This window comes from Archocentrus centrarchus, chromosome 6, assembly GCF_007364275.1.
Source record: "Archocentrus centrarchus isolate MPI-CPG fArcCen1 chromosome 6, fArcCen1, whole genome shotgun sequence".
In the NCBI taxonomy this organism is placed as follows: domain Eukaryota; kingdom Metazoa; phylum Chordata; class Actinopteri; order Cichliformes; family Cichlidae; genus Archocentrus; species Archocentrus centrarchus.
The window spans coordinates 24,280,157-24,402,052 of NC_044351.1; the positions used below are offsets into that span (position 1 = coordinate 24,280,157).

The window sequence follows — 121,896 nt, forward strand, 5'->3', positions numbered from 1 at the left end:
ATGAAAATAAGCGATAGCTGAATTTTATCATCCTAGATTTCACTCAACTCCCAAAAGTGTTTGCATTTGCAAAGCAAACTACACTATCCATTACCTGTTCTAAAACATGCTTTCAATGGCTAAGAATATTTACCATCTTAGGACAAACACCAACAGATTGAACCCTAAAGCCCGTGTATTTGCTAAGTTTGAGTAGTGTGTGTCTAAATGGTAACTTATGAGTGTCTAAAGGAACTTATAAACTATTTGACTACTCTGAATCTGAGCCATTACATTCCCTACAAATGACGAGTTTAACTCTGCAAATTGCACTCTGTACAGTTGTGTTCATAGCTGGTCCTTAATTTGATGATTTTAGTACAAGCTAAAGGGCTGCTGAATATATTTTCGACTATGTAAAAAGACGTGCTGCGGTGCAGTGAACTTACAGTAATGTCTGCTTCATCCAAGCTAATACAAGACAAATGGCTGATCTGATTCAACGGACAGACCGACCATAGTTGGGTGGAAACAGCACCAAGGACGAACGCTAATTAAATACCACTTTCATCTGAAAACAGATAACGAAGCCGTCAGAAATATCCGAAACAACAATATGTCCTTGGCAGTGACAGCACCGCGTAATAGACTCGTCTTAGCCGAGTGTGTTACCCTGGCCTTGCAGCTACTGCTAAGCTAACGCTTACGTGGTTTAATCTTTCGGGTTATAATTAACAGGCATTAAAACACACAGTTTAGATAAAAAGACCATTATCCTTTACTCTTGAACAGCTCAAGGCAGATATTTAGAGCAATTCGGAGGGTGGTATCAGTAAAAGCGTCGTGTTGTGTTACATAAATGGCGTAGCGTTAGAGGGCGAGCTTGGTCTACTGATCTACTGACCTAGTTTTTGGAATAGCGCAAAGTTACAGTCAACGAGCGAAAGAAACCGCCGGAAAAAACACAACACCAAGCACACGCCGAGCAGATTTGATCGATAGGGGTGAAATTCAAACTGATAATAGCTTTAACAGGGTTTAATTACCTGCCGGTTCGCCTAGCGCTCCGTCACCGCCGGTAGCTGCTGCATTGCTGGTCGACATGGCTGGAGCCGGAGCCGGAGCCGGTACGCTGGGGCCCGGGACTCCAATACATGGATGAAGCAGTCGACTCCTACTAGATAGTGTTGTTTTAGTGGGGCAGGCTGCAAGGGGGGCACAAAACGAGAAAAATATTCTACATTCGCCTTATTTATTCCTAATGAAGATTAAAAAAATAAATAAATAAAACAGGCGGAGGGCACAGAAACGTGCACAAAGGTACTAGAGCGAAGTGCAATTAGGGCAAAGTGGAGAAACTGGTAGGGAAAGGCGGAAGACGGAGCAGAGTCTCCTCCTACCGCTTCGAAAAAATATGAAACCAGAATAAAATGAAAACCACCAATAAATTTGTTTAAAGTAGAACAGCTCAAAAAAAATTAACACAATAAAAACAAAAAAGCTAACAAAGTAAATCCTTTGTATTGTGATTCTAATTCAGGGGTGTCAAAGTCAGTCATATGAAAGGCCAAACTTGAAGACACGGTCTGAGTCGCGGGCCGAACAGAATTAAAATCATTTTCATCAGCAATATGATTTGAATGGTCAGAATAAAACAACTTTTTCCTCAACACATTAAATAAAATATAAAATTATATTTTTCCTCAAAAAATGACATCAGGAAAAATGATAATATTTCAAGCTGATTAAAATTTGCTAATTTTTTAGGTAAAAATTGTGATGTGAATTTTTGCGCTTCATATACGGAAAAAAAACGCTGCATAAACTGCGCAGTGTGTCCAGTTTATCAGTAAAAAGTGCAGCTGCAAGCACAGCGGTGGAGACCAGCTCTGATTTCCATCCTTGAAGCTACAGGGACAAAGGTGCCGCCATTTTCTAACTTTTATAAACTCTATATTGGATGTGAAGTGCAATTTCTCAGCTTTCATAAACTGAATTTTTCCGATAGGCCAAACCAGGGGTCCCTAAACTTGCGGCCCGCGGGCCGCATCCGGCCCCGCCCACTTCCGGTCCGCGAATTGATGTCAAAAATAACATACAGTTTGGCCCTTTAAGTTACTTCTTTGACATTTCGCCTAACCCTAGGACAAGGCGTTTGGAGCCCCCTGGAAACGGTCACGGAATTACGGTAATTCAAAATTCCTTTGTGTTATACAGCTGTTCACGCCAGGTAGGGGCACGTCACGGGTGCCTCAACGATGATCACCAGCACTGTCTGTGTTACGGTGCTAATGACGCCTTGTGTCTTCGGGACTTTGCTGCGCAGCGTTTCCTGGTGTGTGAGCAGTGATGCACTGTCAGCTCACCTGTGCAGGTCTCCATCTGTATCTTCTCCCATAACTGTCCCACCAATCCGCTCTTTTCCCCGCACATCGCAGGCGGGGAAAAGAGACACACGGTTTACCTCCGATGTCAGCGATCAGGTCCTCTGCCTCCCACCTGTTTTCCACTTTTCATTTGGCCATTTTTGGGGGTCAGGCTAGCTCAGGGGTGGGCAACTCCAGGCCTCGAGGGCCGGTGTTCTGCAGGTTTTAGATGTGTTCCTGATCCAACACACCTGAATCAAATGGCTGAATTACCTCCTCAGTACGCAGTCAAGTTCTCCAGAGTCCTGCTAATGACTTCTATGTGTGATTCAGCTGTGTTGGATCAGGGACACATCTAAAACCTGCAGAACACCTTCCCTCGAGGCCTGGAGTTGCCCACCCCTGGGCTAGCTTATATGTCACTGTAAAAAGTGCTGTCTACTGGCAACACAAATGGGTTAGCACAGGTCTTGGCCTGCAGCAGCTGTTGCGGTGCACTGTGGGATTTGTAGTGTAAGTGGTGGGAGCGCTGTTTACCGTTGGCCATTAAATTTAATTACTGCACTAACTGCCCCCTCCTCAACCTGTGAACCACCAAATGCCCCCTGTGGCTGCGGGGGAGGTGGTTGAGCTGGAAAAGGTGGCTGAGCTGGGGGAGGTGGTTGAGCTGGAAAAGGTGGTTGAGGTGGGGGTTGCACCCTAAAAGGCCTAACAGTCTCATCACCAGGCCTCAACAAAGCAGCATGCATATTGCATATTTGTTTTCCCTTCTTTTGTTACCACACTTATGTTTAATTTCTCCACCAAATTTTCACATTCTTTTTTTTTTTTTTTTTTTTTTTTTTAAAGCCTGTCATGTCTGGTAGATCTTGCAAGCAGAACTGTGATCTGAATGCGTTGTTGTGCCAAACATATTTGCTATTTCAAGATGAGCTCTATAGGTTCTCAATAGGCTCTTCTTGTTGATGTTTTAACCCTTTATTTTATTTATCTGAGTTATTTTTCCACATACTATGTAACAGCCAGAGCTGACAGGCTGAAGAAGAGGAAAATAAAGAGAAGAAAAAGGGAGAGAGAAAGGGAGCAAAAAAAAAAGGGGAAAGAGCACAAGTCTATTAATCAGATAGTTCATCACTTTAACATATAAAAAAATACTATCAATACTTGCAAAAATAAATTTGTGTGTGAAAAACAAAACTAACAAAGCATGTTACGCACACCAACAATTTTGTTGAAATTTTCACATTCTTTTAACTTCAACTTTCCACTAAAACCATACTTTTAATCCCATTTGTTACAAAATGTTATGCTGCCCGGAAAGTATATCTCCATATATTTTAAATCCCCTTCTAGGGCAGGCTTACTCGGGTTGCTGTCCGTAATCCCATTTTATTCCCCTTGCCTTGTCCTGTACAGACCACGTGTCTTTATTGAGACCTAAACCCAAATCCGCCCTTCACTGTGTCTTCACGTTGGTGGATCGGGTCTCGAGGAAAGTGTTCCCAGCGACCGCGGAGAAACCTATGAAGCCGGGCCTGGCAACGAATTTCACGTCCCAGGTCTTTGTGCAGCGCCTCTATTGCAGCTGGCTGTCCGGACAGGCTTGCCGGTGTCCCTCCGTTGTCGTTGGAAAAACCTCCTCACTGCCCGACCAGCTCTCGAAGGACCACTAAATGTTAGGTTCAGACCACCGTTAAATAAAAGAAGACACAGAAACCCGTAGTTGATCTTTTCACCTGCAGGGAGAGTCTCCGTCAGCCAACACTCGTGTGTGTGTGTCTCAGAGAGAGTCTGACCTCCTTCTTCCTGCCGGCTCTTTTATTTTAGCATCACGTGAGTGTGTGTGGGTGTGTGTATGTTTGTGTGAGTCAGGAAACAGGCGTTACCTGCTTTCCTCACCTGGAGGATTTGGGTATGTATGAGTATGTTTTGTGCTTACAATCCAATTGTCATGTGCATGTTTATGATGAATACTTCCAACACATTGTGATATACAGAAAAACAGTTAAACGTTTATCTATTCTTACAGAGACATTTCACATGTACATCTACAGCTGAATAAAAGTGTCTGTGTGACATTTGGGACATGTAGCTTTGACTCTGAAGTGCCTTTTTGTTTATACTTTTGGGAAGAAAAAATATCAAGATATATTTCGTATATCATCATGCAACTAAAAAATAGTGAAATATTATTGTTGGTCCATATTCCCCAGCCCTAGTAGTTCTAAACATATTTAGGGTGTTTTTTTCTTCACTTGTTGTCTCTCCAAAGATGTTTTTCCTCTCTACTACAGCCTCAATTGCAACTACATGGAAATAGCCAATTATGCAAATTAGGTGAAGACGTCATATAGCGACTTCTAGCGACTTTTAGGACAGCCAATAGCTACTTTCCTTACTGAGAAGTTGGCAACAGTATGCCTGACTCCCTGCACATCCTTTTCAAACCCCCGCTGGCTTTCCCTGCTGAGTGGAAATTAAACACAGATATAACTCACTCAGATGATCTCTAACAGCTGATGTTGGTTTATGTCCGTGTTTCATTTGTTCCTGAGCAAATTGGTTTGGCTGAAATTAAAGTTGATCTTCATAACTTGATAGTTTTATTCAACATTAATGTCTGATTAGAGGAAAGCAGCTATTGGCTGTTACTAGAAGTTGGTATGTGGCATCATCACATGAAGGAGACAGGAGTAACATCTTTGGAGAGAAAAAAGGTCAGAAAAAAACATTACATATTTAAATATGGTCCTGTATTGTTTAGTGGTAGAATATGAAATTTGAAAAGTCACTAAATCTAGCGACAAAGTTGCTAAATTGCCAGCACTCTGTATGTTTCTGTATGTGTGTGTGTGTGTCCCTGCGTGAGGTGCCTGACCTTCATCAACTGAGACCAACAGTCCAGCTTTGAACCACGTGCATGCTTTAGAGAAATCCACCAATCAGTTTAAAGTGTAATCTGCCAATCAGAATGCTCCTCTACATTTAAATCCACCAACTGAAAACAGCCTCCAAAGCTGTCAGCTGGACTGTGTAATGGAAAATTTGTTTTTCAACTCAAATAACCTCTGTGTACTTCTCTGGTATGTAATTTTAATTTTCTAGCACAAAGACCAAGTGTGTGAAGATGAGAAAACAACTTGACTGTAAGCTGTGTCCAAGGCCATGGCGCACTTGTTATCATGCAGGTGCTACATGGTGGTGGGAACCTGAACTCCCCATGGCTAGCGGAACAACATTGTATCAACACAATAGTATAAAGGAATGGGTGTTATTCTGTGCTTTGGTCAATGCTGGTGCGAAGGCTGTTCGTGCTGTATTGATCCCTTTGCAAAGGTTAATTAATACTTTCAATAAATCATCAGAAAATCAGTTTGGTTTCAGAGCTCAACATACAGGCTGACATACAGCCACCACAGGCAAATCCCTGCTGAGTTTACCTCGGCGCACCTGTCGAACAACTGCTTCTGAATCAAAGACCGTAGCTTCTATCAAAATACTTTTTGAACTGTGAGCGTCACAGGGATCTGTTCTACACATCAGTGTGATTTTTATATCCCTGAGGTCAAAAATGTGGCCATGGGAGCAGTTTAAAAAAGGAGTTCTGTCCTGGTGTTGACAAAATCTCCTCCCTAAAATTACAATTGATCTGTATGGAGGAGTGGGAAGGTACTCCCTCTACTTGGACCCACGCAGTTCAAAAGGTTTACATCTGTCAGGGTTGAGACACACATTGTTTGAAAGAAGAGGAGCAGCACTACATTTTGAGGGTAAAATGGAGGCTGTAGAGTTAAAATTGTGGACACTGCAGTGGTTTAAAAAGAAAATTTTCAGATGAATAATTGGAATTCCCCCACTCTGACAGATGGAACTCTCACTCTAACCACCAAGATTCCGTCCAATACACACCCATTCTAAAGTCTGAAAGGGGTGAAAAAAAACATGAAATTTAAACTGGAGCTGAACAAAAACCATAAAAGATATTGAAAACATAAATACAAGCTGAATAGTTCAATGTCTTGTCATTGTTTTAAAGTTTGAATGGTGTTTGTAGCTGAAAGTATGTGGAAGCAGTTAGAGTTGAAAGAGGAGAAGGTTGGATGAGGATTTGAGTGCTATCTGAACCAGCATTCACACAAAAAATACCCCCCCCCTAAAAATGTCATGTGACCACCTCATTTGCATATGGAATGTTGACTTTGCCATGTGACCACCTCATTTGTATATGGAATGTTGACTTTCTTTGAAACTGTTACACCATAATGAGAAATAGCTAAAGTCTTTGATCTGAAGCTTTAAGTAGCAAAGAGAAACTTCAAGTGAACATTTTCAGTCAAGAAGTCGGTTTGTTGGCAGCTTTCATCGTCGCAGCATTCAATCATTCGGCATCGATTGAAAAACATTTAACAAATGTTTGGAAACTTTACTGAGTGAGAGAATCAAGACTGCGACATGTTTCAGCTCCCAAGATCTGTTGACTGGGGAGATCAGCCAATTGAGGCTGAATCCCTCAGTACTGGAGAAATCCGCAGTGGACTTCCTGTTAACACAGAAGACAGAGAAGTTCCCAATATGCAGGACCAGCCCAATTTGCAAATTGCAAGTGATTACTGGGAAATAATGTTTAATCAAGCCCGGGAGCGCATTATGGGCTTGATGAGAGAGAAGCAACAACAAAAAGCTCAATACAGCGATGTGTGCTTCAGGCTCCAGGCATTGGAGAAAAAACATGAAAAGCAGCAGATGATGCTGGATCAAGCCCGGCAAAGACTTGCCGAAGTCCTTGAAGAGAAGGACGAACAGGAGTTGAAGTTCCATGAAATGCAGGTATCATACACAGAAATGCAGAGCAGGCTCCTTGATGATGAAGGAAAGAATGAGGATATGCTTCATGCCCAATTGGAAAAAAACAGTCAGCTATTGGAAGAGAAGAGAGAGGTCCAAAACAAGTTCCAGGACATGGAAGCAATGAATAAGGACATGCAATGCAAGCTTGAAGACGTTCAGGAAAAAAATGAAGTCTTGCAAGCAAAGCTTGACGAAGCTCTGCAAAGAAATGGAGACCTGCTGAAGCAGAAAGAACACCAGGAGGCAATGCAGAGAGAGAGACTGCATATTCTCCAGGACGTTGAGAGGAAAAATACTGACCTGCAAGTATTTTGCAATCAACTCAAGGTCAGAAGTGACAAAGTAGAGAAAGAAAAGGAAGATCTGGAGAAAATCTGTGCAGGGATGCAGAGCACGATCCAAGAAATGCTGACAAAACAAGCAGAACTGGAAAATCTCTGTGACTGTGCACTGCTCAAAAACACTGAAATGCATGAGGAGATGCAACAGCAGTTAAAAGCACATGAAGACCTGCAGTGTACACTAAATGAAGTGCAGAGGAGAAATGAGGAATTTCAAGAGGCAAAGAAAGTGCAGGAGGAGAACTATAAAGAAATGGAAGAAAAGAATGCTGAGAAGCAGGAAAAAACAGAAGATCTTGAGGAAAGGTGCAGAGCACTCAAGGAGCAGAATGCAGAAACTACTGATCAGCTGCACAACATCATATTGCAGCACAAAGATCTGCAGGAACGCTGCCTCAAGAAAAAAAAGCGCTTCAAGTTTTTCTGGAGTATCTAGACTGCTTCTTCAGTCCCACCTGGACAACACTAGCCTCGCCGTCCTCCGCCTTCAATCATCTCCTTCACTTTGACCTCTCCTCTCTGCCTGGAAGCTGATGGAGAGGATGGTTAGAGGAGAGCTCTCCATCCTCTCCATCAGCCCCCCCTGTTCTTTTCCTTTCATCCCCCCAGCCGGTGTCGGCAGATGACTGCCCCTCCCTGAGCCTGGATCTGCTGGAGGTTTCTTCCTGTTAAAAGGGAGTTTTTCCTCCCCACTGTTGCCTAGTGCTTGCTCAGAGGGGATTGTTGGGGGGTTCTCTTCTCTATCCCTTTCTTTTCACTCTTTCTTTAAAGGAAAGGAAAGATAGAAGACTATTTTACCTTTACTACCTTCTTCCTTATCATCCCCAACCTGTTTCTTCATCTCTGAAAACATAGATTAATTGGATTTGGTGTTAATAAAGGCATTTAAATGCCACCTAAAATTAATTCTGTTTGTGGATGTCTACTTTTTTCTCTTTGCTTACAGTCTGTGTGCAAAGCCAGACTAAAGGCTTAGCACTTGATATGAAGGTTGTTAAAAAAAAAAAAAAAAGCATTTTTACAGTATGAAAATGATGATGATTCTAATCCTTATGAAAATGACCAGAATTATGAATTCCATGTAACCGAGCTGAGACTTGCAGCAAACCAGTGAAGGAATGGTCCACAGCAGCACTGGCCTCACATTCACAGCTAAAACTGCACCTCTGCTTTGCCAGCTAGATGTAACAGAACAGTAGAAGATGCCATTCTAGCAGGTTGTTGACCATGTGCACATTTTATCCTCCAGAGGTCAGGGGTCACTGTGACAGGGTGGATTCAGTCACCACTGTAAGATTTACAGTTTGACTGCCTTCTGTAAGGTGATGCTACAGTTGCTGTGTTTCTCTGGAGTGGTGTTCAGAGATGAGCTGCTGTTAGTCCAGGTAAACAGTAATAACAGCAATCAGAAACAGACCTGTTCTTAGAGCAGAGTGAATCCTTTAAAGAATCTGATGGTAATCATCTCCAAATCCAGCAGCAGATTAAAATTAATGAATGGCTTTAAGAATCAGACCTGAAAGAAATGGAAATGGTTTTATGAGCAAAACTGGAAAAAAATAAACATCACAAATCAGCATAAGGGAATTTTTCTGTAGGAAAAGCGATGCAGGGAAATTATTTCTCTAGTTGGCATTTTCTGTATTTAATAATAGCTATATGAAATCATCTCGTGGGCCGGATTTGGCCCGCGGGCCTTGAGTCTGACACATGTTCTAATTTATTCAAATTATCACTGGTGGGATTGTTGCAGAAAAAACAATTGTAGAATGCGCAAAATGGACATTCTAGAATGCTGCCTTTGATTGTAGCAATAACTTCCACTTTCTCCGCAATAAAAAGCGCCGGCCAGAGTTACTTAAGTAGAATGACGTCATCACCCATCAAAGCTCTAGATAGTGAAGCTGGCTCACCAGAGGTCTTAGACCAAATTCAACACATTTAATTTTTGCAAATCAGGAGATTTAAGAAAGCAATATCAGCTTTCATTATTGAAGTCATTCAGCCAAAATTTTTCGATACGATTTTAAAAAACAAACAAAAAAAACATAATGTCACAGGAGAAATTCAGCACAGACATAAAAGAGGAATCACCCAGACTGTATGTGTCAGTGGGGAGAGAAATAACTGAGCCTATGGAACTTAAGGCTGAGGATGAGAAATGTGTGACTGCTGCTGAACCTCGGCATGTCAAGCAAAGAGATAACAGCCAGACTGTGGAGCAGAGCAAGAAACGTTTTGAAATTCCACCTGACATATTTCAGAAACTAATGGAAAGTGAGGAGTCTCTGAAGAAGTGGAATAAGCACATCAGGGATAAGCTGACTCGGCTTTAATCTCAGCTAAGACAAAACGAAGCAGAGAATGAAAAGTTGTTGGCAGAGATTCGCACTCTTGAAGAAAATGAGAAGATCTTAACTCAAAAAAAACAAGAATGTCACTGCTGAATTCACCCATCTCCAAAGCCTTACTGAGAAAAAACATGAGGAGATTAGAAATTTGAAACAAAAAATAAATGAGCTTGAGTGGCAGGTGGATGAGGCTGAATATGACAAAGAGGCCCAAGTGAAACTTTTGAGCACAAAAATATAGGCAGCGATTAATACAGTTCAGATGAAACTGCATAAACTTCAGGAAAAAGATTTTCTCCTTGATTAAAACAGCCGCATTGCTGCTGAGCTGATCCAGGTTGAGAGCCACGGAGACAAACTAAAGAAAGAGACTTTAAAGCTTACAAAAGCTGTAAAAAATCTTGAATACCAAATGGAAGAGGCTGAATATGAAATAACACAGAATGAAGATGAAATAAAAAACCTGAACAGGATAATTGCATATAAGCAGGACCAGATAGATGATCTGAAGAAAGACAGAAATTAGGAGACAGATAACCCAAGATCTTGAGGAACAGCTGAGGTTGCTCCAGGAGGAAAAAATATTGGCTGAAATTGCTAAATCGGAAGAAATGAAGAATCCTGTAGCAGAACCGCCTCATAACAGTAGTTCGTGGTTTCCCGGTGCCAAATGCCTACTTGAAATATGTTTAGTTCTTGCCGTGGGGGGCCTAATAATTTTTTTAGCTTTCTGGGCCACCTCAGCGTTTTACAGCTGCAATGCCCTTCCCATCTGTACTTCATGGGACTGCCCTTACAGTGCCCCCGAGCCCTACTGCAACTTTGAATTTGGACCAGTTGCTCCCTTTTAAATAATGGAATACCGTTTGCCATCTACAGTCCAGAGAGCCTTATGTTGCTTGTATTACCCAAGTCAAAGTACAGGGGTTGGACAATGAAACTGAAACACCTGGTTTTAGACCACAATAATTTATTAGTATGGTGTAGGGCCTCCTTTTGCGGCCAATACAGCGTCAATTCGTCTTGGGAATGACATATACAAGTCCTGCACAGTGGTCAGAGGGATTTTAAGCCATTCTTCTTGCAGGATAGTGGCCAGGTCACGACGTGATGCTGGTGGAGGAAAACGTTTCCTGAATCGCTCCTCCAAAACACCCCAAAGTGGCTCAATAATATTTAGATCTGGTGACTGTGCAGGCCATGGGAGATGTTCAACTTCACTTTCATGTTCATCAAACCAATCTTTCACCAGTCTTGCTGTGTGTATTTGTGCATTGTCATCCTGATACACGGCACCGCCTTCAGGATGCAATGTTTGAACCACTCGGTGCACATGGTCCTCCAGAATGGTGCGGTAGTCCTTGGCAGTGACGCGCCCATCTAGCACAAGTATTGGGCCAAGGGAATGCCATGATATGGCAGCCCAAACCATCACTGATCCACCCCCATGCTTCACTCTGGGCATGCAACAGTCTGGGTGTTATGCTTCTTTGGGGCTTCTCCACACCGTAACTCTCCTGGATGTGGGGAAACATTAAAGGTGGACTCATCAGAGAACAATGCATGTTTCACATTGTCCACAGCCCAAGATTTGCGCTCCTTGCACCATTGAAACCGACATTTGGCATTGGCACGAGTGACCAAAGGTTTGGCTATAGCAGCCCGGCCGTGTATATTGACCCTGTGGAGCTCCCGATGTACAGTTTTGGTGGAAACAGGAGAGTTGAGGTGCACATTTAATTCTGCCGTGATTTGGGCAGCCGTGGTTTTATGGTTTTTGGATACAATCCGGGTTAGCACCCGAATATCCCTTTCAGACAGCTTCCTCTTGCATCCACAGTTAATCCTGTTGGATGTGGTTCGTCCTTCTTGGTGGTATGCTGACATTACCCTGGATACTGTGGCTCATGATACATCACAAAGACTTGCTGTCTTGGTCACAGATGCGCCAGCAAGACATGCACCAACAATTTGTCCTCTTTTGAACTCTGGTATGTCACCCATAATGTTGTGTGCATTGCAATATTTTGAGCAAAACTGTGCTCTTGTAACCGGTGGCTTCTACAGATCTCTGCGTTGTGTGGATCAATGATCAGATCAGGCCACCGGCGTGATTTGGAGGCGATCTCTTTTTATTTCTGACCAAATAGTAAACAAAACATCACAGTCTGGTTGGTGACGATCGCTTTAAGCCCCGCTCCCGCCGAATGCCACAGGAAGAAAGGGGGTACACAGCAACACATTAAACACAACAATTGATCATACAAAACATACCTGACCAAATAGTAAACAAAACATCACAGTCTGGTTGGTGACGATCGCTTTAAGCCCCTACACAAACAAAACACACAAAGACATTGTTGTCTAGTACAGCTGGATTTACGATTACTAAACTTCCTAAACTTTCACTCACCGCTCCCGCCGAATGCCACAGGAAGAAGGGGGAGAGTGAGCGCGAAACTGCTCCTTATAAAGGAGTTGTCCCAGAAAACTAAACATAGGGGTACAGAAAACAATAACAAAAGAAAGGTTCCGCACACCAACCGGAGCTACACAAACATGTCAGGTAAATTAAATAAAATAATCTTTGTGAAATTCTACATAAATAAATATGAACATAACTGGAAGAGACAACTGTAAACTATAAACACTATTAACAAAGGACTGGCATTGTTACATTCACCCCCCCTAGAATTACACAAAATTATGGGTTGTACAACACACTACACCCAGTAATATAAATAAAAACCCAATCTTCAAGCAGAGAAAATTAACATCAAAAGTTTCCTATTAAAAGGATAGGAGAACTAAAGGCTTGCTTGGCGCCCAGCAAAAACCTATAGTACTCCAAAAATAACGTGCGGTGCCTCATACACCGCGCATCCTCGTGCCAGACAAAAGAGGGTAAATGAGATAAGGATGTACAAATTAGGGTTTAATCCCGGGATCCGGGATTCCCGGGAAATGCGATCAGAACCATTTCCCGTTTCCCGGGAAACGTTAGACGGGAAACCGGGAAAAAAGTCGCGCGCGTCGATTTGACTTTCAGAAAGAAAAGAAAGCTTCAGAATGTTAAATTTAAGGAAATATTGAGAGAAGGGTACGTTTAATGCGAAAAGCATTAGTCTTCATTTCAGGCACGTTCAGCCTCCGTTTAAGGCTTCAGCCTTCATCTCAAGCGTTTTAATAGAGGTATTACACAGTTGTACTTTTTTCCTCTTTAATTTGTTGAAATCGTAGGCAATGTGTTTACCCTAAGGTATTTTGTATTATATAATTTTATATTATTATATATTGTTATATTGCATTATATAGCCTATAAAATATGCCTGCCCTGAATAATAAAAAAATATCTGTTTAACTTCGAGTGTTTCTTTTCCTCGTTTGCAGCCGCTTACTAACAATCATGAATTAGGATACGGGCCTAATGTGTGAAGAAATTATCATGAAATAGATTGCTTTAACATATTTCGCTTTTAAAATGGAGTTGAGTAAAATGTATATTTTTTAGGCTATAAGGATTGGCCAGTTTTTCAATAGACGATTCACAGCGAACCTACTTTAACCCTCAGACACGGTGTTATAAATTTGCTGTTGCCAGAATGGCAATGACCAAGTCGTAGTGCATTACTCAAGGCCCTGTGTTATGCCATATTATAGTGAAGTACGGTAGTTAACTTTTCAATGACTATTACAGCGTTCCAGACCCGTCGCTATGGGCGGGCCCTAGGGGGCCGTGCCCGCCCATTGATACGCTTGGGCCCGCCCTGGCCCGCCCACCCAAGCCATATCACTAATCAAGCTAATAATAGTGGTGCCCCCCCGCTGGATTTCATAAGCCCCCCCTTAAGACTGAGATCTGGCGACAGGACTGCAGCGTTCCACTGGTGGAGATATAGCGCAACAGATGTCGCCACGACAGCGTGGCTGATCCTTTATCAATGCTGTGGAGATGAACCGTATTGTTTTGCACCAGCAGTTGTAAAATAGCTTGTTATAATTCCATGTACAATGGAGGAATATTCGAATTATATTTGTTAAGGGAGTGTTGAGGAACGATACAACACCGCATAGCTCGAGCACTCGAATGCAGAGATGTAGGTTTTATTGCGTTAATCAAGCCGACGTTGCCCCCTACTGGGCATAACAGGACATAGCTGGAAAGCTACCTCTACAATATCAGAATAGGTTAAGGCCGACACAGGCTACAGAAGGCCTAATTAAAATAAAAAAATAAATAAACTTTTTCCCGGGATTCCCGGGAAATGGCTCGTCATTTCCCGGGATTTGATTCATGTCATTTTCGGGAAAAATATTAAACCCTAGTACAAATAGCAGTACATCACTAATGCAATACATGAAAAGTTATGTAATATGCCATGAAACAAAACAACAAAACAAAACAAAAAAAAAAACAAAAAAAAAAATTGCTAGACATGCAACTTTAGGCTCTACACATGAAGAACAGTAGGAGAACTCGGCTCCACCCCCAGAACAGACTCAAATTGTGTCATGGACTCGATTAAGCGGCAAAGGGGTCGAATAACCCTGCCAAAACTCGAGGTGAGTCGGTCTACTGCATCAAGTCCCCGAGGAGGACCATGGTAGACATGCAACGGTTGCTGCAGGGGGGCAGGGGCAACAGGTGGCTGATCCACAGTAGCAGCAGGACCAACTGGAGCCGGGGCGACCACAGCGGAAGAAGGAGATGGACTCTTCGAACCAAGTGGTTCATCTAAAGATGACTGTTCGCTGACCCAAGCAGCAGTTCGGCCACCATCCCAGTCGCTAACCCCAGAGAGAGAACCAGCAAAGGAAGGTTCAGCTGTTGCTGCAGCAGTGTTCAATCCAGACATCTCAGTCACATTCCAGTCAGATGGACAGGCATTGCTCACACTACAGGCAGGCGCGGGCACACCTGCTTCATCACCGTCTGGAACTCCACTGAGGGGCAAGAAGTTGACCTGTAGTAGCAGATTGCGGTGGACTACCCGTTCGTGCCCATCCTGATCCCTGACCCGATAGATGTGTAAAGCAGGCTTCGAAGCCACCACAGTGTAGACAACCAGCTCCCACTTGTCAGAAAGCTTCCATTTCCCTCGGGCAGCTTTGTTCGCCAGCAGCACCTTATCACCAAGTGACAGAGGCAGACCTTTGACCCTTTTGTTGTACTGGTCACGTTGATGTTGTTGCTCAGCTGTGCAGTTCTTTTGAGCCAGAGTCCTTGCCCAGTGCAGGTCTCCCAAAAGAGATTTAACATAAGCATTATAGTCACACACAGTCTCATCACGGAGTACATTCTTGAACATTAGGTCAACTGGCAGTCTAGGAACTCTCCCAAACATCAGATAGAAAGGTGCAAATCCAGTGGTCTCGTGAATGGTGCAGTTATAAACAAAAGTCATTGTGTGGATCATCTGTGGCCATTTCTGTTTGGAGCGAGGGGGCAGTGCTCTCAACATGTTGCCCAGGGTTCGGTTAAACCTTTATGTATTGCCGTTCCCCATAGGGTGGTATGGAGAGGTATGCGACTTATCAACCCCTGACAACTTCAAGAGCTCGGCAATAAGCTCGCTTTCAAAGCTCGCTCCCTGGTCAGAGTGCAAGCGCTGGGGAAAGCCATAAACGCAAAAAACATTGTCCCACAGCTTCTTGGCAACCCCTTTTGCGGTCTGGTCTCGACAGGGAAAGGCATGAGCCAACTTGGTAAAATGGTCCGTGACAACCAGAACATCCACCGACCTGTTGTTGCTGTCCTCCGCAGACCAAAAGTCCACACACACAAGTTCCAAAGGAACAGAGGTCTTGATGTTTTCTAGTGGGGCTCTGGCAGAAGGTTCAGGAGTTTTACTGAGAACGCATCTTTGACAGTTCTTCACATGATCTCGCACATCTTTCTCCATACCAGACCAGAAGAAGCGCTGACGAGCCAGAGAGAGTGTGCGGGGCTGACCCTGGTGACCAGCATGATCATGAACGCATCATAACGCATCAGCCTTCAAAGACTCAGGCACAACAAACTGAAACCTCTTGTGTTTGGTTAAAGGGTCCTTTGTGACCCGGTAGAGAATCCCACCCATGAGTGTCAACCTGTCCCACTGCTTCAGGACCTTCAGGGTTGGCTGATTCTCATTACAACATTCCCGTCTGGAGGGTCTGCGCTTTCTCTCAACATAATGAGCAACCCTCGAGATTACTGGATCCTTCTGTTAGTGTGCCTGAAGATCAGTGAGAGGCAAAAAAGGCCACATATCCTGACCAGCAGGTTCCAAGGAGGTGAGGTGGTCAGCAAGGGAGGCTGCTCGTTGTCTCGAAGCTGCGTCCCACTCTTCAAATGAGGAGAGAAGGGAGGAGACATCATCCTCAGACAGTGAGCCATGAATTGCAGCAGAAGTAGAGGGGCCCCCTATTGACTGTGGCTGGCAAGTAAAGCGGAAAGTGTCCTGTACTTGTTCGTCACTGACATCATGAGCCTGTCCCAGCAGCTCAGAGTAAGGGACACACAACAGCTGGTCCCGCAGAGGCTTCACAAAGGGGTCCCTGCTGAGGGCATCTGCCACCACATTCAGACGTCTGGGAATGTGTTTAATCTCAAAGCAGTAAGGGGCCAGTTTGGAGACCCAACGCTGCTCACAAGCATCAAGTTTAGGTTTTGTTAGGATGTATGTCAAAGGGTTATTATCAGACCACACAGTGAACCTGGTCTACTGAATTTGTCACAGACAGCCCACTTAAGGACTAGGAACTCTAGCCTGTGAGCAAGATAATTTGCTTGGCTTCGGGAGAGAGACTTGCTGGCAAAAGCAATTGGCCTTGCTCTCTCCTCGCCAGCAGGCACTAAGGACAGAACAGCACCCAGACCATCCAGGGAAGCATCGGTGGAAAGGATGAAGGGCCTGTCAAAGTCTGGGTGTGCCAGCACCACACTGTTGAGGAGGGCACTTTTGAGACCCTCAAATGCCTCCTCACAGGCAGTTGTCCAGTCCTGAGGAGACAGTTCCCGGAAGGTACCCGCTCTCCGCCGTCCGGGGGAGCCCTTAACCTTCCTCTTCTGCCCAGCAGTCAGAGCATAAAGTGGCCTTGCAATCAAAGAACAGCCAGGAATGAAATGTTGATAATACAGCACCATCCCAAGGAAAGATTTGACCTTCTTCTGAGATGGCGTGAGCCCATCAGAGTCCATGAGGTCCTCCTTCCTGAAAGCTGAGATGACCTTAACTTTCCCCTGGTCGACTGAGACACCACTGCTATCTACTACATGGCCAAGAAATGTCACAGACCTGCGAAGAAAGTGACACTTCTTTTGTGACAGCTTTAGATTGTTTGCTCTGAGTCGTGAAAAGACCATGTCCAGACGTTTCAAAGCCTCCTATTCAGAAGGGGCAAAGACGAGCAGATCATCAAGGTAGCAGAGGAGACTAGAAAAGTTCAAGTCACCAAACACACTGATCATCATCCTCATAAAGGATGCAGGACTGTTGCACAGACCCTGGGGGAGCTTGTTGTATTCGTACAGGCCCAAAGGTGTTGTGAAGGCCGTGTACCGCCTGTCAGACTCATGGAGGGGGATGTTGTAGAACCCCGATGTGAGATCCATAGTGCTGAAGAAGGCGTTCCCACCAAGGGCAGCAAGGCAATCAGCCTGATGGGGCAATGGGTGGGCATCCTTGACAGTTTTGGCATTGAGCCAGCGAAAGTCAGTGCAGATCCTCAAGTCACCTGACTTCTTCCAGACAAGGACCAATGGTGAAGCATATTCACTGATTGACTTACTGATGATGCCTTTCGTTTCCATCTCTGATAAAACCTCTCTCAGTTGTGATAGTGCGCTGGAGGGACCCGACAATAGGGAAGCCAGAAGGGGCGGGCATCGGTGAGGTGAATGCGATGGACAAAACCCTTGGCCTCTCCACAATCCAACTTGTCTTTAGAAAAGACATCCTGGTAGGTAAGTATCAGATCAGCCAGCCGCTGTGTCCACTCCTCTGACACCTCACACACCTCCAGGTCAATATCTGCCAAACCACATTCCTTCAGCCGTTGGGATGGGTTTGACGTCCGATCTGGAACAGATTCAGCAGTCCAATTGGTCTGTGGTCTACTGACACCCTGAGAGATGGGCAAGTCCTCAACAGCAAGACATGGAAAGACATCTGCCACCTTTGCATTGCGACGCAGTGTCACAGGAGTCTTTGTCGGGTTCAAGATTTTCATTGGTACCCAACGATCACCCCACATGGGTGTCACCACCCGTCCAACAATTATGTCTCTAGGGGCTGAACGGGAGGAGGTGGGCTCCACTATGACAGTGCTCCCAAGTGATAGATGGGCATTGTTGGGCAACTTCCCCCACACAAGATATTCCTGTTGAGGTGCAAGAGTGACAGACTGTCTTAGCTTAACTGTCCCAACCTTGTCAGGCATGTCAGACCCAGACCAACGGGTTGTGCAACAGAGCAATTCGAGAAATTGCTCACAGTCAGGATTAGAGGTGTTGGAACCTACAAGCTCCCAGTACTTTACATCAGACCTCATCTTTTGGATCAAGGGTCTGATGACATTACTTCCAATGATCAGCTCATCTCTCTGCCCTGGAACAAGAAACATAGGAACAGTGAACTTGGAGCCATGAATCTCAATGTTGAGATCATAAATACATTTGGGCTTTGTTACAAGGCCACCACAGCCAATAAGGACCACCTTCTCAGGCACAGGTTGAGGAACAGTGAGAACACCTACTGCTCTTAGTTTGGACTCCCCTTCTTCACTAAGCGTGCATGACATGCTTCCTGAATCAAGCATCCCTCTTAGAGTACACTGACCACTGTCACTGAAGCATAAAACAGGTCACTTGCTTCAGTTACTCTGTGTGAGCCCACAACAATCACTTCCGTGTCATCTGGGAGAGAGCTACAACAGTTCACATAGACTGACTGCAAATCATGTTCTTTGTTGAGGGTGTCTCCGGCATCGCCCATGTTACCCCTCTCATCACACAGGCAGGCTAGTTTAAATCAGCACTGGAGGGAGGAAGAGTGGGCGTGACACCATAACGAGTGGAACGTGAACACTGAGCCTTAATATGACCAGGACTGAAGCAGTTATGGCATAACCTATAAAGCCTGCAGTGTGCATGTGTCGAGTGATCCTTCGAACCACAGACTCTGCAAGGCTCAGGGCACCGTTTGTTACCAGAACAGGCAGGCTGACGTCCGATAGGCTGGTGGTTGCATGGTCTTGCACCGGCAGTGAGAGAAGCATTGCACAGAGAAAGAACCCTGTCAAACATAGTTACAACTTGTGTAAGGCCATTGTCAGCAGCAGTTGAAGTTACTGCAACAGGAGGCACATCAAGAACAGCAGGGGGCACAGACAAGCGAGCAGACTGATTTTGGCCCGCCACAACGTCATCAGAGTCAGGCTGACTGCAGACCAGAGTGACTGCAGGTGGAAAGTTACAAGGAGTCCTTGGCTGGCTCGCTACTAGGGCAGCCTGAGAATCGCAAGGGTGAAGAGAATCAGCCATAGTGCTCTGGCTCAAAGCTGACAACCCCACTGAGGTCTGAGGCTGTGAAGCAGTCTTCCTCTTGTTCCTCATGTGATTGTCGAGACGTTCCTGAACCTCAGCTGCGGTCCACTGCTCAGGTGACTTTAGCTGGAAGGTCAAGGCAAGAGTGGGGTCAGGACAGTGATTAATGAACATCATGACCACTTCAGCACTCGGGTCCTCCACAAATTTGCCTCGCCTCCGAAGACACTCATCAGCAGCATCGATGGATTTGTTAAGACGAATCCAGTAATCAAGAGCACTTTCATGTGCCCGGGGAGTGGTTCCATAAAAGTCTTTCATAGGCAGATTAGAGTATGCCAGCTCACTGAAGTTCCTCTTTAATATTTCAAACACAGCTGTGGGTAGATCAGACGTACACAGCTCAGGACGACTGCGGAGAGATACTTTAACCACATCTCTAGCTCTGCCTGTCAGTCTCGACATTATCAAGTCATACATTTCAGCATGACTGTCACACTTAACCCTCTTCAGGTAAGTTTTCATCATGTCTTCCCATTCATGAACAGAAAATGTGTCAGTGTGATCACCCCTGAAATAAGGTGGAGCTCTGGCATCAGACTGTACAACAACCTTCAGCTGTGATGTATCACTGGTAGACTGACACAGAGTAGGCTGAGGCTGGACAGCACTTGGTTGATGTATAGCACTAAGGCTTGCTGATATACTATCCCCTATTTGTTTAGCAAAATCACTAAACAGACTACCGAGGGCCTCAACAGGAACCACCTGTGTGGGCTCACAATTTGGCTGGGCAATGGGTGTGGAGCTAGCAGTGGGGACCAAAGGTGAGTTGACAAAAGATTGATCAGATGCATATTTGGGGACACCAGGGGACACAGACCCACCCCTACCAAAACACTGTGAAGGCATCTGTTTGCCCCTTCCCACCCCTAAGGTGACACCACGCCCACAACCCACCACAGACTGAACCTTAAAGGGGTCTACACCTGACATCATGAATAAAAATTGTCAATGGCAAAGGAGAGAGAAAATAAATAAATAAATAAATTAAAAAATTTTTTTTAAAAAGGATGATCAAAACACACAACAAAATGTGCAGCAGAATGTAAATAAACACACAGAAATCCTCAAAAAAAATTCAAAGCAATAAACAGAAATAAAATTTTTTATACATTTCAACGTAGAGGTCCAATATGTACTCTTCATTCAAAATACACATCCCTTATTCATGTTCATCGCGTTTATTTCAAACAGAAAAAAGAGGGGTGGATTGTCGGGAACGTCCTCTTAACGTGCGGCAGGGCACGAGCAGTTCGATATAACAAACAACACACAAACAAAATGAAGGAGAATGTGTGCGAGTCTCTCTTTATGGTGACGACACACCTTGCGTGCACGGCGACCGGAGGGCGTGCGCGGGCTGCGCCGCCCAGCAGGAGAGGAGACGGGGGTGACTGCAGCTACACCCGGGAGGTCAGACGAGCGCTGACCGGCGATGCAACGGGTCTCACGGCACCAAGTGTAACCGGTGGCTTCTACAGCTCTCTGCGTTGTGTGGATCAATGATCAGATAGGCCACCGGCGTGATTTGGAGGCGATCTCCTTTTATTTCTGACCAAATAGTAAACAAAACATCACAGTCTGGTTGGTGACGATCGCTTTAAGCCCCTACACAAACAAAACACACAAAGACATTGTTGTCTAGTACAGCTGGATTTACGATTACTAAACTTCCTAAACTTTCACTCACCGCTCCCGCCAAATGCCACAGGAAGAAGGGGGAGAGTGAGCGCGAAACTGCTCCTTATAAAGGAGTTGTCCCAGAAAACTAAACATAGGGGTACAGAAAACAATAACAAAAGAAAGGTTCCGCACACCAACCGGAGCTACACAAACATGTCAGGTAAATTAAATAAAATAATCTTTGTGAAATTCTACATAAATAAATATGAACATAACTGGCAGAGACAACTGTAAACTATAAACACTATTAACAAAGGACTGGCATTGTTACACTCTTACCCCGCTAATTGAACCTTCACACTCTGCTCTTACTGGTGCAATGTACAATTAATGAAGATTGGCCGCCAGGCAGGTCCAATTTAGCCATGAAACCTCCCACACTAAAATGACAGGTGTTTCAGTTTCATTGTCCAACCCCTGTAGAGGTGTGTGTTCTTTTTCCCCTCACCCCCCAGTCGGTCGCAGCAGAAGGCTGCCCCTACTTGAGCCTGGTTCTGCTGGATTTTTCTTCCTGTTAAAGGGAGTTTTTCCTTCCCACCGTTGCCTTGTGCTTGCTCATAGGGGCTCATTTAATTGTTGGGTTACAATACCAGTCAAAAGTTTGGAGACACTCATCCATTCATATGAATGGGTAAATGTGCCCAAACGTTTGACTGATACAGTATAGGATTTAATTTAAATTGTGTAAAATAGGTTCTATCTAGGGCTGGTTGGAAGGGCTGGATCACTGTGGTGAGTCCAGTTAGAACTCCAGAAAAGAGTAGAGTCGCACTCCCGTGGGTTCAGTAACATGAATTTACGGCTTATTTTTTTATGGTACAGGAACTGGATGTGTGGTTCTAAAACAGATAACAAATAATGTGACAACAGTGTCTGAATAATGCCAAAATAACTAACTGAAGTACTATCACACAGAAACTAAGTAACTCACGTAGGTAGCACTCATTAAAATGTGCATGTGAACAGAGCATGATATCAATTAAGGGTGAAACAGGTATATTTGCTAAATAAACTATGTCATTTACTTCCAACATCACTTACTTGTAATTCCACGCACACAAATCGCAAATGGGGTGGCTAGCAACTCTAAACAGCAAATAATTACACCAACTTTGGACTGTTAACTCCGGTGCAGCTCCTCTCCACTCTCTGCCACTCCTGGTGCGCATGCTGCACACTGATGGTCTAAGCTCAGCCCCCCTTAAAGGGCCAGCATGACAGTCCCTTTCAGGCAGCCTTTTCCACAAATTGGCTTGAAAAACAGAAGAACTCAGGTTCTCAGAACAGGCAGTTTTTTTCACTTTATGTATGTATGTATGTACTCTCGGGGTCTTGTTCACGAGTGATGGGAGAAGGGAACGGGAGATCGACAGGCGGATCGGGGCTGCTTCTGCAGTGATGCGGACGCTGCACCGGTCCGTCGTGGTGAAGAGGGAGCTTAGCGTAAAAGCGAGGCTCTCGATTTACCGGTCGATCTACGTTCCTACCCTCACCTATGGTCACGAGCTTTGGGTAGTGACCGAAAGAATAAGATCGCGAATACAAGCGGCAGAAATGAGTTTCCTTCGAAGGGTGGCTGGCCTCTCCCTTAGAGATAAGGTGAGGAGTGCGGCCATCCGGGAGGGGCTCGGAGTAGAGCCGCTGCTCCTCCACATCGAAAGGAGCCAGTTGAGGTGGCTCGGGCATCTGATTAGGATGCCTCCTGGCCGCCTCCTGGGTGAGGTGTTCCGGGCATGTCCCACCGGGAGGAGGCCCCGTGGTAGACCCAGGACACGCTGGAGAGATTGTGTATCTCGGCTGGCCTGGGAACGCCTTGGGGTCCCTCCGGATGGGCTGGAGGAGGTGGCTGGGGAGAGGGAAGCTTGGGCTTCTCTGCTTAGGCTTCTGCCCCCGCGACCCGGCCCCGGATAAGCGGAAGAAAATGGATGGATGGATGGATGTATGTACTTCCTTGTTTCAATAAAAATACATTTCTATACAATTACAACCTATCCAGCATTTGTTCAAAAATTCTTTAATTAGGGCACAAGCACAACCTGTGCAAATGCCCTGTTGTAATTGCTTTGGACATTTAGGCAAATGAATTGCATTTGAGTTTACAAAACTAACTAAAACTAACTGAAATGATTGATAAACTGACTTTAATTTACTTTTTTTTTTTTTTTTAAGCCTTGTGGATTGATATGAAATCATTTTTTCCGCTCTCCGAGTTTAAGCTGGGAGCACCACTGGGCAACTGTGTGGGTGCGTGTGCGTGCTCACCGCATCGGTCCGCAAAGTAATGGCAGCGGTCTGGCGAGAAACCGCACTGATCCTTCAAAGTAACCTGACGTGCGCCTCCAGAGAAATCGAACTACATGTCGGGTCCACACAGCCCACAAGGTTGTGATTAACCTGTTCAGTCCTTGTGCATTTCTGGCTACTTTATGCTGCAGTGTTTGAACTTATCAGTGAGAGAATAACAATCAGGAATAATAATCAAAGCATCAATATAAGGACTCACAAATGTCAGCAAATTCCTGGAGGGAGACTGCTGAAACTATTGGAATGGATGTGAAGAAATGATGAAAGTGGAAAAACACAGACAAATATGTTTGCAGCCAAAAAACTGAGCACAAAGAGCGAAGACCAAAAAAGTCCCGCATATAAAACACCAGCACGCGAACGGGTTGAGAACTGAAGAAGCCTTTCGGATGAGAGGTGAAATGTCTTCAAGAAACAAAAAGAAGTCCAGTCGCCTTTTTCAAGCTCCAGAGATTCCTCTACTTCCTTCCATTGACGAGTTGCTGTTGTGTATCACAACAGGGAACAAAAACTGTCAAATACACTCTGAAAAGTTTGTCAGGTCAATGGTACAAAATACTCCAAACTCGATTGTTTCTCTTGCACAAATGAACTGTTTGTGATTTCTGAAGTAGAATTCTAGAACTGTCTGATGAGTTCTCTGTTTATGACACAGCAGGTCACCATGGAAACACTTCATGCAAGTTTCATGTTGTTACATTAAAAAAAATTCCTTTATTTATTTTGCACTATATTAGACTACACTTTATTTATTTCATAAATACATTTATTGTTTAAATAAAGTGTAGGCTATAGGTATACTTTTGTCACTACTGTGAAAAGATGAAAAAAAATGGCAGGCTACCTGGTGCCACATTCATTATGGTAAACACATGTTTATAATGATACCATAATTGTACAGCAGATACTGACTTTAATGGGAAACAGGACAGACAAACCTCACAAGAAATCTATTTTTGGGTTTAGTTTAGGGATCAGTTGCAAGTTTTATGTAATAGAGGAATAGACATGTCCAAAATAGGTGGGTGGTGTACATGAGTTTGATAAATCAATCAGAAACAAACATGAAGAAGTGATGATTTAAAACCATTAAAAAAAAATACATAGATGGTTACAACCAATTTTAAATAGTTGCTACCACAGTACCTGGTGGCAACAAGTTGGAGACCGCAGCAGAAAACTGCATGGCGCATGGCCTAATGCAGCAAACCTTACTTAAAATGATAAATTTGATAAATCAATAAGAAACAAATGAACATCTAGAAGCAATGATTCACAATTAATGTCATGATGTCTCTCAGATAAAATGCTTTTTGCTGAATTAACCAATTTTAATTTATTTCAAAGCATTTTTAGCTACTGACCCAATTTACTTTAATGAGATAACGCGGTCCATTTATTCCAGTTAAATGAGTTGACTTTTAGCAGACACAGATGATTCTTCCTAACAATTAAATAATAATTGATTATATCTTATTATTGCAAGTGTTACATACCTTTTTATATATTTTTCCTTCCATAGCAAGTATGTCATACTGTTATATCAACATGGTGGTTTAAGCTAAGTGTGAAACCTTTGTTGTAACCAGGTTTCAAATTGATAAAAACATGGTTGAGTTAGAAGTTTGCTTTTTATTCTTTGGAACGGTGGTGACGTGACAAAAGATTTCCAAGGAAACTGACAGGTGATCCAGGTGTGAGGCGTCATCAGGGAGTGATACCACGAGCTGTCACTTCTACACTAGGAAGTTTCACTTAACCTTCAAACCAGCATTTGTACTTTCAGTAGTTCATGGCAAAAGCAATTCACAAAATGAGATCAAATATGAGCTGAAAGACATGATCAGAAGTAATAAAATACGAGATTTCATCATCAGATCTCTTGCTACTTATTGGCTGTGGAAACTTAATTTTAATGCTGCTTTTAAACGACTTCTTCCCCACATGGCATCATCAGCTGCTGACTCGTAGTTTTTTTTTTTTCCAACAAGTAGTAGTACAGGCAAATGTGGACTATAAACAGCTTCAAGCTTCCAGGAATCTGTGATGTTTCTAAGTGTTCACAAAATCTGTTCTTTTATATGGACACAAACATATGGAGATGGACACACTGCAAGCCTTGAGGCAGATTATCTTTAACATTGATCTCAAAGCGATTTCATAGTTGTATACATGCATTGTATATATGGTTGTTTTTGTCTTGGCAGAATTTGATGAACACTTCTTCATGTCAAGTCCATATTTTGAACACTAGGTGGCAGTCATGACTTATTTACAAATGGAGCGACTTCCCAGATTAATACAAACAGCACATATATCTGAAAGTGTTAATACTTTTACAGATATTATGTTTGGAATTTGCTGTTGTAGTTGCTGCATCTACAATGCATATCATTTAAGTTCACCAATTAACAACAATGAAAAATTGAATTAAAAAAAAAAAGATGAAAAACAAAAAAAAAAAGATGTGTTTACCACACAAGTATCTGAAACCAGTCTATTTATGTTTCCTGTAAAGGAGTGGTGACATTTCTGGTAAAAGGAATGTTATTTATGGAATGAATTTCCACTGGGCCTGAGGTCTTATTTTATATCTGGAGTACATAAACAGCCAGAGTGCCAGAAGCACCTTGTGTAGTCGTTTTTTGAAAGCTATGACAGACTCTGAGGGTTCAGGCCCACATCAACCAGTCTGCTGTTGAAATTTTAAAATCTCAATTTCTTTGTTTTTAAAATACTGCATATTTAATGATGGGCAAAGAAGGAAATTCACTCCCACACTCACAAAGTATTTCAGGGAAATGCCCATTAGTGTCGAATGCGTTTGCGATATGGTGTTGTTGGCACCAGCTTTATTGCAGCAGTTGTGATTTCAATTGCTCTTTCATAAATGCAGAAAATTTCGACACAAAGCTGGCAGAGAACAGGATGCTAAACCTGATCCTCTATGCCTCTGTGTTAGGTTTCAGCTGCTCCCATTTTACACCACAGCAGTCCAGATACTCCTGTCTCTCCTCCGTGCAACATGTCAAGCTCATTCATATTTAATAGTTTGTCCACTGGCCTACTATCAGATGAACCCAACTAGCTGAAGGGGTGGTGGAGGGGAGATGATGATGAAAATGATGATGTGTAAAAGCGAGGGGCTGGGTTTTGAAAACCAGCTGCACCTGCCCCTCCTCATCAGGAATAGATAGGTTATGAGATGGAGAGGATATCTAAGCAGCTCATTCAGTTCAGCTGCAGACAAAAAGGGGACCACAATGCCTAGAGACTAAAACGTGGATTCTACACTTTCATTTGCTTCCTGCCTCTCTGACCAGTCCTGGATGGATCTCTCAGAGTTGAAGCAAATTCGAGTTGCTTTGGCCAAATGTTACTTTGGAAACTGAGGAATTGTTTAGTATCCCATATCAAAACTCTTTCTTACCTCTGAGGGACCCCTGGTACCACTGAAAGGTGGAGCCAATCCTCAGTGCCACAAACTTAAGGAATGAGGAACAGCTTCTAGTGGATTTTTGTTTCTCTTCTCAGAACCAAGGGCGCTCTTGAGGTATCAAGACTCTGTTTTGGGATAAAGGGTGAGGAGAAAAAGACCCAGAGAAAAACAATGCCTTTTGGTTTAGCAGGTTTGAAAGAGCAGGTGTTTAAACCTGGCAAGGAGGAAGTAAAGAACACAGTGGGGGACTCTCTGGGAAAACTGCAACGGTGAGTGGGTTTGTATGGAGAGTGGTGGGAAGAAGGCACAGAGTGTGTGTCCACAATCTGCACGTTATTGAACTGCATGCATATATACATTGTGGATACTTTGTAAAAATGCTTGAATATGGAGCATCTGAAGTCAAAGGGATGAAACCCTTTGAGAGAGAGCACATTAGCCCGGCATGTTCTCCGAAATCCTGATGATAAGTAAATATTTTATTCTTGTGCTTGCCAAGCAATGTCGGTGATGTAACTGCAGATTTTATTTTAAGATATGAATACATATTTCATATCTAATACATATTTCACAGAGGGGTGTGTGTCTGTGTATGATGGAGGAGTCTTCATGAATAAGGAAGATTAAAAGCATTTTAGGAGATTACAAGAATTTCCTGTAAAATGATTTTTTTTGTGTGTGTGGGTCATGTAAATGTGGCATACATTATGAAGTAGTGGAAAAAGGAAATTCTTCACTTTTTCTTTTTTGAAAAAGATTATACATTAATTAATTTTGATTAATGTGGCTTAATTACAGAAAAACAAACAAAAAACACAAATATATATATGACAGGATGCACAAAATTTTAAAAAGTGGAAGCCCATATATGGCAGTAATGTTAATGATGACATTTAGAGATTAATCCATATTAGAAAACATAATAAAAATTTTCGTATATCTTCATTTGGCAAAACTTAGAACACTTTATTTTACTTTTCCTTGAGATATTCCTCAGTGACTGTGCACACCAGCTGTTACCACTGTGGCGCCTCAGACAGAAGTCTTGCTGGAGGAGAACTGCAGTAAATAATAAATCTTCTGCAGGCAGATGTGAGGAGGAGGCAAAGAAAAGGTGGATTCTGGGTGGTGGGGCAGGTAGAGGGTGATGCACTTGAAAGTAGTTTGCTGATTTTCTTCTCCTTTTTCCCCTGCAGGATGTTGCTTTGCTACTGCAATATTTTTGTCCTCATAGAAGTTACCAAGAAAATCCACACACAAAGCCACATTATATATTATCTTGTATGACCTGCAACCAAATTGAACTTTAAAAAAAACTTCACCTCTAATTGAGACACTAAAATTACGAGAAAAATATAGCTTCAAAGAAACAGTTTTTAAGATGAACCCATAACTCTTGACTGATTTTGACTCTGTAGGAAAATAGATGGCAGTAATGTGGAAGAAGAGGACAACATTGAATTGACAGAGGATGGGCGTCCGGTCACATCAACACCACGCTCCGTGCCGCTGCTAGACTGCAGCTGTGGTGGCCTACCTAAGCGTTACATCATCGCCATCCTCAGTGGCCTGGGCTTCTGCATCTCCTTTGGCATTCGATGCAATCTTGGTGTGGCCATTGTGGAGATGGTGAACAACAACACTGTCTATATAAACGGAACCCCAGTGCTTCAGGTAAACTTTTTGTTTATCTTATTTTTTGACCCTTGACGTCTCTCTCCATGCCATGCCATGTATCTCTTGTTTATGAGTTCAGCACTGTATTTTAAGAAAATGAGAATGCTGTGTGTTTCGTTTCAAAGATTCATTTAAAAAAATCCACTTGCTGCATTCTCTTTCCTCCTTGCAGAAAGCTCAGTTTAACTGGGACCCGGAGACAGTGGGGCTGATCCACGGCTCCTTCTTCTGGGGCTACATCGTCACTCAGATACCTGGTGGTTTCATCGCCAACAAGCTCTCTGCCAACAGGTCACACTTCATGACTATTCCCTAGTTTCACAGTAGCACTGTAGTTTCTACTTCACATCATCAATTGGGTTTTAAACTGGCCACAGAAACATTATGCCGCTTTGGACTACTTGTGAATTAATGACTACTACTGCCCACAGTGCATTATGGAGAAAATGCTGTTTATAATGAGGCTGATGCGTGTGTGGTTTGGATTTCATGGAATTTGCTCCATGAGCTGAGGTTTAACTTACTGCAGCCCTAATTATGTGTGCTGAAGGGATCTATTATACATTTACTGTTGGAGTTTCAAATAATGATGTCAGGATATGGGCAAAATGCAGGCTGAGCATATAGACTGCTCTATACGATGTTAGGTGCACTGCTGTTTATAAGGGGCATCAATCAGAAGACATTTGGTTTAAAGTGAGGGGTAAGTGAGCTAAACCAGCTTGTTTCATAGACTGGATACACTTAGGGGCTGCACCAAGGCCCAGTATAAGTAAAGAGGCATTATTGTGAACTGTGAATCATACAAAGCTACACTAGTAGAGTCCAAGAATAAAAATATAGAGTTGGAAATGAACATAACAGGTCCCCTTTAAGACAAAATCACAAGAAGGATTAAATAGAAAAAAATTAACTACAGTATTTTTATTGGAACGCCTCCTCAGCCCGTGCGGTTAAAGAGTTAAAGCTGTACGGTGTGGTGAGCAGTGTTGATGGAGCAGATAGCAGTCCTGTAATAAAAGCTTCACAGGAAAAGAGGACACGCCACTGACAGAGTTAATAATGAAAGATCCTGCCTCTGATTTCTTTCTGAAACACCAGCCGCTGGAATATTACAAGTGTCACTTACACACTGTTTTGGAAAAAGAGAAAGAAGGGAGGATGAGGCAAAGGAGAAAAGAGAGGGGAGCTATAAACGGCACTGTGGTGATAAAGCAGAAACTTGTGGATTGAAGGGGATGTCTTTATCTCAGCCAGTGAAAGGCAGAGGTGTGAGATATGTCTCATTATAAGGCTGACTGAGATGCTTTGAATGTCAGTTATGTGGAGACATACTGCCTGCCAGTATCAGACATCTACAGTAGCTTTCAAACACTGGGTTGCAAGTCTGTGTTGTGTTTCACTGTTACAGACAGATGTGGACAATTTTACAACAGGCTATATATTGTCACCTTGTGGAGCTTAATGGGTTCATTGGTTTTCTCTGATATATATCAAAATACAAACTCCACAAAAAGACTAGTTTAAAGTTTAGGGAAATTAAGGGAAACAATACCCCCCCCCCCCCCCCAAAAAAAAATGTCATAAACGTTGAATTTATTTTTTGCTATAAATGGATTTTCTCCATTTCTTGGCTTTATGCTAAGCTAATTGAAAGCCTTGCTGGCTGCGTTGAAAAAGTAAATTTCCTGAAAAGTACATTTAATTATTATATAGGCTAAGCAATTCAGACTTATTCCTTTTTGCTTGTGCGCAAAATGATGACATTTCAGTTTTTCTGCAGGGTTTTTGGAGCTGCCATTTTCCTGACATCGTTGCTGAATATGTTCATCCCATCCGCAGCCAGGGTTCACTACGGCTGCGTCATGTTTGTTCGCATCCTTCAAGGCTTAGTGGAGGTAAGGGGGGTGGGGGTGTGTGTGTGTGTGTGTGTGTGTGTGTGTGGGGGGGGGGGGGGGGGGCTGTGTGTGTGTGTCTGGGTGTGTGTGTGTGAGAGAGAGATAGAGAGAGAAAACAATGACTAGTTGCCTGACAGAAATAGTTTGACATTTGTGAAAATATGAATATTTGTTTTTAGTTCGGAGAGATAAAATGAGAGCAATGGTACCAGGGGAAGGCTGCTTGCCTGCTTCTGTCAGGAGAAAACAAAATGTACCAGATGTTTATGTGTGGTACAAAACCTTCTCTAAAAGCATGCCTTTGTGTTTTTACTCTTCAGCCTTGAGGCACTATGCTTATGCCATCTTGCTTTGTTGGCACCAGAAGAGACCCTATTTAGATGAGAGGGTGGAGTGCCAACTTATAAGCGAACAGTAACTATCCACAGATACACAGTACTAAGTAAAATAAGATTACAATACTGTAAATTAACAAGCCAAACCAGTAGCACAGACCTCTTGACTCTGTTAGTAAAACTGACTCCAAATAACTCAATTAAAAGTGCTCCAAGAGGCACCACATAAACACAGTGGAGAGGTCCAATTCAGTGACTAAGGGTGGAGTGAAGTCTGACAGACAGCTAGTCACCTAGTCCACACCCATCTATCGCTCACAGCAGCCATATCTCTTGTAGTGCATACCTGTAAGCTTTATGGTCGTCATTAACTGTGAAATATCTATAGAGACCAAAACTATTTATTTTCTAGTCTAAAGTTGGTAATTGTTATATATGATTAGAGCCAATTCTGAATTCTGAGAAAAACCTCAGAAATCTGACTTTAATATTAGAAATCTGACTTTTATCCCAGTTCTGAGAAAAAAGTCTCAATTCTGAGAAAAACATAATGTGGTTCAGTGGTCCTAATTCTTTTTGTGTAATTTGGTTTTTGCATCAAACCAAATCAATCTGTGGTATTCTGTGATCTTTAGAGGAGCCACACCAGCCATTTAACCAGTTTTTGGCGGTACCTTTATATTTACTGAACAGATATAAGAAAGGTTATCAATTAAATGATCAAACTCTGTGCAAGAAAACAGAGAGTGTTTCCCAAAATGTCAAACTATTGCTGTGAAGCATTTCCACCTTTGTCAGTCTTTGATCTTTCCCAACTTCCACACCATGTCCCTGCTAGGGTGTTACCTACCCAGCATGTCATGGGATGTGGTCCAAATGGGCGCCTCCTCTTGAACGAAGTCGACTGGCAACAACATCATTTTGTGGTGGGTGATGCCTCTGCTTCTTCTTGTGAAACTTCTCTGTGGACTCTATTTATGCTATGTGTGTCACACAACCTTACAAGTCGCAGCGTGGCCAGTCAGGAAATGGACGTGAGAGAGCTCATTTTGTTTCGTTGATCTGGTCCCCCTGTTGTCTGTGTTGAAATTAACTAACCATGTTGCACTTTAAATAGGTACCATGACAACCCATGCATCAAAACACTCTTGACATTGTCTGCAAATGAGCACAGCTCATCTGCGTAAGCTGAAGGAGCTTCTCCCTCTATTCACCTAAATGAAGTGTCACCTTGCTTACTGTCCAAAAGCACTCTCACGCTCCCGGCTCTATTCAAAACAACGGCGTTCATGAATCTGTCAGATAATAGAAAACACACTAAAACATCCTCCCTGTAATGGCAGCGCTAATGACTGATTTTGACAGCATTCATTCAATGAAACTAATGCGTCTCTTTGATGTGTTTGTTGGCGCGTCGTCATCGTACGGGGCAGTTTTGTTGTGTTAGAGTCACTGCAACAACATAAGGATTTAGGCTTAGTCCACGTTTAATGTTGTGCAAAGGAATAATATACAAGAAACAACATGTTATATCATATTTGAATATCACAGAGTTCCAGAATTACAGCTGGAATAATAATACATTGACAATGATATCTGACATCCATTGTTCCCAGGATCCTACGCAGGAGCAGTGATCGCCATGCCTTTAGCCGGAGTGCTTGTTCAGTACATTGGCTGGTCTTCAGTCTTCTATGTTTATGGTAAGGCTGATGTTTGAATGTGAAAAATCCATTCACTTAAAGATTAAAAAGCTAAAAGGCTAATGTCAAAGGCATTATTTTGGCTGCTTAAATAAAAACAGGCATCCTTCTACAGTCGTGTGAAAAAGAAAGTACAGCTTCTTTCAGTCCAAAGGTTTTCATGTATCAGGACATAATAAGAAGCAGAAACAGTGTGTGAAAAACTCAGCGCACCTCTACTGCGTCCATAGGAGGGTAAGTAGCAGCCAGGTTCTGCTGATCAAATCCACATGATTAAACTGATCATCAGCAAAGTGTGACCGCCTCAATAAAAGCAGAAGTTTTGGCAGAGTGCTGGTCTGGAGCATTTCAGTGTGTGTTAACATAACATCAAGGAGGAAAGAGATCAACGATGATTTTAGAGAAGCAACTGTTGCTGCCCATCAGTCTGGGAAGGGCTATAAAACCATTTCAAATTTTATATCCATGATTCTACAGAGAGAAAGAAAACACTGAAAAACATTAAAGTCAGCCATTAACTCCAAATTCTTTGAGAGTCAAATGTGAGAGAGAAAATCATTAGTACTTCAGTTTATTGCCAGTAAAGGTGGTTCTACAAGCTGTTGAATCATGGAGAGCAGTTTTTGTGAAATAATGACACAGTGTATTTTGGCATGTGTTGTTATTCATCTGAGGTTGTATTTAAATAATTTTACAACCTGCTAAGGATCAGATTATATATTTCATTAAGTCCTGATATGTAAAACATTTGAACTAAAAGATAGAGTACTTTATTTTTTTTCCAACTGTATTTGTTTTATATCCACAAAATATTAAAATAATTACAAATGGCTTTATCATAAGAAATAAGGGATTATCTCATGGATTTCTTTGGTACTAATTCACCCTTTCTAGTGCCCAGATTGTCACCTTGTATTCCATAGAATCTAGAATAAAATCTATTAATTAACAATGTATTAATATGATTAACTGCAGACTTGATTATTAGAACACTCCATTATTAAATGGTTACCAGTATTTATAAGTACATTATTATAGCAAATGCCAGGGGTAAAAAAAAAAAAAATGTAATAAGCTCTTAGACATTAATAAGCCTATATGAATTGAATGGATGGATGGACAGTAAAAGACAGTCCGTGACTGTAAATGACTTGTTAAATGCGCAGTTCAGTGTCATGAAAAGTGGCTTTAATCATCCTTGACTGTCACGCTGTTCTTTGGCATTTTTATGCTTGGCACAATAAGCCTTATCTGATCTGCTTTTGAGTTTGATTAGAATGATTAAGACTCACATCAAATTCACACTTTGGCAAACGTGTTTTAATAAAAGAGCTACTCTGGTTCTGATGTGATACAATCTCATGATTTATTGATGTAAATTAACATTTTCCTGTCTGGGCTGTATGACTCACGCCTGCTTCATTTTTAATAATGCGAAATTCTTGTGGTCCAAAGGAGTTCTGGACTTGGAGTAATTAATCTGTGCTGCCCTCAAGCTACTCCTTCATACTTTACAAAGTCTTGACTACCAAGATAAGCGTCTCTAAAGGTATATGTAGAAATGCATGAATTCACCTGTTATTGATACTGTTTTGTGAAAAGGTGTTTTTGGGATCATATGGTACACGCTGTGGCTCCTGCTGGCTTACGGAAGTCCTGCTGAGCATCCCACAATCACAGACGAAGAGAGGATGTACATTGAGACCACCATTGGTGAAACAATCCACAAACTGAGTGCAACTGAGGTGTGTCTACTGTACATGTAATGACACACACACACCAGAATGGCCGATTGATTGTTTGATTTTAAATCCACTGTGGTGTACAGAGGCAAAACTACAAAAACTTTATCTGTCCAACAAATTATGGAGCTAACTGTCCATAAACAGCAACGACTGACTCCTGTTCTCCCATCACAGAAATTCAAAACTCCATGGCGTCGCTTCTTTACCTCCATGCCTGTCTATGCGATCATTGTGGCCAACTTCTGCCGCAGCTGGACCTTCTACCTGCTTCTTATCAGCCAGCCAGCGTATTTTGAGGAAGTATTTGGATTTCCCATCAGCAAGGTTGGCCTCACAATATCACTATACTTACAAAAAATGTCCACAAAGACTTGTTCCATATCTTAGGTCTAAAATATTCCAACAGGTGGGTCTCCTGTCTGCTGTCCCCCACATGGTGATGACAATCATTGTTCCTATTGGAGGACAACTGGCTGACTTCTTACGCAGTAACAAAATAATGTCTACCACTAATGTGAGGAAACTCATGAACTGTGGAGGTCAGTCTAAGCATATCTTGCTTCTCTTAACACTGACTCTCTCTCTAAATTACTATGACTTATTATTTTGTACTAACAGTCCTTTTCGATAATGGTTTAGACTGTTTACATTGTTGCATCTTAGAACAAGTTTAAACTTGCAGTAACATTAAAAGCCCCTGTAACAGTGAATATAGAATAGAATAGAATAGAATAGAATAGAATGCCTTTATTTGTCATTATACAGCATGTACAATAAGATTGGAAGGCCACTCTTGTTTCAGTGCCACACTGTAGAAAGTCCACACATAAATATATAAAATAAAATAGAATGTATAAAAAATGAAATAAATAGATAGATAAATATACACATATAAACATAATGTACAGTGGATAAGTATTGCACTTTGTTGAATGAATACTGCACAGTATAGGAGTGATAGATATTGGACTGTTCATGAGCAGAAAAGATTTAGTATGAATAATTTAAATATTGCAGTTAAACTGGGTGAGTGTGTGAATTCAGAGTAGTTATTGCTTTGCTGCTTGTAACCTAAGTATAATATTGGTCATGGGACTACTATAAATAAATTACTAAAAAATAGAATGATTTAAGATATCAACACTAACATATTCTTTAGACCCACTTCTGCAGAACATGTTTCTATAATTTTAGGGATTCCCCACCTGAGTGACGACACTGCAGTGTACAATAACCCCACGATCCCACTCTGGCAGCATACATTACTTACAAATACTTGGTATAAATGTCAACTGGATTGACTAATAATGGAGTTTATCATGTGAGTAATTAATATATAAATGTTTTGTCACAGGGTTTGGTATGGAGGCTACTCTGCTGTTGGTGGTTGGGTTTTCTCACACGCGAGGGGTCGCCATCTCCTTCCTTGTGTTGGCTGTAGGCTTCAGTGGATTTGCCATCTCAGGTATTTCCACTGACGTTTAGTTTTTTGCTTTTAATTTAACACTTTAAGCTTGACTGCATGGCTGATAAAGGTGTACAAAGGTGTGCAGGATGTTACAGGATGTTGCAGATTTTTTTATTTTTAGTATTTTTATTTATTTTGCATTCTGAAAGACTTTAAAATGTTAATACAGAAGCACGGCTGCTATTGTTTTTAACCACATGATCATATCTGTGAACAGATGTGGTAAATGTAATAGCAGCAAAACAAAACAATACACAGTATGATACAGTTGCAAAACTTTACAGATGTATGGTTGGTATCAAAATAAAGATTTAAAGATTTTTGTTGTCCGACCAATAAGTGCTGACACGAGGGCACCAGAATGTTCACCCCCATCGCTCATTCTTCTATAACTGATGCATGGAAATATAATTGAGGTACAAGATGATGTCTTGTTTCCTTTGGGTGTGATGCAGTATACATGCATTAGCCTCCCAAACCCTCACAGAAGCTCTTCTACTGAATATTTTATTGACTGTTGTTAAGCATCCAAAAAAGATGAAAGCATGCATGCAAGTCTAAAGCAGGTTTAGGCACACAAAGCATTCAAATGCCATAAAAATTAGATTTTTTTTATTATTATTATTGTGTTTACACTCTTTACACTGTTTGCACTGTGTTATCAGGTTTCAATGTCAATCATTTGGATATTGCTCCTCGCTATGCCAGCATCCTGATGGGCATTTCTAATGGGGTGGGAACGCTGTCTGGAATGGTGTGTCCCCTTATTGTTGGAGCTATGACTAAACACAAGGTACAATAGGCTACTTTTCCCTCCTATCAAAATGTGAAGCTTGTTTTTATTTGACATTTTGACTATGTCATTGCTTCAGCCTTTTGTTTGTCTCCTATTCTGAAATATATACACAAAACATTACAGGAAACTCTGACATGTTTTTTCCCATTTCATGTATAAATTATATCAGGAATGACTGTTTTGTGGGTCATTGAATTGCTGTATGTAATTTTGTACCTATCAAAGGATATTGTAAATAATTTATGGAAGTGTAAAATTTATTATACACATTGCAAGTGCAGGATTTTCAGTGCCAGGAGTAAGGCAGCTGATTTACAGCATTACCTCAGTGGTACATCATTGAAATATCAGTAAGTCTGCCTCTGTCAGAAAATTCATTGACTCTATTCATCTCCCTATAGACTCGTCTGGAGTGGCAGAATGTCTTTGTTATTGCGTCCATGGTGCATTACTCAGGGGTCATCTTTTATGCTATCTTCGCTTCGGGAGAGCAGCAGGACTGGGCCAACCCTGAGAGCACGAGCGAGGACAAATGTGGCATTATTGATGAGGACGAGCTGGCTGAGGAGTCAGAGCTCACCGGCGAGAACCCGGTGGCTCCCAAAAAGAGTTACGGAACAGCGGACAATTCATCCGGTCGAAAACAGGGTTGGAAAAAGAAGAGAGGGGTGACCATGCAAGAGGAGGAGCATTATGGGAATGGGGACTACCAGGAACAGTACCAGTGAGACACTACGAGGGACAAAAAACTTAGGAAATTTTACAAAACTGACATGTGTCAGAAGCAGCAGCATCACATGTACCTCAAGACACCACCCCCTTTTGCGATTTTCAGTCAACGCACCCATTTAACTGTGATATATGAAGACACATTTTTAAAAAAAATTAGCAAACTGCTAAACTAAAACATTATTATTTTTTAATTTTTAATGCTGGAGCAAAATGAGAACCATCAATAAATATCATCTGCTGATAAACTGACATGAATTGACATATATTGTAAAGTAGTATGCTTAGTAAAATGGAAACCACAAAATCCATAGACCAACTAGTGCTGTGTTAAATAAACATTAAAATACACATATCAACTTTGACTCCTCCTGCACCCTGCCCTGGTCCTATTCTTCTATCCATCTGTGCTAACACGACTGAGCTTATGTAGCTTACTTTGATATGTGATCAGTTTTTCAAATATCTTGTGTCAGCTATGCAATGTGAAAAGAGGCTTACTGCCAGAATGTATCGATGGGTTTGACGGCAGATCACAGTGTTAATGTACTGAGTCTTACGGTTTTTGTTGCTTGTATGTATTTGCTGTTGCTGAATGACTGCACTATGTCACCACTTCGCCCACTTTCCTTGTCCGAATAAGTCTTAGTTCACCATCTGTTTGTGATACACTTATATATCAGCTTCATTATTTATGGAGCTCTTAGCTCATAATGGAACAAAATGGATGGTGAATTCAGTTTAATGCAACTATTTGTTCTTCTGATTTTTGGCTTTTTGGAGTTTCTCAGTGTTTGATAAATGGAGATGCAAATTTGTTTCTTAAAACAATGTGCAGTAAGGTTTCACTTTAATCCTGAAAATATATGGAAAATTTGCACTTGCTGTTCATCATTATTACTCCTAAAAGAGAGAAATAGACCTGTTTTGTACAGTAAATGATCTTATTGTTTGAGAGATTTCACTTCATTTACACAAAAACTGACTTGACATGCAATAAACTACATTTCTATTTAGTGTTGAGATTGTTTAGAGACTGAAAATGCATAAATAGCTTCAAGGTTTCTCGATTACAGTGTAGTCTCCATGAATTTGTTCAACATTTCATGGTTACTTTATATATTCATACAAATTATAAAAAATAATGTCTAACTTAACCTTTCAGTGTACTGGAAATGTAGGCTAAGACTGATCAGCCAAGCTTGTTAAATGCTCACCATACACTATATATAACAAAAAGGGAATAGCCAATATGGCATCAGCCATTGGCTTGTAGACTCACATTTTCAAACCTTTAGCTTTCTTTTTTTTTTTTCAGAACCAGAAGTCACTCTTTACACAAAATAGTGGAGTGCTAAGTTATCAGCTAATGCTACCTAGCTGTATCCATTGACCGTATGGGTGCAACACACAGACACAGGTACCTGCTAACTAGTGTAAGCTAAAGCTGCCTACACACTGGAAGGTTTGCTTGTCGCACATTATTTTGAAGCTGATGGCTTGTCACTTGCAAACTTTCTAGGCTCTGCTTGTCTAGGTAACCCTCTAAAGTATTTACAACCAGGCCATATGTGAGTCAACCGTATTCTAAAGTCTCATTTGTAGTGGTTTCAATTGCTTGCCTGGAAGTTGAGAAAAGTTGATCTTGGGTCCCACCAGCAGTTATTTCACCCACATTTGCTTGAAGTTGTGGAATGCCATTCACTTTCTGAGGTCTCTAGTAACCACATCACTTCCATATCACAGTGTGCACGTAGCTTAAGCCCTCAGTTACACTGGCCTAGAGGTGTGCAACCCCATGGCAACTTCCAATTCTAGGGAAAGATTTATATTCCCCAACTAGCTGGCAAGTGGTTGCTGGAGGTTGTTGGCTGTCGTTAGGGGAATTAGTCACAAACAAGTATATAGTGCTGCACCAAATACCTGCTTGCAATTGGTTTGGTCAATTTGGTGCTGCACCAAATACCTGCTACTGACCAAACCAATTGCAAGCAGGTATTTGGTGCAGCACCAAATACCTGCTTGCAAGGTATTTGGTGCTGCACCAAATACCTGCCCACTGACCAAACCAATTGCAAGCAGGTATTTGGTGCTGCACCAAATACCTGCTTGCAATTGGTTTGGTCAGTAGCAGATTGTTGAAGTTGGATAAAAGATGCAGACTTGACTGCAAGCAACATTTGTGGTGAAACTATGAAAATGTAAACTGGAAGCAGAGAATGTTTGCCTTCAAAGTAAAAATTGCTTTTGAAATGTGTTTGTTGCACCCAAAGAACCACTGAGGCACAACTTTTACGTGAAGCTGAACATTCTCCATTTGCACTGATCTTTTTCAGGTTTTAGTGCCACTTGGTGAGCAGTTGGTGAGCATTTGTAGTCAAATTGGTGTCTTCCATGCATGCTGTGGGCAACCATGGCAATCTGCCAGAGACCAAAGCAATCATTAGGGGAGGCAGCACCTGCTTTATGACTTATTTCACCTGGCAACAGCCAGCAACCACTCGCCAACTAGTTATGGAATGCATTTTTCCCTAGCACCCAAAAGTTGCCAGAGGGTCACTGACTAGTTTCTAGGCCTTTGTGACTGAGGTTTAACAAACATACATGTAAAATACAAGAAGTTCAGTCACCAAAACCGAAGCACAACTTCTTGGATGGCCTGCACGAAATGGTCAGATAATTCCATTAAAAATGCTACAAAAGACACTAACACTGCAAATCTCACTACTGGAATTAGCTTAAGTGAAGTTTAGCAGTCTTATAATTTTGCATTAAAAACAAAAACAACAAAACAAAAACATTTTCACCCCTCAGCTCAAAAAGGCTGATGGGGTATTGCTGTCACCCCGCTGGGCGGGTGGCAGGTGGCGTGGATATCCAAATCTGTCAACATAACAACTTGAGAAAGAGGTCACCCAGGATTTTCAAATTGATGCACTAAATATATCTACTAAAAGTCTCAGATAAGTTTGAATTTTTGTGACCTTGACCTCAAGTCAAACGTTAAGTTTACTGAAAATTTTGTGAGCACAACAGCTTGGGAAGGAGGTCACATAGGACTTTTTTAAACTACGCCATAGATGTATTTATTCAGGAAGAATATCATAAAGGCTTCTTATACTGATTGCTTAGCATCACTAACAATCTCTGACATAGTGGAATTTGCCAACCTTGATACAATTCATGCATTTTTTATTTTGCAGGTTTCTCAATGGCTCAATATAATATGTAGCTATAGCTATGTAGCTATATATATTCAGTCTTGTGACAAAATGACATTCAAAGCTTTTTCCCAATTTGCATTCAGTGAATTTTCATTATGATAATGACCCTTCTGCAGTCAGATTGCTGTAACTGTATGGATTTTCAGGCTAGGGCACGATTTGATAGCAGAATTGTTAAAAGATGTTCCATGCTTATTGTTTAAATTTTGATTTTTTTTTCCTTTTATGTGAACATGCCTGGAATCTTCAGGAATGTATCAATATTGCTGCAGTTTGTGGTAAAATTGGCAGCGGCACTCGAAGGGAAATGATGTAATTACCAAAGTCAGCAGACTTCATGGAAATGCTAGTATTAAATAATACTTAGACATTTTTTGGATCTTTTAACTCTGTGTATAATATTATTAGGTTTAGTTGAATTTATTTCTACCCAGCTCCTCAGTAAATTATCCTTTAATTATTATCATTAAGCAAAATATGCTGTCTCTATAGAAGTTTGATTATCATAATTTCTCATAATGCCATTCCTTATGTCAGCTTAGCCAAATGAGACATTTTTAAATATTCCTAGGATGGGTCTGTTTTCCATCTCACTGTAAACATCCTTTGTCTTATCTGTCTGCCTGCTTTATTTACACCACCGAAGATAATCACTGAACAGGATGTTCTTCTCCAGCTTAGCATGTTAGCCTCTCTTGTATGAGCTGATCCCCCTTTCATAAAACTTAATTAATGCTATGTGTGATTTGCCTACAAAAAATCCAATGATTATTCCCTTTCACATGATGATAAGACATTTCAAGGACTGTGGACTTTGCTGCTGGTCAGCTGTGCAGGGATCTAATGCTCTGGTGAACATGTAGCCTGTTATATCATTTATGCCACCAAGGTGTGCCTCTGTTACAGTACTGATTGCCACCCCATAATGACATGGTCTTTCTGGACTAACAAACAAATCACCAAGAGGAAAGATAAAGCCCAACATCAGCTGGAGATGGAGTTATTTTATGCTCTAATCATTTTAAAGTAAAATTGTCCATACTTGTAAGAACACTGACTACTACATATACATGTAACTTATGTTTAGTAGAGTTGATTCGAACCATTTACAGCATAGCTGCTGGTTCATTCTTCACATGCTCTCAAACACAGAGCAGATAGTCCACAAACAGACATCAGCCAATGGCAAAGGTTCTGTTTATTTGAAAGAGACTGTCTGTTGACTCAGAAGGGCCTCTTTGAATGGAGCAACAACCCATCAATGATTAAACTTATTTTAGGGAAAATTAAGAATCATAAAGAGAAATTTCCAGTGTGCATGTTCATCTTGGAATCTGCACTGGCACTAGGGCAGGTACCCGGGGTTCTGTGGAATGCCAATACAAATAAATCTGGTGTCGACTGGTATTGCACGCTGTAATGACATGATAAAACAGGTATGATCAGTTCAAGGACAGTTGGGAACTATTGCAACACATTTGCTTTCTGAAGTTTTCCATGATATCTCAATTTGTTTTTGTACCTATAAAAAAAGTTTTAAAGAAAACAAACATTTCTCACAAAATACAAAGCTATTCTCTGTTTTTATTATTATTATAACTAACCTGTTAGATTGATATTAATAGACAGTACTTATAATCAGCTGGCTCTCACTCATACCAGTATTTGTGGCATGCTAATGACTGGATATGGTTCCATGTGTGATGTTTGTGTATGTGGGTGGGAATTCATGCGACAGTCTGTTGTCTTGTTCAGATAAAGACGGATTTTGGCTTGCGGGAAAAGGGGGGGGGGGGGGGTGTACATGAACAGGGCTGAACAGTTTAATTAATAACCACTATTTCTCCTCGACTCCAACTCAGTCACACATGCTCTCACCGATGTCCAGGCACCAGCAGCTTAATGTTCATTAAAAAATATTGATGGAGCTGTAGCGTGGATATCCCCCCTCTCTCCCCACCCTACCCCTAAAAAAGGCAGTGGAAGACAAAAGGCAGCAAGCAGGAATTCAGCCTCAGCTGCCCAGGAGAAGGTAAGAACTCAGAGATTGAGTATGAACATTTCTCATTCACCGGCTATTATGAGGCTCTGGTGTGCCACTGTTTTGAAGGGTAGAAAAGAGTGTTTGGCTGAAGTGTGGGCAGGAGGTTTCTGAATCTTTGTGGGTAGCTTTTTTATCTCAAGGGAAATTACACTGAGTTAATTAAAAATGTGGCTGGTGAGGTCTATAAAAGTAATGTCACACATGGGATAATATTTTGTCCCTAGCAGAAAGGCCTTGGACACATTTGAGAACCTGTCTTGTGATATTGTACAAGATGCTCTCAGTGTCATCAGCTGTTGAGGTTTTAATATAAGATTTAATAAGCAGTATTTTCTGCTCTCTAACAGGGGAGGCCTGCATTTGATATGTTTGTGAAATTGGATTAGCAAAGACAATGATCTTGTCATACTAATGACACAGTCTTACTTGAATTTGTAGCAAGACAGGTGATAAAACAAATAAAGAATGGACCTCTTCCCATGACTTGCTCGTCCCAAGGCAGTGCAGTCACCTGACCTTCAACTCACTGCAGGGAAGTACCAAACATCTCATCCCCATGTGGGAGAGACCTGTCAGGTGCAGTGATGTGGAGACTCCCAGGATAATGTTTAATTCCTATGTGGTGCAAGTGTCATCGGGTCTTGCAGCACACGTGTTCTGCATCTCTTCATCGTGGTTTACAAATCACCTTTTCATGCTTGTTACAGAGATAATCCAAAGTCACAGAGTGACTGTTTTGCAGCCCAGTCCAACCTGTGTTTTCTGAGTTGGTGACAAACAGCGCTCCTGAATGAATGAGTGGGTGTGCCCTGACATCAATGTGGTGGGACCACTGCAACTCCCACCCAGTGATGAATTCTCCCTATCAGAGAGTTCCCACTTTTATGGTAAGTTTTCATGGCTGGAGCCAGTTCACACAAAGACAAAACAGTTCCAGGAGCACACAGCAATATTTGAACAAGTGACAATATTCACATACTGATATTTAGCAATTATAATAGGCATGAGCATGGTAAAATCATCTATAGTCATGTTTAGCGGTCTGCATTTGAAATGTATTAGTGTTGTCCCCTTTAGAGAAGGCAGAACAATAGACTGTATATAAAAGATGGATGTAGCCACCCTAGCATCACCCATTAATAGGTCTGTGAACTATTTTGAAGGTTCAAACTGTTGCAAGCTTGATTTTCAGAACCACAAGTGACCATACTTGGATGAGAGGATGGAGTCCTAATTTTTAGCATTGACATCAGAAAAACTGAGGGAAAAGGGAAATAGTAGAACATTACTAACCAAAACTGGAGTAAAGACCGAATCTTTTTTTTTTTTTTTTTTTTTTTGTTATACGCATGAATAGATGTGAGTCATACATGCACCATAAAAACCCAACCCCAACCCCATCCCTAACCTTTACCCTACTCTTTAGCACATATGTAGAACAAAAGGCTCTATACACCCATTGGCACCACGAATACAAACACAACTGAGAGTTTCAGTAATATGAATTAACTGCAGTTAAGCTTAGCAAACAGCTACTGCTGTGTGGACTCTCAGCTACCAGTCAAGCTACCATTTAACAAAAAAATGAATATTATAACTTAAGGTAGAATTTATCGATCATTTATTACTCATTTTCATCTTTGCATTCCAGAGGTATATAAACAAATAGATTTATTTAATGGTATGAGGCTGTTTTGGGGACATTTTACTATCACAATAGCCAGTTAACTGCCAGTGACTCAGAACACCTCCATCAAATCAGAGTAAGTGGTAGCACAACAGCACCACATGTTGCACTAAAAGGCTGAACAAAATAGTTGGCAATGACTAAACTCTAGAAATACTTTCTCAAAAACACACTGAGCACACCTATTATCACCTACTTTATAAATCGGATGTTAAATTTGAAAGAAAATGTAAACCAACAACAGGTAACTTTGATCCAGCACCTGAAGAGCATTTATGGACACTCATGTTCCTCCTAACAATTGCACGAGCCAGTTCCGACTGTTTCTGGCCACCCACAAATTCAAGCTCGCTGAACAGTAGCAATCAGCTTATACTTGTGTCCACATCTGGAAATGACTTCTGATATCAGCTGGCTACTTGTAGCAGTGCGAAGAAATGTGACTGTATGGTTAATAAGTAGCTGTGGCAACCTTTGCTCCTCCTGGGATTACTCAAGTAAGTGCCAAGTTGCTACAGAAGGTACTGTACTCAAATCATTAGTGGAAAGCGTTCTGATCAAAAGGAAGAAATTGAAGATTATGGTTTTGGTTAAACACAAAGGTAGAACTCAGCACCAGAGCACAGCCGGACATTGGGGATCAGAGAGCAAAGTTTCAAAATAGTCTGTGTGTTTGGTCTCACGGAAATGGCCATGGTCCAGATCAAATCTTCAAGAGGTCAGTGTTACATTATATTATACTGATAATCTGTTAGTATTAGGTGGGTCTGATGGCTTTAAAAACAAATTTGAACACCTGACAGTCACTTCAGTTAAGAGATGATTGTGTTGTCTTTGGAGTAGTCATCCTTCCTCAGTTGTATATGAAAGAAATGAAACTTGTCAATATGCAATATTGAAACAAAAGTATGATCCTGTTAACATCCTTTGACTTAATATCACTTCCAAATGTGGATGTTGTTTGCTGTTACATCTAAAGGACACAGTGTGCTCTGTGCAAGCAAGTAGTTAATCATTTATGGGTTTATAGTATATGCGCGGTATGTTTTGTGGGTTGCTGCCTATGAGAAAGTAGTTAAACCTTCAACTTTGTTTAATTATCATTGTTCTTGGAACAAAGGTTTTGAGTTTCTGGATTTCTAAATTACAGTTTATTTAATATTCCTTGGATTTTAGTTTGCTCATTACTTGCTTTTTGTCAGGGACTAGAAAGAGAGAGCATATTTCTCCCACATTGGTTTCTCTTCACTGGCTCCCTGTTAAATCCATAATTGGATTTAAAGTCTTCTTACATGCAAGACCTTGAATAATCAGGCCCCATCTTATCTTAAAGCCCTCATAGTACCACATCATCCCCACTTCACTCCCAGACTGCTGGCTTACTTGTGGTTTCTATAATACTTTCAGGCCCCTCTTCTGTGGAACCAGCTCCCAGGTTGGACTTGGGAGACAGACACCTTCTCTATTTTTAAGATTAAGCTTAGAACTTACCTTTTTGATCAAGCTTATAGTTGGGGCTGGATCAGGTGACCTTGAACTATTCCTTAGTTATGCTGCAATAGGCCTAGGCTGCTGGGGGGTTCCCATGATACACTGAGTGTTTCTTTTTTATTCACCTCTTTTCATTCTGTTTATACACCACTCTGCATTCATTAGTTATCATTAATCGCTGGCTCTCTTTCTACCCCGGAGTCCTGCATTTGGGTCCTAAATCTGCTTTTTATGAATTAATGGCAGGAGGAGTCATATTTTCCTAATGCTTCCTTTTAGTATTTTGATGGTTTGACACTCTAGCCATAAATATTAATCAAGGAATGAGTAATGAGTCTCACATTACATTTGACTGAGATGAAACCAAATATCAGTGTTTCTTATATAGTCTTTACAGCGTGGGCTAAAAACCTCAGCACTCCTCTTTTATCATCTTATTTCTCTTCTTCTCTTAGATATCCTCGCAGATCAAGGCAGTCCTCTCCTGCAGGATCCAGACATCTTACCTTTTACTGGTTATCCCAGCATGCAGTACCAGTTTATGGAGCCAACAGTGTCAACCACTCCATACTACTCTACTCAGAACTACTACCCACAGTACAATGGAGATGAATGGTACTCTCACACAGGGATATATGAACTGAGAAAAGGACCCCTGGAGGGCAGCTATGAGGCTGAGATGGAGGAGGGCTCCTCTGCTGTGCCAGTTGTGTGCAAGAGGAGCCGGCACATGACACAAGCTGGAAGGGTCAAAGGGGAGGATCTATGTGTTGTATGTGGAGACAAGGCCTCTGGATATCACTATAATGCTCTCACTTGTGAGGGATGTAAAGGTAAGTTGTAACACAGGAAACAGCAATACGATCCTTAACTGTAACTGCAGCATAATAGCTCATGCTCTTTGCACTATAATGGTAAGGGTAGTTGCTGGTACTGAAACACACTGGCAAATTAAGGATTTTCTAAATGCGGTGGCTCAGGGGGAACCAAAGATGAGATGGGTGGGGGCTCGTGGGAAATATAAAACTTCTATCAAATGAAAACAGGGTTGAACACTGATCACAATAACACTGGGCACAATTTTCAGATGCTTCTATAGTGCACACACATCTCAAAGCTGTTTTTGTTTACACATCAGTGGAAGAAGCATTAAGATCCGTTACTTAAGTGAAGGAAAAGACATCCTAAAAAATAGGATGCAGCCACGGTGACGTCACCCAATAGTTAAGGATGTTCCATTGTGAATGCTCGAGTGGAGCTATTTAATAATCGCAGTCTTGGTGCTTTAAACCCGATGTCATGAACAAGGGGTGGAAACTGAGGGACTCGTATGGGAGAATCCTGTTATTTGTTTTCCTGTGTGACTCTAAGTGGACTGTGATTTTCAAAATAAACATAATCTTGTATTTAATGAGACTTGAAACTAGAAATTGAGACCATAAACTCATCACAGATCAAAGGGGGCTGAGGTCCATTTGTCCATAGACTTCTATACAATTAGGCTTCTTTTTGTACCTCGAGGAGTTGTTCCCTGCTGGCCATTAGAAAGAATGCAGGTTTAAAGTACAGTAGAAATCACCTAAGTCAGATTAAAATGGCCATGGAAATTTATCCGACTTGTAAAAAATCTGTCTTATGTGTAAGTCGGATAAAATTTGATTCTTCAAAATATCAGACATTTTGGGGTCTAATGGAATTTCGCGGCAATGGCTTTCTGCTTCATCCCTGGATTTGCTTCCGTAAATTTTATAATCTCATATTTTTGCTCGTAAATGCAAGTTTGTAGCTTACACTTGACTCCTGTGCTTGCCATGATTGTGTCCGGTGAAGTGAATTGATTCGCCCAGTGCAGCCAATCCAGACATCACTGTATAGACACTCGATCTCCATGTGGTGTTAGTGTGTGTAGTTGTGCATGAATGAGCGGATACACGGAGTTTGTAGATATTGGAATTGGGCATGGCAGGAGCTGAAACTCATCCGACTTGTGCGATCACGTTTAATTGGTAATGCATTACAATGGGACCAGATTTTTCATACGAGGTAGACGAAAAACCAACTTGGATGATCTGATTTAGGTGATGATTTTTTTAGGAATTTACAAAATTGGGACCTGCAGAAGCCATCTGACTAGAGCAAAAATCAGATTTGTGCAACTTTGACTTAGGCGATTTCTACTGTACTTCTGCAGTGACTTCAAAATGCTATAGTGAAAAAAAATAAATAAATAATGATAATTAATTCCAAAAACTTCTAAAGTAAAAGTACAAAAGAGTTAGTATCAAAATATTTTATGCAGAATGTCCCATTTCAGAATGGGGGCAATCACATTTCAAGGGGGAGACAGTACCTCTGACACACCTCTGCTGTCACTAAGTTTCATTACTGAGTCATCTGTCACATATTTTTGTGACTGATTTCCCAGAGTTTAATTTGTTATTTTTTAATTTTTTTTAATGCAATCAAAATGGAAAAAAGACAAATACATAATCTATGATGCCTATTTAATTGGAGGGAAAATGCTCTATGTCCTACATGAAACTGCTTATACTGAGTTGTGTATTTCTGATCAGCTCTTAAGACAAATTCAAAGTCTTGAGTTCAGGTTACATTAAGTTCTGCTGAAACTTTTATAATCTGTTCATCTAAGACTGACTGTGTTTGTAGGGTTTGTAGGCTGGTCTAGTGTATAACTGTATGCAAATGAGTTGAATGCCATTTGCTCCACATTCCAATATCATGTTATTGCCTTTAACTGTTGACTTTTAGGGGTCTAGTCATGATGACTAAACTACATGATGCTGTTCAAACAGCTAGAGAAGAGAAAACACGTGCTATTAAAATCTTGTTAGTTGCAGAGCTCTTGAACAGTAGGAAGTCCAATTGTAAGCAGCTCTAATGCCGGACCTGATATCTTACTCGACTCCTGTAAAAAGAGTGTTTGCAATCCTTTACAGCTGCTGTACACTGAGTACAAAATGCCATTGATTCTGTATTTAATTACCTGCCAGGTACTGGAGGTAAACTATGTAATCATGCACTGAAGGGTTTGAAGCCAATTTTAAGGGATCAAAACCAATAAAATGAGGCAATATTACAGTACGAGCAAGGACTTTACAGCCCTTTTTGTCCCTTTTATAAATCATTAACTTGAGAATGAACTGGTGAAGGTCACTGCTTTGCTGTCACCGGGTCTTTATGACACTGTGGATTTGGTGTGGATCTTGCCAAACGACAGGGTGAAATAATATAAGTGTAATTCCACACTGTGAGGTGGGACAATGCCAGGAGTGTGGCTGCTGACCTGTCCTGCCATTTGACTGAGAATAGGCTCGGGTCTACCTGGCACTGCTGCCAGATTAGGTTCCTTCTCAGTTTTCTGCTGTACAATGCACGAGCAACCTGAGCTCAGTTACTGCATGCCATTGTGCTTAATGATGTCAGAATGTCTGCTAACTGTTCCACGGTTATTCTGAGTGTGTGTGTGTGTGTGTGTGTGTGTGTGTGTGTGTGTGTGTGTGTGTGTGTGTGTGTGTGTGTGTGTGTGTGTGTGTGAAAGAGAGAGAGTGCATGTCAGTGGTCCAGCATTAGTTATTTGTGTGGTGTCTGGATAAAAGCCAGCTGGGTTCACTCTGCAACTATATTAGAACAGTTAGTGAAGCAGTAATTTAAGCTCTATCTGATTATAGCAACACTATAATTTACAAAAAGCTGAAATAAGAATGGGACAATATGGGGATGGGAATTATTCTTATCCTTTGTTTATGTTTAAGTATCAATACCACAAAAAACAGGAAATGTATTTGGCATAGTCAAAAGCGATGATATAGACTATAGCACTAATAAATTGATGCCACATATTAACAGAAATGAACTTATTAATGACATAAGAATATGTGTCACCCAAATAATGTGCCATTCATTGTCTTTAATGGCTTCAGAATTTTTTTAATAACCAAATTTAATACACCCTTATTAAAAATGTTTATGCTTGTGTTGTGTCATGACCTGATTCAGAAACCATAACATAACTTGTTTAATTTGTGCAAGTTAAAATAACCAGCACCACACCATTCATCCTCTCACACACCTAACTACTGAGGATTATAGAAGCTTGTTTCTGCCACTGAAAATAATTTTTCAGTGAGGCAAACAAGCTTCCACAGAGGATAGCCTCTCAGTTTTTCTGTTCACAATCTATACAACATTGTACAACTGTAGAGGAATAAAATAACTGCAAATAAATGTTAATAGATTTAATTAGCTCTTATTTGGACTCTTGTACTATAAATGTAGATTATGAACATTCATTTCTTTTGAAATTCATCACAACAGTCACCTCTAGGCACTTTATATTGTAAGGTAAAGTATTAGAAAAATATTAGAAAGAAACCCCAAACAATCAAGCGACTCCCTATGAGCAAGCACTTGGCGACAGTGGGAAGGAAAAACTCCTTTTTAACAGGAAGAAACCTCTGGCAGAACCAGGCTCAGTGAGGGGGAGCCATCTGCCGCGACTGGTTGGAAATCACACAATTAGCTGAGCTATGAGCAATGTGTATATCAAAGTTTAAAATGTCTTGGCATCACTTGTTATTAATAATATGTTTTTACAATGTTCAGGTTTCTTTAGACGGAGCATCACAAAAAATGCTGTGTACAAGTGCAAGAGCGGTGGAAACTGTGAGATGGACATGTACATGCGCAGGAAATGCCAAGAGTGCCGGCTGAGAAAGTGCAAGGAGATGGGCATGCTGGCAGAATGTGAGTACTCGTTGTTTGTGGGTGGGTTTGTTGGTGCTGAAACAGGAAATTCAAAAAAAAATTTGTGTAAATTCATTTTTTAAATTCCACATTTCAAATATATTTGCACCGTCCACATGCAAACGCAGTAGTATCTATATATTAGAATCAAGAAAAAATATGAACATGCCATTAACTTGGATTTGCCTCTTTTTTGCCTCTAAACTTTGATGGCTCTTAAATGGGAGAATCAGTAAATAGGAGAACGTACTTTTCTGAAGCTGGGTATTGCAGGATTATTGGGGTCTATTATAAAGCTGTCATCTGAAAAGAGAAGGATGAGAGACTGGACTCCTGTTGCTCATAAATAGTACAGAGAAGCTGTGATGAATAATGCAAGATGGAAGGCATTCACGACTCTCTCTATCTGCTGCCTCAACAAGAGCCTAGCAAGTCAGGTTTTTGGTCATGATGTGAGAAGACGGATGGTAATGGAGAACCTTTCTCTTCTCAGTGCTAAACTAATTATTCAGTTGAACAAAGTCAATCAGAAATCTAAAGGAATTGCAGTTGCAGAGTTTTTGGGGGGGAATTAAAATATTTATCCTGGTAGAAAAGGAACCACATGTTTGATAGAGTACAACTGAATGTGGATATGATGTTAAAATAGCAAACAAAGACAGTTACAAAAGTAATATGCCTACTTGCTGTACATAGATGATCAAAGGTCTCATACTGTAGATCAAAAATAATCATTCAGCACTGCTGCTGGATTAAAAACCTGTAAGGTATTTAACACACAAAGTGAAGCCTTCGTCACTACTGACAGGCCTGCTGACAGAGATCCAGTGTAAATCTAAAAGGCTGCGGAAGAACACCAAAGCCTCCCCAGGACAGTCGACCGGAGATGAGACAGAGGGGCCAGACAACGCAGACAACAAACAGGTCACCTCTACCACCAGACTGTCAAAGGTAAACACAACATCTGCAGTGCATTCAGACTTCACAGATGCTCTCAAACAGAGACACAAGATGTCACCACTTAACAATGCGCTGTTTTTGATTTCTCTTTAAATCCAGGAAAAAGTTGAAATCACCAAAGAGCAGCAGGCACTCATGAAACTCATCGTAGATGCTTACAACAAACATCAGATTCCTCACGATTTTGCTAAAAAGCTGGTACAGTATCTTAAAATGAATTATTGATATTAAAAAAACCAAGCAGACACTGCTGCTGAAAAGCAGCTGTAGGGAATGCAGCTTAGAAAATAAAACCTGTATACACAGACATCAGGCAGGCAGCACCAGCCTGTTGGGTAAAATAATGTTTCCATAACCACATACTGAGACTGGTTTATTAGTATGCTTTGTGGAGTTTTTTTTTTTTTTTGATGTTTGCTCCCTCTTCCCTCTGACCTGTTTTCCTGCTGTTCTCCTCCAGCTACAAGAACAGTACGGTGCAGAGGAGAACTTTCTCCTATTGACAGAAGTGGCAACAAGTCAGGTTCAAGTTTTGGTGGAGTTTACAAAAAGTATTCCAGGTATTTTTTTTTTTGCTAATCCTTTGGTGTATACAGCAGAGTTTTATCTGAAGATCATGGACAGAAGCACAACGGATGCTGGGAGTGTGAATAAAAAACATTGTTTCTTGCCTGTTGTAATGACTAGTGTTATGCCTGTTGCAGGATTTCTTTCTCTGGATCACGAAGATCAGATCGCTCTGCTGAAAGGTTCAGCGGTGGAAGCCACATATCTGCGCTCAGCTCAGGTTTTAAGCAAAAAGATGCCCACTGGACACGTGCAACTTTTAGAGGAGAGGATACGCAAGAGCGGTGAGCAGCACCTAAATGTGTCAGCACTTAAAATTCAGATGCAACTTTTGATATGTGCAATTACAATATATTAACTCTTACTTCATGACCTTCAGCAGTCTTGGTCTTTTGCAGCCAAGCAGCTATGTCTTTCAGGTCCTTAATTAATATTTGATCTGTGTGAATCTAGCTGGGTTCTGTGTGCTGACCTGTTGATCTCTGGCTGGGTGTGCATTACACATGAACACACACCTTCACTGGCTATTGTTTCACTCTGTTTAGGTGAACATGCACATCCATGTTTGCAGATCAAGGAGTTTCTTCTGCCGTTTTTCCTCAAACGTATAGATTTTTGCTGCTTCTCTATTTACACATACACCCCCTATGTTGTCTGCTGTTTTTTTTTTTTTAAATCATTTATATTAATGTGAGGTGTCATTATGTCAACCAAGTTGGACAGTTAGACGGACAGCAGCGATGATGGCAGGAGTGTGTGTGTGCATCACTGGGCCCTTCAGCTCTGCTCTGGTGTGAATGGTGGCTCTAAGAGATATTCACAGTAAAGGCCAGTCTGGGAGAATAAGTGCGCAAAGCTGTCTGAGGAAGCCATTGTTCCTTATCAAAACATCAAAAGTGCTATTGTCCACTTCTCTCCCTCTGAGCCCCACTGGCATTTCTGAAAGCTCGATGATGTGCCCGAGCAGACAGGCACCCACTGCTAGCCGGAGAGCTTCAAAAGCAGGAACTGCTGCCAACGTGCAAGAGCATACTGAATAAAAACTTTTAAATTATATAGAGAGTAGTTTGAAATGTGTACCCTTATTTATTATTGAATCACCGCCTAGAATCAAAGAAAGGCAGAGAAGGCAGTGTGTTTGGTTTAATTTAGAAATTATGTTTTCTGACTGGTCTGACTGTGTTGTACTATAGTGACAGTATTTAAATTTTTACAAATATTTGATGATAAAATATATGATTAAATGTAAATAATTTTTCAGTAATTGTTTATGCCTTTACATCATAAATACACAGTTCAGTCATAACAGCTCTTTCTGAGCTCTCTCGCCTTGCTTCTCTCATGTCTTCATCCACCTCCTCCCTGCTCTTCTTCCCTTAATACAACAGAGCGCATCCACCTTAGACTCTGTATGTGTTTTTGATTTAACTGTGGGAGCTTTCTGGAAAAAAAATCATGTCTGACCCCAGTCTGATCATATTAGCTTTAAAGGCTTAAAACCGAATATATTTTACATGAAACATAAAGAACTTCACTGTATGTTTCATTTTTAATTTTATAGACAGGGGATAGGACGGTAGATGGCAATATTGTAGATCTAGCAAGGCTGAATGTCCTGGTCAAAGTACAGGCTGTTGCATAAGACAGGCCTTTTCTGTTTGTGCATCTTGAAGCTATAAAAGTACACCAGCGCTCAGCAGCCTTTTCAATGTGCTGACAGATTTTTTTTTTGGAGGTTATAACAATTTATCAACAGTTTAAATGTTAAGTGTACTTTAAGTAATGAAACCAGAGCTTAAGAGATGGCTCCTTACTTTGTTCAGTGTCTTTGCTTGGCCTTGCTTGTTTATTCCAGTTCATTTTTATTTTCTTTTACTGGTAAATAAAAATATGTTGCTTTCTTTTTTGGCAGGTATATCAGAGGAATTTATCACACCCATGTTCAGCTTTTACAAAAGCATCGGCGAACTCCACATGGTGCAGGAGGAACAGGCTCTCCTTACTGCTGTAACTGTCCTGACACCAGGTGAGCTGCCCAAATAGTTTCAATTATACTAATTCTGAGCCATTTTGTTATGTTTCCTAAATTAATATGATTCGGTCTCTGATTTTTAAAGACCATAACCACTATCCACCCCATTCCTCTCCAGATCGGCCCTATGTGAAAGATCAGCAGGCCGTTGAGAGGCTTCAGGAGACCATGCTGGATGTGCTGAGGAAGCTGTGTGCCCTGCAGCATCCGCAGGAGCCGCAGTACTTCGCTCGCCTCCTGGGCCGTCTGACAGAGCTGAGGACGCTCAACCACTATCACGCAGAGATGCTCACGTCTTGGAGAACAAACGACCACAAATTTACCCCACTGCTCTGTGAGATCTGGGATGTGCAGTGACACACCAGCAGAAGAGAAGAAGGTGGTACCACAGGGGTGATAACATTAACTTACAAGACAGCATTATGGCTCAGCTCCAGTACATACTTACAATCCTTTCCCTGTTTGCCTCTGTTGAGCTTGACCTTACACCATGACCTTGGTGTTAGTCATGTAGTGATTGGCTTAGAGAGCTGCTTGTGCTTTTGTCGTCGCTCACACTATTATTTCTAACAATATACAGCACAAAGAGGCTCCTGTTTAGCGTTTGGGAATTGGCAAACTTTTTTTCTTTTTTTTTTAACAGTGTGCATCATGTAAAACATTGATTACTCAAACAAGTACAAACACTGGAAAGCCAAGATGGTGCTCCTAAGAAGTAGAAGGTTTAGATTAAGTTTAATAATGGGTAAATCCTATGATCTGCCTTATTAAATGACTTAGTTCTCAAGAAAAAAGGTTTACTTGGGAATATTTTTTTTAGTCATGACATATGGGATGCATTTATTCAATAAAGAGTAAGCAATACAAAACATTTTCACCTTTTACATTTATCAAATATGTATAATCTTTCATTTTTACATCTTCCAAAAGCATTGACTTTTTATTCCTTATTTATGCTTATAGATAGCCATGTGCTCAAACAAAAGCACCTCAATTATAGGGCTGTGATATTCTAATAGCCAATAAAGATTATTTAAGATGATTTGTCAACTATTATTTATTGGAAACCCTTCTGCTGAATGTTTGGCTCTTTGTTTCTTTCTTTGGTAATGGTGCTATGAATCAGAAGCTTTTAAAGCTGAAGTAGGAATGGTAACATCTGGGGATCTGTATTTTGAAGGAAAGATTTATCAGATGTTGAGTCCTGTGTTATACAGTATGTCATAGCAATCCTCAGTTAGAGTGGCTTCCCATTAAGTTCTCTACTCCTCAAAGCAACATTTGTTTGATTTAGAAGAAAAAAAAACTTTAAAAAAAAAACTCATTTAAGTAAATTTATTGATCCTTTCCCCAAAATACACACAAATCATTTAATCAAATCTATCTTCAATATAAGTTAAATAGCATTAACAAGGTGCAACTCTTAAGTTTAATTTTTGCAGTAAGAAATTTTAATAAACTTTACAGCATTTACAATGGGTTTTTTTTTTGTCATCCAACATTCTTTTTTTTTTTACATTGAAAATTCTCAGATAAATATATCTGTGCATTTAAACCCAAACTATATCAAAGATTTTCTTGCAGCAAATTGCACCTTAAGGAAGGCACCAACTTCACCATCTGGTTAGCAACTATAGTTGTGTCATACCACCATCTTGTGGCAGCAAATGTTACCCTTGGAACAACATTATTTAATAATTAAAAAAACTAACAAAATGTTTGAGAGAGAGAGAGAGAGAAATCGGTTACACTACACTGACCACAGATTAAAAATACTATCTGATCCATCCATGTGGAAATAAGCTGCAGACTTGCAACAAAACCAGCTCTACCCTGAAGACATTTATAGGTGACCTCTGTTCTCCCGGCTGGTGGCAGGTATTTCTGTATCTGGATAAACCAGGAAGCCTGAAAACGTGGTGTACCTGCCCTGGTTGCTGTAAACAGCAAAGCGCTCATCCTGTTGACTGTACAGCCAAACTCTGTCGCCCCTGCTGAGGGACAGCAACAAGCTCTGACTCTGCATTTCACGTCTCTTTGATGTATCATCATCAAACACCATCGCCTGCACCTCGCCCGTCCCGGTCATCAGCTTCACTGACACAGACTTACGAGGGTGTTTCCCCACAGTGAAGGCAAAGAAGTACGCCCCCGGGAAGTGGCAGGTAAATTGGCCGGAGGTTTTGTTGAAATGCCCCCCTATGTTGACGTATTCTACATCAAAGGTGATTGGTGGCTTTTCCTGCAGCCTGCTGCTCTGACCCATGAGGGTGGATGTCCGCGCTACTGAGAAGGCAGACCGTGGCTGTTCTGTCTGATCTTTGACCTGAGGTGGGCAGTTTGGATAGGACACAGAAGGCGTGGACAAGTGGTTGCTGATGTAGCTGGTTGCCATGACATCAGGATAGACGAGGTAACCAGAGAAAGTGATGTAAGGCCCGGCATTACTGTACAAAGCATACTGGGGGCTAGGCTGCAAGCGCAGCCACACTGTGTCCATTTTATTCAAACCGATCATGACACTTTGGCTTTGAACTTTTCTCCCTTTCTTGCGGAAGTCGTCATAAGCTATAGCTTGCACCTCCTCTCTGTTCTTCACCAGGATGACAGAAAGGATTTTTTTGGGAAATTTCCCCACAGAGAAGGAGAAATAGTAAGCCCCTGGGATGCGGCAGCGGAAGTGGCCACTGTCTGGATTGAAATCCCCTCCAATGTTGACCATGAGCCTGTTGAAAGTCACTGCCTTCTGCTTGCCTCCCACTACACTGCTGGTTTGGGTGGCAGAGAAAGCAGAGAAGACACCTGTTGACAATGGAGAGGCATAAATGGGGGAAGCCAGTCCAGAGCAGCTGATCAGGATGAACAAACATACCAGGTAGCAGTGTGCGCTCCAGTGATCTGAAAACAAGAGAGAAATTACATACAGGGATAGCAGACATCAGTCACTGTAAGCACAGTAAAATGAGATAATTGAGTTGTCCAAACATGAGGGCTAGGACTCCCAGAAGAGTGGGAAGGTAAATCTGAGGGACCATGTTTTGGGAATGTGCTTATTCAGTTTTTGGATTGCTTCATCATATCTCTGTTACATCTTGTTTGTTTAATCAAAAGTGCAAAAACAAACTGAATTTAGGTGTGATGGGCCATTTCTGTAAATGTTTGCACAGATATTGTTTCTGTTGGAGAGAACCAGTGATTCCCTCTTTCCAGTAATCATGTTAACCAAGTTTTAGCTTCATATGTAACTCTCCAGTCAAATTTGCATGAAACTCAGTAGAGAGGTGGAACATGGGCAAAGGAAGAAACAACTATCTTTTGGTAATCTATGCAATCCAAATGACTTTCTTTAAAAGTCCCAAGGGCTCTACAAATGCTTCTCTGGTTTGTTTTTCTTGTAAAATACCTAGATTAAAAATCAATATTTAATTGAATTGCTCACAACACATATCCATATCCATATCCATCTGGTATAGCTTGAATGGTCACTTTAAGCCAAAATGGCTGACAGCAAAGTGAAGTTTGCTTCATTTAGCCCTGGAAAATATGGCTGCTCTCTGTTAACATAAATCTCTCTACTCGAATTAAGCCCTCGGTGTGAGCAGCAGCCCCTGTAATATGGCTGATATTGTCTGTTCTCCCTGTGCACTGACAGAAGGGGCTGCATTAGGTGCTGGTTCATCTGTTCCTGTGTGAGTTGAACAATGGAAAATTTCAGAGGGCTGGGGAGGTGGGGCAGAACAAAATGCTAAAAGCTAAGACAGCAAAGAATATAGGAATCATTAGAGCATGCATAGGTTGTCATAAATCAGTTATTATGCTCAATTTATCATGGATAATGTAGCTTTTTGATATTTTACAGGCATGAATTAATTAATTTTACCTTTGTACACATTAGAGGGGATAACACATACTGACAGAAATTCATTATTCTAATCAAAATTACTCAGCCCTCTCAATTTTTTTTAATGTTTGCGTACATATATAAAAGATTTATTTAAAATCCTGCAAGTTCAGATCTGTCAGATGATGATCATTACTAAACTAAATAGATAAAAAGATATGTAACTCTAACTGACCAAGGTTAAGAAATGCACAAGGTGCCTTTATTAGATTAAAATATTCTTGCTATCAGGTTGAAATAAAGTTTTCAAAACCTAATTCTAATATTTTAAAACAATCTGCTGTGCATTTTATTCTTAAAAATAAGTATTTACATCTATGTAACAGTAATGTTAAGTGTAAATATATAACTAAATAACAGAATCACATATTTATGACAAAGTTTAACACAGTAATAAAACTATGCAGTAAAATTTTACTGTGACAAAGCTAAATAGATAAACACACACACACACACACACACACACACACACACACACACACACACACACACACACACACACACACACACACACACACACACAAATAAAAATCAGTAACAAAATGAATAAACTCACCTGTGGAGCTGTGTTGGGGAAGAAACTGCATGGTGAACTTTAAAAAAAAAAAAGTTCCAGTAAGTTTGCCGAGCTGCTAATGTCCACAGTACAGGCCTGACACCAAACGGAGAAAAGCTTTTGTCCATTCAGATATGAGAGGAGGAGGAGGAGGAGCTCCAAATCCCCTCCAATATATACTTCCTATGCAGCATCAGAGGAAAAAAAGTGGAAAAATCCAGCTGTACTGTGCAGTACTATTGGACCTTGGAAATGTTCAGTCTAAGACATGCATTGTTTTGTCTGAAACAGGTAAGGGAGATATCAGATCAGACACTGTCATAACCTCTGAACAACTTCTGCCTCAGAAATCAGCACAGCTGGGAAGTGCATGTGGAAAAGACGGTGCCATGTTGCTAATGGTAGCATGATTCTACTGCACCTGCTGCAATGCAATGCACAAATAAATTTTTAAAAAAATGAATAAATAGGCAGTCTTTAGTTTTTTGTTTGTTTGTTTGTTTTTTTGCCAGCAACATATTTCAAAAAACCTGGAACAGGTCCATATTCCCACTGTGCTGAACTATCTCTTCTTTTAATAGCATGATGTAAGCGTATGGAAACTGTGGCGCTTTGTAGGTACTCATTTGCTCACCAGTTTGGGTTGTGTCTTCAGTTGGCTGACAGGCCTGGACTGCAAGCAGGCCAGACTCTTCTTCTGTAGAGACTGTAATAAGTGCAGATTATTGTCTTGCTGAAATAAGAAAGGTTTTCTCTGAAAAAGACACTGTCTTGATAGCCTTCATGGATGTGAAAACTTCATATGCACTTAAACCTCTGTCTCCTCCCATATGAACATGTATGCTGGCTTTTGAACTGTGTGGCGATAACAAGCCAGTTACCACTCATTTTATGAGTTGATTTTTATTTATCAGTTTGATTAAAAAAAAAAAAAAGTTTTTCATTTTTAATGGGACAGTTTTTTGACCTTTGAGAGAATCATAACTATTTTAGATTTTGCTCACGTGTGTTTGGTTTTTATTTAAGATGTGTCCATTGCCAGTGATTTTTTTGAGTGTTCCTGAGTTCATGCATTGATTTCTTCTATAAAATTTTGTCTGTCTTTAGCTTTAGCATATCTTTGTCTTGTCTTATTTACAGTTGTGTGAACTGATGATCTTGCAATCTGCAGTTGTTTAGAAACGGCTCCAACAGACCTTCCCAGCTTCTGTAAGTCAAGAATTCTGCTTCTTAGATCTTCACTGAGTTCCTTGGACTTCAGTGCTGTAAAACAAATCCTTTTTATGCTGGCAAAGAAATTACCAGTTTTAGTAAATCATGATGACTAACAAGAAGTTAATAGGCCTTGGCAATTGTAGAACCTTCAGCACCACTTAAAATATTTAAGTAAGTCTATGTATATATTTGAGCCTGTGTGGATTAATTAAAATGAAGTCAAACTTGTGCACCAATTCTTGTTTTTTCACTGTTTTGATCAAATCTTTGTTTGTTTTTCTTTTTTTTTAGTTAAAAATAATTGTATGCAGATTGACTGTAACTGTTCCCTGTATTGTCCCCCCCCCCTTTTTTTTTCTTTTCTTTTTTTTTCACATGTTACAGAAATTATTATTTATTTAAACTAGTGTGCTTAGAAAACGTAAATGCCAGTCATTATTACCTGAATTTCTCGTTTTCCATTAGTGCTTACTTTAAGAAGAAATTACCAGTACTCAAACCTTTACAGACACAAGTTGACATCATAGGTGTGTTCAACAAACAGCTGCTCTTTCAGTCACGTTCACGTCCCTCCATCCACTGCCACGGTGACGCAGAGAACCCGGAAGACGTGTGTTTGCTGTCAATGCCATCGACAGAGAGAAAGCACTGAGAGCTAAAAAGCCCGCATTTAAGACAAGATGGCAGGACTGCCCCGCAGGATCATCAAGGTAAAAAAAAATTTCACGCTTAAAACAACAACACGCCTTTTCTAATAACGGCAAAAACTCGGGTACCAAAGCCATAAACCCCACTAAACACTCCATTGCTTCACCCGGCGAGCAGTTTTTTGTGCTAACATTAGCATCTCGCTGGCTAACGTTAGTTTGTTAAAGTAACTTCCGTTTCGTTTCTGCGCCCAGATACGCCGAGATGCGATAGGTTAAAAATACACCACCGCGCTGTAAAGATGGCAGATAAGTGTGCTTATCTTTTCTAAATATACTTATCTAAATATACTTTTCTGTGGTTCTCAAATTGCTTGTAGGACTGACAGTAAGGCTGGCTAGTTAAGCTAAAATGCTAACAACGGCTAGTTGGTTGGTTAGCATTGCTTGTATTTTTGATAAAGCCCGAAACTGCAAGCCTCGTGCTTTTACTGTAAGCGTACAATAATTTAAAATCACACACACCCTCTTATTTTGGTTATTTTTTGGCCACTGTCGGGAGTTAAAGATTAGTAATGTTAACAAAACGTATTTAAAAACTGCACAGAAAGTAGGATGAATGAAATCACTCCCACTGTCGGTTACTTCCACAAGGCCCACGACTCCCTGTTAATAATATGTTAATGTGGGAATTTTACTTAACGAGCTCAATGATTTGCTAAAATTTTGTAATTTTAGCATATTTAAACCCTTTAGAGTACCCTTTCCTGTGCGCCGTCCAAAATCAAAATCCCACACTTGCGTTACTTCCAGTTTGATCTCAGGAGTTACATTTCTCACACTAACATCATTAGTAATCAATTAATTTTATTGCCTATGTTTCGAGAATTACTGCCTATTTGTTGCATTGGTTATATTACGTGTATGGTTTAATCATTGTTCATTAATTCAAATAAATGTTCACTTGTTTGGCTTCTTAAAGGTCTAATGGATTGAGATACCAGGGTAATGTGTTATTGTGCTTCCAGTGGCCACCACCGCTGAGTAATACATTTACAGTGATATAAATATATAAAGACAATTTTCCTGTGTTTCCTTTTTTTTTACCCAACATATCAAAATGTGGTTTATTTCTCATGTTTGTTTCCTGCTAAACCTGTAGTTTCAAGTACAAGCTTTTCCTTAGCACACGCATCAATTTAAAAAAAAAGGTGTGTGTGTGTGCGTGCTTGATTACTCTTCTGCATTAGCTTATTTTACAGCAATATGTACATAAATGTCCATTATCATTGAGTAAATGATATGAAATGATAAATAAATACAGTACAAATATTTGGTGGGTGTCAGCTTTCATCTCTGCAGGAAAAAACAAAAAAGGCACTGCAGGAAGATGAGTAGTGTGCAGCTGACAGTAAAGGTATCACAGGTGTGTGAGGAAGTGGGCCACAGCCCAGACTTTGTGGGAAAAGATGGAAGGGCTGGGAACAGTACTCAGTGGGCCCGAGCCCTTGAGCCCTCAAAGCGTGTGACTGGGACTGGGAGCCCCTCTCCTGTCTGTGTTTACACTGCATGGTTTTGTCTGTGGGTTATCTGAAACATTTCAGGAATCTCACTCCCAGTTGCATGGAGGAAATGGGATTCATAAACAAGTGTGGTGGGTGTTGGCACACTTCATTCAATTATATTTTGAATACAGTTTAAAGTTTATCATTTTGTTGGTGTCAGTTAAGCAGTTTAAACAGCCACAAGATGATGTTGTTTATTTTAAATTCTATTCTATTCTAGAAAATAATGAAATTGTTTTATACAACTGGATCAGTACTACTGATGGGATGGTTAAAAATTCATTATTGCCAATTATACAGTTCTGTGAAGCCGATGGTTTTCACAGGACTCTGCAGTTCTCTGAAAAACTAAGTACACTCTTACCACTTCCAATAGGAATCAAGAAGGAAAGTAGCAGCCAGATGCTGCTAATCAAATGCACTTGATTAATTGATCAGCGAGTGTGACTACTGCTATAAAAAACAGAAGTTTTACCAGTTTGCTGGTCTGGAGCATTCAGGCACCATCATTCCAGGAGTGGACATCCCAGCCAATTCACCCCAAGGTCAAATCAAGCAATATACAGAGCCCCCCCCCCCCCCCCCCCCCCCCCCCCCCCCAATTAGGAAAAGACTGAACATGTATGGCTTGTTTGGAAGTGTTTTCCCAGCAGAAAGTGTCTTCTCACTAAAAAGAACGTGGCAGCAGTGTAGTGTAGTGTTGCAAAGTTGCATCTGAACTAGGGGTGTGTGATATATATCGTCTATGATAATATCGTAATTGCCGTGTTAATGATGTGCGAGCTGACGTAATCGAGTATGCCAATGACTGGGGAAAAAAATGCCTCAACTCCATGTGTTCACTACTTTATGCTTTAGTATAGGCTGCTGCGCGTGTGCATTGAGAGTGCCCATACTGTGTGCTAGCATAGCTGCCTAAACAACACACCTAAAGCTGGAAAAGCTGTTCTGTTAACTAATTTCCCCATTGTGGGATCAATAAAGTCAAAAGAGTGATCACCTCATCACACATCACCAGCTGCTAGTATATCCTCCTTTGTAGCATGGTTGTACTCAATGATGTTTTTTTGTTTGTTTTTTTACATCAAGTGGTGAAACAAGTTTGTTGTTTCTACCTTCAGCAGGAACAATTTTCTTGCATATTGTGCAGCTTTACTATTTGCAAAATAGGTTGTTGAAGTAGCCCCCTTTTACTAAATCATCACCATCACATGGCTCTCACTGGCAGTCTGGGCTTGTCTTGTTGGGCAGTGTAAATGCATGGTGTTGATACATCATTAATATTGTCATATGACACTTTATAATTTAAAATTTATAGTGAGATTGTCATGGACATTATGATATGGCACAGCCCCAATCTAAACAAACCACAAGACTTTAAAAAAAAAAAAAAAAAAGTGCTTTGGAAAGTGGCGATATTTGTCCGTAATGCACAGCACCACTTTTGGTGAAAACCAAACACAGCATATCAGCAGTAACGCCTCATTCCAGCTTTCAGCACGGTGGTGGAGGGGTGATGATTTGAGCTTGTTTTGCAGCCACCAGACCTGGGCACCGTGCAGTCCTTGAGTAGATCATGAACACCTGCATACCCACAGTATTCTAGAGTGAGATGTGAGGCCATCTGTCCAAAAGCTAAAGCTTGGTGCAAACTGGGTCATGCAGCAGGACGATGATCCTAAGCACAGCAGCAAATGTACAAGAGAATGGCTGAAAAAGAAAACAATCAAGGTGTTGCAGTGGTCCAGTCAAAGTCCAGACCTCAACTAAAGTGCTGTGGATGCCTGCAAACCCAAGTGAATTGAGTGGGCCAGAATTCCTCCACAATGATATGAGACACTTGTACAAAAAATAATTACTTTAAATTATTACTAAAGGTGGTTCTACAAACTGTTTAATCATAGGGTGTACTTAGTTTTTCACATTACTGCAGAGTGTTGTGAAAACGTCCTCGTTTCCTTGTCAAAAGTATCTCTAGTGTGTCACTTGTGCCTCCTTATGCATACCACAAAACATAGATACCTGCTCTTCTGTCACTGTAAAGGTATGCGTGTCGGTGGGTCACATGATGGTCACCATGAGGTGGGAGTAGACTTGCTACACTGACTGATGATAATAGAAGTATAGGTCTCCCATGGTGGGATTACTACTAAAAGACACTTGCACATGGAAGAGAGTCTTTAGATTTGCACCACTGATTGTGAAGTCCACCAACAGACTCCTGCCTACCATTATCATTGTTAGAATAATGACTATTATACTAGAATAACTATTTGTAGCCTAATTGGGAGCAGATTATGTTCAGAGGTTTGATTTAAAATCTGTCTTTAAGGAAAACATGCTCACTGATTCTTTTCTTTTCTTGATGTTTATCCAAGTGTGATAAACATTATCTTCTGGAGGAATAAGTTTTATACATGTGCCTTAGGCCTTCTTTCACCACCAAAGGAAGCCCTGTTGTAAACTGCACTGAATTGTCACAAGAATTTGTTTTCACTTGGTGAAGCAGAAAATGCATGAATGTTTTGATACTTGGTCCTAATCTGTGGCCAAGTTTGTTTTACACTGCTGTGAATAGAACACAGATTAGAAATTTGGTCAGTCTATTTGTAGGCAATTTATCATCCAAATGATTCAGTCAGTAAAGTTAATTTCACTTTGATCTGGCCACAAACTAAAGCGGCTTCCATGTCTCCCTCATCAGGGAGGAACAGTCAGTCCTGAATGTACTGAGTATATAATAATGCCTATTTTTAAGTTACATGTTAGAAATAAATGCCATCACTTAAAGCGCACTGTTCCTCTCATAATGTCTCTGTAGTAGGCAGCACTTGATTGGTCAGTTTTATGTTTAAAAAGAGTGAAGCGATGTGTCATGTCAAGTGTATACAACATGCAGTGCTTGCCATTGGACTGTTTGTCACATATCTTTGTGTTTTTTTTGTTTGTTTTTTTTAATAGATCTTTGAAATATTTTGCAAAATGCTTTTGTAAATACCAAAAAAAGATATGTTGCCTTCAATCTTCGCATTTCGTTTTGGATATGCGCCGATTGTTCAGCACTGCATGTGACACAACACCCACAGTAACCGGAGAGACGGGGGGAATTTTTTCGCACTTATGTACTATGCGATACTCTTTCAGTAACAGGAAAAACTGTCACTGTTATTCTTTGGGTTTTTATCTTTTATACATTTAATAGTGTAGGTGTATCAAAGACGTAATCAGAAACCCTGTTAACAATTGAATTCCCTTTAACATAAAGGGAAACAGCCAGTATTGACAGAATTTTTTTCTGCCAAAAATCCAGTATCTGCTAGTTGTTGTTGTTGTTGTTGTTGTTTTGTAAATAGAAAAACGTCATTATGTCAGATGATATGAAAAGATAAACTGATGGTGTCACTGAGTTTTTTTTTTTTTTTTTTAACTTTAGTCATGTATTTCACAAACTAGTTTGCACCTACATATGAAGACTGCACATTGCCTTTATTCAGCTGCATGTGCTGCACAGTGCTGAGAGAAGCATAATAAATGGATCTGCAGTAACTCTGCTGGGCAGACTGTGAGGAGTGTCAAACATCTTATTCTACCTTATATTTAGTTTTTGAAAATGTAGGAAAAAGTAATGTTTTCCTACTGGCACAAACCTGGCACCCTGTTCTCTGAAACAAAAATACACGTGATTGCCCAATAATCTAATTCAACATTCAAAAGCAGTTCCCCATAACTAGGTGATGGTAACAGTGCAATCTATGTCCATGGCATTCTAATTTAAATATTTTTTTCTTTTCTTTTTTATTCATTTTATTTTTCCAGGAAACTCAGCGCTTGCTTGCAGAGCCTGTCCCAGGCATCAAGGCAGAGCCAGATGAAGCCAATGCCCGCTACTTTCACGTGGTCATTGCTGGACCTCAGGACTCACCTTTTGAAGGAGGCATATTTAGACTTGAACTCTTTTTACCAGAGGAATATCCCATGGCAGCTCCTAAAGTACGTTTCATGACCAAAATATATCATCCGAATGTTGACAAGTTGGGAAGAATATGTCTTGACATTTTGAAAGGTAAGTCAGTACTCTTAAAACACTGATCGTGTCTTGACCATTATATATTCTTTGTCTGTTATCTTAAAATAGTGTATGACAGGAAAAAAGTCTCTTCCCAAACAGAATCATTTGTCACTTTGTGCCTGTTTTCCCTGTGTGGCTAGAAAAGAAAAAATTGTTAATTTAATCTTGAGACTTTTAACAGGAGCTTCGTACATCACGAGCGTCTTCTCTGCCTCATCCCTGTGGGAAAGGGGCATTCCCGTACTGCTTCTTTTTTCTTTTCAGATGCTTGTCACTATTGTCATTCTATTTTTCTTTGACTCCACTTGTCTTTGTTATTTATTTATGTTTTATATAGATAAATGGTCACCAGCTCTGCAGATTCGCACAGTGCTGCTATCTATCCAGGCTTTACTAAGTGCACCCAACCCTGACGATCCCCTAGCAAATGATGTTGCAGAGAAGTGGAAGACCAGTGAAGCTGAAGCCATAGAAACAGGTAAGAGCCGTGATCTGCCCTGGTGTAATGAAGAGGTTTATCACATTATTCTTGACATTATTACCCAGTACGATGCTTAATTTCCCCTCTGTTATGTGAATTCAACAAATACCCAGCCTCATACTTAGAAAAAAAAAAACAACTGAGAAGTGTGATGTACTTGGCTTTTTGCATTGTCTCTATTCTTCATTAGAATTATTCATACCATGTCCCTATTATATACTGTATATCGCAGTCCCTGAAATAATTATAATTCATTGTTTAATAAACCATACTAATGCGCCTCAGCATTCGGTGACCCTGCTCTGTAACTTTAGCCATTTCGTGGCTGAGTTGCTGTGGTTCTTAAATGCTTCCACTTTGAATAAACCCACTTACAGCTGACAGTAGTACAGTGTAATAATAAAAATAGGGAAATCTGCACACCCTGAACTCCTCCAGCCACACAAATCTGATCATGTATTCATAGTGTATGCAATCACATGTGTGCACACTTCCCATTTCCCATAGTTATGCCACTTCATCTCTGTATATAAAAAAGATGTTTATATTTCATTTTTATTATGAACTGTATTTTTATGATTCCTGTTTCCTTTAGAATTGATTGTTTTATTTTTTAATTTTACTTTGCAGCCAAGACATGGACCAGGCTTTATGCTGGACATACAAATGACATATAAACCAGCCTTGTGGAGACACAAGTGGAAGCAAATTGTATGAACACAACTCATGTGCTGCCAAGACCTCCTCCTGCTTCATTTGCATTTAAAGGACACAATCTTTCAGTGTATATACATATAGTCTTTTATTATATATGTGTATACACTAAAAGCGTCTATATATATATATATATATATACACACACACACAACTGCTGATATTTGGTGATTTAAATGCACACTAGAAATTAAAAGAGTTGTCTTTGTCCTAACTTGTTACTATTCAAATGCATGGGCAGAGGTTTTAGATCTACTCACCTGGCTTTCTTTGTCCACTGAGGGGAAATGTGTCTTATGTCCCACATTTTTTTGGTGATTATGTTTTGTTTTTGGTTTGTTTGTTTGCTTGGTTGTTTGTTTTTTTGGGGTGGGGTGGGGTGGGGGGCTTCAGAGCAGGGGAATAAGCTGAGTTAGAGACTGGCTTAGATGTGGTTAATATGATATACTTTTTATGTTTCTTTTAACTTTGTGTTCTCGTGTCGCTGTTCATTAAAAGCAGCTAACTGCTATTAGCCCACCATTTTGTAGGGTCTCGCCTGGAGAAGGTTTAGTCCTGTTTAGGTTGCCCAGTAGGTTGCATAAACAATCATTGCTGTGCTGCTTTTTTGAGTCACCTCTGGATTCATTAAATATAAACTGATATGACAGAGAACCAAACTGAGCCTGCCACTGTCACATTAACTTTTCCAACCACTCTCAGTGTAGACTTGGATGTACAGCATGCTTGTGGATGGCACGAGAGTATTTGGTGGGTACAGTGAACATCGTGGACCTTTCTTTAGTTTTAGCACATACAGTATGTGTTGTTACCATATCTAGTCTTTTACATGTGAATTGTTCTTGCTATTGCCATAATAACTACTCTTGCTTTTCGCCCCCTTATGTCATCAGTCTAATTCTGCAAAACTCTGTGGTTTACCTGCTCTCAGTGACATTTATTTCACAAAGCAGTGTGGATACATATGAGCTGTAAGTTGTTAGTGGGACCGGGGTGGGGGGTTCAAAGGATTGGTTCGTGAGAAGAGATGTTGCATTGCAGAGGGGCTCACAATCTAAAAATACATTGAAGGCTTTGATTCTTGACTGTTGTGATTGGGCTTAGGCTGAAAAGTCTGTATTCAGTTCACTTTGTGTAAATTCATTCTTTGTTAATCTGAAGGTGTATTCCTGCTCTCAGAATGCTATGAAACAGTCCAACTGCATACTTTTATGTTCTGTAAATAAATTCTGTTGATTAATAAATAGTTACTTGGGTGTAATTCTTTATTCAGTTTTATGTGTATGATGTCTGGTACAGTTGGCCTGTAATTTTGCATTGTACACAGTTCCCATTCATACAGTTTGCAGGCAGGTTGGAGTCTATACAAGCTGTGATAGGGCGAGAGGTGGTGTACACCCTGAACAGGTCACCAGTCCATCACAAGCTATAACAGAGAGACAAAGTCTTGAGCCAACCTTTATTTCTTTATATTTTGCTAGGAAAATGTGAAATAGATGCAGTGATTTATCGAAATGTGCAAACATAAGTGGAAATACAGTATATAAGGTAAAAACAAAGTACAACTCTAACAAGCTTGAAAGTCAATATTTGGTATGATGACCTCTATTCTTCAACACAGCTTGAACGCTGTTAGTCAAGCTTTCTTGTAATTTCTTTAGTCTTCAGGAATAATTCTCCAGGCTTATTGAAGGAAATTCAAAGCTCTTCTTTGGATGTTGACTGCCTTTTGTATTCTCTCTCAAGATGATCCCACACTGATTTAACCCTTTAACATTCCTGGGGTTCATTTTCACATGTATTTGGGCCCATATAAGGGCCCTAGGATTGTTAAATGCTGAGGTTTGGGCTCTGGGGAGGCCACTGTTTTTTGTTTTTTTGTTTTTTTGTTTTTTAATCCAGGTATACCTTTACTGTATTAGCAGTGTGTTTGGGATCATTGTCAATGCTGAAAAATGAAACTGTTGCCAATCACATGCTTTCCAGATTGTATTGCGTGTTGGATCAAAATTTGATGGTACATTTCTGCATTCATAATTCCATCAGTTTTGACAAGATCACCAACAGTACTGGCTGAAATGCAGCCCCAAACCATGACAGAGCCTCTACCATGTTTTACAGTGATTTACAGTGAGTAGACACTCACTGTTGTACCTCTCTCCTGACCTCTGTACATACCAATGATGATTTAACCAAAAGTTTCACATTTGGATTCATCACTCCATCACACACCCTTACCACTGATTTTCAGTCCAGGTGTGTAGTGTGGCATACCTCAGCCTTTTCTTCCTGTTTTCCTTCCTTAAGAATGGCTTCTTGACAGCCACCCTTCCACTGAGACCATTTCTGATGAGGCTTCACTGAACTTTTTTGTCCTCCACTTATCCAGTTTCCTCAAAAATCTTTAAGGACACATTGCACACCAACAAGTTTTCAGCTAATAGTTAATATTTTTTTGTCTGTTATGTGTAGACAACACTGGTTCATCATAAGTTAGGTGCCTTTATTATGCTTGAATGATTGATAGGACAGTGTTAAGTGGCTTGACAACAACAACAAAAAAATCTAGACTTTTGCACAGTACTATAGCAGCAATGTGACTAATTATTAACAAATAAAAATATTTGACTTTAAATATTTTATTCGGCTCATGTAAAAGCCTAATAAGATACAGCCAAGGTGAAGTTGTATCTGATATCTAAGAAAACCTCAAAATGCCCTGATACTCATTTTAGTTGGTCCACCAGGCTGTCACTTTGATCTGTGGTTCCTGCCATGGATCCAAGTGATGAGTTCATTTTGTTTGACCAGCAGTTCAAAATCAAAAGCAATTCACTTTACTGCCATTTGGGCCAATGTTACAGCCCCCCTGCCGGCAGGGTCTAGGGGTTTGCAGGGAGCGTAACACAGAAATACAGGCAAACCAGAAACAGGATCTTGCACACATTTAAAAGGGGTTTCCAAGGGAGCAGAGCCTCCTCCCCCACCTCATCCAAACACCCCCAACTCCACCAAACCATTTAACACATCCAGCTCCAACTCTCGCTTGACCAAAGACCGAGACACCGGAATTTCATAATGGGCAGCAATAGCACGCAGGTTGTCCTTACAGCATGCATCAAACTGCTCTAAAGTAGGGCTACTTACAAAGCTCTCCAAACTAAACAAAGCCATTGGTCAATATATCCCAGACGAGCCCCCACTTATGTTACAGCCCGCCTGATGTAACATAAGTGTCTAGGGGTTGCAGGGAGCGCAACACAAAAACACAGGCAAACCAGAAATGGGATCTTGAACACACTTAAAAGGTTTATTTACAGTTATTCACAAATAGCTATTTACAAACCAACTGGCATTATCCAAAACAAAGCAAAATAAGAAAAAGAGAACAAACTAAGGAAGCACATCAGACTTCAGGGTCTCCAAGGCCAAAATAGAAACTAGCAAACACCCCACACACACTTTCTAGAAACAAAATAGTGCTAATATTTGGGGTTAAAACAAAAGACAATACTTAAACTCCCTGGCTGGCCACAAAACAGGAGAAAAGAGGTAGCAAACAAAAATGGTAGAGAACCCCTACCAAGCTTTCACAACCGCTGGAACACTAACAAAAAAAGAAACCACGGCAGAGCCAACAACACAAATACCAAGGTTTTTCTACAATCATAAACACTTTCAGTACAAACAGCCTTGGCCAAAGAAAACACACCAAAAACTGTGTTATAGGCATTGTTGAATTACTGAATAGTTGTATACCCAGCTCCTAGTTATGAAATATTTACAAAAGCCACAAAAATAATAACTAATGCTGATATTGTTCAGTTTTAAGTCAAATTTTCAGGGTTTAAAAAGGCTTTGAAATGCATTAATTTTTACTTCAAAAATGGTCTAGGAATCCTTTTATAACTACTTCAGTGCTCTGCAAGATGCTGTTAATATTTGTTTGCTACTTTAGAGCACATAAAATCAGATTCATGGTGTTCTCATAGCTGTAATTGGCATTATTCAGAATTTCATTCAAGGTTAAAGACTACAGAAAATCATGATGTCTAAAATCTTCAGCATGAACTTGCTGCTTGCCTCACGGATCTGCTTCAAAAGAGTCTTCAGAGTCGTGTCCTTTGACCTGAAAAACTGCAGCTGGCACACTCTGCTCCTGACATTTTAATGCCTGTGTTTGCACAACATGGTTCAGCCCTTAACTTTTCACAAACCTTTTTAATCCTTGTGTGAGCCAGTGCTACTATTGGATTCATAATAATCTAGACTATTTATTTAGCTTAAGCCCTCCCTTTTTCAACTGGGGAATCTTTATGTGGCTGCCAGATCTTAGTGATTCTGATTTGGACAGCCAGAAATAAAACAACTAATCAGACACACCTTTTAAAGCAAATTCTAACCCTTTCACAGGTAAATACAGTGAATTGAGGACCGTCTGACGCAACCGGTAGAGGGCGTCCTGAGCTTTGAAACCTTTGCGCACGTCCACATTGTTCAGTTTAGTTTATTTATTTCTGTTACCCCATATGTCTCATTTAAACACTGTGGGAAATTGGACTATCACAGGAATCCAAATGCAACAGGTAAGAACTTTTCTCACATACAAGATATGTGTTCAAGCAATAAATGATGTACAGTAATTTAATTTAAACGCCTGTGTGCCATTTCGCCTTTAAAGAATATATTACCCTTTCTAGGCCCATTTGTAGCAGTAAATAAAAGCAAGCAGAGAATGCGGAAAATGGCAAGAGCTTTCTGTTTTCTGAAATAAAAATGAGCCAAAGCACCAACTATCACGGGTAATTATGCGCTCTGAAATGGTCTTCCAGGTCCATCCCTGGCTTTGGGGGTTGGAAATTTTAACAGCAGCACCATCTCGCAGCTTAATCAACTTTCCAGATCCTCCCGAGAATCGAGAGAAAAGTATCTTTTAGCTTTAACTTTTTTTGTGACCACTACAGAGGACAAAACTTCTCGGGAGGATAAAGGTGGTTAATTCCTGTTTGGCTTGTGTATTAATCGCGGCAGTGATGAACACGGATCACAGTGTGAGGTGGGGACAGACGGGTTTGTTGCTGTGCAGCTCTCAGGTCAGCTGATCGCAGTTCAGCCACCACAGATGTGAGCGAGTGTGTTGAATCGTGCGTGTTGACAGCGGCACTAAAGCTGCAGGGCAGGTACCGTACGCGACCAGATGCAGCCTGACGCGCGCTCCTAGCGCAGGAATGAATGGACCCACTGCGTGGTTTGTTTCTGGAAGTGTCTGAAGACGCCAAGCTGTGAGATTATTGGATATTACTGAAACCACTTTATTCAGTGTCTGGTTGAAACCAGATTACACGTCCCTGCTTCAGAGAAGAAAAAAAAGGCCTATTTATGATGAAGTTTAAGCCCAACCAGACCAGGACGTACGACGTCGAGGGGTTCAAGAGGAGAGCAGCGTGTCTGTGTTTCCGAGACGAAACCGAGGACGAGGTAAGCTGTGAAGTTAAACCATTTGCAGGAGGAAAGGGCTTTTATTAACAAGCTCTATTTGTGACACAGTCCCAAATTAACTGCTCTGCGTGACTGTACGTCAGCCTGCTTTATTGCGCATTTAACTCAGGCTGAGTTTCCGTTTGTGGGAGCTCGTTCACGGAGCTCGTCTTTAATTGAGGTGTTAGGCAGAGGCGAAGGCTGAAGGTGCCAAATAGTTAACCTGTTAAACCGCAGGGTGTGTGGGTGTAGCTGGCACTCATCATTTTTCATTTCCTATCCAAAGAGGAAATCCAGATCATTCATAATTAAAGTTATCCCCATTATCTCCAAAGCAGTGTGTATGCAATTCACAACAATCAGCCTCTAAATACTTTCTTTGATAATATAATACAGCACCTAAATCCACTGAAAGAGGCAGTTTGTTTTCTAACCTGAACAGTCATTGTGGTTCTACGAAATCATGTTATTGTGATCATCTACGTTTGCTGAGATACCTGCTACTCCTGCACCCAGCTGGTTCTTCTTTTGCATTGTTTTTGGTTGTTTGATGAAGACTGAGGGAACCATAAAGCAAATGTACTCTGCCAGTTTACTCACATCACCATAAATAGAGAGTTGAATATAAAGTTGTCACTTCTTATATGTAATCAGTCATCTATCGTGCACACATTTAAAAGAAAACTGATTTAAGTATACGCAGATTGTTATATATCTTGTATGTATGTATCTTATTCAACATATAATAAGAACACCCATTGACTGAAACACAAAATAATATGACATTTCAGTTAAAAGAATGATTAGTTAAGATGTTAATGTTTTAAGTTTGTTAATATTATTGTAGTTTTGCACTGGATCTAAATGTGTCTGCCTAGTGACGCAGACTAGCTCTGGACCACATGTGATAGGATGAGTGGGGGGCTGAGTGGCTGTTACAGTGTGCTAAACTCCAAGTGACCCATCAGCTGCAATTTATAGAAACAAGGTGCAGCCACTTGCTGTCCCCTGACAGATTTGCTTTCCTGCTCCTTGTGCCTGTGGCCCTTCACCCTTTCTCACTGCTGCTTACATCATGGGCTCTCTGCTGGTCATCTGTCACATATATGCTGATATAAGTTAAGTCCCTTTAGTTATTATGTCACTGGAGGATGATGACATGCTTTCACGTTAGATGATCTTGTCCTTTGTTCTTGGTGTCGTTGCTTTTTATTTCACGTGTCACACTTTATGCAAGTGTGGTTTAGAGTCACTGGCTTAAGATGTTGGCAGGACTCCAGTATAACAGAAACAGGTCTTCATAAAGTGCTTTAGAGTAAAAGCCACATTTAACTAATATCTACATTATTTTAAGCAGTCAGTGTACTTTCTACAGCATCTGGGCACTAGACCAAAAATGTGCAGACGAGCTGGACCAGATTATTCAGTGGGCATTCTGGGCACAGGCTCAAGGACCCTGCAAGGTTGAAGGCCCATCCAAGAGGGCAAGAAACAAAATGTATTTAACAATTGTCTTCTTAAAAATTTTTAAACCATATTGTTTATAGTAGACTGGTGTATAAAAGCAAGCAAGTAAGTAACAGCATGTGGCAGCCTTATTTTACTGTACCAGTTTTTGGGGGACAAATAAGAAAGGGACAGAAGGACTCTGATGTATGTTTCACAAGCTATTGATCAAAGTTTGTTTTTTTTCAGGTGACAAGTAAAAGAAAAATCCTGAATATAGGAGATAGTTTGGGGCTGGTTTAGATTCATTTGTCTCCTTAGAGGGAAGACCCCTACAAATCAATCCAAGGTTGTTATGTTCTTCATCAATATCCTGATGGAAGTGGTCTCTTCAAGATCACAATCCATTATGACAATGTTTTAAAGTCTGAAAATTACATGAATCATCTGCTCTGGCCTTCAATCATCAGATCTAAATCTGATTGATAGAATCACCACTTCACCTATAATGCATGTCTTTGGACTTTGGGAGGTAGCTGGAGAGAACCCACACAAGCACAGTACAACATCATACTCCACAGACAAAAAAGCCCAACCTGACCAAGAGGTTCAAATAAAGAACCTACTTGCTGTATGGATACAGTGCTAACCGCTGCACCACCATGCCTCCATCATCAGAAAAGCAGATGAGGAAATGTCTTTTGGAAGAATGAGATTTTAGTGCTCCAGCAAAGCAGAGAAGCTGTTCTAGTAGCACATATTGGCCCAACACCTCACTAAGTCTACAGATGCATGGATATACTAGCCAAACATCAGTATCAATCAAGCATCAAGCAAGATGACATTTGCTGATGTCATACCAATGTCTTGTTTCATAACTAAATTTTCAACTCGGATGTGATGAAGGGCATAAAGTCTTTTCACAGTGAAAAAAGTATTGATATTGACTGTCGATATTATTATTTTAAACAGTGACATCCGAATTTTACAGTCAGTGCACCCCTAATTAAGACACTTTGTTGGTATTTGCTTTAATTTATTAAATTCTTGAGGCACACATGGCTCACATCTATCAGCAGATATAGTTTGGCTGGATTGGGATCAGATTGCAATGCGGTGGTTGATCTGTCCACTCCAAACGCTTCCTCACGTTCCCCGATCTGTTTGGTGCCTGTTGGGGTCATTAACCTCCTCTGCTAAGCTCTTTGTTTTGATACAGAGAGGTAACTGCTGATCCGGTGGTTTTTGACAAGCCTGTTGTCTGTGTGTGAGTAGCTGTGTCCGTACAAGTGCCTACGTGCTTCACACGGCGTTTGTGTGAAATTGCGCATGCATGTGTGTGTTGTGTGGATTTGTGTCAGGGAGACAGCTTGCAGTATTTCTACAGTGCGCTGGGGCCTGCTCGGATTAGTTTAATGGGCATGAGATGCACGACTTGGAATACAGAACCACCTAAAATAATTGCCCCCTCTTTATGGCTTAATGTGAGTAGCCATAAAAATCAGAGGTCCTGTTTTAATGCATTGAGGGTAAAGCTGAGTGGCATACCAGTTGTCTTGTTTTTTGTTTTTGAACAAGATATGAGGAGACAATGCCATGGCTTACTGAATGTGGTCACAGGTTACAGCGAAAGGGTCATACAATGTGAGGTTTCACTCATCACTGCAATTTCTGTGCAACTGAGATCATCTTTGATGGCAGTGAAGGTGTTATCATTAGAGCTCTTCACAAAGTTGCCCTGCTTCCATCATCGAGTGTCAGCAGTGGCATCTTACCAGTGGGACAGCTGTGTTCAATCTGCAAAGAGCTGATTTGGGTGGTGTTTTTAACCCATGTGAGAGTTATCTATTGCTGGAGGATAAGTTGGCTGTCCGTGTAAGGGATTCAGAAAGCAGTCCTACATGAACTCAATGTGGGGTCAGTGATGCCGGATTGGGTTTAAGGTCAAATGACTACATCATCAAAACGCCAACCTGCATTGGCTTGATGGCAGTTAAAAATAGTGTACGACTTTAGGATGATTCTTTGGGTTAGAAAATTGATTTGTCCAACGTTTTGTTCAGTTATAGTTATATTCCCCCAAATACATTGTGATCAAAGATAATGTTGTTTGACAGTGGTAATACTAGAAAATCTAAAGTTGGCTGTACTGTAAATAGACTGTGGATTCAAAATGATCCTTCATTAAAAGCACTGACAACTAAAAACAGGCTGATATGTGAATCATTACATTGGTTATTCTCATTCACCTATTTTAATTATGTGCCAAAGAGTGTGACATGCAGAGCAGCACAATCCGCATGGTGCTCATGTTGCATTAAGTAAATGAAGAGAGCGACCAGAATGATATGTGAGATGTTCGATATGCATCTGCTGAATGACATGCACTTTGCTTGTCCGCCAAGCGTCCATGCTGATGGACTCTGAACTCGGGCGTGTTGTTGCCTTGCTTTCTGCACCCCAAACTCGGTAGCAGAGGCCTGACAGAGGGCTCTCTCTCCTTGGTACTGTAGGTGCTACTGGTGAGCAGCAGTCGGCATCCAGACCAGTGGATCGTGCCAGGAGGAGGAATGGAGCCTGATGAGGAGCCCTGTGGAGCTGCCGTCAGGGAGGTGTATGAAGAGGTGAGTCAATTGTTTTTTTAAAGTTAAAGTCTTTAAAGTCTATAGTTTGGATACATTATTTGGTAATGCCTAGCATTTATGCAGTACTGTGCAAAGTCTTGAGCAACCCCTCATTTCTTTATATTTTGCTAGAAAAATGGAAACAAGGTGCAGTGATTTATTGAAACGTGCAAACATACATGGAAATATGTGTTCTTCTTGAAGGACATTCAAAGCTCTTCTTTGAGTTTTGGCTGCCTTTTGTTCCGTTTTCTGTCAAGATGATCCCCCACAGCTTCATTTTTGTTGAGGTCCGGGCTCTGGGGAGGCCACTCTGTTTTAATATCCAGCTATGCTTTTACTGCATTGGCAGTGTTTGGGATCATTGTCATGCTGAAAAATGAAGCCGTTGCCAACCAGATGCTTTCCAGATGGTACTGCATGGTGGATCAAAATCTGATGGTACTTTTCTGTGTTCAGAATTTCATCAGTTTTGACAAATTCCACAACACCACTGGATGAAATGCAGCCCGAAACTATGACAGAACCTCCACTGTGTTTTACAGATGTCTGTGGACACACACTGTTGTACCTCTCTCCTGATTTCTCCTCCACATATTGATGATGATTTGAACCAAAAATTCCACATTTGGACACTCCATAAGACCTGGTTCCACTGATTTTCAGTCCAGTTGTTGTGTAATTTGACATACCTCAGCCTTGTCCAGGCATTGTACACCATACTAATATGCCAAGTTTAAAAATACCATTTTATGTTGGTCATCTTTCATAGATTCAGCTAAAGAAATAGTTTTTTGTGAAATGCTGGTAGTAACAAAGTACCTAAAGATACAGTTTAAAATAGGTTCTTTGCTAAGCTGTTTGTTATGTGTAGACTCAACACTGGTTCATCCCTTGAGTTAGGTGCCTTCCATCCATCTTATTCTTTTCAGGGTCAAGGGGGGGCTGGAAGCTATCCCAGCTGTCATTCCTCTGAAAATGGTCAGGTACAAAGACTGGACTGAAAACGAGTGAAAAAGCAGACAAATTCCAAATTAAAATTTGAAAGACCTTCAGAAAGCCCAGAGAACTATTACTCAAGACCACTTTAAAAAATCACAAGAAAATCTGGCCCCTTGGAAGCAAACTGTAAAGAAATGAGGGGTGACCTTTGCACTTAACTGTTCTACCTTTATTAATTTTGGAAATGGCTCAAAGTTGTCATAGTGCTTAACAATAATGAGGAACTTTATGAGTTGTGGGAATTTAATATGAAGAATTAAAGTCAACTGATCATCTACATTGTTTTCACCAGAAATGATCTCTTTTGAAAGTGTAAGATAATCAAAAAGTGTGATCTTTCATGTCTTTGAATACACTGCTCTAAATTCCATCTCAGCATCATATATTCTGATAATTTATGCATCCATTTTATGCTTTTTGATAGGTTCAAAGCATAAACATATTAAACTGAAAGTGAATACAACACATCTGTCAGAAGTGTCATCACCGTTCACAGTATAAGGCCCTCCTGCTGTTTTACCAGCCAAAAATCCAGATCAGGGATAGAAAAATGTGGCGCTGATGCATATTGTGCTTATCATGCTGTGGTTTAGGAAAGGAGGTTGCTGGTGGTTGGCCAGAGTGTTTACAGCAAAGTGAGCTGTGAACTTCTGCCATGGATAGTAGCGTGCTGACAGCTTTGAAGTATGGCAGTGACATTTGGGAAGGGGGTCCAGCTGCCCACATCCTGTGCCTCACATATACCAGGACATAGACAAGACATAAATCTAACAATTTAAATTGGATCAAGCCACAATTATGACATTTTTATTTGTGCAAACAATTGTAAAGCTCATTATGCCACTGTGTGTATTTTTGTGTGCATTTCCAAAGAAGTCTGGGAAACATTTACAGTAATGTTAAGCCCCTTATCTCGTCATTCAGACTATGTTTATGTCTTACTTGGAATCATATATGACGCAAGTCCATGTGATCTCATTGCACTGTAGCGCTATGATCACTCAGTGTGGAAAGGGCACTTTCATCAGTCCCTGAATATTAAACCATGGCAGAGATGATGACATGTGGACACAGACCAATAACAGTATTGTATAACTCTGATTTCTTTATGTGTGCAGGCTGGTGTAAAGGGAAAGCTTGGCAGACTACTTGGAATTTTTGAGGTATGCCATGAAAATGTTTTTAATGTATTCTCATGTCACAATTTACAGTGCTGTATAAAAGCATCCCACTGCCATATCTAATGTTTTTGTATGTCTCACTGAACAGAGCATCAGTTTATTTAGTTCATGTAGTGTCTGTGAAAGAAACGGTGCGGCTAATTGCAGGTTTTGACTTTTATTTTTTTAATGAAGGCTTTGCTGGTGTTGTGTTGGTTTATCAGAAACATAAAGTCATTTTCTCTTCACCTAAACCTTTGCAGCACAATCAAGACAGAAAGCACAGGACTTATGTCTACACTCTCATAGTGACGGAGACACTGGAAGACTGGGAGGACTCTGTCAACATTGGTATGCCTCTGTGTCCTTCTTTGTCTTATTATAGTACCTTATTCTAGCATCCAGTGTTCACAAAATGAAATCCTGATGATAAAAAAAGTGAAAAATGTTCCTGTGGTAGCAAGATGTCTGAGAGTTTTCTTGCACGCAGTGCCCAATTTCAAATCCCCTCACTGCATTTCAAATCTGCAAAGTTTTTTTTTTTATGGGCACGCCTCTGATGTGGGTGAAATTTGTGTAAACTCTTTATAGATACATGCTTTTTTTGAGAGCCTGTGAAATGCTTAGGTTCACAAATCTTTAATTTGCATAAATCTAAAAGAGATTAAAAGTCATATATCATTCCACAAATGGCACGCATAAGATGACTCCAAAAGCAGAATGAGGGTGGAGAAAAAAGGCACAAAATACCAAAACAAAAAACAAAAGAAAAACAAAATGAGGGGAAAAAATTCCACCGTAACAGCTTCATTGATTAATTAAAACAAAATCTTTAACAGAATAATTAGAGCTGGTTAACATGTCTGCTCATGTGTCTGTTATACGGAAAACACAACTAACAGACTCATGACTGGAGTAGCAGTTTCTGGCTGACCATCAAACTAAAATGACTGTCTTCATAATTTTTCACAGGGCAGTTCAACATTGCATTTAGTTGTAGAGATTTTTTTATTTATTTAGAAATTTAGTCTCAAATTTAAACAAATTCGCATACATGAATAGATGAATAAACACTCACCGGCCACTATATTAAGTAAATCTGTTCAATTGCTCATTAACACAGATATCTACTCAGCCAATCACATGCATTTAGAGATGTAAACATGGTTAAGACCAGAGACAAGAGATTAATTAATCTCTAGACTCTGGTCAAGACAACCTGCTGAAGTTCAAGCTGAGCATCAGAATAGGGGAAAAAAGGTCATTTAAGTGACTTTGATTATGGCATGATTATTGGTGCTGGATGGGCTTTTCTGAGTATTTCAGAAATCGCTGATCTACTGAGATTTTCACACATAAGCATCTCTAGGGTTTACAGAAAATGGTCTGACAAAGAGAAAATGTTGAGTGAGCAGCAGATCTCTGGATGAAATCCCTTGTTGAAGCCAGAGGTCAGGGAAGAATGGCCAGACTACTTTGAGCTGATAGGAAGGCAACAGCAACAAAATAACCACTTGTTACCAAAGTATATAGAAGAGCATGTCTGAATGCATCTATTGAACTTTAAAGCAGATGGGTGACAGCAGCAGAAGACAGCTAAGAACAGGAACCTGAGGCTACAACCCCTTTAGAACCCCATCTGATGGCTGCTTCCAGCAGGATAATGTGCCATATCAGAAAACTCAGATAATCTCATATTAGTTTCTTGAACATCATTCAAATGACCTCCAGAGACACCAGATCTTAATCCAGTAGAACACCTTTGGGGTGTGGTGGAATGAGAGATTCACATCACAGATGAGCAGCTGACAAATCTGCAGCAACTGTGTGATGCTGTCATGTCAATATAGACCAAAATCTCTGAGGAATGTTTCCAACATCTTGTTGAATCTATGCCACAAAGAATTAGAGCAGATCTGAAGGCAAAAGAGGTCCAACTCAGTACTAGCAAGGTATAACTGATAAAGTAGCTGGTTACTGTATGTTGTTATTAGGTCAGACTAAGTATACTTGAATGGAGATCCCTAATTTGTTCCATGTCACCAAAATCTAACTTAACTTTAAGTTAACATGAACTGTTTTTCTAAGGCACCTCACCCTACACCACTAAAGTAAATTAAAGCATCTCCCTTTAGAGATGTCGAGTAAACCAATAAGTTTTCTGTTTACACTCTAATTGAATATACTTCAAACACACTGGTGAAATTATCCTCAAAGTGAAAAGATGAAACCAGTGACTTCAATCATCACCTTTTAAGCAGAGTAATTGAGACACACACACACACACACACACACACACACACACACACACACACACACACACACACACACACACACACACACACACTCACTCACTAGACAAATACGTAATGGGTAATCAAAATTAGTTGCAGGCCTACAATGCATATTTCTTACCCCCTTTGCCAATAAAATGTCTGAAGCTTCCTGTAATGTGGATATGTTCAGATCTGTTTTCAAGGTTGGTTCAGTGTCTGATCTTTTAAAATCAAATACTTTTCCAGGGATTGAGTAACTCTTAAACTATTTCTAACTGATCTGGAAAATGTGGTTGTGATCGTTTACTCCCTTCACCCACAGAAGTAGAGTTCAGCCTGTTCATAAGGGGGAGGAGTGTTTGCTGTGCCCAGTTGTTTTCCAGTTATCATCACTCACCACTGCCCCCCTCCTTACTTGTTCTCTTTTGCCCTACATGAGAGCTGCAAGTGAACAGAAAAGCTTTGACACTACAGGTCGAATTGACCCCCCCCCCCCCCCCCCCCAAAAAAAAAAAAAAAAGAAAGCTGGTAGTGGTGGTCTACTTCAGGGTGCCAACATGAAGTGAGTGAATCCTCCTCACAACAGGCTCCATTTATCACAGGGCATGTCAAATTCCTTTAGCAAAATGCTGGAATTGAATGGGAGGAGATGAGTTTGAATGAAGTATAAATAACTTCCAGCTGTCGCTTTACCAGACAGATCATTTTTATGGAAGATGCTTTTTTTAGGAAGGGTTTAGGGCTGGGCAGCATGGTGGCACGGCGGTTAGCACTGTTGCCTCACAGCAAGAAGGATTCAAATCCACCACCAGGACCTTTCTGAGAGGAGTTGGCATGTTCTCCCTGTACTCGTTTCCTCCCACAGTCTAAAGACGTGCAGTTAGTGGGGTCAGGTTAATTGGTGATTCTAAATTGGCTGTGAGTGTGAATGGTTGTCTCCCTCTGTGTTAGCCCTGAGACAGGCTGGCAACCTGCCTCTTGTCCTGTGACAGCTGGGATAGGCTCCAGCCATAGCTAGCCTGTGGCTTTGTTGTAAAGTCCTCAAAAAGCAAGTTCTACCACTCAGCAGCATTTCTAAATGCTTCTGGACAGCTGTTTTGAGGCATAATCTAAATTAACTTTAATTTCAACAGTCATCGAGCCAAAAAGCAAAACAGCTTGTATAGAGTCACCAATCAAATCTGAGAAAAACTTTTTAAATCTGAAAGTTATACTTCTGTTGCCATCTTTCCTGTTGTGAAATTGACAACTCTTTCAAATGTCATGTCTTTCTTATAACCTCTCTGTCCACCCTTTTGTCCAAACATGGTCACTTTGGGTGCAGAGTATGTGTCCTCCATTTTTAGTCTTGCTAGTCTTGTGCACCACCTGACACTAATCATCCAAGTTAGGAGGGGGGGTTTTGATTGCTTGTGCATGAACTCTGCCTTTCCTTAATCTTTGCCGCTGTTTGTTCATAATACGTCCCCCTTGTTTGTATTTTGGACACTTTGTCGTTTCCTGTTTTCTTCCTTGTGCCTTTTTTTGGATTTGTTTGTCACGCTGATTTCCTGAGTACGACCCATGGTGCTCAAATTAAGAGCTGCATTATGGGCTCTATCATTTTTCTGATTTGCTCCTCCTCTTCTCTACTGTTCAAATCATTTTCACTACATCATGTTGAAGGATGTCTCGATTCCTAAAATGCATTTGGAAGACAGAGGAACGAGGAGGCGTGCCTGAGGAGCTATAAGTGAGAATTCACAGGTGTATCCTTTGCAGAAGCCCTTTTACCAGTGAAGCCTGAAAAAGCTGCACCGCACCACTACTGATATTTCCAATTAATGTGATCAACTGTGATGAAACTTTCTATCTTTGTGCAACTGTGTGTGGTTTTTAGAAATGTATATAATTAGCCTTTAACATACGGTGTAAAATATGTCATGATCATAAAATACAGCTGTAGGCTGTAACAGAACAACCGCTTTAAAATAACGGTTGTGAAACAAAGATGTCTCATTTTGTTAACAGGCTGTTGCCTCAACTCCTCTCTCCTCGTCTTTCTTCCTCTCCTCCTGCGGTCACAGTTCTGGTGGGTGGGACTAAGATGTGAATAGAGGAGGTGAGGAAAGGAATCAAGGATGTGCCAACTGAGAAATAAGAAGAAGGGATGGACATGCATTTTATTTCCTGTGACCTAATGCCTGAAATGTTGCAATCATATGCTAAGAAATTTTTATTTCTGCTTCCTTGGTTAGGGTACCTTAATCAAGATTTTACACTTATTTTTAAGAATATTTATCAGTATAATATTACTAGTTATGTATCAATGAGTAGGATGGAGAGGTTATGGACTAATTTCCCACACACTGTATTGAAGTATCATTGAGCGCAACACTGAACCTCTACTTGTTGCATAGTGTGAGCCATATGCAAACTTGTCCTTTCATGAATCTTTTCACAGGAAGGAAGAGGAAGTGGTTCAAGGTTGATGAAGCCATCAGGGTGCTGCAGAGCCACAAGCCTGTCCATGCAGAGTACTTACGCAGACTCGAGGGCACCTGTAATCCCACCTGCACTCCTGTATGTGACCCAGCTAATGGCAATGCCCTGAGCTCCCGCATGACGGCTGACGACGCACCTCGCTATGTCGTTTGCTCCACACACTGCTCAGACCTAGTCAGCAGATAGGAATGGTAACAGCAGAGGGCAGGTCTTCTGAGAGCAAGTGTGTATTTGACAAAGATTTCTTAGCATTACCAGCGGAGCCTATTATGTACAGTATGAACTATGAAGTGGCACTGAAAATGTTTTTCAAATGTATTTAAAACTTTTTTTTAAATGTATTTTTTTAAATCCCTGTGAAGCATTTCCTTTTCAACTTTAGGCAGATTGCAGTGCACTGATTATGCAATATAGAGGCCTATTTAGTCTTAGATGTTGTATATTTGACTGGCGGCGCACACAGCGTGCTGTTGATTTCCTGGAGGCGGTATGGGGAAGTGTTTGCTCCTGGAGGAAGCCTTATTCCCACAGTGACTCAGTGCCAAACAATGTGCCTCTGCAAGATTTTTGAAAAGTAGTAGCTACAACTCTGTGGTAGTAATTTACAAACTGTTACTTCGGGAAGTAAAAATCTGTCACAACTTGTGAGGAATTTTGCTGAAAGACACACGGTAAAGTCTACTCGGATGCAACAAGTGTGGACAGCATTGTTATTCCTTCCTTGAAAGCACACACAGTATCATCTCTAAGCACTAATAACACTGAACACTGTAATAAAGATTACAGGGCTATCTGCACACACTGAGATGAAGCCTTAAATTGTGTTTATATATTTGAATGCTGTCAGTGTGACTGAAAGTGAACAACTCAGAAATCAATTTTTATGCATTGAACTCAAACGAGAAATGGCACGCATCCTCAGAAAAACTATAATCTGATGTGTTAAGCATATGTTTTATATACTATATCTGCAGAGATGCCTTAGAAGAGTCTGGCAAATGCTGCAGTCTCCCATTAAACTAAGTGCCTTCACAAACACAAAGTAAATGAACAGAGCAAAGCAAGCCTTTTAGATGCTGTCAAAACATGCCAGCTTTTTGCAAGCTTGGCTCGATACAATAATTAATAAAATGTGGGTTTGTTTTTACGACCGATGGTGCATGTTTTGTTGGGAAATGCACCACATCATCATGGAGCGATAAGTAAGACAGGAATTATGGTCATCTGATTCTACTGCTTTAAATTTTAATCCATTTCATTCAGTTTTTAATTTTTTTTTTAATTTTTAATTGTACACCTTTAGGCTGCTTCTTCAGAACATGATGATAATAAATAGGTAAAACAAATACTTATTTAAATTTTTCCGTTTTCTGTGTGTAAGATTAGTTTGGGGCTTATTGTTTGGACTGTACCATTAGTACCCGTGCTGCAGACTACTCCCCCTGGCGGTAATGGTACTGTCCAACCACAAGCACAAAGCACAGAAATGGAAAATTTAATAAAGTAGATAAAGAAAAAAACAATCTGAAACAAACCCCCAAAGCGCACAGTTAAAAATCAAACTGAGAGACAATTATTTATTCGTGGAGAAGTGAACTGTGGATTAAGGAAATCTGTTTCTTTATGCGATTATTTTGATGGTGCTAACTGAATCACTGCAAAGCGTTGAATTATCTAGGCCAACCCTTTAATACCTCAGAAAAAAAGCAAAGATAAGGTGATAATTTCACTTCCTCTGCGAATACTAGCAGGAAAGCTCACCTAAAATCTTTCCTCTTTGTGCATATGTGGCTGGAATATTCTATTGTGTGAAATATTTAAATAAACAGCGTTTACGGATAATTACTGTTGTTAGTTTTTATTCAGTGCATCAGAGCATGACGGCGCTTGTGTATAATCCTGAATATCACCAGGTTGTGTATTCTCCTGCTGAGCCATCCTCTCCACGACCCGCCCATCCGCCACTGCTGTTCCCTGAGTCCGGTCAGGTGTTCGCTGTTCACAGACGTAAACTTGGCGTTTTGAAAACGGACAGGATTTCTTGACGGGACAAAACACAATCGAGGCCATGCTCAGACGGATACTTCAAATGGTAAGCTAATGGGGCGACAAAGCCAACATCAGGATCGCTTTTTGTTTGGTCAACGGGAGCAGTTTTCCTCAGAAGACACAGGCCTATCCATGTCTGGCTTCGTGGTGGGGGGCGCATGTTTTGAAACAAGATGTAGTGCTGATGGGCGGGGCTTTACTTTTAGCTAATGGGAACTCCTCGGCTGAAAAAGTTCCTGCAGGTCGGAGTGAATATATCGAACGCTCCTTGTGTTGGTTTGACATGGCTAACTATTAAATGCTAACTTGAATAAAATGAGCATGTTACAGTGAACGGGAGTGAAACTAGTCCCTTAGGATTGTAATGTAGTTAAATTTTACACATCTAAAGGGTTCATTAAGGTACAGTTTTATCAGCTAACACGTTTAGTCACTGAAGCAGTTTCTATTCATACTTTCCGTTAGCTAGCTATGTTACAGGAGTAGGTTAATTCATCGTCTGCTCGTCACATGCTAATGCTGACGTTAGCTACCGACTAGTGTAGGGAAGTGTTGTCAGCTGGCTGCCCGCAACGTAGAAACACGTGTTTTAACCAAGTAAACATCCCAGTGTTAATGCTGGCATGGTTAATTAAACTGCCCACTTGTCCTTAAAGTTAATAGTGGCCGTAAATGAGCAGAGGTCAGCTACTTAGCTAGCTTCTTAGAAGACTACATTTACCGCAAGGCAACGCTCCCCGCATTAATTTGTATACATTAAAGGGATCCTGATAAAAAAGGAAAAATATTTTCCCATTCAGTTTTTATTTAGGTCGGGTCTTGTCGGACGATTTTTAAAACAATTATTACTGTGTTGCTCCGTCTGATTTGTAGCTTTGTAATCATTAACAGTGAAGCTGCAAGGAGCAGAGGTAGTGAAGGCAGACGAGTTAAAAACCTGGGGTTAGCCATCCAAAGCAACACAAAGTACACGAGAGGTTAAGAAGAAAGTGCTGGCGGGGTGGGGTGGGTGGAGACATTTGTGACCGAATATTAGCCGCAAGAGTGAAAGGAAAAGTTTACAAGATGGTAGTGAGACCTGCTTTGATGTATAGTTTAGAGACAGTAAGACAGGAGGCAGAGCTGGAGTTAAAGATGTTAGGATTTTTGTTGGGAGTGACCAGAATGGATGACGTTAGAAATTAGTGTATCAGAGGGACACCTCAGGTTGAACAGTTTGGAGACAAAGTTAGAGAGGCAAGGCTGAAATTATTTGGATATGTGCAGATGAGGGATAGTGGATATATTGGACGAAGGCTGTAGAATAGGGAGCTGGCAGGCAGGAATAGAAGACCATGGAAAAGATTCATGGATGTAGTGAACGCGGACATGCAGAAGGTTGGTGTGGCAGAGGAGGATGCTAGGGATAGGGTGAGATGGAGGCTTTAAAGGGAGCAGTTGAAAGAAGTTCAGGAAGCAGCTTTGTAACCATCAAAACCTTGTCGCTGTTAATGTGGCTTAAGGGAGACGTACCCTGTTTAGAGATGGTGCATCCTTTGCATCTCATCCCTCTATATGAAAAAAGTTGTTTTTGAACCACTGATTTATACTGTGATCAGACACTTGCGTCATTTTATGGGTTCAAATGCTTATCAGGGTGTAACTACAAGATACTGATTGTGTTTCATTTTATTACTTTGGCATGTCATGGCTACGATCCCACCTTTGACCATTAGGAGATTTCAACAGGTTTTAAAGTCTGTTTAAAAGTGCAGTAAGAAGACAAATATTAGACCTTCAGTCTGTTTCTAAACGGTATAATAATAATCCTGTGGGCCAGTGGCAAACAACCTATGCATATATGTTGTTTGTTGAACTAGGGTCAAAGGTTGTTCCATGATACAAACCTTCAGGTTTTTTGTTTTTTTGTTTTTTTTGTCAGCCTTCAAACAAGCTCAACAATTTGTCTTTGCTGAATGCACAACTTGCACAAACACAAATTTTGACCTCTTTGATTCATACACCTGCCCAAATAAATCCTATTTGTCAAAGACAACCTGTGGCATACCTACCTAATGTGTTTGTTTTTCAGGCCAATGAGCTAAACCCTTGCACATGTCCACATAATATTTGAAGGGCTACAATAATGCACACTTAAGCTTAAATCCTGTCCAGTTAATTATAGCACGGCATTTTAAAATTACATGTCTAATATTTAACAGGCACATTGACCTAGATTCTTGTGTTCAGATGCAAGGTCTTAACTGCTTGTTAGTCACTATTTTTGACTTTATAAAAAAAAAAATTTCATGAAGTCAAAGAAAATTTGTAAAACATAGACATGGTTGTTGACATGTAAAGTCAGGTCAAGGATGCAAGAAATTTACCTTTGCAGTGAAAATCCCTAAGATATGGGCAGCACGGTGGAGCAGTGGTTAGCACTGCTGCCTCACAGATAGAATAACATCTGAAAGGTCTGGGTTCGATTCCACCTTGGCCCAGGCCTCTCTCTCTCTCTGTGTGGAGTTTGCATGTTCTCCCCGTGCTTGCGTGGGTTTCCTCCGGGTACTCCGGTTTCCTCCCACATTCCAAAGACACGCACTTACTGGGGTTAGGTTAATTGGCTACTCTAAATTGCCCATAGGTGTGAATGAGAGTGTGAAAGTGAGTGTGAAAGGTTGTTCGTCTTTCTGTGTTGGCCCTGTGACAGGCTGACGACCTGTTCAGGGTGTACCCTGCCTCTCGCCCTATGACAGCTGGGATAGGCTCCAGCCCCCCCGCGACCCTGAACAGGATAAGCGGAAGCTTATGGATTGAGGGATTGAGGGCAGCACCCTCAAAACTGAATCTGTGATGGGGGCATAACCACACCAACCTTACTGCTAAGCATGGTGGTGGCAGCATGATGCTGTGCGAAATGCTGCTTCACAGGAAGCATTGACAGGGAAAAATCAATCCTGGAGACATTTTTCCGGTTGCAAGGCAACATTATTTTCTAGCCAGATTGCAAATAAAAGTCACAGTTACTCAGAAACGGTTTAAAAAACAACAATGTTGGATGGAGAATGTTGAACTTGATCTGGCAGAAGTGTCCTTTTGACATGGTGTCTGAGACTTTAGGTCCTCTAATATGAGTTGTGAGCTGAAACACTCTACATAGACAGGTATGTGCCTTTTTCAGATATTATTTACTACAGGTGTGTAAACATTTCAGATGAAGAGAAACAGGAGTCACCTCAGTCATATTTTAAACCTTAAAACAAAGGATGTTAATACTTATAACAACATGATTTGAATACATTTACAAAAATAGACTTTTAACTTTGTTACTTTGAGGTATTGGATGCAGAGCTTCAACATAAAGGTCTTATTTTCTATTCTCCAGACTCCTGGGAAGGGAGGGTCCCAGAATGCAGAGTCAGAGCAGCCCAGCACAGATCTTAACCACGATCAGACATCTGAGGTAACGTGGATGCTTTGCTTTTCTTAGCTAAGAACCTCTAGTTTGTTTTTGTTTTCTTTCCTTTTAACCTGTAGAACTGAAGCTGCTTTCTCTGATGACATGCTTCTGTATGCAGGGCTTCATCTGTCCTCAGTGCATGAAGTCTCACAACTCTGCAGAGGAGCTGTTCAAGCACTATGAGCTGTTCCATGACACCGGAGACCTCCCTGCCCATGTGGCCCCCACTAGGTGAGATTGTTATAAGTGTCTGATTGCAGCAGTGAGGCTGACATCACTGCACATGTGACTGTATTTTATTTAGTGTATTCTTTGTAAACATGGTTTTTCTGTTCTTTAGGGAAGACCTTACAATGCTGCGGCAAGAGGTCCAGGACCTGCACGCTTCTCTTAAGGTATAGAGGCATTTGAACTGTCACTGTTAGCGAGAGTTGTAAATGATTATGCAGAGACTTGATTTGGGGGTCTGTTTTCTTTTGTTTAGGAGGAAAGATGGTTCTCTGGAGAGCTAAAAAAGGAGTTAGACAAAGTCCAAGGACAGCTGAAGCAAGTAAATCCCTCAAGATTTTTTAACGTGTTATAGTGAAGAGGTGACTTTGTGAATATAAAACATGATGCTAATGCAGTGTTTCTCTCCTTTGCTCACAACCACAGAACGATGGGCAGATGAGCACAGAGGATTCAGGTAGGGGACTTTAAAGTGCATGTCTAACTGGATAGCATATCATCAGTCGCTAATATGTCATGCTGTTTTTCAGTCCTTGAAAAGAAGTTGAATGAAGCTGAGACAGAGAAGTTCAACATCAAACAGATGAAAGACTTGTTTGAGCAGAAGGCTGCACAGCTGGCCACAGAGATAGTAGGTTAGTGTTTGGCTGGGAAACTGGGAGGCCTGTGTCTGTGGGTCTGCATTTTACAAACTCAAGTGCTCTTCTACTAAAGCACTGTTGTCCTCAATCCATTGGCTTTGTTCAGAAGTTCATGTTTCTTTTGATCATGATCATTAATGTAGTCGTTTTGATTTGGATGTCATTAAATTGTATGTTGTTTGTTTTTTCATTGTTGAATCTGACAGATTTGAAGTCCCGTTATGATGAAGAGAAAAGTCTCAGGGAGGCTGCTGACCAGAGGCTAGCCAAATTGAATGAACAGCTGCAGGAAGCAAAGCAGGACAACGAGAGACTCCAAACAGAGCTGGTACAACAACGCACACTTGTCATTTAATCTGTTCTCAATAGTAAATGTTTTCTTCAGAGTTTGACCTTAACAGTGAATTCAATAGGACTCTGAGCTATGTGGCTGAAGGATCAGCACAGATTCTATCCACGTTTGTCAAAGAAATGTAAAAACAAATGTAATCTTAAAAAAGTTTCATCAGATTAAGCACACTGTCCTGTGCCATCTGGTCTGTACTAGTCCTAACTGTTCCAAGTGGTTTAAAGAAACTTCATCCAAAAATGCAGTTAGGGCAATAAGTATTCCCAAACTAAAAAAAAAAAATCAAACTAAGCAGGTGAAAGATCTGGAGTTGATTTTAAGCATTGATCTTAGATTTTGTAGCTTTTCACAGGAACTTTCAGTATTTTGGTGCAAGTCTAGGAGGCCATCATTAAGCTGAAAAACAAAAACATTATAATGAAGTGGCCAAATCAACAATCTTGAACATTCTTGAAAGACCACAGAAGACAGCTAAAGTGGATGATTGCAATTTTTTTTTTTTAGTTAAGAAAAACCCTTCACAACATCTAACCAAGTCAAAAACATTCTCGAGGAGGTAGGCGTATCATTGCCAGAGTCTACAATCAAGAGACGCCTTCATGAATGTAAATACAGAGTGTTTACAACAAGGTGCAAATCACTGGTTACACTAAAGAACAGGAATGCTAAATTAGACTGCACCATTCTGAAATAAATCTTTAGACAAATGAAACCAGATGAGAAGAGAAAAGTATGGAGAATGATGAATACATCTCATGATCTGAAGCAAAACACATTGTCTGTCAAACATAGTGGACGCAGTGTTATGGTATGTATGGCTGCCAGTGGAACTGGGTCACTAGTGTTTATTGATGATGTAAGTGCTGATAGACGTAGCAGGATGAATTGTGAAGTGTACAGGGCTAGACTTTTTTCAGCCAAATGCTGCAAAACTGATCAGACACACAGCGTAGATGGATAATGACCCAAAGCATGCTGCCAAAGCAACCCAAGAGTTTCTTAAAGCAAAGAAATGGGCTGTTCTTCAATAGCAAATTCAGTGACCTGGTCTTAGCCCAACAGAGCATGCTTTTCAGTTACTAAATACAAAACTGAAGGCAGAGAGATCCACAAACGAGCATTAACTAAAGGTGAAGGTGTAGTAAAGTCCAGAAGGAGCATCTCAGTGGAAGAAACACAGCATTCGGTGATGTGCGTGGGTTCTAGCCTTCATCCAAGTATTAAAAACAATCCTTAGTGTAATTCCTAAAAAAACAAACATATCTGAAAGTGCAGATATTAAAGCTGAAAGTCTTCACTTCAATCACATCTTGATTGTTTGATTTAAAAACCACTGTGGCGGTATACAGAGGTAAAATTACAAAAATTGGATCACTGTCCAAATACCGTATTTTCCGGACTATAGAGCGCACCATACTATAAGCCGCACCTACAAATTTTTTGGAAAAAACTGGAAACGTACATATATAAGCCGCACCGGGCTATAAGCCGCTGGTATCTCCGCCGCTCTCGGTTTTCCACAATTACTCGGCACTCAGCAGAGGGGGACAGACAACCCCAAATTTGAGTTATAACAAGTCAATTCACCATTGATTCATTCACGCCGAGCTTACGTGCAGCGGCTCTATTTCCCTCCTGTAGTGCCAGGTCGATAGCCCTCAACTTAAAAGCGGCATCATAGGAAGTTCTTTTTGTGGTTTCCATGATGAGGGAGTTTGAAAAAAATCTCTTTTGTGCCTGCTGCTAGCACTTGTTGGCGCTTTCTTCTTTGATTTCCAACTTTGACGTCCCATGATTCATATCCTGCTAAAGAGCCCCCTGGTGGTTAAAGAAAAATCCACAGAAACGCCGCACCGGGCTATAAGCCGCATGGTTCAAAACGTGGGAAAAAAGTAGCGGCTTATAGTCCGAAAAATACGGTACTTAAAAATCCTAAACCTTCTGTGCTGTAGATGAATTACTCTTGGATTTATTAAAGGCAGAACATCATACTGATGCTATTTTGAGGTGTGCACGCTTGGTGACTTTCATATACACCCATTTCTATGGACACAGAGTTTTGATATACCTCAGAACCATAAAGATCTTCTGTTGGACTGGTTGCCACCTAGTCCCTCCTTTTTTAACACACTATTGTTGCTCTGCTCCATAGCTGCAGCGACCAGGCATTGAAGATGTAGAGGTTCTGCAGAAGGAGCTGGTACAGGTGCAGACACTGATGGACCGCATGACCCGTGAGAGAGAGGAAGAGTCAGAGCGCCTCAAAAACCATTACGAGCAACTGCAGGCTAATTACACTACCTCAGAGGTTAGCAGGACAAAATACCTGACATGTTTCATAATAAGCCATCATTCTCTCACCTTGAATTTTGTCCTACCACAAGCACATAAACATGATCATTTTCATGGTCTATGTAAATATTGGAAACAGTTTAATGTGATTCCTATTTTGCTCATCTTTTGCTCCGTTCACAATCTCAACTTTCAGCTAAAGACAAAATAGTTTTGAAATAAGTTATGAAAAAGTTATGATCTTCTGTAGCTGGATCATACCAGATGTCTTTGTACCTAATTCAGCCTTTAATTAATGCATGGTGAATAATTCAGCCTTATTTCCTGCATTCTGATCCCAGAAGGAGAGGAGTATTTTTAGAGGTCTATAAGGCAGCCTCAGGCCCTGAACATCTCCTTCTGCAATTTATCTTAAAGACCTGCTCATATTTTTACACCCTGAAAAAGGACATTCTGGGAATATTTCGAGGTCTGGATTTTGATTATATAATAGCTCTCAGATCTAATTGACGAGCAGTGTTAAGAGTTTGTCAGCTTTCTGAAACTGTCGTCCTAACTGTTTGATTGGGGTTTTGGTTTTTTAGGACGTTTTCAATTTTAATTCAACATATTAAACCTGGTTTTGTGCAAAATATTCTGCTAAATCTTGAAGTGACGGGAATCATGAAGTGGAATAAAAATTGATTTGTTATTCTGTCAGCTTAGCAGCTCTGTGTCGGTGCTTGCTGTTGTTTTGTGACTCACTTTTGTCCCTGTGTCTCCTTTCCCTTTCCTCCTCCTTCTGCTTCTCACACACTGTACCCCTCTGCAACACTCACAATACTCAAGATTCGTAAACTGGAGGTAAACAAGTCGGCCCCAAATTTAGTTAAATTTTTTTGTTTTTCTGAAATTTCTTTATTTTTAACAGTGTGTGACCTTATTTTTAGTCTTTATTGGGTTTTGTGCAAGTGAAGCCTGGTTGTTTCTAGTTTATGTTTTCTTTTATGTCAGTCTTTTCCGTACTGCTTCTGTTTCTTCAATATACATTAAATGCCTTTGAGAAAGCATCTAACGTGTCTTTGTATTGTACTGCAGATGACTATATCCCAACTAAAGGCAGAGCTGGAGAAGGGTCCTCAGGAAGCCGCTGTCTACACGCAGCAAATCCACGAGTTGCAGAGCAATTTGAATAACCTGCAGCAGCAAAGTCAGGTAACACCACTCCAGAACCAAACAACTACAGCTGTTGTAGCCATTCTTGAAGAATTACTACAGATGCAAACATGTCTACCCGGACATCTGTTGCACTGTAAGAATGTGTAGGATTTACTTTTCTCACACTAACATTACTGAGCCTCATCAGCTGCTCCTCGAGTACAAAGCAGGCACCTCAGTTTGTAAACCTTCCTCTGTTGCCCAGCATCAGGTCCCACCACAATGCCCTGCTGTCACCAACTGTCTTTGACAACCCAGACATGTTGACAAAATTTACACGCAGCACTATAATTAAACCAGCAACGCACTGCAGGCTGTATCACTGGGGGTGAAATACAATCACAGGTAATGGCACTGGTGCAACAGGACCTGGGAAATGTAGCGAGAGATTCAATTCTCAACAACAGCCTTCCAGCCCTCTGGTAAGAAGGGGATTAGAGAAGTGGATCTCCAGCACGTTGCCCCTGCCCTGTGCTTCTCCTCACAACAGGACACCTGAGACCTGATACAGATATTTATCTCATGAGAAGGGAAAAAGGGTGAGCAGATGGTGAGAGACAGAGGATCAGGACTAAGGATGGACAGGGAACAGCCAAGGGTTTAACTGGTCTGCAGCTCTGGGATTAGAAAGGAGAGGCACAACCTGCTGAGAGAGGAGAAAAGCAAAAATATATGAGAAGGAAGGGAATAAATAAAAGAAGAGGGAAGGAGCTAAAAGGATTTTGGTGATCTTGTTGTGTTTGCTTGCAGGGGTTTCTTGGATGTCTTTGAAATCCAGGTGTCCTGTCACCGTGCCCTGGTTAACGGCATGCTTCACTATTAACAACATTTTGTTCTTTGTCACCCTCTTGCCAAGTTTACAGCCTGTGCAAGTGCTGTGCAGCTGTGTGTTGTGAACCATCCTCTAGAAATGGCATACCACACTTTATTCTTGACTCTTGACAGGCCACTGTTCTTTTCCATTGCTGGTATCACATGAGGTGGTGGTGCTGGGGGCGTGTTCATAATGTGGTGCAGCTCCTATCATGCTAACAGTTTTTATTTAGAAAGACAAATGGTTCATGTTCCACTGTGACTTAATTAGCGACGCTAACATTATCAGTCTTTTTGATGAGACCCTGCTCCTCCAAGAAATACCACACGACAATAATTTTTACTTGCCATTGTTTTGTCATTCACAAATTTGCTCCTTGGCTAGTAATCTGACTTCACCACCAAACATATTGGTAAACATTGCGTAACTGATTGATGTTATCTTCTGCTGTACTCGCAGAGCCTGTCTGAAAAGCTTGCACGCAAGGAGAAGGAGTATCAAGAACAGGAGGAGCATCTGGGAGCTGAGAAAACTGCCAAGAAGGAAGTCCAAGAAAACCTGAGGGAGAGGGAATTAGAAGTACAAGAGCTGCAGGCTCGGGCCACAGGGGCTGAGGCGTCCCTGCACAAGGCCCAGACGGAGCTTACAGAGAGGGGTGAGGAGGTGGCAAAGTTGAAGAGTGAGATTGCAGAGATGGAGGTGAAGCATGCAGAACTAAAAGTTGAGAGGAAACAGTTGGAACAGCAGAGGGAAGAAAAGGAAAGCCAAGGTGCTCAGCAGCAGACTGAGATCAGTCAGGTGAGTAAGGCAGGCAAAGAACCCACAAGTACCTATGTATGTAAAATAAAAATCAGTTATTAAACACAGTTGAAGAGCAAAACATCAGAGGCTCATGAAAATTTGTTTTTGCATATACCGGTAATGATTTTATGACATTTAAGAGAGGATTATTTCTCAAAGGGAATCATTGGGTTTCTCTCTAAAACATTATCTCAACATGAAGTGCCTTGAGATGACTGTTGTTGGAAGTTGGTATAAAAAAAAAATTACATTGAATATAATTTATTATTGACAACACAGTTACACACAAAGTCATAAAATAGGTGCATTGGGAAGCTGAATAAAATCTAAGTAGCTGTGGTATTTCTTGCCTTTGGACATCCTTTGTTCTCAATTTTACTCTTCACTGTCATCTCTGCGTTTTTCTAGCTGCACAATAAACTGTTGGAGGCAGAGCGGCAGCTGGGTGAGTTGCAAGGTCGACTTAAAGAACAGAGGCAGCTGTCAGGGGAGAAACTCAAGGACCGCGAGCAACAAGCAGCCGACCTGCAGCTCAAACTCTCCCGTGCAGAGGAACAGGTGGGCGTCTGCTGAAGCTTTAACGATTTCTGCAGAGAAAATGAAGTTAATGAGAAAGAGCCAACATTAGAATATCCATGGATAGATTTTTGGGCACTGCAGAAGAGTCAGATATATTTTTGATTTGTTTATTTGACTAAAATTGAGAAACACTCTGGTTAAAGCACAAAGGACTCAATGATGGACAGAACAAAATATCTTAAAAAAAAAAAAAAACACACACACACAATTCCAGGTAAAAGACTTAAAAAGCTGCTTTATAATTTAGAATACTGTGAAAATGGTTATGAAATTTACTTAATATTGGGTGTGTGGGCAAAAAAAAGAGGGGGAAAGGAATCAAATGAGTAATCATAATCCTGTGTTTTGCCTCAGTTGAAAGAGAGTGCCAGTAAGAGCACGGACCTGCAGCACCAGCTGGAGAAAGCCAAGCAACAGCACCAGGAGCTGCAGGCACTGCAGCAAAACACTAACGGCAAACTCCGTGAGGCGCAGGTATTATTCACCTGTAAACTCTCACATCTTAGGCATTTATTATAATATCAGTAAGCATAAAGCATAAAGAGAGAACCGCTTGATTTATTTTGAGTTTTTAACTGAAATGAAATGGAGCATAATTTCATCATGCACCATCATGCATTTACCTCATCACGGTGGCATAAGATTATGTGCAGAAAAATTACACTCATATTGTTGCACACTGTGCTCTGCTTAATCCCATTCACTGTTTCCCCATGTGTATGCACATCATAACCCCAATGTGATCATGCATTTAAATTTTTAAAAATGACCAAAATACTAAATGTAATCTTGTTTGTCATGCTTTAGAATGACCTGGAGCAGGTGTTGCGTCAGATTGGAGATAAAGACCAGAAGATCCAGAACCTGGAAGCTTTGCTTCAAAAGAGTAAAGACACAGTGAGCCAGCTGGAAGCCGAGAGGGAGGACTTGTGTGCCAAGATCCAGGCTGGGGAAGGAGAGACCGCTGTGCTTAACCAGCTTAAAGAGAAAAACCATGCACTACAAGAACAGGTTGATACACATATACACACTTAGAGTTTGTCTCACCTCACTTCTGTAGCTGCTGTGTAGAAGAAAAATTAGCATTAGTTTATAACTTTTTTTTTCATGTGTGGGATTTAAAGGTAACACAGTTGACAGACAAGCTTAAGAACCAATCAGAGAGCAACAAGCAAGCACAGGATAATCTACACAAGCAGGTCCAGGAGCAGAAGACTCTGCTGCGCTCAGCCCAGGACCGAGCTCATACCCTGGAGATTTCAGTTACTGAACTCACCACCCAGCTCACAGAGAGCAAGGAAAAAGTGGCCCAGCTGGATGCCCAGGTAAGCCTCTAATAGCCATGTCTTGCTATAACATGTTGATCATGACATAGATGTGTTGAAGATGTGTAGCTGAAGTGATCCAAACACACTACGTTGCTGTACAGATTTTATTTTTTAATAGTGAGAATAACAGCTTTTCTTGGTCTGTTTTTCTTCAGCTGAAGGCAAAGACAGAGCTGTTGCTCTCTGCAGAGGCAGCTAAGGCTGCACAGAAAGCAAACCTAGAGAACAGCCTGGAGTCTGCCCAACATGCCCTACAGGACAAGCAGCAGGTTAGCTTCCTCTCTGTGCCACTGGCGTTAAAATTTGGCTAAGGCACCCCACTGCTTCCCTTGTAATGCGACGCATTTCTTTCCTTCCACTCTTTGACTTTGTGCTGTTTCCATCTGTTCCACTTCTGCTCACCTTTTTTATTGCTGTTGTCCTTCACCCTGCCTTGCTATGTTGTGTAGGAGCTGAATAAAGTTCAGAAGAACCTGGAGGATCATGCCCAAAGGCTCAAAGAGAGACAAGAGCAGTGCGCACAGCTCGAAAGCAGTCTGAAGGAATGCAAAGACAAGCTACTGGCTTCAGAACAGCGGATAGAGCAGTTGGAGGGGTTCAATAAGGTCTGTGTTAAGTTCTTGATTGACTAGATTGAATATATAGAATCATTTTTGGCCTGAACTGCTTCTAACACCTAGAACATGCATTGGTGTATTTTGATAAGTAAAAACGGTGCTTTATTCTGACAGAAATTGGAGTCGCAGGTAGGGGAGGTGCAGTCTGCACGAGACCAGGGGCAGCAGGAGCTGCAGAAGCTGCAGACGGAAAGTTCAGAAGTTAAAAAGAAAGCCAAAGAGCTACAACGCTCACTCGAAACTGAGAAAGCGGGGTGAGAGAACATACAGTTTGTTTTTTTGTTTGTTTGTTTTGATACATTTTTTTAGGAGATATTTATCAGTAACTGCCTTTTATTGAATTAAAAACCACATGCTGAGATTTAGTTTAGTTTTCTAGCTGTGTGTTTTATTGAATAACCTCCTAACAGAAAATAAATGTCTTTCCTCTGCCAAGGGCTACAACTCTGCAGGAGGAGTTAAAGAAAAAGGCAGGTACATTGAGTGAAGTCCAGCAGAAGCTAGCACAGTCTGAGCAGGAGATTACTACTTTGAAGGCAAACCTGGAAAAGGTGACCCAAGAGGGAAAAGCTCAGCATGCAGAGCTGGATAGAAAAGCTCAGAGTCTGGCAGCAGAGCTACAAAAGGCCCAACAGGAAAAAGAGGCTCAAAGGAAGGAGCTTGCAGCTACTCAGGAGAGTCTCGGAAAGGCTAATAAGGCACTGAAAGAAAGTCAGAGTCAACTGGACACTGAGAGGAAAAACCATAAATCAGCTATAGAGGAGAAGGTAGGTTTGGTTAATGTGCAGCCTGTGATAAATTTTAGGAAACAGCCATTACTCAACATGAACCCATCTTTCCCTAGGAAAAATCAAATGAAAAAGTAAGACAGGAGCTTCTGAAAAATAATGAGTCCACCACTAAGGCAATGAAAGAATCCAAAGAACAGCTGGAGCAGATTAGAGAGGTAAGCCTCTAAAAAAAATGGACCAGATATTGTTGCCTTTAAAATCCAACACCTAAACATCTGTTGTTTCTAAAAATGTCAGGCAGAGAAAAAGTTGAAAGTGCAGCTGACCTCATTAGAACAGCAGCACACAAAGACTCAGGAGACACTGAGGGAAAAGGAGAAAGAGCTGGAGAATCTGCGGACACAACTAAAGACGACCCAGGGATCTTTGGAAGAGGAGATTAAGAAACTGAAGGGCCAAGTGACACAGCTACAGGAAACTGGTGTCAAGAAAGTAAGTAGCATTTTTAAACTAACAAAAGAGACATGCATTGTGTACCTCCTCACCTGCCTTAGCTGTGGTCCGATGCAGTGTGTGTCTGAAACACATCATTCCCAGCAGGTGGCCAATCCATCATTATCTGTGTATGAAGTTGTAACTTTAACTCTTATCTCCAGGCAGAAGAGGAAAGTAAGCTGAGAGCACAGGTGTTGGGACTCAGCCAGGAGCTGACCTCTGAGAAGAGCCGAGCAGCAGAGCTGCAGAAGGCCTTGGAGCAAAGCAAGGAAAACATCACTAAACTTCAGTCTGACTTTTATGGAAAAGAGTCTGAGGTTTCTGCCTTGCGTCAAGACCTCAAGGTACAGTAATGCATGCAAGTTATGTTGACAGTGAAATCACAGGCAGTCACAGAGAGGCTGTGATAGAAGGCAGTTTTACCCCATTTTCAGCCACAGATTAAAAATATTTGACTGTTATTAATGATTTTTGCAGAAATCCAGAGTGATACTAAGTGACTTTCAAACTTCTTCTGAGTGTAGGCATCAGAGGAGAAACTGAGCATGACTCAGGAGGAGCTGGCTGCTAATCGAACCCATCAGACAGGCTTAGAGGCCCAGATCCAGGACTTGAAAACAGGCCGGAGCTCACTGGAGCAGGAGCTCGCCAAACGGGACGAGAAGCTCCAACAGCAGGAGCAAACCCTGAAGGAATTGCAGAAGCAAAAGGTTTAAGAAACTATTAACACATAAATATTCACAGTTATCAATTAATATATTCTAAACCGTGCCAACTGATTCAGGGTCAAGTTAAGGAGGAGCTGCAGAAGGAGAAGAGCGCCATGGAAGAGCTGAACAAAGCAAAGAGCCTCCTGGAGAAGAACAACAGCAGACTGACTTCAGAGTTAAAAGCGCTAACAGAGAAGAGCGAGAAGGTGAGTCATGTTTCCTAACAAGCAACATGCTTCTTACAACAGCAGTGCCTTAAGATTTAAGATAGAAGAGAGAACTATATCTCAGAGAAATTCTTAGTGTTCCAAGTTTCAGACAATCTGCTAATGTAGACACTGACTAACATTTTATGTCCTGTACCGATTCATAACATACTGGTGCTTCTCATGCTTGTGTGTTATGTTATGCAGCAAGGCTGCATTCTTGAAACTGAACTCGTTTGAGTCAGCAGTTTGACATCCGCCTGATTTTTTTTTTTTTTTTGGTTCTTCAAAGCTGTTTGTGTGTCTGAAGTTATCCAAGCCATACCTGCTCAAGCCTTTTATAGTTCAACCCCTTCTGTGATCTTCTTTTCACAAATGAGTTACTGTTTCTTTTGTCGCAGAAACATTAATAACCAAATATTGTGTAACATTTACACATTTATTGCTTCTCAGGAGCTCGGTGAACTCCAGGAAGCCAAACAGCTGTTGATCCAGCAGAAACTTGAGCTGCAGGCTCAGGTGGAGGCAGCTCAGGGTGCTCTGAAGCAGGAGCAGAAAGAGCACCAGGCCACCAAGCACAGCAGGAGTGAGAGAGAGGAGCAGCTTCTCGCTCAAATCAGGGATGTCCAGGATCATCTGGTAGGCTTCTCAAATCCCAAGAAATATTAGAAGCTTTGCTTCTGATTCCTTTTTCTGACATGGCCAATTGTTCCATCAAAAGGCAGCAGAGAAGAAGGCAAGAGAAGAGCAGGTGAAGCGTGGGGAGGAGACAGAAGCTAAGATGGGTTTACAGGTGACAGCTCTGAATGAGAACGTGGCCACGTTGAAGAGGGAATGGCAGGGGAGCCAGCGGAGAGTCGGAGAACTCGAGAAACAGACAGATGAGCTGAGAGGAGAAATCGCTGTGCTGGAGGCCACCGTGCAGAACAACCAGGATGAGCGACGGGCTCTTTTGGAAAGGTAAGTTGATATTACTTCCCTTTGACATTTACACTTTAAGAAACATGCTATAAGCCCTGAAAGGATTATAAAATATGCTTGAATGTCTTGGAAAATTTGCTGCTTTTAAAAAGATAAGGAAGTTAAATTATACATTGCCACATTTTTGACTGCACACACACTTTTCACAGGATTTTATTACTCAGGTATTCAGTTCTTTGTCCACAAGTTTCAATTTAGTAATTTAGACTTAATTTTATATATATATATACACACACACACACACACATATAAATCATTTTATTGTGCATAACAAATCATAATTACATTGGAATTTCTGTAAAGGAAAAAAGAAAATCAGTGTCAAATTAATGCAGCACAACATCCACACAGTTTTAAAAAGCAGAACATGGAGGGCTGAAGCAGATAAATGGACAGAATAAATAGCAGTCAGCAGGTGCAAGTCTAAATATATTCGTTTTCTATAATCTATTACAGACACAGTAAGTTAAGTTACTCATTGTGTCTGTAATACATTCATTTAAAAGTTCAGTAACTGCGCGTATAAGACTTCTGCTTCAACATCATCTCCTCCAGCTGCTGTACATTACTCTCTGTGTTCAGCATCATTTGGATCAGTTCTTTGAAGTCCTTCTTTGAGCACTTGTGTGTTCACATTTGTAATGTTCTGTTATGTCAAAACTCACTTTCAGCTTGGATTTCACTTTGGGGAAGAAGGCAAAGTAGCGATGGAGCCAAATCTGGGGCAGATAATAAGCAGAGATTGTGCTGGTGTGGCCAAAATGGCACAGTTTGAAATCACTGAGTGGCAGCGTGATGGCACGTCCAACATTTCAGTTCATTTCCACCAAGTGTCTTCCCTCAAACACATCAGGAGTTTACCTTTTAAGTCTTGGTTGACAGCCTGCCCCTGGTGGGCATATTCATGATGCACAAGCCTGTGAATGTTGAGGTCAGAGGTTTATTGTGAAAGTGCACTCAGCAGGAGTGTTGGAAGCATTACATGGCTGACAACATTAAAGTGGATATCCACCCAATTTGAATCCCTTTTTTATAGTCAGACAGCTTGTGTTTGTTATATTGCCCACAAATCAATTTCAGGGTGAAAATGTGGTTAGAAAAACTGAAAGATTGTTGAGCTAAACTGAATAAAGCTCCTTGGTTCCACACAATGGAGGGCTGAGATGCCTCAAGTCAAATACTGTAGCTGTCAGAGCGGTGTCAAAGTCATCAGAGTTCTGTTTTGTATTCCTCAGCTTGCAATAGCACCATTGATGATTTAGAAATGAAAACATGTAATGGGCCCATCAGGAGCCAAATGTTAAACTTAGTTTATAATGGAAATGTTTGAATTCCCTCGATGATAACCAGTTGCACACTAAAGTGATGGTAGTAGTGTTAGGAAATTCTCTTGAACCTTTAAATTAGATGACGTCATCGTCGGTGCTCTGTGGTTGTGTTTCAGGTGTGTGAAGGGTGAAGGCGAGATAGAGAAACTGCAGGCCAAAGTGGTGGAGCTCCGGAGGAAACTGGATGACACGACAGCTGCCATGCAGGAGCTCGGCAGAGAGAACCAGTCGCTTCAGGTCAGCCACAAAACTCTGAAGGATAATGGCAGTTGTACAGTAAAGACAAAAAATGAAAAACAAGCATTACCATACAGATAAAGTTAGATGTTCTTCGTTTGTAACCACTGCCATTGATGCCTTTAGATCAAGCAGTCACAGAGTCTGACTAGAAAGTGGGCTGAGGATCACGAAGTGCAGAACTGCATGGCCTGTGGGAAAGGCTTCACTGTCACAGTCAGGAAGGTGGGTATGCCTTTTTGTTTTTATGCATAAGAGAGCACATTGATTGTCTCCTTTGAGTCGTTCCTACCCTGAACCCCCTCTCCTTTTTCTCTGAATATCCAGCACCACTGCAGACATTGTGGAAACATTTTCTGTGCGGAGTGTTCATCAAAGAACGCCCTCACTCCTTCCTCTAAAAAGCCAGTACGGGTGTGTGAGACGTGCTACGAGGAGCTCCAAGGCTGATTTTTTTTTTTTTTTTTTTTCTCTCTCCCATTTCTTTAACCCTGCTTACCCACCCTTTAACACCCCTTTATCCCCTCCCCCATCCTTTCTATTCCAATGGGCAGAAGAAGGCATGTCTTTGTCATTTTTAATGTGCACTATAAAGGACAGACCCAGTGCAAAGACTCTCACCTGCATGTGACCTCTGGCGCTGGTGTTGAGGGAAATGAGGAAAGGGATTTGTGGAGGAGATGCCAGTCGAGTGATAGGTCAGGGTAGGACTTGTTGGGATTGTCTGTATCTGTTTTTGTGCCTTTGCTACTCCTGTGGACTGCCAGAGAGCGGAGACAGTGAAAATCAAAACACCAACCATTTCTTTAAGTTCGCATCCCACTGGTAGTTATAAGGCATACATTGTGAAATGTTTGGCATAAGACACTGCAAAAGTGAGCATTGTAAAAGTGATGTTGAAATCTGCCATACAAAGGTAAATGCAGTTAACTAGTATTTTCTTATGTCAACATAGCCCTGCATCAGTCTCATCACAAAGAAGTGTGGATTCAGATTGTGTAGCAAGAAAGCTATAAAAACCCAAGTAATTAAAGATGTACCGAATTAGTTTTTTAACTGTCAGCAGTTTGTTTGGCCACAAAACAAGGCTTTAAATCCCTGTCGGTTAATCAGTCTTGTACGGGATTTCAGTTATCTTTAAAGAAAAGATTTTACATCGCCATAAACAGCATTAGATTATTGTCCATAACACTGTGCAGTGCATGGAAGTTATCATCTCAAGGTTCAAACGTCCTTCTCGGAATTTTAAATGTTAAAAAGAAAATCTTCCTCGAATGCATCAATCGACTTTTGCACCAGCGCGTTTCTATAAAGCACTTCAGATCAGTTACTGCGCGTTGCCTTTGTGCGGCAGTGTTTGTGATTCTCTTAAAATTAATGTATTCATGACCAAAGAATGTTTGCAGCAGGAATACAGCCGAGGTGAAAGCCCTGACTTTGTTTCATATTTCAGTATTTTTCCGTGTACCACCATTTTCAGGTCGCAGGGTTGCATATTTTTTTATCTTGAAAACAGCATGTGTGGCGATCGAAGAGGCTTTTTATGTACAGTTTTTTTTTTTTTTTCTCCTGTGCCACATTTCTTTTAACATATTATTTTCTTCAAATCGTGGTGCTTTCTGCAGACTTGAAGGTGCCTGCATGTTAATGTTTTTTTTTCCCCTGCTGCTCTACACTCTACTCAGCACCACTGACTGCTGCTGGAGCTGTGTGTTTGTTTGTATGTTTGTCCCTGCTTTCAAGCAATATCTGTGGAGGGGTGTGTGTGTGTGTGTGTGTGTGTGTGTGTGTGTGTGTGAGTGTGTGTGAAGTTGCTGTAACAGAGTGTGTATTTTAGTGTTTAGCCCTGCTGTGTATGCTGAGATGCACTGTATGAATGTCAGCTGCTCAGAATCTCAGCTTCTCTCCGGCATGTTGCTCGGGGACTTCAGTGCTGCTTTCGGGAGCAGCGGTTACTGACGGTTCTCCGTCCGACGTGCCTGCCGCTGAGAACGATGTCAAAGTTAATTCCTGCTTTGTTTAATTTATAATTGTTGATAGATTCTGGTAAGATCTCTTGTGCAGTTGTCAGTAGACTGGAGCAGGTCACGATGTAACAAACAGCTTGCTTCAGGCTCACGACATTCATTTTTCATGTCTGTACGCTCATTACAAAAGAATGTCAGTCTCAATTGCCATCTCTCAAAAACACCCGTCTTTTTGCATCACATCGGTTTTGTTATGTCTACCTCAGATTGGCCCAGGAAAAGCACTATTTCTAAATGATAGACATCACAAATGTTGTATCTCTGCCTGTATTCGATGAAGGATTTGTGACTACTGTAGTGTACAGACCCTAAACTCTACAGAGATGATTTGCACCTTATCGTATTCTGGGCTTGTCCATGAGAGCTCAGCTACAAACATAGGACCACCAACTTTATACAGGCTTCAGCATTTCTAGCACCCTTGTACTCAACTGCTCATTAATACTAAGGCTGTCATCTTTGTAAATGTTTGTAATGAAAGAGAAAAATAAAATCTATATAACACTCGTGGGTGTAGAAACACAATAACAGTGAAACTGTGTGGATTCATCAGTGTCTTACTCATTTTTACAAAATGGCTCCACAGATGTGAAGACACTGAATTGTGGCTTGCTTTGTGTTGCTCCCAGTTATCATGCATGATGACTCTACTGGCCTGTGGCTCACATGTTTCTCCAATGTTTAGTCATCATATTTGGTGGTTGTGAAGGTGTGCCTTCATGCAAACATCCTGCACGTCACTGCTTATTGTTAGCAGCGTCGGCGTGACTTTGGCTCACCTGAGCTGGATGAGAAAGTGATTTATGTTCACATGCACCAGTTGATTTTCTAATTGTCATGGCAAACAAATAAAAACCTGCAGTATGTTTGTATCTTCTTGTGTCGTGTTATTTGTTGCACAGTAGGAATGGCTCTCAAAGCCTGTAAAAGCCGTGATGTTAAAGAAATGCGTGCAGGCACTCGCACTTTGATAGACAGCAAATAACTGAATCAACAAGCCACATCTCATGTAAAAAAACAAACATATTTATGATTTTGTTCAGTAAACGGGACACTGAAACAGGTTCAGATTTCATTCAGGGAACATGTAATAGCCGGTCTACAACTGTCAGTCAAACTAAATAATTTTTATTAAGCAGGTGGAGTTTTTCAAATAAAATCTAGATGTTTACCTTTAATTTCTAAGCAGTTCTCTTCCATCCTGTTGAGACCATGTGGTGATAAAATACAGGACAGAAAAAGTCTGGAGCCACCCCTCTTGTCTTGAGCAATAAACTCTCCAGGCTTTCTGAAAATATTTCAGTTTTTCTTTGGACATTTGCTGTCTTTTCATTCATTCATTCAGTCCAGTGCTTGTACCCGATTATTTTCAGAGAACTGTTTTTTTTTTTTGTTTTTTAAAGCCCTTTAATATTTACCTGTGACTTATTCAAGAACAAAAAAGGCACCTAACTCAAGGGATGAACACATTACAAAGGCTGAAACTTTGTCATATCTCAGCATGGTGTGCAGTGTGGCCTTATAAAAAGTTGGGAAAAAAAAAAGTAATTTTTTGCCATAACAATGATCCCAAACAAAATGCCAATGCAGTAAAAACACACAATGGAACACTATCAGTCATGGATTGGCCTCCCCAGAGACTGAACGTCAACATTAGTGTGGGATCATCTTGACAGAGAACAGAAGAAAAGGCAGCCAACATCCAAAGAAGAGCTCTGAATGTCCTTCACAAAGCCTGGAGAACTATTCCTCAGTGACTACTCAAAGAAATTACAAGAAAGCTGCCTAAGAGGGTTCAGGCTGTGTTATAGAACAAAGGTGGTCACACCAAATATTGACTTTCAATCTCAATAGAATTGTACAAACTGTTTTTGCCTTATGTGCTGTATTCCAATGTATGTTTGCATGTTTCAATACACTGCTGCACCTATTTCCCAGAAATGAGGTGGTTCAAGACTTTTGCACAGCAATGTATAATGTATTATGAAATAGACACGACACAAACAAAGCCCATGAACAGGATGAAGGGCGCCCGGGTGGCTTAGTGGTGAAGCCGGCAACCACATACATATGCCACGTGGCGGCGCAGGTTCAAGTCCCGGCCCGTCGCCAATTTGCCTGTGTGTCTTCCCCTGTATCTTTCCCCCATTTTCCTGTCTCTCTCCACTACTGGTAGTGGCTAAAAATGAGCAAAAAAAAAACCTGGATGAAATGAGGCATGAAATACTTAATGCAAAAAAAAAAAACTGCTATTCTTTTACTACATAATCAGATGTTTATTGTACTCTACTGCAGCAGCTGCCTTTACAGGCAAACGCTTAGTTTACAAAATTATCCTAGTGCTAGTGCAGTTATTTACAAGACATCAGGGGGCAGTGAAGTGCACATTAACAGTAGAAACGTTTTCACATGGCTTCTAGTGCTTTTTGATGACTCATATCTGTGAAGACTCCAGCCACAATGAGGAGCTCTTGACTCGTGGCTGCTGAGAGTCCTGCTTCAGCAGCGCCGTCACTGCGCCCTCTATCTTTGACATCCACACTTTCTGGAAAAAAAAAGAAGTGTTTAGAAACAGAAATATCATATTTAGCAGTCAACACTTTTTAAATGAACTGACCAGATAATAGTGTAAATTTTTAATGTGTAGTGTTTTGAATCTCTGTAATGTCTGTTGCTATAAGCTGTCCTAAACAGCTTCACACAAGTAAGCCTAAACAATTTAATGTAATCTTATTTAAAAGAAAAAAAAAGAACAGATTTACAGTGAGAATCCATGTCCAGCTATAACTGAGCATCCAAAGGAAATCTAAACAGACTTGCATATAAAACTGAATTTAGAAATGCCAACATTTTAAAGATTTAAGTTTCACTTTTTTAGGCTCTGTAGATTTTAACTCTTGCACTGATGCTTTTGACAAGGCAGAAATGTTTGGATAAACTTATCAGTGTGATAGGTGGTGATACAGTTTTTTTTTTTTTTGTGAACATAATGTAATCTTTCTTCTACATGCTCTCTTTGCACTCTTTAGAAACTTTTCAGAAATTCACAGTTGAACTCATCTACCTTGACAGCCTCTGACGCAGCTTGCAGGATGAATGCGCCAATACACTGCTGGTAGCGGTTCTGGTGCATTACTATGAAAGAATGAGGCAGCCCCGATGCTGTCAAGACAATAAACATTCCTTCATTTAATAACACAAATGCACTACACAGGCTGCAAACATAAACAGAGAGACGTGACCCAGTAGGGTGTTTTAATTCCGTTGTCTGTTCTGCTATGATACACTCAAAAGATATGTTCTTTTAAACTGTCTACAGCTGGTAAACTCAATTAAAATAAACTTAAGGAATCTTAAAAAGTATAATTACAGGAAGCATTAAGTTGATCGATGTTCCTAAGCTGCAGTCGGTCCAGAGAGATGGGCTGGTCGATAACCCTGAAGGTGCATCCCTCCTTCAGCATCTGATCCAGCTCCAGGTTTTTCAGAGGATTCTGCTCTGGACCAATGGACCTCTGCACAGGACATCGGGACATTTATAAGAATTTATGAAGGCCATGTAGATAGAACATCCTTACAATAACTATCTATGGCCCAGACTGGAGTGAGCAAAGGTTAAAGAGTGACATGCCTTCTTGTTTCTCTTTATCTTTGTAATCAGCAAGAATTCATCAAACAGGAACAGATAAACATCTAGGAACTTTGCATTCTCTGCAAATGAACCAAAGAAAGATGGTGTAAGATTTTAGTCTATTTGAAGCATGAAACATGTAAAATTTGTTTACACCAGCCGACACACCTGTAAGCACAAGTTTCCCTTCATGCAGCAGACTCCTGTGAGAAATCAGATTATCCAGAGTCACAGCCTTTAGAAGATGTTTCAAATTCTGAAAGAAAAGAAATGAGTCAAATTATCAGACAACATTTTAACACTTTTCAGACAGATCATTCTTTTCACTAATCTGACAGCAACTGAGCATGTTGGCTTCATGTCTGAAAGAGCACTCTGGTTCTCTTCTAGTAACATCTGTATAGCACCATATCACAACAACAGTCCTCTGAAGGAGATTCATACTGTGAGGTAAAGACCCAACAGTATTAAATTAATTTAATCTGTAGAAATCCAAACTGGGAGCTGGTTTCAGAGGAGAGGCTGAAGGCTGAAGGCTCTGTCTAGAAACTCCAAGTCAGTCTGAGAGAGAAGGGCTAGAATAATATGGTACTATGAGGTATTTAAGATGCGTATGAATTAAATCACAATGAACATTATTGTAAAAGTGATCTACATTATATTGTCAAAAGTATTCATTTGTCTACCATCAGCCATCAGCATTAGGAATTTCTTTCACTGGACCTAAGGGGCCCAAATCCTGAAAAACAACCCCCCCCCATCCCCACTCCACCAAATTTTACACTTAGCACAGTGCAGTCAGTACCGTTCTCCTGGCCACCATCAAACCCATACTTGTCCATCAGAGTGCCAGATGGAGAAATGTGAATCGTCATTCCAGAGAACACATCTCCACTGCACTAGAGTCCAGTACTTTACACCACTGCATCTGCCGCTTGGTGACGTAAGGCTTGGATGCAGCTGCTAGGCCATGGAAGCTCTCTACCCACCATTCTTGAGCTAATCTGGTGCCCACATGAAGTTTGGAAGTCTGTAGCAACTGACTCTGCAGAAAGCTGGCAATCTGTTTTTATGTGGCCTACCACTTCATGGCTGAGTTGCTGTTGTTCCACTTTGTTATACCACTAACTTGGTAACTGTGGAATATTTAGTATTAAGGAAATTTCAGGACTGGACTTGTTGCACAGGCGGCATCCTATCACGGTACCACAGTAGAATTCACTGAGCTCCTGAGAGTGACCCATTCTCTCACAAATGTTTATAGAAGCAGTCTGCACACCTAGGTGCTGTGGTCGTGGAACACCTAAATTCAATGATTTGAATAGATGAGTGAATACTTTTTGCAATGTAGTGTCTGAAGTCTGAATGACAGTGTTGTTGTTTATGTCCCACTGGCAAATTCAGCATGCCGTCTGAAAGCGCTTATGTTCCCTAAAACTGCTGGGTGGGCTGATCCCATTAAAACAAAGGGGAAAATATGAAGTGCATTTACACACTTGCAAGTTTCTTAATTGTGCTCTCAGTGTGTTTCTGTTTCACAGTGTGCAATGCAGTCTTGTTACATTACTATAAGTACTATGGAAATTTCCAAACAAATGTCAGGCTGGAATCCCAAGGAAAAATTAACTGTCTCCTCACTGCTCTCAATTACATCAAGTATTTGGTACTCTTTCTCTTTCACTCTGTATGCAAAGCCCAATCCCCTGCCACATGAATGGAGCAGAGCTGAGCAGAAGTAAGAAATTACTAAATGTAAAGACAATTAGAGTAAAGGTTTCTCAACAAGCATTAATCAACCTAGAATTAGAAACAATGAGAAAAGAAGAGTAGCACAACACTGCAAGGTACTGTTGTCATCACCTATTCAAACTGAAACTATTAAAAGATCTGACATTGAACTATTCACAAATAACACCTTGTAAAATGTGAACACTCTAAATACTACTGTTCTTTGCTTTCATATATGATTTCCAGATATCTGACTGGATCAATTTATCTGGTATTAATGAGGCATTAGAGGATAAAGTGTTGGTGCATGTCTGTGACTTTAACACTTTGCTCTGTTGACACAGCTCCCAGAGACACAAACACATCCAAATGCCAATATATACACAAACACATCAAGGACAGACCTCAGGGATGAAAGTACGCTTGTCCCTCTCCCATACAGGCAGCCAAACCAGGGCATCTCTCAACTGTTTCACCTTCTGGTAGTTATCCAGCCATTTGACCTTTCCCTCTAAATCACCTGTAAACAGAGAGGACAGGTGACTGAATGTCATTAAGGCCAAAACAGGCCCTCTGGCTCAAAGGTTAGGCCTGCATTTCTTTTAAGATTACTTCATTAATTTCTGATAAACAGAAATCATGTTACATTACTGACACTTTTTACTTTATGTAACATATACTTCGCATTTTACAGTGTAATAACATGATAATGAACCTTATTATATTATTACATTGCTGTTCAGTGATGCCAAACATGGGCGTGACCATATCGTGAGAGATTACAGCTGTATCTGCTTTTACAGTAAATATCCCCCCACACCCAGAGAGGACTTTGACTTGGATATCATAGCTGTGATTACAATACTCACTGTCACAACCTTTTAAAAGGTGTGGTAAAACACGCCTTTTTAATGGTTATAGGAATGTATTTAATTAAAGATTTACAAGCCCCACGCTGTTTCGTTTGGTAAGGTTATTTGTTCAATCCGACATGACATTGAGTTGTATGGCTACAGAACATTTCACATAGCCTGTCTGTCCAGTTACATAATAAACTGCCATAACAGGTCTGCAAGCAGAGGCTTGCAGTGAAAAATAAATGGTCAAGGTCTGCTGGCTGATATCTAGAGCATATAACCTGTTTGCTCTCAAAGACACTACCTGGCCTGTTCATGTTAACAGACTTCCATCTACTTAAAAATGCCTTTTTTTTCTAGATATGTTTATAAACCATCAGGAGGCAAATTCCTTTCGAGGCATGCTGAAGAAACACATTATGATCAGCTGACTGACATTACTTAGACGTCTGACACAAAACACTTATTCTGCAAGGTGGCAAGACGTGTGCGAAGTACTTGAATTCATGTGACAACCCTGAAACAACAAATGCTTATTTGTGTCAAAATGAGAGCCTACACTGTGCTGAAGCATTTTAATAATTAAGGAAATTTTGTAATCCAGTGCTCACATATAGATGTGTCCACTTGCTCTGCTATAAGTTGCAGCCCTCGGGTTTCGTCGTCTTTCTGACATCTCTTTGCGATATTCCGCAACAACAGCGGGTATCGAGTTAGCCTCTGCAGCGGCGCCACCAGCAGGTCGCGCAGTTGCAGCCTTCGGCACTGCTCGCTCCTCTCGCACCACTGAGGAGAAGAAGAGAAGACAAAGAATGGGCACGGTGAGAAAGAGTGAGGTCAAATGTTTGAAAGAACTTGTCACTGGAGGGAAAGGAAAGACGGGATGGGCAGTGAAATGCGTGTGTGAGAAGAAATTAAACGTAATACCAAAACAATGACAGCCCTAACAAGCACGTAAGCAGGATGACAGGGAAGGTTGCACAAGGTACAAATGGTGACATTCCTCTCATTGGCAGGCTGCTGTGACACTGAACTGACTGTTTGCTATTGGTGCAGCAATACTGCTGTGTGTCCTCTCTCTCACACACACTTGGCACACACAACACCTGCTTCATTGTCATGGTACACAGCGTCCTTCCCGCTGAGCTGACCGGCACACACACAATTTATCCGCCACCAGTATGATCCCTCCTGTACCTTCACATAAGTCCCAAAGTCCTCTCTGGGCTTCAGACTGTCCAGATAAAGAAGAGCCGTGGAGTAGTTGAGGCAATACGTCTGCAGGCAGTGGCATATGCTCTCCTGGAAAGCCTGCCAGCAGATAGTAGTGTTAGACAAACACTGGGATACAGACTGCTGGGTCACGTCAGGTGTTAAGCTGCAGATAAACATATCATAAAAAAGGCACAAAGAGGATGCTAATCCATATGCACGCAAAAAAAAAGAAAGTACAATTTGAATGGCATAGATGTTTCTATGATTTTCCTGTGACGCTTCTGTTACAGGCACTTTTATTGTTGTTTTAATACCTATTTTTAATATGGTCATACTATTTACTATTTATGATCATGTGATTTTTCACTTGTTCCTCAACTTATGATATTGTTGTCACTGACGTTGTTGTGTTTCTCCTTGTATATTTATAAATACATGCAGATTTGTATATGTATTTTTTGTTTTGTTTATTGGTACTTGTGATCACATGATCTTGATTAGGTGTGTATATAGATGGTATGTCTGCTCTCTATGTCTGAAGAAGGGCAGTTATGCCTGAAACGTTACATGTGTGGTGATCTCCATTAAAGCTGCTTAGGAACGACTCCTGGTGTGAGGACTTCTCTTTTTCTATGATTGTTTTTAGCCCTGCACCCAGTTTTTCACCTTCTTGTATTGTGTCTCTTTTTTCAATTTTATATTTTATTAAACAATGATGACTTAATTGTGCCATGTTGTGAAATAAAGTCCTTGTTTTTTTAGATGATGCTTAGTTTTTATATTTATCAGGTCCGGTAAATCCCAAAAAGCTAGGAGAAATAAAAATATACATTTCAAACAAAAGCTCGGGTCTCAGGAGGTTAAGATATTCAAACTACCCAGTTATTTTTCAAGCCTGTGATTTAGAAAATAAAAATTCATAAAATATATTAAGGATTATATATTAATCAATCCAAATTAGTATATCACTGATACTTTTTCCTTCTCTATATCCATTATCTTATCAGTGGACTAGTGAACACTGTTGTTATTGTGTTACTGAGTTCAAATGTGCATCACACTTGCCTTGCTCAGCAGATCCAGCAGGGTGGGCCCGCCACCCTCAGTAATCTCCAGCATGTCCTTGATAACACAAAGGAGGTTCTTCAGGAAACATGAGCTCACCTGCAGCAGAAAACAGTGTCAAATGTCACCACAGGGCCGTGTGACACTCTTAGGTCTTCAGCTGGTTATAACACGATTGAGGTATTATGTTAACATAACTGTTAAGAAAGGTTTTTCTTGCCACGTTTTTTGTATCTTCTGAAATATTTGTTGAATATTGAGGCTTACCTGAGTAAATCCATTTAAAAAAATTTTTAAAGTAGTATTTTTTTTTAATTAAAGCACCCTTTCAACAGTTGTAAAGACTCATTACTAGCTCTTTCACAGTTTGTAGCCTTATTTTGATGAGGATCCAAACCATGTTGTTTTAAGGATGTGAAAGCAGCTGTTGTTAGAAGTGATTTCCATAAACTCCTCATGCAAATTATTTGCATAATTTCTCACCAGGGAAAGCTCATTGAGATTTGCAAACAGCCTCCACGAGTCAATGTCAGTCAGGCAGTTCCTCAGCTGCAGGTTTGTGAGCGTAGCCAAAAACACCTGAAAGGCACAAAGAAGGCAGAGACAGAACAGGTTCAAGCTCCCAGTAATATCAGCTGACTGAGAAACCCAGAGAAACTTTTACATGAACTCCAAAGGCAGGATTTCACTGAGAAGAACACAAAGCAGCAGGTGTTGGGTTTCGTTTAGGTTTGGTCTTTATTTGTGGTCTTGTGTGTGTTTGCGTGTGTGTGTGCATTGTGAGACTTTGTATGGAAAGAGTCACCTCTTTGAGAACCATGAGCTGATCCATGAAGTAAATACACTCGCTGGTGAAGAGCTCCCAGATGGTCTCTTGTCTCTTGATGCCCTGAGGGTCAGAGGAAGCACTGACCTGGGAAGACTGGTCCTGCAGGAACTCAGCCAGAGAGTAGTCCTGCTCTCACATAAACAGAAAGACAAGAAGCCATAACTCAGATTAGGAGGCTGTGTCTTCCACAGACACCTTAGAAAATGTGTTAGTATAAAACATGTCTGTTCTGTGACTGTAAATTTCTTGCTACCATTATAAATTCAGAAGTACATTAGTGCTTGTTTATATTTGCGTGTAGGTGGACCTGACTGGTTACTGTCTAGAAATTCTGGTTCTTACACAACCCGTGTCATTTAAACATTACGGGAGCTTTCATTTAACTGCCATCTTCTTATTTCTGAGTCATCTGGCAAACACTGAGCTGTATTTGAGTTGGGAATCTGGATCTCTTAGTACACTCGTTTGCTTGGATTAGAAAGTCACAGAGCATACAGAACCAACATGATGATTTACAAAACAAACAGCAACTGACAGGGCTCATTTCTTGCCTTATATTTCTGTAGCTCAGAGTTTCTCCAGTCTTGAATCTGTGCAGTTGAAAGATATTTCTCAATATCTGACACTGTGTATGTCTGTAACTTCCCTTTAGTCTGAAAGGAAAAATAAACACACAGAGATATTAGGCACATTTTTAGGGCTGTGCACTGCCCAAGAACAAAGCATTGTGCACGTAATTGTTGCTAATATTTGTTCACATAACGACACAGCAGTCTCAAAGCTAAATTAACAAGTTTGGCTCAAGTTCTGCATTTCAAGTGTTGACCAATTACAAAAAAAACTATGTGGGCTAAAAGGGATAAGAGGAAAAACACTAATCTGCTTTGGGAAGTGGGTCAGAGACCAATGTCCAAATCAACTGCTCACTCATAAAACAAAGTACATCAAAACAAATGACAAGCACGCCACTGGCACCAGTCACACACATCAAGGACTAACAGACAGACAGTACACCTACCGTACTACGCCTTGAGAATGGCCACTTTGACTTCTTGGTATCTGTAAAAGTTGTGACGATAAAAAGCATTAAAATGCTGACATTAAACTCACATAACAGAGATTACACCTCTGGTGGACTTTGGACATAAATTTTGGAAATGTACAAAAATCTTTTTTTTTTTTTTTTAAATTACCAGTTATATAGAAATATATATATAACACAAAATTTATAAGAATTGTCCATTTGATTTTTTTTGGTTTTACATGATTGGTGTTTTGATACCACAAATACAAATAATCCTCCTTCTTAGAAGCAATAATACACGCTATACTGTTGTCTGCTCTTAACTCTCTATGGCACTGCCTACAGTTTACTAGTCTGCCTCTCATATAGGGCTGCTGCTCATTACATTATAGGTAAACTTACAAAACTGTTAATGTGAATAGCTGCACTTGCAGTAAAGACTTACGCTGGACCTTTATGGTCCAGCGTAAGTCTGGACCTGGACCAGACTTACGCTGGACCTGGACCTTGTGGACCTAATGTGAATTTTTTCACATTCTGTGACCAATTGCAACTTGCGATGACTAAATGGTTGCCCAGAGCTTGAGGGTGTTGCATACTCATGACCCCTTTTGATTCCAAGGCCATTGCAGAGGTCGCCTGATAGGAGCTAAACTTTCTATAACCAGTTGCAGTCTGACTTGGACTGATTGCAATCGAGAGATTGTTCAAGGTTTTCAAATAATTGCTGTCTATGCAGACATGCTACCATTAGTTTGAATGAGTCTTTGTCAATGAGCACAACTTGAGGGGACTCAATTCAACTGGCTGCCAGCAGTATTCAGGTTGTATTCTGGTTATATTTCTATAGAACAGGAAGGTTGCTGAGCACAAATATAACACTTAAATGTGAATTTGTGTTAAATGTGAATTTCTGCCTATGTAGATGGCAACAGATATGTGATTTTTGACAATTTATCACAGTTAATTGCTGTATTATCAGAAACATTGCATGTGATTGCCAACTTGACCCCATTCACTCGCAGACTGAATCTGTCTTATGGCAACATTTATGGCAGGTTTTAGTGACAGTGTTGGCATTCTTGACAATCTTATTTTGCAGCAACAAAATAACCGAAGCGAGATCACTTTATCTTACTGGATAAAACAGATACTGACAAAGGTTAACTTTCAGTTGAAAAAACGGTGATAAATCCAAATATTGTATTGTGAATTAAATACTGTAATAATATCATAGCATAGGGTGTCACAGAAATTCATAAAGTTAAAAAAAATCAAACTACTGTGCACAGATTTTGAGTGGATCACCATAACAGTGAGCAAGGACAGGTTACAGCCAAGCAGGAAGAAGGAAGCTCATTATGCTTTTAAGTATTGAGACAACAGACATGTTGACTCAATAACATTCGTGTACTAGTTCATGAGCAAGCATCACCTCAACAGAGGGCAAACCACATTCTGCTGAGACTGACAGAGGTACCTGAGATGTTTGAGCCATTTAATAAGTCAGCTGCTCCATTGGACACAAAAAGGTCTCCTGGTGAAACATCCAATCCGGGCAAACTGACAACCACAGAGCTCCGCCTCCTCTGATGAAGACTGAGGACACAGAAGCAGGCAGGTGGAGGATTTACGATGGAAAAAAACCCCAAACAAACAAATGAAAAACTAGTTCTTCATACTGTGAAGAACAGCTCATGAGACATCTGAAATTTTCAGTTCCGAGGATTATTACTCCATTGTAAGTATATTGTATTGTAAAAGAATAGACATCATGCAAGCAACAGGAAATCACAGAATTCCTATTTGTCTCTTTACATTGTTGGGATACCAATGAAATACCATCCACATTATGCAGCAAACTGGCGATTAACATAGGATAAGTGTTATGTGTCTGATTATCCAGGGATAGATGCCGGTTAATGGATCGCCCTATTTATGTGGAAAGAGGCAAGCTGTCAATGTGTGCCAGTTATAATCCTCTTGGTCTGCTTTTCACAGTTAGTAACTGAGGCATGGCTGCGGCTGGAAAAACACAGGCCTGCCTCTCAGCCTCAGGCAGGGCTTAAACAGCCACTGTTCTCAAGTGTTTTGACTTATCCTCTGCTGCTGCACTTCTGGGATTACTGTTGAAAGCAAAAATGGACATTCACATGTTGAAATTAAAAACTAAAAGCACGTAATAAATCGGTTTATGTAAAAATATGCAGGCTAAATATCTAGAAAGGGCATGGCCATGGAAATGTTTTCATTTGTTGTAACAGACAAAAGGAAAAACTTGTGACAGCGTTCAGATGACGCTAGCGATCACAAACCAAACTGTGCCAATGCTAAAAAGACAACTACCGTTGTTAAACGTGGCTGCATTCACCAAAAATACTGTGTAAAAGCAGCCTGACAGGCTGGTTCTAGTAAAGGTAGGACTCACTTTTAACAAGCTGACACTGATCGACAAGTGGTCAGTGACCCACGCCAACACTCTGTGGCTTGGCTTTTAAATATTTTAGGGCCTTGACTTCAAAAAGAGGAATTTAAGGTTCAGTAGAAAGAAAAGTAACAGATTAAGGGTAGACAATAGTAAAACAATCATGAGGAAGTCTGACTTACAGATGAGGGTTGAGCTCCCTATTTATATTAACAAAACAATACACTGGAAGTACAAGCAAGAGGAACAATGTAGGAACAATAAAAGTAAAACTTCTTTATTAGGTTGAATGAGGAAATGCGCTTCCCCTTACAGCACATCACATCCCCTCAAACCCGACCCGCATTCTTGCTGCTGTGCCTGCACAGTTGCAAAAGTAGCCCATGAGACTAATTCGAGTGCACACGTAGGCCACATGGCTGTGGGGTCAACTTGTACGCTTGGAGTATAAGTTAGTCTACAACTGAGCGGGAGTAACCTGGTACGTCTTTCCTCCAGGACACTTTTGTTCAACTGTGAAAGCACCAACTGTTCCTTGCTCTCACTGGATGGGGTGTTTTCCTACTGGTAAACTGATACGACACCCACCTCCAGATCAGTGTAAAGATGCTGAACAGTGAGACAGATATCAGTCAGCAGTAGCACCTGAGCACTGTAGGGGACATGTGGCACGAAAGGCATGATTACTTCACCAAACCAGGTCAGTGCCTCCTCGCAGTTCATTCCACAGCATCCTCACAATGATATCCTGTTGTTTTGTGGCAGCTCAGAAAGCTTTCTCTGTGCCAGCCTCTCTGCTACAGAGAGCACTTGTAAAAATGGCCGCTTTGTTCGGGTATAACAAGAGAAATAATGATGCCCCCAAACAAAACTGTCCCAACCAAGGCTCGCAAGGTCCGGTCACTGTAAGAGGCACAGTGCCAGGGTGTAATTACAGGGACAATAGCTGCCTAATTATCCGGCGAGGGGAAGAGCCTGGTTGCCTATTAGGAGGGGTGTGGGCGGCAGTAAGGGAAAACAGCCTTAATGAGGGTTTGTCTAGCCCATACATAACCATAGGACTCTCAAAACTTAACCCACCAAGCTTATGAAGGATTAACAAAGACACGAGTGACAATGAAAGCACAATAGGGATCCTCAAACCAAAGCTCCAATCATCATTGCTTGCTCTCAAGCACCCACAGAGCACACAAGTCAGAGGCACTCAGTTTTTTTGGTTGTTTTTGTAAATGGGTGAATCACAAAAGGACAAAAACAATTAACAAATGTGAGAGCTGCATCTGTTCCAGGAAAAGTTTTACTACATGCTTGATAAGCAAATATGTTCCCACACACTTCAACATGAAGTTCTGATGTTTCCAGCCATGATGACAGGGCAACACAGACAGCATGCAAAACAGTCCAAGGTACACTTACCTATTATGGCAGGGCTCCTTCTCCTGTAAGGAAAAAAAAGAACTTTGTTAGTGACCTCATCATTTCAAAGCAGTAATTATACTGCACGTCATATTGGCCCAGTCCTGCTCCACAGTCAGAATCAAACAGAGGGTTCACAGACCTCCTGCTGCTAACAACACCACTATATCACTTTCAAACACATTCAAATTTGAATCAGTATTTTAAGTGGTCGCTTGCATTCAAAAGCCTCTGATATTGGAAGAGAATGCCGGTGCTCTATTGAGGATCGGCTCGCTTGAATACCATGAGCTGATGAATAGATCTCCCCATTATCTTTTTCCATCGCTCACTGACCCCTCCATTATTGGGTGACTGCTGACTGTGGTGAATAGGGGCCCAAGGAGAGCACTTCCCAGGGCTCTCCAGGCAGTGGGTTTGGTCAGAGCTGTCAGTGCATGTAACTGCTGATTCATTTGCTGTCAAAAGCTTGCATTGTGAGTGACCACTGCGGGAGGCAAGGCCGATTGAGGGAATGAAGGTTTTCTTCAAGGAAGGAATGTGTAACCATTTAATTTTTAGGCTTTGCACAAAAATAAATCAACATTAGATTACAGGAAAGGATGGGGAGGAGACTCACATGATGATTAAGAAAACTACTTTTTCCTAAATTTTCTTAAATGCAGACACTAAATTTAGAGACCTGGTAAACGCTCACCTGAAAGTCATTCTCAAGAAATCCATTGTCTTTATTAAGAATAGGATGAGCACTGTGACATTCTTTTCCCATGGAAGTGATACTGCCATCAAAAGTGTTTGATATATGCGATCTGCTTCGCTGCCGGCCTGAGGATGACACCGGCTCATGATTGGAACAGGTCTCTCCATCAGAGGGGGGGCTCGCTGCAAGAGGAGACTTTACTCTGTGTGCTGGTGACAGGGGGCTTATGGGGGATCCCGTGCTTGCTGATGATGGCTCCTCCTGAGTGCTCTCCATCTTGGCAGGTTCTCTGAAATCCATCTGAGGACGTCGGGTGCTCCTCATCCTCCTCAAGGTGGGAGATGTGGAGATACGCCCAGGAGCCTGGCGGTCAAACTGAAAGAAAGGTGCTGCCGAGTTGTCTGGGTCCACCAAAGACAAGTGTTTCAGTTTGGAGTGTGTCCGTTTAAGATCTATGTGCATTATGACTGGGTTGCTGGTCTGGCTCTCTTTGTGCTCAAAACATGCTGAGTCCGTTTGAGTCTCAGCATCTGCCACACCTGTTGTGACAACTTCATTTTCAGTCCATTTAATGTAGCTCCAGTCCAGGATCTTTTCATTGTCCTGGTCCTTATCTTGCAGAATAACATGCTTTAGTGTAGACATTGTAACCTCAAAGGCATTGTAGGGCTGCATAGATCAGAAAATGTGTAATCTTATAGTCTAATTTTTTTCTCCTTCCACTTGAGGTCAGATGATAATCCTGCATTCCAGTCACCATTCACAAGGTTTACTGCTCCAGCCGCTGTTGGGGAAAGATGAGAATTTGTCATTATCCACAAGCAAATGAAATCAGGCACAAACCTACCTCTAAAAATGATTACAAAGGTCAGCCGGCAGGAAAGAAACCGTGAAAATACATCGTGTGTATAAAATTCACTATAAAGTGTCTGTGCAATCCCGCCAGATAGAGTAGAACAATCCCACAGCTCATATATTCAAGAGTAGGATTACACCAGTTTTCCAATAGAGGTCTTGACAATGTGGCGCTAAAGAGTTGCACCTCTGCTGACTCAGATTACTGTCTGCTCCTGCGTTTGCATACTGATGTAGACTTTCTCTTTTTCACTATTCTGTTGTCCTAATACACTTCCTCGGTGTATCTCACTGTTTATTCGAAGCCGATAGAGCTGTTAACTCGGTAAATCCACAAGCGGACAAAGGTAAAGGGAAGAAACAATGTACCAATGTAACTTTATAGCAACAATTAATCTTATTGAATAAACGCGTTAACGAGAGTGAGTCCATACATGAAGGAGGGGGAAAAAAATTAAGCCTGGTTTACTTTCATCCATCCACCGGTACCTCGCGACCACTCGGACCGTCGGGCTGCTCCTCCTGATGAAGGCTGAACGAGGAGAGTCCTGCTGGAGAGTCCCGTAGGCTGTCTGTCGGCAGGCTGAATAAAAGTTAATGCTTATTTGTTCCTCCAGAGCGGACCTCCTACTGCAGGTCCGTGTGGAGAGAAGTGGAGGAGGGAGTGGAGCGTTTCATTGTTTAGAGCTGGGAAAGGTGTGACTGCTGTGCTGCACGGCAACTGCAACTCTCTCTCTCTCTCTCTCTCTCTCTCTCTCTCTCTCTCTCTCTCCAGCCCAGCATGTCACACACAAATACATGGAGCCGGTCAGTCACACTAGGACAGTTAATGTTAAATAATTACCACCTACCTCAGTTACATGTACAATTATTATAATACAAAATGTACCATTGCTTGTAACCTTTGAGTCAGGTGGTATACAATGTGTGTTTCTTGTACATGCCGACAGGTGCCTCTACTTTTTTGGCATTTATTGACTCTAATCAGGCACGCAACCATCAGCCTACAGGTTGTTCATCGTCTATGCTAATCGTCTATGAAGCAACAAGAGTGCCAAAATGCCCCCCCCCCCCCCATATATAATTAAATATGCCAATTAATTAGAATTGGAAATAAATAATTCAATAATGTATTAAATGCATAAAAATGACTAGTTTAAATTATTATTGACACATTTAAGTAATTATATAATAATTCTGTATTTATTTACAATAAATTCCCTTTTAATTATTTGTTCATTTATTTATTTATTAATATATCATTAAACAATTACATATATTAATATATCGCTGGCACTCTTAGTGCTTCATAATCAATGGGAAGTTTATTTAATTTTTTTTTTTAAATGTATACTTTAAATAATGCTAGGCATTAAAGCGCATCATAATTGATATGGTTATCACATCATATCGCATTATTTGTGGGTCTATGTGTATTTAAAATATGATAAGTGAATGTAG

General features: G+C 40.9%; 8 protein-coding genes across 12 annotated transcripts in view; 5 read left to right on the forward strand and 3 right to left on the reverse strand.

The window, feature by feature from the left end:
• bmal2 (basic helix-loop-helix ARNT like 2) overlaps nucleotides 1–2,465 on the reverse strand; it is a 20,872-nt gene extending 18,407 nt beyond the window's left edge. The window contains exons 1-2 of one of the 2 annotated variants that reach the window (XM_030731012.1): nucleotides 2,346–2,465; nucleotides 1,026–1,184 (exon numbers count right to left, since the gene is read on the reverse strand). In XM_030731012.1, the coding sequence (XP_030586872.1) occupies nucleotides 1,026–1,184; nucleotides 2,346–2,412 (226 nt within the window). In that variant the 5' untranslated portion in view covers nucleotides 2,413–2,465. The remainder of the gene's footprint in view (nucleotides 1–1,025; nucleotides 1,185–2,345) is intronic. The other variant, XM_030731013.1, reaches the window with a different exon arrangement.
• A 24,586-nt stretch (nucleotides 2,466–27,051) lies between these two features.
• On the forward strand, nucleotides 27,052–38,134 carry slc17a8 (solute carrier family 17 member 8). Its single transcript, XM_030731014.1, has 12 exons — nucleotides 27,052–27,172; nucleotides 28,322–28,577; nucleotides 28,753–28,871; nucleotides 30,364–30,478; nucleotides 31,652–31,739; nucleotides 32,430–32,516; nucleotides 34,119–34,261; nucleotides 34,436–34,585; nucleotides 34,668–34,800; nucleotides 35,616–35,726; nucleotides 36,395–36,522; nucleotides 36,927–38,134. The coding sequence occupies exons 1-12, from the start codon at nucleotides 27,075–27,077 to the stop codon at nucleotides 37,251–37,253; spliced, it is 1,755 nt and encodes a 584-aa protein (XP_030586874.1). The 5' UTR covers nucleotides 27,052–27,074; the 3' UTR covers nucleotides 37,254–38,134.
• A 4,201-nt stretch (nucleotides 38,135–42,335) lies between these two features.
• nr1h4 (nuclear receptor subfamily 1, group H, member 4) lies at nucleotides 42,336–54,948 on the forward strand. The gene is made up of 10 exons (XM_030732039.1): nucleotides 42,336–42,510; nucleotides 43,230–43,409; nucleotides 46,156–46,533; nucleotides 50,324–50,464; nucleotides 51,273–51,415; nucleotides 51,524–51,622; nucleotides 51,885–51,984; nucleotides 52,129–52,275; nucleotides 53,904–54,017; nucleotides 54,142–54,948. Exons 2-10 carry the CDS (start codon nucleotides 43,313–43,315, stop codon nucleotides 54,378–54,380), a joined length of 1,458 nt encoding a protein of 485 aa, XP_030587899.1. The 5' UTR covers nucleotides 42,336–42,510; nucleotides 43,230–43,312; the 3' UTR covers nucleotides 54,381–54,948.
• A 918-nt stretch (nucleotides 54,949–55,866) lies between these two features.
• c1qtnf13 (C1q and TNF related 13) lies at nucleotides 55,867–58,550 on the reverse strand. The gene is made up of 2 exons (XM_030732382.1): nucleotides 58,481–58,550; nucleotides 55,867–56,921 (listed from the first exon to the last, which is right to left on the reverse strand). The coding sequence occupies exons 1-2, from the start codon at nucleotides 58,509–58,511 to the stop codon at nucleotides 55,867–55,869; spliced, it is 1,086 nt and encodes a 361-aa protein (XP_030588242.1). The 5' UTR covers nucleotides 58,512–58,550.
• Nucleotides 58,551–60,269: 1,719 nt separating this feature from the next.
• On the forward strand, nucleotides 60,270–68,421 carry ube2na (ubiquitin-conjugating enzyme E2Na). The gene is made up of 4 exons (XM_030731642.1): nucleotides 60,270–60,405; nucleotides 65,724–65,970; nucleotides 66,314–66,454; nucleotides 67,088–68,421. The coding sequence occupies exons 1-4, from the start codon at nucleotides 60,376–60,378 to the stop codon at nucleotides 67,132–67,134; spliced, it is 465 nt and encodes a 154-aa protein (XP_030587502.1). The 5' UTR covers nucleotides 60,270–60,375; the 3' UTR covers nucleotides 67,135–68,421.
• A 3,312-nt stretch (nucleotides 68,422–71,733) lies between these two features.
• nudt4a (nudix (nucleoside diphosphate linked moiety X)-type motif 4a) lies at nucleotides 71,734–85,387 on the forward strand. 2 transcript variants are annotated; one of them, XM_030731856.1, is made up of 5 exons: nucleotides 71,734–71,757; nucleotides 76,609–76,719; nucleotides 78,840–78,884; nucleotides 79,145–79,232; nucleotides 83,601–85,387. In XM_030731856.1, the coding sequence occupies exons 1-5, from the start codon at nucleotides 71,749–71,751 to the stop codon at nucleotides 83,825–83,827; spliced, it is 480 nt and encodes a 159-aa protein (XP_030587716.1). In that variant the 5' UTR covers nucleotides 71,734–71,748; the 3' UTR covers nucleotides 83,828–85,387. The 2 variants fall into 2 exon arrangements, with proteins under 2 accessions (XP_030587716.1, XP_030587715.1); XM_030731855.1 differs by lacking the exon at nucleotides 71,734–71,757 and adding an exon at nucleotides 72,390–72,649.
• Nucleotides 85,388–85,593: 206 nt separating this feature from the next.
• On the forward strand, nucleotides 85,594–105,546 carry eea1 (early endosome antigen 1). Of its 2 annotated transcripts, XM_030731767.1 has the most exons (30): nucleotides 85,594–85,733; nucleotides 89,055–89,132; nucleotides 89,248–89,360; nucleotides 89,470–89,524; nucleotides 89,614–89,679; nucleotides 89,784–89,814; nucleotides 89,888–89,992; nucleotides 90,205–90,326; nucleotides 92,500–92,655; nucleotides 93,468–93,482; nucleotides 93,717–93,833; nucleotides 95,110–95,448; nucleotides 95,860–96,009; nucleotides 96,385–96,504; nucleotides 96,838–97,041; nucleotides 97,155–97,355; nucleotides 97,514–97,627; nucleotides 97,808–97,963; nucleotides 98,090–98,229; nucleotides 98,412–98,742; nucleotides 98,820–98,921; nucleotides 99,004–99,198; nucleotides 99,363–99,545; nucleotides 99,726–99,911; nucleotides 99,986–100,117; nucleotides 100,571–100,756; nucleotides 100,839–101,077; nucleotides 102,543–102,663; nucleotides 102,790–102,888; nucleotides 102,991–105,546. In XM_030731767.1, exons 1-30 carry the CDS (start codon nucleotides 85,710–85,712, stop codon nucleotides 103,111–103,113), a joined length of 4,203 nt encoding a protein of 1,400 aa, XP_030587627.1. In that variant the 5' UTR covers nucleotides 85,594–85,709; the 3' UTR covers nucleotides 103,114–105,546. The 2 variants fall into 2 exon arrangements, with proteins under 2 accessions (XP_030587627.1, XP_030587628.1); XM_030731768.1 differs by lacking the exon at nucleotides 93,468–93,482.
• A 1,399-nt stretch (nucleotides 105,547–106,945) lies between these two features.
• Nucleotides 106,946–121,097, reverse strand: plekhg7 (pleckstrin homology domain containing, family G (with RhoGef domain) member 7). Of its 2 annotated transcripts, none has more exons than XM_030731645.1 (17): nucleotides 120,905–121,097; nucleotides 119,578–120,364; nucleotides 118,881–118,903; nucleotides 116,520–116,638; nucleotides 115,034–115,074; nucleotides 114,567–114,668; nucleotides 113,992–114,141; nucleotides 113,670–113,765; nucleotides 113,187–113,285; nucleotides 112,104–112,217; nucleotides 111,518–111,692; nucleotides 110,454–110,569; nucleotides 108,490–108,577; nucleotides 108,322–108,401; nucleotides 108,061–108,205; nucleotides 107,755–107,852; nucleotides 106,946–107,235 (listed from the first exon to the last, which is right to left on the reverse strand). In XM_030731645.1, the coding sequence occupies exons 2-17, from the start codon at nucleotides 120,253–120,255 to the stop codon at nucleotides 107,125–107,127; spliced, it is 2,235 nt and encodes a 744-aa protein (XP_030587505.1). In that variant the 5' UTR covers nucleotides 120,256–120,364; nucleotides 120,905–121,097; the 3' UTR covers nucleotides 106,946–107,124. The 2 variants fall into 2 exon arrangements, with proteins under 2 accessions (XP_030587505.1, XP_030587507.1); XM_030731647.1 differs by having other exon boundaries at nucleotides 120,870–121,097.
• Between the last annotated feature and the right edge of the window lie 799 nt (nucleotides 121,098–121,896).

Coding starts and splice junctions, on each gene's coding strand:
- slc17a8 (XM_030731014.1), top strand. CDS start 27,075: ATGCCTTTTGGTTTAGCAGGTTTGAAAGAGCAGGTGTTTAAACCTGGC. Junction 34,586..34,667: donor TTGGATTTCCCATCAGCAAG/GTTGGCCTCACA, acceptor ATATTCCAACAG/GTGGGTCTCCTGTCTGCTGT. Junction 36,523..36,926: donor GAGCTATGACTAAACACAAG/GTACAATAGGCT, acceptor ATCTCCCTATAG/ACTCGTCTGGAGTGGCAGAA.
- nr1h4 (XM_030732039.1), top strand. CDS start 43,313: ATGAATGAGTGGGTGTGCCCTGACATCAATGTGGTGGGACCACTGCAA. Junction 51,985..52,128: donor GTTTACAAAAAGTATTCCAG/GTATTTTTTTTT, acceptor TGCCTGTTGCAG/GATTTCTTTCTCTGGATCAC. Junction 54,018..54,141: donor TGTAACTGTCCTGACACCAG/GTGAGCTGCCCA, acceptor ATTCCTCTCCAG/ATCGGCCCTATGTGAAAGAT.
- c1qtnf13 (XM_030732382.1), bottom strand. CDS start 58,511: ATGCAGTTTCTTCCCCAACACAGCTCCACAG. Junction 56,922..58,480: donor TCCCCAACACAGCTCCACAG/GTGAGTTTATTC, acceptor TCTTGTTTTCAG/ATCACTGGAGCGCACACTGC.
- ube2na (XM_030731642.1), top strand. CDS start 60,376: ATGGCAGGACTGCCCCGCAGGATCATCAAG. Junction 60,406..65,723: donor TGCCCCGCAGGATCATCAAG/GTAAAAAAAAAT, acceptor TTATTTTTCCAG/GAAACTCAGCGCTTGCTTGC. Junction 66,455..67,087: donor AGCTGAAGCCATAGAAACAG/GTAAGAGCCGTG, acceptor TTTACTTTGCAG/CCAAGACATGGACCAGGCTT.
- nudt4a (XM_030731855.1), top strand. CDS start 72,551: ATGATGAAGTTTAAGCCCAACCAGACCAGGACGTACGACGTCGAGGGG. Junction 78,885..79,144: donor GACTACTTGGAATTTTTGAG/GTATGCCATGAA, acceptor AAACCTTTGCAG/CACAATCAAGACAGAAAGCA. Junction 79,233..83,600: donor GGAGGACTCTGTCAACATTG/GTATGCCTCTGT, acceptor ATCTTTTCACAG/GAAGGAAGAGGAAGTGGTTC.
- eea1 (XM_030731767.1), top strand. CDS start 85,710: ATGCTCAGACGGATACTTCAAATG. Junction 85,734..89,054: donor TCAGACGGATACTTCAAATG/GTAAGCTAATGG, acceptor TCTATTCTCCAG/ACTCCTGGGAAGGGAGGGTC. Junction 89,993..90,204: donor GCTGGCCACAGAGATAGTAG/GTTAGTGTTTGG, acceptor TGAATCTGACAG/ATTTGAAGTCCCGTTATGAT.
- plekhg7 (XM_030731645.1), bottom strand. CDS start 120,255: ATGCAGCCCTACAATGCCTTTGAGGTTACAATGTCTACACTAAAGCAT. Junction 114,142..114,566: donor CTGAGCTACAGAAATATAAG/GCAAGAAATGAG, acceptor ATGTGAGAGCAG/GACTACTCTCTGGCTGAGTT. Junction 107,853..108,060: donor CGATCAACTTAATGCTTCCT/GTAATTATACTT, acceptor TTGTCTTGACAG/CATCGGGGCTGCCTCATTCT.